This window comes from Periplaneta americana, chromosome 7 (assembly GCF_040183065.1).
Source record: "Periplaneta americana isolate PAMFEO1 chromosome 7, P.americana_PAMFEO1_priV1, whole genome shotgun sequence".
Taxonomy (NCBI): domain Eukaryota; kingdom Metazoa; phylum Arthropoda; class Insecta; order Blattodea; family Blattidae; genus Periplaneta; species Periplaneta americana.
The window spans coordinates 172801099-172945277 of record NC_091123.1 but is presented as its reverse complement, the minus strand read 5'-3'; the positions used below and the strand labels follow the sequence as shown (position 1 = coordinate 172945277).

At 36.6% G+C, this 144179-nt stretch overlaps 3 protein-coding genes across 8 annotated transcripts; 2 read left to right on the top strand and 1 right to left on the bottom strand.

The window, feature by feature from the left end:
* Positions 1 to 23493: 23493 nt before the first annotated feature.
* LOC138703734 (centrosomal protein of 78 kDa) lies at positions 23494 to 61373 on the top strand. Of its 4 annotated transcripts, none has more exons than XM_069831864.1 (12): positions 23494 to 23737; positions 30659 to 30846; positions 34061 to 34237; positions 39095 to 39269; positions 40244 to 40416; positions 42117 to 42292; positions 43394 to 43459; positions 43541 to 43660; positions 47295 to 47498; positions 50167 to 50401; positions 55115 to 55243; positions 59148 to 61373. In XM_069831864.1, the coding sequence occupies exons 1-12, from the start codon at positions 23494 to 23496 to the stop codon at positions 59523 to 59525; spliced, it is 2265 nt and encodes a 754-aa protein (XP_069687965.1). In that variant the 3' UTR covers positions 59526 to 61373. The 4 variants fall into 4 exon arrangements, 3 of the variants coding, with proteins under 3 accessions (XP_069687965.1, XP_069687964.1, XP_069687966.1); XM_069831863.1 differs by having other exon boundaries at positions 40238 to 40416; XR_011333251.1 differs by lacking the exon at positions 59148 to 61373 and having other exon boundaries at positions 40238 to 40416; positions 50167 to 50526; positions 55115 to 55244.
* Positions 61374 to 61578: 205 nt separating this feature from the next.
* Alg13 (Alg13 UDP-N-acetylglucosaminyltransferase subunit) lies at positions 61579 to 67061 on the bottom strand. The gene is made up of 2 exons (XM_069831866.1): positions 66932 to 67061; positions 61579 to 62053 (listed from the first exon to the last, which is right to left on the bottom strand). Exons 1-2 carry the CDS (start codon positions 67016 to 67018, stop codon positions 61631 to 61633), a joined length of 510 nt encoding a protein of 169 aa, XP_069687967.1. The 5' UTR covers positions 67019 to 67061; the 3' UTR covers positions 61579 to 61630.
* Positions 66943 to 139993, top strand: LOC138703733 (bromodomain-containing protein 4B-like). 3 transcript variants are annotated; one of them, XM_069831860.1, is made up of 14 exons: positions 66945 to 67081; positions 82472 to 83353; positions 97688 to 97877; positions 100443 to 100727; positions 103856 to 104323; positions 104410 to 104564; positions 123010 to 123448; positions 124263 to 124473; positions 125703 to 126000; positions 129600 to 129703; positions 129949 to 130042; positions 131945 to 132151; positions 136599 to 136684; positions 136800 to 139993. In XM_069831860.1, the coding sequence occupies exons 3-14, from the start codon at positions 97697 to 97699 to the stop codon at positions 136924 to 136926; spliced, it is 2655 nt and encodes an 884-aa protein (XP_069687961.1). In that variant the 5' UTR covers positions 66945 to 67081; positions 82472 to 83353; positions 97688 to 97696; the 3' UTR covers positions 136927 to 139993. The 3 variants fall into 3 exon arrangements, with proteins under 3 accessions (XP_069687960.1, XP_069687961.1, XP_069687963.1); XM_069831859.1 differs by lacking the exon at positions 82472 to 83353 and having other exon boundaries at positions 66943 to 67081; XM_069831862.1 differs by lacking the exons at positions 66945 to 67081; positions 82472 to 83353 and adding an exon at positions 67381 to 67535.
* The last annotated feature ends 4186 nt before the right edge of the window (positions 139994 to 144179 follow it).

The window sequence follows — 144179 nt, the reverse complement described above, 5'->3', positions numbered from 1 at the left end:
TTCCTTTATTAATTGTAACATATTTTTCATTTGTTTTAGGAAGACAACATTAATTCTGTCATTAACAAAGGGATTGCAATACCGCATATTTTATTGTAAGATACAAAGTTACACAACATGAATTATGGTACAAATTGCACAATGAAATTATTAAATCGTATCCACATAAGGTAAAGGTATCCCCGTAACATGCCATGAAGGCACTTGGGGGGCATGGAGGTAGAGCCCCATGCTTTCCATGACCTCGGCACTAGAATGAGGTGGTGTGGTCGGCACCACGCTCTGACCGCCTTTTACCCCCGGGAAAGACCCGGTACTCAATTTTATAGAAGGCTGAGTGAACCTTGGGGCCGTTCTGAAAGTTTGGCAACGAGAAAAAATCCTGTCACCACCTGGGATCGAACCCCGGACCTTCCAGTCCGTAGCCAGCTGCTCTACCAACTGAGCTACCCGGCCGCCCAATCGTATCCACATATCAGACCTAAATAAGAAAATTTCATATTTCAAGCGTATGATATATTCTTATAGGTACGTACGTTTGTATAATTTGTATTCGATACATTCCGTTTGGTGAAATCGCACAGAAAGAAATTCACCTTGTTTAAATTGTTAGCCTACTTACTTATAAATGGAGAAACCGGCCCTCACATAAGCCACCATCGGTCCCTATCCTGAGGTAAATTAATCCAGTCCGTAGCATCATATCCCACCTCTCTCAAATCCATTTTAATATTACCCTCCCATCTATGTCTCGGCTTATCCAAAGTGTAGAGCGCTGAAATACACAATACAGTATGACGAAATTATATTGTTACGTTTTCATGGTTACCAATTACCTTTACGGTTATGGACATCTACTTCAATCGATGCATTTAATATCGTGCTAATTGTGACTTGATTAGTGGTTAACAAAGCGCGTGAAATGTGAGCAAGATCTATCTACATCTGTAACAAATATCTAAAAGTAACGCTGTGACATAGGTATAGCCTACATATCCGTAATCAAGTCTTCAGATAATTCAAACAAGACATGGCATGGATCCTTAGTCTGCAGCCTAACGTTTAGTGATCAATGGAACTTTTCATCAGTAAGATCAGTTGCATCCATTTTATTAAATAATATAAGGTTAGACGTTTAATTGGCATTAAATTAACAAAGCCTATATGCTATGTATGTATATTACATCCAGCACAATATGGTTAATAACGTGGCAATAATTATATAACTTGTGAGATACTAAAATTCGGAAGGGGTATTTAGTAAAACTTTACTTTCAGTGTACTTCAAAAATACAGCAAGGGACAATAAAATATAAATTCTTCCTACAATGTGATTTGTAATCAAGCCTTCGCTTACTTCAAGCAAGACATGGCATGAATCCTCAGTCTACAGCCTAATATGCAGTAGGCCTATAGTGATCATCGGAACATTTATATACCGGTATCTAATATTAGAAGTTAATTCACATTAAATTAATAAGGTTTTATTCTATGCACATTATTTCCATGTAGACCTACTTATGTTTTCAGCAAAATATGGTTAATAACGTGGCAATTCTTATCAAACATATGCAATAATTAAATTATTTTCTGTGTAAATATTTCAAAATGCTTTGATTTTCAGAACAGTAGGGAACAATAGGCCTAACGTACAATCTCTTACTACAATGTGATTTGTAAAGAAGAAACACGTTAATTCAAGACAGATATGATATGAATCCTCAATCTACAATATAACGTGTAGCGATCATCAAAACGTTTCATCAGGATCGCTTTTAATTTATATTGTAAGTAGTCCTATATCTACGATTAGAAGTTTCATTCATATTGAATGTGAATGAATGTATATTTGTCTTCAAGCAATATACTTTTTGGTGAGGCGGCACTTCACATTATTAGTATACAGTGCCGACTCACCGTTTTACACGCCTCACATACAAGTCATTTACGAAATTACTTATTTTTAATTTATTACTGCAATTCTTTCACTAGTCTTTTCTTGTCTGTCATCAATTCTTCCACAAGTTTACACCTAACCCATTATTATACCAAAAATACTATAACCCCCTCCTGTATGACACATTTCCCCTCACTCAACATATCTAATTATTTGCACTTTTCACTACTCACTTTTCCACATTGCTACTTTTTAGGTCTTAGTTTTCTTTTCTCACGATTTATTTCCCCTCCACACCATTTCCTCAAGTCATACTGTTTTTTCACCTTGTTTTCCCCTCTTCCTTCAGCACTACTCCCTGAACTATCTCCTACTTGCGTCAGCCTCGATGTTTCATTCATATTACATCATAAGGTTTTATTTCATGTATACTATTTGCGTGTAGGCCCTACGTTTCTTTCCAGCATAATATGATTAATAACGTGGCAATCTTGTAGAACCTATGCGATATATAATTTCGGAAGAAGCATTTAGTACATAATTTTTCGGTATGATTATTTCAAATACTTTGATTTTCAGTACAGTAAGATACAATCTCTTCTTACAATATGATTTGTAATGAAGTCTCCGGTTACTTGAAGAAGGACATGGCATGAATCCTCAGTCTGCAGCCTAATATATAAGTTAGTGATAATCGAAACGTGTTATCAGAAAGACAAGTTCTGTTTTTAATATGTTTTCTATATTTAAGATTGGAATTTGATTTCGGATTAAATTGTGATGTTTTTTTTTTCCTATGAATATTATTCCTATGAATATTAGCAATTCTTCAGAACTTGTGCGATAATTTAATTCGAAACGTGTATGAAGTACAAGTTTATTTTCAGTGTATATATTTTTAAAAACTTTGATTTTCAGTACGGAAAGGAACAATAACGTAGAATCTCTTGTTACAATATGATTTGTAAAGGAACATCGCGTTAATTCAAGAAAGATATGTCATGAATCCTCAATCTATAGCCTAACATATAAGCTTAGTGGTCATCGAAATGTATCATCAAAAAGACCAGTGCTATGTTGGAATTCGAAGTATAATTCGTATTACATTATAAAGTTTTATTCCATGCATTTGATTTGCGGGTACTTTTATTTCCAGCGCAGTATTTTTAATAACGTGGCATTCTTGTAGTACTTATGCGAAATTTAATTTCGGAAGGAGCGTTTAGTACATAATTTTTCACTGTGATTATTTCAAAATACTTTGATTTTGAGTCCAGTAAGATACAATAACGTAGAAACTTCACTGCAATGTGATTTGTAATGAAGTCTGGCGTTAAATATGGACATAGGTTGAATTCTCAATCTGCAACCTAAGGTATAGTGATCATCGAAGTGTTTCTTAAGAAAAGCCAGTTCTATCCTGGGATTATAAGTTTAATTGGTATTACATAATAAGATTTTATTTTATGCATATTATTTGCGTGTACTTTTGTTTGCAGCATTATTAATAACGTCGCAATTCTTATTTAAATTCCGAAGGAATATTTAGTACATTTTTAGTTGTTCTTTGCAAAACGTGTTATGTCCACTGATAATATTTTGTTGGTTTTTTGCGACATGTTGTTCCTTATTATCTTCTCTATCGATAAAGCTACAAATAAAGCGACTAAACGTGTTCTGTTCATGGTAGAAAACGATTGAAGATGTTAGGTGCAGATGCAAGGAATGTTTTGTCCTCCTACTATACAGTTACATAATGTATTAATTCCTCAAATATGTAAAATGTGTTTTGTTCAATCATAAATCCTCTGCTACCACTATTACATCTGCAACCAAAGTAATTACTGTCCAATAAATGATTCCTTTGTGTATAATTCATGCTATTTCTTCTTTGTTGTGGTACCATGTTATTTCAATGATTTGAAGAGAATTTTAAAAAGAATGTTGTAATGTTTTCAGCATTGAAGAACAGCTATGTACTGATTATTGTTAACAGGAAAAGTGCTTTTGTAGATAAGATTGGAGTTTTAATAGTTGCCACTTAATACAGTGATTTCACAGTAATCATGAATGAGGAAAATAGAGTGGCAACCTCAAACAACAAAGTAACATCTGCTGCTCCCGACAGAGCTCGAAAAAAGACGAGAAATGAACAATCCTTGAAAGGAAACAAGGCGAAACGAATGAGGTTAGCTATGTTCAGTCACTGCCTATGTATTCAAATATTAGTACAAATAATTTATTTTATGCTCTGTGATAACTTGTTTAGTTTATTATCGTTTCTATAATGCATTTAATTTTACAATATTACTTTATGTTGTTTCAGATACACTGCAAACGTTTCCCAAGACCCCCAAATTGCCAGCATCCACAAATTCAAAATTCAGATGCTTTGAATTTACATTACAGGATGTGAGATTAACCAACCAGACGTTCTTCCAGGAGCCAGGTATGTACAGAGCGGTCTATGACATTCTCTACAACACTCGGCAGCAAGTGAGCCCGGCACGGTGTCAGCGCTTGTCACTCCCGGTGAACGGGGTCCGCCACATTCGCACGCTACAGTCTTTCTTTCTCTGTCTCTGCTTTCTCTCTCTTTGCCTGCCTTCAAGGACATAGCACATGGCCACATTGCAACAGATAGCTGCTCTTCAGTTGTCTATGAGCTCTGTTGACGTTTGTATTGATGTATCTATGTCTTAGATGAAGATTGAAGATTGTGGCTTATAACTGTGGTTTGTAAACGTTTGTGATGCCATACTAAGCCACAATCTTCATTCTTCATCTAAGACGTACGTACATCAACTCAAACGTCAGCAGAGGTCATAGACAACAGAAGAGCAGCTATCTGTTGCAATGTGTCCTTGAAGGCAGGGAAAGGGAGAGAAAGCAGGGACAGAGAGAGAAAGACTGTAGCGTGCGACTGTGGCGGACCCCGTTCACCGGGAATGACGAGCGCTGACGCTGGGCCCGCTTGCCGCCGAGTTCCGTAGAGAATGTCATAGACCGCTCTGTAGAAATAATTCTGTTCCTAGAAGCACTTCAAATAGGAAGGTCTCGTCTTCAAAATTTATGTAACAAATTTCTCAAGCAAGGTGTTTGGTCAAAAAAACAAGAGGTGGCATTTTTCGAAATAACATATTTGTCCATAAGAGACATCAGTTAAAATATTAATAGAGAAATAACCATCTCTAGAGTCACTACTGCAGATCAAAAAATGTAAACCAGCCATTTAAGCATTTCAGCTATGTGGTATGAGGACAAGAAAGCTCATGACTAGGAGCTTCATGTCAATTATGAATACTTTCGAAGTATATTTGTTAATGAGTACAACATAAGCTTTCCAAGTCCTGCAACTGATTGTTGTTCAACATGTTTACGAATGAAGGAGAAAATTAAAAACTGTGCAAATCCTGCAACAAAAAATGATTTTCGATTACACTTCAAACTATATGAAAAGCGAACTGATGTATTTTTCTTCTATTTAAGTCTAATGAAGAAGAGCATCTTACTTTGAGCTCTGACTGCCAAAGAAATTAGAATTAGTAGAATCTATTCCCATGATATCAGCCTCAACACTAAGTGCAAATTATATAAAACATTAATAAGACCAGTCTTGCTTTATGGATCTGAAACCTGGGCAGTTGGCAGTGTCGACAATTGTAGGCTGAGTATATTTGAGAGAAAAGTTCTGAGGACGATATACGGACCAGTAAATGATGAAGGCAGTTGGAGGAAAAGATGTAACTATGAATTATATCAACTTTTTACAGCGTCAGATGTTTGCAGAGAAATTAAAGCTAGGAGAGTCAGGTGGCTGGGCCATATCTGTAGGAAGGATGAAAATGATCCTTTCAAGAAATTGACTCTCACTATACCTTTTGGTACCAGAAAAGTAGGGAGACCTCAGCTAAGATGGCTGGATGAAGTGGAGGATATAATAGCAGCAGGTGTTAGAGGATGGAAAACAAAGGTGTTAGATCGAAGGACATAGAAAAGGATCGTTGGGGCGGTCAAGGTTGGAACCCGGCTGTAGAACCAAAGAAAAAGAAGAAGAAGAAGAAGAAGAAGAAGAATCTATTCCCCGTAGAATTGATGTTGTAATTAAAATTTGCCCTATAAAATACTGAAATTCCCTCTCTAAAGAGTGAATGTAAAAATAAGGTCAATATTTAAAATAAGTGTTCTTTTTTTCGCAATAAGTTTTTATTATACTCGTATTTATTTACTTTTCCTTCTCAGCATAAAATAGTTTAAAATTTTCTTGATATATTTTTAGCATAGAATGAATACTTCTCTATGTAGATGGGTACTGTTAAATTGTTGTGCGTTTATCAATATGTTTCATCATATGAAGCCAGTTGTGTAGACCAATTTACAGACAGTCATCCACGGTGCGCCATAGAAGATTGGTCTTCACTACACCCACTTTGAGAAGAGGAACAGGAGCTTCCGGAGAATACCTGTGTTAATGGATGCGTGCTTATGCCGGAGATCGAACCTGGCTTCACAGGATTGAGTCCAGTGCTCTAGCCACTGGACCATCGTGATGGTTTTGTATAATATGTATAAATATTGTATATATATATATATATATATATATATATATATATATATATATATATATATATATATAAGTGCTCTGCCCATGGGCAGGTCTTTCATTGCAAACCCAGCATTTTCCAATCTTTCCTCTTTTCTGCCTTCCTCTTAGTTTCCTCATACGATGCATATATCTTAATGTCGTCTATCATCTGGTATCTTCTTCTACCCCCAACTTTTCTCCCGTTCACCATTCCGTTCAGTGCATCCTTCAGTAGGCAGTTTCTTTTCAGCCAGTGACCCAACCAATTCCTAAATATAATAATAAATTATTTGCAAATAAAATATAAATATTTTGTGTCTATTTATGGAATTATCCGATTTACATCTTGAACACATTGCAATATTTGGTTTTCCCCGTTTGAATTCTTACAACTTTATATGCAGCATTCAGAAGCCACCAGACTGAGGATCCTGATTTATGAAGGGAGAGTAAATGTAAGTGAAGGAAAAATGGAGGTAGTGCTCAAATGGTATTAATAGAAATCAAACTACTTTTGTATATTCACTAATACAATTTTTTTTGTTTTATTCTGTTTCTTTTGTTTCAGGCCCCGCTCATATCCTGTGCCTCATCGTGGCGAGCGGGTGAAACAAAGAATGATGCATGATGCCAGTTTTATTAATGGCTGAAAGTATTTTTACAATTTTCCGTGACGTGCCTTATTTAGGACACTCCATATTTTAATTAATTCATGTTTAGGCCTATAACAAATTTCTAAGATGTCACTTACATAAAGTTTCTTAGTAAACTTTACCTACAAACAATAAATACTGTAAAATGGAAAGGTTAATGCGTCCTTCTTTGGCTAAACAGGATAACTACAAGTAATGGTACATACATAAGGCCAGGTCATGGACGCTGTTGATCGGAGACTCATTAAAGTAAGTAAGAGATTAGAAATTGACTTATTTTGTTTTTAAATATAAATGCATCATTGGTTATAATTTGTATAACACATCATTGACTTGAAATTATTTTTTTCAGTAGAAATATTCAACAAAGTTCACATGAAATAGGTTCATAGTGAAATCTTCTTTGTATTTGTTTCCATTTTCTCCTTTCGTCCATTTTCCCTGTGACTCAAGGTTTCTTCATTTCCACACCTTCTCTGTATTCTATTGTTTCTCCTCCTGGTATCTTTATACAGCTTTTTAGACTAGTCCAGTATTCATTGCTATTCTCAGGTGTGGATTTTAATGTAGCAGCTTTCTCTTGAAAATTTCTTCGTCACCTGTTTTCCTCTTATCTTCTTCAGACGAAAATCTACTTCGATTACCAACAGGACATGGTCTGAGTTAATATGGTAAAGCCTTTGCATTTCTTTAAGCAATTTCGGAATATTTCCTGCACCAGTATGTAGTCTAATCTGATGTCTGATTTCGTACCTTGGGCATGTCCAGATGTATCTTCTTCGTTTATGTTGTTGGAATAGAGTACTATCAACATTCACTGCATTTCTCTTACAGATATTCACCAAAGATTCTCCTCTGTCATTTCTTTTTCCCAATCCACATTTTCCAACTGTTCGTCCATCTTGTTCTTCTCCTACTACTGCGTTCCAGTCGCCCATTAGGATTACGCAGCTCCCTTCTTCTCCTTCTCAACTACCTCTTCTATCTTGTCATAGCTTTCTTCCACTTCCTAATCTGCTAATCCACTAAGTGGCATGTAAGTGTGCATAATAAATCCACAAAACCAGGGTCGTTTTATATGGCAGATAAAAGAAAAAGAGATATTACAATTCAACATTAAAACCATTATAAAAATAAAACAACAGATCACATTCGTTGTCTGAGGCAAAGAGCTCGTAAAATATATCCTGACTTTCATTGTTGACAGCGCCATCATATAGGTCCCATTCTGAATGCGACGAGTCGGTTTCTACTTCGCCATCACCAGTCCATAACAAATCGTTCTCTGTGCTATCCATCGCGTTAGAAATTCCATATTTCTTTTAAGGATTTTATCACTGTTCAGACTTTCACTTTTTCCCATGACAGTTGATAGTTTGAGGGTATTTTAAAGGACAGATCTAAGCAAAACCATAATATTGTGCTTCAAATTTATACCTCGTATTATCTGAAGACTATCTTATTTGCGGAGTATGAATAACATTGGCGGACAACTGAATCCTATAGATTCAAAATCCCCTATATCTACTTTCACAAACTGAAGGATGAGTAAGATGAGTAGTGAAAACTTGAGGGAGTTTTCAACCTGACAGTGATTTTTAACAAACCTTTTGCTTTAAATTTAGTGGCTTTCTTAATTCAAACTATATAAATCATTATAATTCATTCTTTGCAAGCAATATGTGGGCGTAACTCAATTACAAACAAAATGGTCTTTACGGGGTTTTGAATCTAGAGGATTCAACTCATAGCTGTCCGGCTTTTTGTTACTGCTACAGAAAAAGTTTTTATAACTGTCAAGAAAAACAGTCATGTTGTCTTCTCCTGTTATTCATCTTCTTGACTAATTCCTCGTCACGTACAAAAGCATGATTTTGAGGTCCATTGATCTTACAAAGCAGAAAAGGCTGAAACTATATGTTGCAAACAATTACAATCAGTATTCAATGCTCTGACAAACTGTTTCATCAAGTCAAACTTGATGTGAATTGAGGGAAAAATGATTCTGTCTCGGCTAACGATTGGTTCATATCATATCATAAAGTCGACCGTGGTAAAACAGGACCAAACACGCTTTCATTTTTTTTTTTTTTTTTTTTTTTTTTTTTTTTTTTTTTTTTTTTACAGTAGAGTATAATTATTATCGAAATGTGAACGTGAGGCCAACAGCCGGCTGGTCTGTCTGAGCCTTTCAAGGGCTGTGGCACCACAGATTATTATTAATGTTAATTAAGCACCCACGTTCAATAATGGGGTAAGTAGTTACGAAATATATTCATACTTACCCCATTATTGCATGTAGGTGCTCAATTGTGTTCTTTCGTGTCCTTTCAGTCAAAATACTAACAACAATACGACCTACCACAGAGTTTTGCATTATTTTGGATGAGAGTGTCGAAATACAATTTTAATATTTTATTGCTGTCACTGGGTTTGAAACGGAATTGTAGCGGTTTTATGTGTATTTAGTTTAACTTTATTACCAGTGAACCATTTATTCGATTAACAGTTTTTGTCTTTGAAATAGACCTACTTTTTATAAGCTACAGCTCATCGTCTTCTCCTATAAGCAGTAAGGACACAAGGAGCAGAAATAAAGGATGCCGGCGTCGAAACACAATTTTAATATTTTATTGCTATTTGTTTTTCAGTGGGTCTGAAAAGGAATTGTAGTGGTTTTATCCGTATTTAGTTTAAGTATATTAATAGTGAGCCATTTATTTGGTTTATCGTTTGTCTTCGAAATAGACCTACTTTTTATATGCTACAGCTCATCGTCTTCTCTATAGGCACCGTGCACGCTCCTCTGGTGGCGACTGTTGTTACTAACTGCGGGACAGCAGCGATAGAGTTGTGCTTGAAGCGTATGAATATACTTAACATCTCAGGTTAAATGATTAGAAATATGGATGATCCTAAAAAGCGGAAAGGTAATGCAAATTACTGTGTTCTTGAGTGTAGTAATGCTTATAAGAACATACCAACCGATATTGTTTTTATTCATTCCCAAAACAGAAAACTGAAGCTCAACGATGCTAATTGTGGATCCATGCAGTACGGACACGGAAGTAAATAAGGCTACACTCCTTGTAATCATAGTATTATTATATACTAGGCCTGATATAAAAAATAGAATGTATATATGATGGAGATGGAAGAGTCGGTAATTGAAAGAATCGAGAAGCGAACCCTTCAATGGTATGGCCACGTAAAAAGGATGAAAGAAGAAAGATGGCCAAAGATTATTCTGCGAGACCAAGAAAAACATGGAAAGCCGGTGTCATGCAAATGATGAAGGACCGACATATGCAGGAGGAGGATTGGCGGGATCGAGAAGGATGGCGGAAGGGAATTCAGGGCAACCGCTGAAGAAAAAAAAAAAAAAAATGTATATAGTATTATGTTTATAAATAACCATTAAGTTAACGACAGGAATTTAGAATTTAAATTTCAAAACATGCATAATTACTGAGTTCTTTACATATATATTATGTATAATATTAGCAACAATAAATAACAATGTAGGCTAATTATTTTAAATGTATTCATATCGATATTTATTTTCTTTCACAATTGAATTGTGTGAATTGTCTACTCAAGTGTCTATTCCATTACATGCCTAACTGAAGTCACATAATAAATGTTATGACAAGCGTTCAGGAACAGATGATGTGTTTAATGAAATGCAAGATTTCCGAAATTATTCTACAATAAAATATGAGACAACTACCAGACTTAATGGGAGTGACATTTGTGGTTTCGAATATATTGTTAAAATTGCTGCCAATTGAAACACAATCATACCCATAGAATCATAATACGAAATATTTCCAATTCTATCATTTAACCCAAAAATAGGTACCATAGATAGTCGAAACGCCCCAAGATGTAGACCATACATATTATTTTTGCCATTTTTATTAGTGAATTTCACATCGAAAGCTTTCGAAAAATTCTGTCCAAGAGTAAGATTAGTAAAGAAAATATGAGTATATTTTCCAATTAAAATGAAAACTGGATTGTCGTATTCTGCTATGAGGGTGATGTTTGGAGTTAATCGTACAATTATAATAATTATAATGTATTTTTACCACCACTTTAATGTTGTCGACATCCACAATGGTTACTGTAATTTTGGGTTTTGGCCTAGCAGAGAAAGTATTCAGGAAACAAAGCCTGCAATATTGAAAAATGTAGAGTGACAATTAATTGTTTAGAAGTGGAACAGCCACACAATGTGGATCAGATGGTGGCCTTCAAATCTAAATGCTACCGAGGCAGATCGAGTGACACATTCATAAAACTGATTGCGGATTATTGACTTTGTTAGAAGGTGGTGATGAAGTCAGGTTTTCCCGGAATAATAACAAACCTCTCCGATAAAGGGATCATTGTTGTTACTCCACCGTATGTGCACGATGGTAAATTAACAGCTGAAGAAGTGGAAACTACTTACAGCGTTGCCAGTGTTCGAATTCATGTTGAAAGGTGCATTCAGCAAATTAAAATATACACTATAACTTTTTACACAAACTATCAATTGAACTGCTTCCGCATGTTGATGTTGTTTATTCAACTGTCCAAAGAGAAGCCTGAACCTCATAAGTGATACCAACAAGGCACCACTTATGAGGCAACTAGACCAGAAGAACATGGGGTAGAGTGGCCAGTTCCTTTTCCCTTCCATTGCATATATCTCCGACTAGCTACAAATTACACTAGTCGGCCTTCATATGCATACAAACAATATTGTTCTTCCTCTGACACATATCGTCAAGTGAGATGTACAGCCTGATAACAGATGTACATATCAGCCAGAACCTCAATCAGAGGTAGTATGTTAATGATATTGTTCATTATGTGTTGTGTTTTAGAGAATTTGCAGTCGCCCATTATTCAAGAAGTTTAATTAAGACTACTTTTAGAATTAAATCACATTAAAATACGTAATTTATAGAGATATTATACACACAAATATTACACACGTCATGACATCAAATATAAGTATATCAATGTTTTATTAATATGACTGTTCACCCTCATTCAATGGTCTGAAATCTGATTTAAATGCCAAACATCTACACTGATATTTTAGGAACTTTGTAGTTACATTTTTACACTCCTCTAGCAGTATTGAACTTTCCACTGAGTCTATAAAATAATAAGACTGGAGATTGCTGGGATTGCAGTTAAAGACCTGCCCTTGGACAGAACTCTATGAAAGAATGAACTCAATCTTACTAATATTACAACTTTTTATCGACAGTAAGCCGCATGTAATTTCTATACCACACATGACTAGTGAATGACTGCGAGCCTGTAGTTAATTAGGAATTGAGACACTGCGCGGCGCCACCAGTACGATTTTGAGACCCATGCACGGTGCCTATAAGCAGGACGGACACAAGGAACAGAAATAAAGGATATTCATATTACATAATTTTGTTCATTAAAAAAGCACTCAACACTTAAAGATTTTTTCTTCAGAAAATATATTAATTACATATTAAATGTAAGATAAAAACACTTTTCAATAATTAGAAATGTAATAATAAATATAATATACTGCAATTACTTACGCATGAAGTATATACAACAGAAAAACCTATACTTTTCCTTTAGAAAACAAAGATTTGTTAAATCAGTGGATAAAAAACACAACAAGGGTTAAATGGCATCCCACTAAACACAGCTTCCTATGCTCTCCACATTCAGAAGGCAAATATATGTACATGACAAGGAGTAGGAGGCACTTGTTGACAAGGCAGTACAAACAATTGCTGGTTTTCTTGCACATTTACAGAACAACATGAACTTCAGATCCTCACCTACGAAACGTAAAGCTTATGATATAATAAAGACAGTGTTAATTTCATTTTTCTTTCAAGAAAATGCAGTTCACCAAAACTACAGTAAATAATTTAGGGACTTGAACAATAGATTGTGTGAAACTGCATCATAAATTATAAACAAATGTTTTGATGGAGTACTGAAAGAACTTCTAGAAATTAACAGCTCGGAGAGACACCATTTGTCTCGTTTCATATTTATTATCCACTGTTTCAACAGTTCCTTTTTTTTTTTTCAAAGGGAATCTGCAAGAAAATAAAAATACTGTACACACCACATGGTATGCCGGGCGTCGTTACACATTTATGCATGAAAAGAAATGCGGCTAATTAACAAAACTATGGACTTAACTTCATAAAATTTACATGAAATATGATAAATCAGTTGTCTTTTTCCTTTTGACATTGCAGTTATATGCAGCACATACAACAGGAATGTTTTTGCTTTGTTTTTTCGTAGCTCTGCCTCCGTATACACAACATTGTAAGCAGACGAATTTTTACAACGGTGGGCGCTTAGTTCATATCTGCCGTGTTTCGCGGTGGCATCGCAAAGAGCGCTGTACAGGACAACATGGCCACTCTATATTCTTCTCTTTCTAACTCGTTGATTCGAATAGCATTCCGGTGCATTCAGGACATCTGTCAGAAGGTTGAAGGAGTAGAATAGTACATCATCCAGGGTTGCCATACGTACGACTATTTCGACTAATTGTACGAGATACGACCGCACTCTATGTCGTACGCAATTTTGTACGACTATTTACTGAAAGGAAAAAAATAATTGGGAACTTATAATGTTGGTTTATAATTAACTAGCCGTACCCGTGCGCTCCGCTGCACCTGTTAGAAATAAATATAAAGTAATTACATAATTAAAATAGGACATTTGATCCAGGGAACATTCGTGTTTGATAGAAGGATAAATCATTTAATATGTTACTTATTTTAAATTGTATTTAAAATATTAAAATGCCATCATTTTGGTCCAGAGACCACTCATTTGGTGCAATGACAATTCCTTTAACATGTTTCTTAATTTTTATTACATGGAACCATAGTTTAATAAACATTGACATATCATTTAGTTTTAATGTGTAAACTTTATATTACTTGCTATATGTTTCCATTGAATTATGGTAATAACTTAATTTTAACCCTTGTTTTCTACGTCTTCAGTAAATGGCGCTTGGCCCACTATGGTTGTGAATCCTTCAAATAACTTAAATAGTGAGACAGCATATATAGTGATATGTAATTATATTTCTTTCTTTCGAAAATATAAGAATTCACGATCTCCTATGTACCACTGCCATAGAATGAATAAATCTGTTTTTCTTCCTACTGAAAAATGTTATATTTTGCACGTAGGAGTTACGGAACAACGACGCTATAATCTGAGGCGGCGCGGCAGTGGAACTGTATTGTATTGTTATTTTAAATTCTTGTATATCCCTAAATATCAGTCCTATCAACATTTTGACTGGAATGAAACTTATCGGGAATCATTTTTAAGGAAACTTTTGTTATGTAACATTTTTCACAAAAATCAATAATAAGTGAGATATTTCGGTTTATTTAATTCAGGCTCCCTTATAACCCCCCTTTTAAATAAAGTATTTTGAATGCCATATAGCCTAAAATCTAAGTTACAACGAACTTAATTTATCTTCCAATTTCATCGAAATCCATTAAGCCATTATCGCGTGAAAAGTAACAAACATCCAGACAAACAGACAGACATACAAACAAAAATTTCAAAAAAGCGATTTTCGGTCTCAGAATGATTAATTATACATGCCAACACCAATTATTTTTGGAAAAGCGAAAATTACCAGAAAAATTTCGCTTACAGATTTATTATTATTATAGATATAACATTTATGGTTAATTCGTCATTTATTATGTCTTGGACTAATATGAAAAAAAAAAAAACTTTTAAGGCGGGGATGCTTTGAAAATCGATCTGGTAACTATGCTTACCATGTAAGTCATAATTTGTCATCTTGAGCTCTACTGGGTGTTCAGTTCAAAGTGTGTCATGGCTCGCTGTATGCCGTCATGTGGCTAGCCGATGAGCCTAGAGAAATCAATCTCCCTACACTTCCGCAAAGGCGTATTACCTATGTGCCAGAGAAGTTGCCTAGCAAGTACGGCGTTCATTCTGAAGAGTACGTACCGATACGTACAGTAACACCGGTAGTGGCAAGAATGTGAACTCTTTGGAAACACGTACTGAGGTGAGTTTTTTTCTTACTGTCGGGATATGGGGAGAGGGTTAAGGCGTTTACTTACGTATTTGTTGACATTAACTTGGACGGTAAACATGGACACGGAGCATTTGATTTTTATTGTGGAATGTTGCCGTACGGAACCGAAGATAAATACCCTGTGTACGACTTGCCCGCGTAAAACACAGTTCGAAAGAGGTTATGGTAGCACACAGACCGTACAGGCCGCCATCTGTTGCTATGACGTTCAAATTATACCGTACACGTTCTCAAGTTCAGATTGAACACCTTGATTTATAGGCAACTTCTCTGACATAAAAGCAGAAACTCGCTTCAAATCGCTGACTCAACAACAGTGACGTCATGACACACTTTGAAATGAACACCCAGTATATAGGTTTCACGTATACGGCGCGGTTATATCAAAGTAGGCCTAATACAGGTTTAATTTTATTAACTTTCTTGTTTGTTCGACAAAGGAAGTCTTTTATCAGTGAAATAGTATCGCAGTAACATTAACGCGCGACATTATAGAGGTGCCGGGTTTGAGTCGACTGTAGATGAATTAATTTGATGTAATTTTCATCCGCCGCATTTATTGGCCTATCTGCCATCGCGCCGGCCAAAGATCAAATTTCTGCTGACTTTTAATATGACAAAGTTGTTTCTAGCACGCTTTACGGCGACGACAGTGTTGATAATGAAGAAATGGGTGGTGATTTGTTTCAGTGCTGAATGTCATTGTGGATGTGAACAATAATCAGTAGCATTTTAAATTCGAACTGAAATTTACTGATAGACATATATATATATATATATATATATATATATATATATATATATATATATATATATCGGCGCGGTTATATCAAAGTAATACGAGCTTAATATTAACTTCCTTGTTTGTTCGACAAACAGGTATATATGTTTATTTTGAGATTTTTTATCAAGTGCGTAATGACATGAAGGTGATAATGCTAGCGAAATGACTCCAGCGCTGAAGGTTACCCAGAATTTGCTCTTAATGGGTTGAGGGAAAACCCAGAAACAACATCAACCAGATAACTCGTCTCATCCAAGATTTGAACGCAGGCCGGCTCGTTTCAGAGTCAGACATGCTGAACGTTACTACACAGCGGTGGACTAGAAATACTTTAGGGAATTGAGAAATGTACGACAATTTTATGCTGAAGTACGACAATTGTCATAAGTTAATACGACGGTTTTGATTTCTTTGTCTGGCAACCCTGACATCATCTTTTAATTAAATTTTATTAAATATAGTACATATAAACTTACATACTTACAAATGGCTTTTAAGGAACCCGAAGGTTCATTGCTGCCCTCACATAAGCCCGCTAGCGGTCCCTATCCTGTGCAAGATTAATCCAGTCTCTATCATCATACCCCACCTCCCTCAAATCCATTTTAATATTATCCTCCCATCTACGTCTCGGCCTCCCTAAAGGTCTTTTTCCCTCCGGTCTCCCAACTAACACTCTATATGCATTTCTGGATTCGCCCATACGTGCTACATGCCCTGCCCATCTCAAACGTCTGGATTTAATGTTCCTAATTATGTCAGGTGAAGAATACAATGCGTGCAGTTCTGTGTTGTGTAACTTTCTCCATTCTCCTGTAACTTCATCCCGCTTAGCCCCAAATATTTTCCTAAGCACCTTATTCTCAAACACCCTGAACCTATGTTCCTCTCTCAGAGTGAGAGTCCAAGTTTCACAACCATGCAGAAGAACTGGTAATATAACTGTTTTATAAATATAAGCTAATAATAAATGTTATAAACAATACGTTTCAATTTTACAGGAAAGTTTAATAATTATAGCATAAGAATAAAATAGTCGTCTGTGATAGACACAAACTCACAAATAGTACACTACTGCTTCTCACAGATCGCGTGACGTCCGCGAAATTGTTTGTAGATTTTTTGTAGATTATTTTACGACGTTTTATCAACATCTTTGGTTATTTAGCGTCTGAATGAGATGGTGATAATGCCGGTGAAATGAGTCCGGGGTCCAGCACCGAAAGTTACCCAGCATTTGCTCAAATTGGGTTGAGGGAAAACCCCGGAGAAAACCTCAACCAGGTAACTTGTCCCGACTGGGAATCGAACCCGGGCCACCTGGTTTCGCGGCCAGACACGCTGACCGTTACTTCACAGGTGTGGACTTGTAGATTTTATAAAAGCCAATGGGAACGAGTCATTTCCCTGCAGCTTACAATAAATTACATCACATATCAAGAGAAGCTCACTGCGGATGTGCAAAGTTCACTGCATTTCACTGCTATTCATATTGCGATAAGGAAGTCAGCATACATTGCAGACAGGGGCTTGCAGACCACGCACGAACAATAGACCTGTATTATGCTAGGGACAGAAAATTAACTGTACTGCAGCACATAAAGAGTGGCCGCCACTGTGATTTCTTATAATTCTGTGTAATTATACGTGACTATTTTTCCATTTTAACACTTCTTTAAGCGTGAAAAAATCGTTATGAAACTGTCTGCAGCCACATATTCTGTTCTCAAGAATTTATTTCAAATTCTAAGTTGTTCTTCACCATCCATGAAACTATCGCAAAACACATCCTCTTCTTCATTACAATCTGCAGTAGTATTGTGAGAAATTTCATTTTTGTGTAAGAAAAGACATTCATTTTCCTCCCAATTCTTACCAAAATGTTTCTTTAGTAAATTAGCTTCATCTTTTTTTTTTTTTCCTTTATACTGCTACACCTGTACCTAGATCCTTGCAGTAAGCATTTCTAAGTTTCTGCAAAGCTTCACAATGGTTTCTCCCACATACAAATATGAGTGATAGGCCTACTCGTAGTTTGTTTCATTTTGTATGATAAGCTTTCCTGAACCAAGACAACATTACTCATTATCTCATAAAGACAGAAATACTAAAATCATGCAACTGTAAGCTTATTCACTCAGTGTAGAACTGAGTGAACACTGTATGACTTGAGGCTTTCCCGGCGTTTGATGTAGAATAACTCTTCTCGGGTTCTCAGCCAGGTGAGTTGGAGATTAGCTTCCACTAACCAGAATGCGCCTAGCAGTCGGGACTAGGAACTAGCTCCTGATTGGCCCGCAGCGGGAAGCCCTACTATTGCATATATACCAGCTAGACATGGTCCCACATCACTTCATTCCCTGAAGAAGATGGCAGAGCTAGCTGTCGAAAGCTTGGAAGCTAATCTCCAACTCACCTGGCTGAGAACCCGAGAAGAGTTATTCTGAGTGAACACTGTTGAACAGGCAAGGTACTATGAGGAATGTACTGGTAGCATGATTTTGCCAGCTACCGACAGATTGCAGGGAAAGCTAACTCATGAACGAATAATCGCCCTGTAGTTGAGTTGAATATAAACACAATAAAATTAATTGATTAAATGGCGATCTTACTCGTGTTAATTATTAATTAACACAAGTAAGATCGCCATTTAAGCAATTATTTATTACTCAAGTGTCAAAAGTAGTGTACGAAAGATTCAACATGGACAATAAAATTATTCCAATCCATTAAGTACACTTCGGAAATTGATCTGTAAATTCAGACATTGACTCTTTATTGAAGATTATGTATTGTAACTTGCTGGCACAGTAGGCCTACATATTGTTCAATAAAAATACAGTACGCACACGTATATTCCTACATTGTTTTATTTCATAATGCACAATTGAGTTAACTCAAATTCAGAATTATGGAAAACAGTTTTTCATCATTACAGTTCCAAGTCCTTGTCCACTTTGCTTTTAACAAGATGCACGCTAGGAAGAACATGTTGTCCACAGGCACATTTCTGTCCTGACACGAAGTCAAAACCACCAACACGACCTTGACATTTAGGACAGTGCAAACGGCCCTTCATCCATCCTTCCTGCAAATGAAATAGCATTCACTTATTGCTCCTTAACTATATACTTTTTTAATTCGGTTACCGTAAAGTGGGGTGACTTTGAGCAGTAATTTAGCTCCTTTCTAAATTAAATGCTGTACCCAATTGCGAAAAAACTGTGTAAGTTGTCAATAAATTAGTTCAGTTTTTTCGAAATAGGGTACAGCATTTAATTTAGAAGGGCGGTAAATTACTGTTCAAAGTCACCTCGGCATTCAAAGTCACCCCACTTTATGGTACCTAATTTTACACCATACAAGTTACATTAAGTGCTAAAAATTACAAAAAAAAAAAGTTTTATTTCAGTTCTACATTTAACCAAGTAATTAGATACACTTTTTGCTTGTATATCATGTGTAGATCTATATATTTTTATTATTTCTGCTATTTTCTTGAATTTTACAATTAACACAATATTACTTCACTGTATCTGAGTCACATACAAAACTCTTACTCCAATCATCCAGTTCATCATTATCCATAGTGCTACAGCCCGGATCGGGCCTCGGCTTCCTTAAGGATTCTTCTCCATCGGTCTCGATCTTTAGCCACCGTCCACCAGTTCTTCACTCCAAGCCTCTTAATGTCGTCCATAACACAGTCCATCCATCGTAGCTTTGGCCTTCCAACTCTTCTTCCTCCAGCAATCCCATATTCCATAACCTTCCTAGGTATTTCACATTCATCCATTCTCTTAACATGCCCTGCCCATCTCAGACGAGCAATCTTAATGGAGTAGTATTGGGTTATTTTACGACGCTGTATCAACATCTCAGGTTATTTAGCGTCTGAATGATATGAAGGTGATAATGCCAGTGAAATGAGTCCGGGGTCCAGCACCGAAAGTTACCCAGCATTTGCTCGTATTGGGTTGAGGGAAAACCCCGGAAAAATCCTCAACCAGGTAACTTGCCCCGACCGGGATTCGAACCCGGGCCACCTTGTTTCGCGGCCAGACGCGCTGACCGTTACTCCACAGGTGTGGACATCTTAATGGATGTTATTATATCGGGAGACTCATAAAGCTGGTATAATTCGTTATTATATCTTATTCTCCAAGTTTCACCATCCCTTACAGGTCCAAAAATCCTTCGCAATATCTTCCTTTCGAATGCGGCCAATCTAAATTTATCCCTTTCACTAAGAGGCCATGTCTCTGATGCATAGGTCAACACTGGTTTTAATTAGGTCTTATATAGTCTACATTTTGTGCCACGAGATAGCAATCTTGATTTAACTTGTTTTTGCAGCCCATAATAACACCTATTGGCGCTTTGTACTTTTCTGCTTATTTCCTCTGAGATATCATTGTTACTATTAACTAGTGATCCAAGATATGCAAAGCTCTAGACTGTCTCAAATTTGGCATCATCAATCTCAATGTACTTAGAAGTTTTATTATTATTTTTGTTATTGACTACCATGTATTTTGTTTTGTTTCCATTAATTTTTAATCCCATATTTCCAGCTGCATCTCTTAGCCAATCATCCAGTTAATAGACATAATACTGACGTTCTATGTCAACATGCTAAGATAAAGCTATAGTCTAGTACATACAGTCACGAAGCTTGAGTTGTGAGGGTGCTGTGCCGGTACTATTTCGCATTGTCTGTAATGAGGCGATATTAGCGATCCTAGTGGTTAGCAACTATCTATGGATGCATATTTACTACGTATTGAGCTTCATGATTGTATATACTAGACTGTGGATAAAACCATGTCACATCCAGGTTTGTTAAAATACCTCGTCCACTGCAGCTGCAATCCATGGAGGAAGATGATCATCCTGCATATAAAAGACTGAAGAACTTTGCAGGGTTGTACACTCATCAGTATTCTTTTGAACATCAATGTATTCTCCATGTGCAGTGAATAGGGGCACTTCATGTGATACTAACAGGACATGACGACATTTCCGACATTTTAGAGCCATATGCCTTACTCCTCATCTGAAACAGTTGCATAAACAACACGATATAGCTCATATGAATGTTAATTAAAGTTATTTTCATATAATATCGTGTGTTCTATTGTAACTTTAAATGTAGGCTAAGGTTACTATCGCCTCTGATTGAGGTTCTGGCTGTTATGATTCTACATCTATTATCAGGCAGTACATGCCACTAGACTATATGTGGAAGAGGAAGAACAATTGTTTGTGCGCATCTGGAGTCTAATTAGTGCAATATGTAGCTAATCAGCGATGTATGCAATGGAGGGGGGAAAGGATCTGGCCACACTACCCCATTGTCTCCTGGCCTAGTTGCCTCATAGGTGGTGCCTTGTTGGTATCACTTGTGAGGTTCAGACCTGTCTTGGGACAATTGACTATACAACAACAAGAAAGTTACTATAGCTCACATTATGACAGGTACCAATATATTTAAGACCAGCAATCGAATTGGTGATTTGGAAAAGAAAACAAGTTCACTTTCATTAAAGTTAAATTGAAATTTTACGTTGTTTTTCCTATTCTTCAAGCTATAGATTGATAAAACAGAAAAACTTGTCCCTAGTAAAGTTTAATTTCTGTACCTGGAGACAGTTTTATTATTATGAGATAGGAAACGAGTCTAGGACATGTTTCCTTTATAAACCCACACTAGTGAGGAAGAGATATCCTCGCTATACAAGGAATCAGAATCCTTGAACTAAGTGTTCTTACTCTGTTATTACTCAGTCTAAGAGCTCGGATCTCTTGTCTAGTGAGGATAGTGACATCCGATTCTCAAACTCTGCTCAACTTACTGAGCATGTGCAGTATTTTATAACTGGAACTGGGAAAATTCAGGTGGCCCAAATTTTGTTTCTGGTTCTATACATAGTGCTTGTTGACTTACAAATTAACTTAAAGACATGGAATAAAAATGAGGAAAACATAATTTTAATTTATTTCACCCGACGGAAAGAAAGAAGTGCGTCACAAAGAGTTATTAACCAAATTACATCGACAATGATCGAAAGTTAGGTACTTCTAAAAGAGCTGTTAACAAGACTGCAAAGCAGAAAGACGAAGGAACCGTCTATGCAACTATATTAAAACAATGACGACAACAATTTCAAATTAATTTACATAAATAGGGGACAAAATCAGTCTCGGGTATAAATCTTCTTTCCGGGACTTCCCTAAAATCGGGGAACGAATGGTCACCTTAATATTATGTGTATCAGTCAAGAAAAGACGAGTAGTTACACGGTAGTGTCCTAAATATCGTATTACATGAATGTTATTTCGGTAAAAATTGGTTATACTTACAAAATATATATTTCTTGCACTTTTGTGCGAGTTAATATGAGTTAACCTCAAAATCAGTATGGTTACGCCCATAATTTATACACAATTGATTTGTTTGCCACCAATTACCCCTTACCTAATGAATTTTATTTCTTGGTTTTATAGTTCAGTGGCTACTGAACTTCCACTATTTTAAAACACACAGTTAACAACAATCATCGCATTGTTAGCAGTTGCTCGGATATTGATTGTCAATTTTGAGTATGATTCCGCTATTAGAACTTCTCTTGTTATTGAACTTGTATCCCGCCAGAACTTGGCTGGTTTTGAACTAAAATATGTAAATCGTACCTTCTCATGCGTTTTAGTGAGGTAATATTTATCTCATTGTTTGTCTTATAATGTCAATGTGAACTGATGTTTGGAAGGAGTAGTATTTATCTGGCTAAAACAAGTGGCTGTTACATTTTACTACTCTTCAATTCAGGTAGGTTGATAATATATGTGAAATCACAATTGAAGACCTCCCCGGAATAAGGATGTAACCAAGAAAACTGTAAGTAATTCATGTTTTAGGAGAAAGAAAAATAATTTCAGGGGTATAGTTCATTAGGCCCAAGAGGGCTTAGCCCTCTTGATTAGGCCTATATTTACTATCGCAACCATTTAACTAAACAAGGTTATACAGTAATTCAGATATTGAATTCAGTACCGGTAATTTATTGTTATGAATAAATGTTATAAGTTACGACGAAACTTTCGTTAAGATAGTTTTATAGAGATACAGTGGGTCGCATATACAGCGTGCAAGGCATAACAAAAACATAAACTAACCAAACCTAACCTGTCACATATTCATATAATGCAAGGTGTATAAGCGGAGTACCTCAGCGCTAGTTTAGTCAAAATTTCTTTTTTCTGCCTACATCACATAGGCTATTTCAAGAATCTGATTTTACATCCTTTATCTGGGTATGTCTTTAATTAAAAAAAAAATATTGTAAAGATTATGATTCTTCTGTAAGCTTAACATTGCCATTAAATCCAATGCAGCAATTCATTACTCATCATATAAAATAAGTGGATGATGTTTTTACCTTGCAGATAAATAAGATGAATCCATCTGTGAAGAAAAGAAAAGAAAATGCAACGACATTCAGTCTTTGTTACGAAGACATTTGTAGAATTCAAAATCGTATGCCATTGCCTTTGGTGATGGTTCATTTAAAAAAGAATATTCTTGATTTTAATGGCGATCGAATCACGTACGAGGAATGGGGCCCAATCCTCAATGCTCTGAGCCTGGATAGAAGTTTGCATTTCATTGGCATTCGGAGTATACGCTCTGCAAAAACAGGTACTGTCTGTATCACTTTTGAGGTTATAAGAAGTATCTTAATGGTAATTCTCTGTAATAATTCTGAACTAACTTTTATACATCTTGATTACACAACTTTTAACACAATGTCACTTCGGAATACAGCATATATTATATAGCTTTCGCATGTTAAATATTACAGTACCTGGTTAACTAGTTTCAGCCTATTATTGGCCATCTTCAGAACTGGTTGGTGCTGGTCGTGGCATCATTTGTTTGTGTTTCATGTGGGGGTGTGTTTGTGTAGTGTAATGTGGAGTCAAAGCGTGTGTGTGTTCTGAAATTGAGTTGTGTGTTGAGAATTTCATTTGGATTTGTTTTTGTGTGTCTATATATTTCGTATTGTTTTAGTGTATTTAGTTTCTGGCTTTTTTGGTTGAATATGTAGAATTTCCATGTCTGTGTTTTTGTCTTTGTAGGTGTGGTTAGCATTTGTGATGTGTTGTGCATATGTGGAAGTTTTTTTGTAGTTTTGTTATGGCTGTGATGTGTTCTTTGTAACGTGTTTGAAATGATCTGCCTGTCTGTCCTATGTAGAAGTAGTTGCAGGTGTTGCATTTGAGTTACAAACTTATTAGGCCTACTTATTCAAAACCTTATAGTTCCTGCAATGTGCATTTCCGACCACTGGTTCCTTATGTCAAAATGCTCAGTTTAGAGTCTTCTACCATCTGTATAATTTTGACCCTAAAGGTTCGAGACACCTTGTATATAAAATGACATTTTTGGAATAATTTTTCCAAGTGCTTGTGGAGAGATTACTGCAGAAAATTTTTAATCTTCAAATGAACGGCCAGTTGCTAAATATCATAACGTCACTACTAATCTTTCGCGCACACTGATTGCACTTTTCATTATTGTATTTTTTCTCTGAATATAAGATTTGATCATGTTCAATAATTTTTAGAAACATTATTAATCCATTCTTAAATATATATATATATATATATATATATATATATATATATTTTCAAATCTTCACTGCTAGTATTTTGCAGACATTCCAGAAGCTTCATGTGTGATACATTTTCACGATTTAATAACACTCTTTCATCCATAGTCGATTTTCTTTTGACATTAAGAGTAGCAACATTAGAAACAATGCAGTCTTCATTCTAGTTTTTGTGATGATATGCACCATTTTCACAATGGGATTGAACTCGAACTTTTCTCCTAGATATCTGATTGCTAGACTCTGTGTGTGTGCGTGCGTGTGTGTGTATTTTATTTATTTATTTATTTATTTTTTTTTGCAAGAGTAAGTAGTACTCTCAGAGGTTCCCAGGTATCTGAGAAGCACCATTAGAAATGTGGTTTTTACCCATTCAACCTTCAGAAGTGTATGCATAACACCTTGGCTTGGGCGTTATTGGTCCAAGATCTGTTATTCAAATATTCAGGCACAGCCCAGTACCAGATAAGCCAGTACTGGCCCCCAGCTATCTTTCACCTGCCAACCCATTGTCAATCTCAGTACTAGGGATGGTAACTCAAAATTATCATCATCATCATCATCATCATCATCATCATCCTTCACGAATTAGGCCTCTGTAGACCTGTTTCGGCCCCATCTAGCAGTCTTCTAAAAGGTCTTCCTGGTCGACGATGTCCTCTAGGTTTATATTGCATCATAATTTTTGGGATTCTTGAATTTTCCATTCTTCTTACATGATCTAGCCAATTGAATTTGTATCTGCTGATTTTTTCTTCTACTGACTCTACTTCTAATTGTTCTAAAATTTCTTCATTCCTTTTTCGGTCTAAAAGAGTATATCCTGCTGTCCTCCTGAAAAATTTCATTTCCATTGCTTTGATTCTGTTCATGTCTTTTTTCTTTAATGTCCAAATCTCGCTTCCATATAAAAGGGAGGGTAATGCTAGTGTATTATATATTTTTATTCTTGTAGATTTTTGTACTAATTTAGCTTTTAATGTATTGTTTATTATTCCTAGAATTTGTGTAAATTTGGTAATTTTCTTGTTCACATCTTTTTCATTTTGATAAGATATTTCACAACCCAGATAATTAAAATTTTGCACTTGTTTGAGGCATTGGTTATTGTGTATTATCTTACTTCTGACTGGGTCTTGTCCTAAAAATGCCATTACTTTTGATTTTTGTGCTGAAATTTCCATCCCAAAATCTTTTAATATTTTATTTAATGTATACAATCCTCTTTGTAAATTATCCTCTGAATTGGAAATTATGACTTGATCATCGGCATAGAGTAAGGTATTTAATGTTAGAGCACTGGTTATTTTGATTCCTGATGTGTAGATTTGGTTCCATTTTAAAATAATTTCATTTATATAAATATTAAATAAAGTTGGTGATAGTGGACAACCTTGTCGAACTCCATTATTAACTAAGTTTCTTTCGGATATACAGTTATTTATTTTGACACTTATTTTGCTGTCTGTGTAGATTTCTATTATATTTTGTAATAGCAAATTTGGAATATTTTTATCTTGTAATATGTCGAATAAAAGGTCTCTTCGGACTTTATCAAAAGCTTTCACAAAATCAATAAAAGCTATATGGGTTTCTAAATTAAATTATCTTCTTTTTTTCTAACAATAGTTTGATACTAAATAATGGATCTACACATGATCTTCCTTTTCTAAACCCATTTTGACACTCCAGAAGGAAAGTTTCAGCATGTTTTTTTAATTTTTCATTTAAAATCCTACTAAATATCTTATAACATGTGTTGAGGATACTAATCCCTCTATAGTTTTCAACCTTCTGTTTATCTCCTGTTTTATATATGGGAATAATTACACTATTTTTCCATTCTTCCGGTAAAGTGGCAGTCAGATATATTCTGTTTGCCACTGTTTACAAGCCTGTCCAGAGGCTAAAAGTGGCAGCCCCACTACTGGACTACCTAACGATAAGGCTAGTAACCTATCTTAGGGAAAATTACATTACTTTCAAACTCAAAATTAATTACTTGAAATTCTGAGGAAGAAAATGTCAACTATAAATGATTTGCATAATTATGTTCAAGACAAATTAGTGACGCTCCCTACTGTATATTCGTAAAGAAAAGTAAGTTTCTTTAAAAGTGACTTCAAAATATGTTGCAAAAATATTGTAGGAAGTGTAAATTATGATATATTTGTTTTAAAACAACATGGATTAGTGCTGAATTAAAATTTCCATGTAATGTTACTTAAGCCGGGTAGCTCAGTTGGTAGAGCAGCTGACTACGGACTGGAAGTCCGGGGTTCGATCCCAGGTGGTGACAGGATTTTTTCTCATTGCCAAACTTTCAGAACGGCCCCGAGGTTCACTCAGCCTCCTATAAAATTGAGTACCATGTCTTTCCCGGGGTTAAAGACGGTCAGAGCGTGGTCCCGACCACACCACCTCATTCTAGTGCCGAGGTCATAGAAAGCATGGTGCTCTACCTCCATGCCCCCCCAAGTGTCTTCATGGCATGTGACGGGGATACCTTTTTTTATGTAAATTATGATAGATTTGTTTTAAAACGACATGGATTAGTGCTGAATTAAAATTTCCATGTAATGTTACTTAGGCCGGGTAGCTCAGTTGGTAGAGCAGCTGACTAAGGACTGGAAGTCCGGGGTTCGATCCCAGGTGGTGACAGGATTTTTTCTCGTTGCCAAACTTTCAGAACGGCCCCGAGGTTCACTCAGCCTCCTATAAAATTGAGTACCATGTCTTTCCCGGGGTTAAAAGACGGTCAGAGCGTGGTGCCGACCACACCACCTCATTCTAGTGCCGAGGTCATAGAAAGCATGGTGCTCTACCTCCATGCCCCCCCAAGTGTCTTCATGGCATGTGACGGGGATACCTTTTTTTTATGTAAATTATGATAAATTTGTTTTAAAACGACATGGATTAGTGCTGAATTAAAATTTCCATGTAATGTTACTTAGGCCGGGTAGCTCAGTTGGTAGAGCAGCTGACTACGGACTGGAAGGTCCGGGGTTCGATCCCAGGTGGTGACAGGATTTTTTCTCGTTGCCAAACTTTCAGAACGGCCCCGAGGGTCACTCAGCCTCCTATAAAATTGAGTACCGTGTCTTTCCCGGGGGTAAAAGACGGTCAGAGTGTGGTGCCGACCACACCACCTCATTCTAGTGCCGAGGTCATGGAAAGCATGGTGCTCTACCTCCATGCCCCCCCCAAGTGTCTTCATGGCATGTGACGGGGATACCTTTATTTTATGTAAATTATGATAGATTTGTTTTAAAACGACATGGATTAGTGCTGAATTAAAATTTCCATGTAATGTTACTTAGGCCGGGTAGCTCAGTTGGTAGAGCAGCTGACTACGGACTGGAAGGTCCGGGGTTCGATCCCAGGTGGTGACAGGATTTTTGCTCGTTGCCAAACTTTCAGAACGGCCCCGAGGTTCACTCAGCCTCCTATAAAATTGAGTACCGTGTCTTTCCCGGGGGTAAAAGACGGTCAGAGCGTGGTGCCGACCACACCACCTCATTCTAGTGCCGAGGTCATGGAAAGCATGGGGCTCTACCTCCATGCCCCCCAAATGCCTTCATGGCATGTTACGGGGATACCTTTACCTTTTACCTTTTTATGTAATGTTACTTAATTGTTAATATTAAGGTATGTTGTAGAGTCTATTTCATTTACTGTCGGAGTAAATTAAGTAACACACCTTGGTAACAACCTGCCTTCAATATGCATTTATACAGGGTGTTGCAAAACTCCATACTCCCCCTACTACCATTAATACACAACACAATGTCAATATGGCGGTTGCTGTCATGTGCGATACAACGAACTGTTCTGTTTATTTTCGAGTTTGTTATTTTTTCCGGTTATTATATGCTTATTTAAGTTGTGTTAACTCTCGCTAGTGGTTTTATATTTTATTTTATCCGTCTTAGTATTTATTTTATTATTGTAAATAAATTTGTTTTATCACTATTATTACTATTATTATTATTATTATTATTATTATTATTATTATTATTAATGAATTATTTTGTATTACAATCTTTGTATCATTTCTGTCACGATTATTCTATTATTATTATTATTATTATTATTATTATTATTATTGTTGTTGTTGTTGTTGTTGTTGTTACTATTATTTATATCATCAGCATTATTATTTGAACCCTGTAAAATTTATGTAGACTACTGGACTGTATCCGAGCATGAGCATATGCTCATTTCGGGTATCTATTCATATGCATTCAATTCAAATGTAAATTGTAAATAAAATTGTAAATAAATTGTAAACTTCTAGGGATGGTAGAGGAGCCCAAAACAAAGATTTTTTAAATAATTGATTAAATGGCGATCTTACTCGTGTTAATTGTGTAAGCATGTGTGGCTTACAGCTTTTCGGTGTTTCTTCACACCATCCTCAGAGCCTATTGAGTAGGCTCATCACCTTCAAACGCAGACATTGCTGACAGACATTGAGAGTGTGGTAACCCTTTAAAATGGTTTTGGTGACATTTTGTTTACAGGTATTGTTCAAACGTGCGGTCTCCTGCTTCAATACATGATGTACAATGACGTGATAAAATGTCTCTCATATGTTGAAATACTTCATGTTGATGTTGTAAATGATAGGCAGCTACAAGAATCCGAGCAACGAGGTCCTCCTCTGACACAATTGGCGTTTCATACACTAAACTCTTTAAATGTTCCCACACAAAAAAATCGAGTGGGGTAAGGTCAGGAGAACGAGCAGGCCATGCAATGGGCCCACACCGGCCAATCCAGTGTTCACCGAATGTGCCACATAAAAACTGTGTGGTCTGTTAATTGTGACGTGTTTGTGATGCGCAGAGATGTTTGTTTCTACGCAGCAATGCGTTCGAAGGTGACGACTGATGTAACTCTTGCCTGCGTTCGAAAGTGATGACTGACATAACTATTGGTTTCCGACCTATGGTTATTTAACGAAAAATCTTTGTTTTAGGCTCCTCTACCATCCCTAGAAGTTTGAGTATGGAGTTTTGGAACACTGTGTATATTGAAAAATCTAGCATTCTATCTATATTGAAGTGTTTCATGAGATTGTGAAATTCTCTGTTTTCTTCTCATTTTCTTCTTTAATTTGAGAGTTTCACATAAGTGAAAATTGATTATAGCTAGAAGCAAGGACTTGAAATGTATAGAAAGACTACTACTATAGCTATGATTATTATTACAGTAGAACCCCGATTATCCGTCACCCTATTAACCGATTGCTGGATTATCCAACTATCTTTCTCTTGCTTTTTTTTTTTTTTTTTTTTTTTTGCTACAGACACATACATAGTCTGTCTTCATATGTATGAAGTACTACTATACATTATATTAGTACCAGTACGTATTTTTCTAGAGTATGTTATTACAAACCTTAACACTTACACATTATGATTTGCCGTACTGTAGAATTTCTATATAAAATATATTCCATGAGTATCAAAAGAAAACGTGTTGAACTAAGTACCGAATAAAACGAAAATAATTGAGTGGTTTGGGGAAAGAGAAACTGTGGCTCATCTCGCATCAGAGTACGAGATTGGTGTTACAACTATGTGCGATTTGATAAAAATCAACAATAAAGTGTATAAAGTATGTAAATCTACAACACGAGACCTGTATTATTCCTATGTTTCCGCTGACAGCCATTACAAGGAATGTCCTTGCCCCTTAAAAACCCGTCGTTGATAACCAGACTTGAATGAGTGAACTTCTGATTCACTATCTAGCGTGTTAAACACAAGAACACGGAGGAAATTAAGAAATGCAATTATTATTCACTTAATTTACGAAAATATTTTACGGTATGGATTATCCGATTTTTTCGATTAACCATTCAGTCCACCCCCTTCATTACCACGGATAATAGAGGTTCTACTGTATAGTTATTCGACTTGGGATGTATTCTATCATTACAGCGATGGAAGATGTAGCGACAGAAGCCAGGGTGAAAGCGCTTGAGAGAGTACCCGTATTACAAACCCGATACATTCTGATGTTGCTTATGAAAGCACTAAGATCATGTATGTGTAACACAGAAATGCTTACTTGCATTGAGCTGGAAGGATTGCCTGTGGGTACTGAGTACCTGAAAGAACTCATTAAGGTGAGACAACATTGCAGTGTTTATTGATAATAATTCCATTCAGGTTGTTACATTTCTGTGGAGTCACGTTTATACATTTTTCACGTCTTTATTTTGTAGCTCTGCATGTAGAATTAAGTCCTTTGCACATCTTTCAGATCCAACCATAACTCCTCATTCAGTTGGCAGCTTCTTACTGAAGGGATCAGGTTTGATTGATAACAAATCCTGTGAGATGTGATAAATAAAGCATCTGCAGTACAGGTTTTCTTAAATTCCTGCAATTTGAACCCCCATTTTTATTTCATTATGGCCTCATATCGTACACTACATATCAGAAATACCGGTACTCTTAAAACTACCTATTGGTACCAAAAAAAAAATGTTTTTTTTTTTAACGACGCTCGCAACGGCCGAGGTTATATCAGCGTTGTTGGTGTGCCGGAATTTTGTCCTGCAGAAGTTCTTTTACATGCCAGTAAATCTACTGATATGAACCTGTCGCATTTAAGCATACTTAAATGCCATCGACCTGGGCCACAATCGAACCCGCAACCTCGGGCACAGAAGACCAGCACTCTCCCGACTGCACCATCCAGGCCGACATCTGTTGGTACCTACTTACATTACTTTTGTATTGTATTGTATTGTATTTATTTACATTCCATGGTATTCGTACATCGCTTCACAGCTAGAATGTGGGACCCATTTGCATTAAGTACACATACGAAAGACCTCAACAGACTCATACATGAGAACCACTGACTACAAGATAAAGTTTGTTCTCGTCAACTTTGATGAGAGGTGGGGTGGAATGCGTGACAGAAAAATAATAAGTAGATTACTGCAACACATTAACAATCTAATAATATATCAAAACATACTTTGGTACATCCAAATCTTTGCAGCATGTGTGAGAATTAACCAATTAGCCACAAAAGGACATCTTCATTGTTTCAGTCTCTTAAGCATTTCTCTCTGCAGCAAGTACAACAAACAACTCGTATATACTACTTACTTACTTACTTACTTACTTACTGGTTTTTAAGGAACCTGGAGGTTCATTGCCGCCCTCATGTAAGCCCGCCATTGGTACCTATCCTGAGCAAGATTAATCCAGTCTCTACCATCATATCCCACCTCCCTCAAATCCATTTTAATATTATCTTCCCACCTACGTCTCGGCCTCCCCAAAGGTCTTTTTCCCTCTGGCCTCCCAACTAACATTCTGTATGCATTTCTAGATTCGCCCATACGTGCTACATGCCCTGCCCATCTCAAACGTCTGGATTTTATGTTCCTAATTATGTCAGGTGAAGAATACAATGCGTGCAGCTCTGCGTTGTGTAACTTTCTCCGTTCTCCTGTAACTTCATCCCTCTTAGCCCCAAATATTTTCCTAAGAACCTTATTCTCAAACACCGGCTTACTGTTAGGTTTCGTAACAAGTTGTTTTTTACGGTAATGGTTTGTTAGCCCTTCGCCCAACCCCCAAGCTTGAGAACCACCTCTTATCAGCTGTCCACGACTGCTTATTCAATATATTCGCAGCTACCCTCCATATCTGGAGGCCGTCTCCTCTATCTGCAACCTGAGGACGTGCCATGCATATACATATAAAAAAATAGTAAGTGTGATGATTGTCTGACAGAACTACGTCTCTTTAACAGACAACTCAAAATATTTATAGATGAAATATGAATTCTGGCTATTAGTATAATATAAATTATTCTGTTAGAGACATGAATCAAGAAGTAGAAGAAGATTAAAATTTTAATATCTTCATTGATTTTTTTTAAACCTCCTATGTGACAGTACAGAAAATAATTTTTCAGGAGGAAGAAAAAATTGTGTGTGTGTGTGTGTCTAATGCCTACTCACTTCACTTTGTGTGATTCGGGTTCCACATACTGCGGATAGTTGGCAGGACTGTGACCCATTTTTAAATTGCACATCACTTTGGCGGGCCACGTTATTTATACATGATGTGTATCTGTGAAGAGTTATGTCGTGTACTAGGGTGAGTGTATATTAAGTGTTCGTGTAAGTGTAGTGTTGGTGAAGGTGAGGAAGGGAGAAGGGGAAACCCAGTGCTGGCACATGGCCTACTCGTGTCGAATAGTACCAATGGGGCTGCCATGCTTATCATTCCCATCTGATGGACGAAACACTATCAACAGTGACATATGCCTTCCCTTCATATCCACTGTGGATTTAACCCAGTCATATTGGTGTACAATTTAGTGATTAGAAGTTGTGCACCGTCATCTCTCCTAGTCCCAAGGTAAGAAATTTTACAAGAAAATTTCTGAACCCGCCGGGAATCAAACCTGGGCCAGCTAGTCTGGAGGCAGGCACGCTACCACATAGCTAACTCGGTGGACGAAGAAAAAAATTACCTAAATATCAATAGGCCTACACTAATCCTCGATGATATATCATTTATGTTCATCATATTCACCAACGTTTTCTACCGAATTATTTCATATTTCATTGATTTTTAATTAATTTTTTTCTTTCTCCTGAAAAATTATGTTGAGTACTGTCACATAGAAGGTTTCATAAAATCAACGACGATATGTTGTTCAGAAGTAGTACAAAGTGAATATTATTTTCGAAATTGGCTTTTATGTCTTTCTTCTTAATTGTCTACAAAATGGCGTCCAATTGAGAATCTTGGATTTAATCCATTATACATCTGCCATCCAAGTGATCAGTCGTGTTGTCGACCTGGTTGGCGAGTTGGTATAGCGCTGGCCTTCTACGCCCAAGGTTGCGGGTTCGATCCTGGGCCAGGTCGATGGCATTTAAGTGTGCTTAAATGCGACAGGCTCATGTCAGTAGATTTACTGGCATGTAAAAGAACTCCTGCGGGACAAAATTCCGGCACATCCGGTGATGCTGATATAACCTCTGCAGTTGCAAGCGTCGTTAAATAAAACATAACATCAGTCGTGTTCTTATTTTTTCTGGAGTTTGCTGATTGCTTAACATTGGCAGTATCAAGAATAAGGAATAGACCTAAGGTGTTCAGCGAGACAGCTTTTTCCAATATTTTGTTTAAACAACACCATTGTCTTTTTCCATGAAAAATGGTGAATCATGTTTCTGCTTTCGAATGTATATATTTTATCTTAGCTGTTGTATTGTGTAACTTCTTTACTTATTGGAATATCTTAATGCTACTTCTATTATTCATTATGTATTATGTAATTATGGTTTCATTTGAATACAGGGCGTCACAAACTGCAAGTCACTGCAGAATATCTCGTTCCATCGCAGTTCAATTGGGGATGAAGGTTGTGAATTGCTGTGTCGTGCAATCAAGGATCTTTCTAACATCATCTCAGTGGACTTATCTAACTGTGGTCTCACGGATAAGGGTGCCTTCGCAGTGGCGCAAGTTCTGAAGGTTAGAAATAGTATAATTTCAGAAGCTAATATAGTGCCTTTCACTGTCATCGCCTGTTGCACAATGGCCGGCAATAGCAACCGTTGGCAACCGAGCTCTCGGCACTGTGGCCAACTTGAATCCCCTCCTCTTCGTAGGAGCACAGGAGTCATTCAGTCAGTCTCACAGTGGTTTTGTTTCAGCGTGATCGTGCTTTGAAGTGCTTTGTATGATATGTTTTTTCTGTATTAGTGCTACAATGGCCTTTTGTGGTAAATACCCAATACCAAGCAAAATTTGTTTAAATAACACAATTTTGGAAAGAGTTAATGAGTTTAATTATTTAGAATATAAACTTTCTTTTGTTGAAAATTTGGATTTATCAGAGAAAATTGTAAAATTCAACAAATCAATGGGCATCATTAATAGAGTTTTAAAACCTTCATTAGTACAAAAATCAACTCGTACTCGTCTTTATCAAATAATAGCTCGACGAGTCTTATATTATGGGAGTGAAGCGTGGACAATAAGGACAAAAGATGAAAGCAGACTAACAGCTTGCGAGATGATATCCTTCAAGAACTTAATGTGTCATCAGTACTGGTCTATATCTCCAGATATCAGTTGAACTGGAAGGAACACGTCTCAAGAATGATTTCATCCAGGATCACTAAGGCAATAATGAAGTATCGTCCAAATGGGAAACAGTCACTTGGTCAACCTATGAAAAGATGGCAAGAAAATTGCTTTTTCAGGCCGTAACAGTTCTTTTGGGACTAGTACTTGACAGGATGATGATGATGATGATGATGATGATGATGATGATGATGAAGTGTTATTGTGCTTGGTATTAGCCCAAATGTGATTTTTGTATTAGTGCTGTGCTGTAGCTTACATAATGCCTCAACATACTTACACATTACAACAAAGAATTTTTCATTGATTAAAGTTCACGTTAACACTTTGTATATTAAAAACATAAAATTACTTAGTCACACGTTAAAAAGTGTTAAAATTTAAAAAAAGTATATACCTTCGACAGACGGCCCGTTTCGACATCACTTGCCTAGTTCGATATTGGTGAACTAAATGACTTATATCGTCGTAATTCATTGATTAAAGTTCACGTTAACACTTTGTTTGTTAATAGTACATTATGCAACGAGCCTATAATGGTAGTAATTAAGACGCAAGTATGATTGTTTATGAAACGAGCGCAAGCAAGTTTCATAATTTTCATACGAGCATCTTAATTACCATTATAGGCAAGTTTCATACGACTTTTTATGCTCGACCATATTTCTAAATTGAAATTATTTAAAATTAGATCTTCTTATGGTTATGTGCGAACTGACCTGAATTGTGAGATGTGCGCAGACGCGAAAGTATTGATTTTTTCCGAGGCCGAATGTTATTGACCTTGGCAGAGAATAAGATGAAGATTACTCTGATATAACCTGGAAATTGATTTAGAATTGAAAAACGAGATGACAAATTGAATTTATTTGAATATTATTTACAATTAACGCTAATTATTATAGTAACAGAACATAACCTTCTGCGACAGTATTGGATTTCCAGCCTCCATGACTTTTCGCTAATTGTCTTTCGATTGCATATCCGAGAATAATCGATATACTGGTACAAAGCTGACTTGTCATTGGCTGAACACCTGAACTTTAATGAGTAGGTGTACTTTAATGACATGCATTAAAGGACTGCTACCAGGTGTATAATTACTACATTTCGGCATGGTCGAGCATAAAAACATAAAATTACTTAGTCACACGTTAAAAAGTGTTACAATTTTAAAAAATTATATACCTTTGACAGATGGCCCGTTTTGACCAGTAGTTCAAGAGACACTGATGAAGACATAACATCACGTCGAAAATGGGCCGTCTGTCGAATTTTTAAAAAATTTTAACACTTTTTAACGTGTGACTAAGTAATTTTATGTTTTTAAAGAATTTTTATGTATGATTCGTAAGTGTTAACAAATTCTTGCTGGGAAGTTGTAAGGCGATTTTTAACTGAATATCCAGCCCCACATAGAGATACTGTTGCGAAAACTTGTCACTAAATTTAGAGAAACGGGGTCTATTCTTGATAAGAAGCGAAGGGCAAATAAATGTGTGCTTACTGAGGAGAAACTAGACGAGTGGGAGAAAGATTAGAACATACTCTACAGAATTCCCTCCGACAGCTTGCACAGGAAACTGAAATTTCGTTGACCTCAGCATGGCAAGCTACCAAACTCTTAAAATTGAAACCATACAAGCTCACTGTTGTTCATGAATTGTTGCCACGTGATCTTGAAAAAAAGGTTAAATTGACTATTTCGGAAGATGAATTGAGCCGTTCAGAGCAAAAGTGGTGTAAGTCAAAATTAGGTAATGAGGTTCAAAGTAAAAATTCTGTAAAATACAGCACAAAATAACAATTAATATGTCTTTCTTGCTATTCGCTGACTACTAATAGGTTAAATAAATTGAATATTAATTGCTACTTTGCGCTGTATTTTACAGAATTTTTACTTTAAACCTCATTACCCATTTTTGACTTACACCACTTCTGTTCTGAACAGCTCAATTAATACGTGTAAACGGACATTTCCTAAAAAGATGTCAGAAATGTGTGGATGAAGAACAACATTTCCAACATCTCATGTTATAAGGTACGTGATTATTTTTCTTTGTAATTTTACTCAATTGTACACGGTCATTTTCATTGTATATTGTATATTTGTACTGAATTGGCTGTGGGGAGGTAACATCGGTTGCTATTGCTGGCCGCTGTGCAGGAGGGGTTTTGCTTTCGATTTGTCGGGAACTGGGCTATCATCTTCTTCATTTTAAACTTCTTGGTATTACTGTGGACAGCACACGTACTTGGGCAGACCATGTTGATTCTGTTTGTAAAAAATTGTCAAGAGTAATATTTCTTCTGCGAAATTTGAAAATGTATGTTCCGAAGAATTACATTAGAGTTGTCTATTTTTCTTATTTTAATAGTATACTTTCTTATGGACTACTTTTATGGGATAATAGTTCTCATAACTAATAAGGTACTTATGTTACAAAAAAAAGCTATTAGAATTATAACTAACTCATCAATGAAGGCACACTGCAGACCGTTATTTGTAAATTAAAAAATTATGACTTTAACATCACTGTATATTTATCAAGTCCTAAATTTCGTCAAAGAAAATTCACATATGTTGACACATAGGAATGATGTTCATATATGGAGAGTCCACTGCAAGAATGATGGATGTCACTTTCTTGTCGAAAATGAACCAAGATTGTCAATGCATAGCTTAAGACATATAGAATGTACATACAGAGTTATATGGCATTAACACTGATAGTCATTGTCCAATAATGATCGGAAAATCACAGTTAAGCTCTGAGCGCTAGGCATTTCAAACTTTCAATTGCTTCTCCTGCAAAATGTATTCCAAATGACATCCGTCATTCTTGCAGTGGACTCTTCATATACAACACCAGAAACCTTGACCTTTTTGACATACCTAAGTGTAGGCTAACTAAAACAATGAATAATTATTTTATTATATCTTTGAAAATAGCAAATAAATTTCCGAGATATCTTTTTAATCTGGAAAGGAAGTCTTTTAACAGACTTGTCTCTGGTTGGTTAATCAACAAACCATTTTATGAAATTAATGAGTTTTTTTAATGTCAACGTTGTGGAGAGTTTTTGAATTAATTTTATTGTTTTGTTGTTTACTTTTTATTACTGACTTTGTCAATTGCACTATGTTGTGTGTTCTGACTGTATAACACTGAATATACCGAATATACACTGAATATACTGAATATCACATTTCCTAAAAAGATGCCAGAAATGTGTGGATGAAGGAGGACAACATTATGTTTTGTGCGAGATCGTGCGTATTTGCTTGGTTTCCGCACAAAACCAATCCGCGGTAAGTCTAAAATTCCACATTCAGTATTCCCAACCGAACACACATAACAATTTCCCTCTTCTTACCGCTTAAGTGACATATTGATTTTACTGCTTTAGGCTTTGAACATATTATTTTAGAGACGTTCAATATAGTAATAATTATAAATTGGAAACTTACCACTGCAATTTCACCTAAATTGTACTGTTAATTATTTTTTTAAATAGTTGCAAAAATTAAGTAAACTCTACAACTCCACTAAAGTTACTGCATTCGTGATGCATGTAACATTAAGAAAGCCGTTTGTTTTAAGTTCGGGGGGAAAAAAAAGACAGACGTATATCATGGCCTGCTGGAGTATAGTAAACACAGAAAACATTTTAAAGCAACAATGTTGAAGATAGATATTTTTGCAAATTTGCCGTCATTGAACAGAAACCAAGATGGAGATTTCATTGCAACTAATTAGAAATTCCTCTTTCAGGTATGTAATAAACGATCTAAGCACAAAATAATGTACGATACACGAACGGTATGTTTTCTTTCAATTCTCGGAAATTAAAAAAGCTCAACTACGTTTCGCTTTTTCAAACTTTTCCTCGAACATGAAAACTTCAACATACTGCTCTTGTAACGCATATTACTATTAAGGTACATGATTATTTTTCTTTGTAATTTTACTCAATTGTACATTGTCATTTTCATTGTACATTGTATATTTGTACTGAATTGGCTGTGGGGGGGGGGGGTAACATCAGTTGCTATTGGTGGCCGCCGTGCAGTGGAGGTTTTGCTTTTGATTTGCTAGGAACTGGGTTATCATTGATTGCTATCGCTGGCTGGCGTGCAATGGGCTACTTGACAGCGAAAGGCACTGTACTTCTTCCCACATTTATCGTTTCCTTATAATTAAACTCGGATATGTATGATATGTATGCTTTTTTGTGTAGTACCAGAAGATCCAGCGATGCAGTGAAAGCTGGAAACAAGTACTTCGTTATCGAGAACCGGATTATGATTCTCTGCCTGGTTTGCGCAGAGTGACTCTCAATCACAATGTCAAGATTGGAGACCAGGGTGTTCTGCACATTATAGATGTTATGAGAGACGACTTCTTTCTAAAGGGTGACTATTTTAACTAAAGAATAGTTTAAGTCACGTTCATTCTGACATTTTTCATATGATGCATATCTTTCACAGTTGAAAAGAATTGCAGATTTTAAAAAACTGTTGCTGAAATTTTTCGAAAATTGGTCATAATGAAAAGTTGACGGAGATATGAGAGTATTACAGGATTAAAATGAAAATATTTACTTCAAAATTTCGGAATATGTATGATAAGAACTTTCTTGTGTTAAATTACAACATCGCATACAGAACAAATAACACTCTACAAAAACATCTCAACACATAAACAAACAAATACAACAACACAGGCGTATACAAACTCAAATGTAACACCTGCAACAACTTCTACATAGGACAGACAGGCAGATCATTTCAAACACGTTACAAAGAACACATCACAGCCATAACAAAATTACAAAACACCTCCACATATGCAGAACACATCACAAATGCCAACCACACCTACAGAGACATCAACACAGACATGGAAATACTGCACATCCAACCAAAAAGCCAGAAACTCAACACACTAGAACAATATGAAATATACAGACACACGAAAACACACCCCAACGATATTCTCAACACACAACTCAATTTCAAAACACATACACTCTTTGACTCTACACTACGGACACACCCTCACAGGAAACAAGAGGCACCAAGACCAACAACGACCAGTTCTGAAGATGACCCAAAATAGGTCGAAACATGTTAACAAGGTACGTTAAAATTTAACACAAGAAAGTTCTTATCATACATGTTCCGAAGTGATACAGTGTTAAAAGTTGTGTAATCAAGATGTATATTCAAAATTTCATTGTGACCAAACTTACAGTTGGGAGAGAGAATCATTTCAGATCAGGAATTAATTTATTGATTAATAAAGTAACTTGGTCTTCAAAATAGTGATGGAAATTGCATTAATCATGTTTACTCAAGCTTCTGTGTGCTTTTAATGTCAGCATTAGATCTACAGAATTGTGGAGTTGGTCGAACTGGAGGCGAGGCAGCACTGGATATGCTGAAAACCAATGTGAATTTGGCTGTTTTGGACCTACGTGCTAACCAGGCCTTGAACCCAGATCTGCTAAAAGCAATAATGATACAGCTGCATGTTAATAACAACGGAATTCCTCCAGAGGTATTTCTATTAAATATTTATAATATTTGAGGAACACTGAGAGAAGTATGTTTTTTTAATGCCACTTTTTTAACAATATACAATTATACTCTTTATTATTGCGTTATAAATTGGATTTAAAGTTGATATTTTTATTCTCCCTTTTTTATAGTTATGATTATCAATTCATATATTATCATTTCCATCTGCTATAATATTAATTCCTAAATGCTCAAATTTCTCGCAATGTTCTATGTATTCTCCCTCTTCCAAGATCAAATTTTGCCAGTCGTCCGAATTGCCATACAGTTTGAGACAAGAGGAAATAATACAAAGTATAGTAAAACCTCGATAAGACGCGCCCACTTATTACGCTGTCCCGTGTAATACACTTTTTTTGTCTGGTCCCTGCACATTTCATATATAACACCTTTATAAAATACCCCGTTTGTTGCACTCAAGTCCCGCATAATACGCTGATTTTGTGGAATATTTTCGATGTAATTTTCAGCAATGTACTGTAACAGGAATGAAACTTCTTTATCATTGAACTCACTGGTGCCATTAACCTGAAAAGTATTGGTATTCGACCCTTTACCTGCGCATTTAAACCTTCCTACTTCATACCTTCGTATACCCCACCCTCTTGTTACACTCTCTTATTCGACTCCTTATCTGCGTGGTTAAAGCCTACATACAGTTACAATACCTCACCCTCTTGCTAACCCTCTCTCTCAAACAGCATTCCTCACTCGGCCGTAATAAAATTCTGGAAATTTTTGCTGGGCAGTTTGTTGTCCTTTAGTGTATTGAAGTGTCTGTGAATGTGATTACAATGAGTTACAAAGCGCTTTCTATGTTGAAAAAATTGGAAATCTTACGAAAGTACGATGAGAACAATACTCTTACTCAGAAACAACTCTCTGATTCATTAGGAATCCCATCATCGACATTAAGGACAATAATAAAAAATCGCGAATCAATCACTACAGCTGCGATGGGACGATGTAATCGGAGGAAACTGAAGTGTGGTAAACATGAGGACTTGGAGTACACGCACACGGCAAACAACTATAAATTACTATTTTTTTTTTCGAAAGAATTAAGGCCCGGTACATATTGTAAATGTCTTTGACATACAGTACAGTAATTACATAATGGAGTAATCCTGTATTACCTTTCATGACTCATGTACAGATGCCTCAAACTAGCAAGCTGTCTCTTTCGCGCAGGCGCATGGAGCACTTCTCCCCTACCACTGTCCGCCTACTGCTGTGCACTGTGAACTAGAACGGTACATCTCAGTTCTAATAACAGTTGAGAAGGCTGCATAGGGAGGGTACATCTTGAATACATTGTCAAGAGGTCAACTTTTCAAATAATATGACTATACCTGGGTATCGGAGCCTAGGTGGGCCCCCTCCGTTAGCTCTACTACTTCCCCTCTCCAGGCAGCTTCCTAGTTTGAGGCATCTGTATTTCAATAAAGAAAAATGCTAATAGATACCGTATATAAGTCAAAATTAGTATACCCGCCTAATATGCGGTCCCGGTTAATACGCGGTTTACACTCGGTCCCTTGAACCGCGTCTTATCGGGGTTTTACTGTAGTTATTTTTAATGTTTATAGTGTAATATTTTCCTCAGAGTGGAAGGAAAATGTTACTCAATAAATTGTTTTCTTGTCAGCGAAATTTATATTAGTTTATTGCTGGTTCCAGTACCATTGGATTATGGTTGATCGGTCCCAATTGTCAAAACAGCCCCTGAAACCAGCCCTGAAAACTCATCATAACTCACGGTCAGCAATAAACAGAGTGGCGTCAGCATTGAGCAAAGTGGCATCTACTAAGGAAGATGTTAGAAGAGTCACATCAGCTACTTCTTCCACAAACAGGTTTGTCTGTTTTTTACCTAGTACTCTGCGGCCTTTATCAGCTTGTTGAATGTTGTTTGGTAAGTGATTTTATATATCTATAAAGTATTTATGAATGTACAGAGTATTCAGTCAACTTTTCAGAAATTACTTTGTATCCTAGCTGGTAGTATTTTACTGAGGATACTGCGATAGGATCCTCAGGAACATATGGAATATTTGTATGTGCAGTTTCATTACTTAGGATTGGTAGTGGTGGTGGCAGTTCAGCTATGTTTGAGTGAACCATTGATAAAACATCTTGAAGGTTTAGAATGGAAAGGGAGGAATTTACATGCTGATTTTTGTAAATAGAAAAATAATACAGCCCTTCAACTTAAGACGCAACCCTGCTCATGGCAGGCAGGCGGGCAATAGACCGTTCTCTATAGTGGGAAAGCCCAGCGGTGTTGTGCGACCCAGCATGCAATTAATGTTAGTTTGTCTTCTGTAAGGTGTGAACGTGTTTGGTCAGTTTTAGTTTTCATTTAATGTGTTTGGTGAACTGTGCTCTGTTTAAGTTTAAATTTATCATGGTGTTTACCACCATGTGACTTTTATTTTTGGGGTATGTTAAAACATGAAGTGTATGTGAACAATATTCACACATTAGAGGAACTTCAAGAAAATATTCGAGCCATGATCTCCAGCATTTCAAGACAGGAATTGGATCGTGTATTTCAGCATCAGGAAATTAATGAAATGACTGCATGGCTAATGAGAAAGACAGGCTACGGTCCAAATCGGAGTCACATGCTTATCTTGGTCTAGTCATGGCCATCTTGACAATCACCTAATATAAATACATGTTTAAAGTTCTAAAAAAACAAAGGAATTGCTATATTAAACTCATGTTAAACGTGCATTTATATATAAACTTGTTCAATGTTGGCCATGTTATACTAAGAATTGATGTTGCTCCATAACCTGTCTTTCTTGTTAGCCATGCTCTACTGCATCATTTCTCTGCAAAGGTGGAAGAGAGTGTTAACTACCTACTAATCTGTGTGCCTCCATGACCTGTAATAGGCTTAACTTCACTTCACATTATATAGTATCTAAAAGGATTATTTCATATTACAGGAGTAAGCCGTTTACTAAGACGAAAGGCGTCCCATGGCATGTTTCAGATCGTCTGGACCGACGCAGGTAATATTGAACTGAGTTCCAATGATGTGAATAAATAAGGAGGTAAGCGCATATGATATTTATCTGACTCTCTTGTTGCAGAGAGCGCAGTGAAGCAAGCCCTGGCACACCTAGGACATTGCAGTATCAGGAGCCTTGTCCTCCATACCATTCAAAAGCTCCACCCGCAACATCACGCTGTGTGGAACTGGAATTGGCAAAGTAGGTTCATTGAAATTTAATATCTTCCATAAAGTACCCTAAAGTACTGCAATATAAAATAATATTCAAGTATTAATATGCTTTAGTTTAGTATAATGCTAGTCTCCTAACATTTAATATATGAATGATATTGAACAGCCATCTCATATGCCAAAATATTATATTTTACAGGAGAGCAAAAATCATTTTAATATCTTGACAACGAACAAATATCTAACATAAGAGGGTATTTAAATCTCTTCTTATAAAGTTTGCATCCATGTCTTGAGATAAGATATGTTTGCAGAAGATTCGGCAAGACTTTTTTTACGATGAAAGAGTAATGGAATGGCGAAAAATTCTCTCCGGCACCGGGATTTGAACCTGGGTTTTCAGCTCTACGTGCTGATGCTTTATCCACTAAGCCACACCGGATACCCATCTCGGTGTCGGACAGAATCGTCTCAGTTTAAATTCCAACTCTTGGGTTCCCTCTAGTGGCCGCCCTCTGCACTACGTCATAGATGTCTATGAACGTAGGACTGAAGTCCACACACATGTGCTGAGGTGCACTCGTTATGAGTGACTAGTTGGCCGGGATCCGACGGAATAAGCGCAGAGGGCGGCCACTAGAGGGAACCCAAGAGTTGGAACATAAACTGAGACGATTCTGTCCGACACCGAGATGGGTATCCGGTGTGGCTTAGTGGATAAAGTATCAGCACATAGAGCTGAAAACCCGGGTTCAAATCCCGGTGCCGGAGAGAATTTTTCTCCGTTCCATTACTCTTTCATCATATGATGACGCAGAATATCTGCATGGAAATATCATATATACTTCGGTACATTGAAATAATATATAAGACTTTTTTTGATGAAGTGAAAACTCATATTGTTCATTTTTTTTACAAAAAAGGTTGCTGTTCAACATCACTGATATTGTATTTGCTGACTTACAAAATGCTCTTTTCCTCTTAATAATTTATTTACAAAAAAAAAAAAAAGAGGGTATGATATACCAAAAGCTGAAATTTCAGGTGACATTTTGATCAGCTGAAATGTTTTGATAACGAACAAATATCTAACATAAGAAGGTATTTAAATCTCTTCTTATAAAGTTTGTATCCATGTCTTGAGATAAGATATGTTTGCAGAAGATTCGGGAAGACTTTTTTTGATCAAGTGAAAACTCATTTTGTTCATTTTTTTATATAAAAAAGGTTGCTGTTCAACATTACTGATATTAAAGGTCACGTTGAGGTTAAAGTTCAGATAAGTTGAACAATATATGATAAGAAAAGTTATATTACAATTTCAGCCAACAACTTATCAGATTGGTACAAAAACAAGTTTTGTTACAATGATCACATTATAATTCTTGGTAGTGTCCACGAATATTTTCGATTTTACAAGAAATCATCATCAGGTGGAAGCAATAAATTAGACGAGTTGAATACAAGTGAAACATAAAGTATAAAATGCATACATAATGAATAAAAACAGTATAGGAAACACTATCATATATCAAAACATTAAAAAACTTATGAAATTTAATGATACTATGCATTCAAGAGTCCACACCTGTGGAGTAACGGTTAGCGTGTCTGGCCGCGAAATCAGGTGGCCCGGGTTCGATTCTCGGTCAGGACAAGTTACCTGGTTGAGGTTTTTTCCGTGGTTTTTCCTCAACCCAATATGCTGGACCCCGGACTCATTTCACCGGCATTATCACCTTCATCTCATTCAGATGCTAAATAACCTAAGCTGTTGATAAAGCGTCGTAAAATAAGCTACTAAAATAAAATTTAAAAAAAGAAAATCCATTCAAGAAGTGATGCATATGCTTGTATATCCTTTAGATTGTTAATAATTACAAGAATGTAAACGTAAGATATGTGTATACTAAGAGTGAAAATTTAATGATGCCATATTTTTATGGTAGTTAAAAACTGAAGTTCTATGGAATATTTTGTCACTCGAGTCGATGAGGTGATTAAGACATGATATTGAAGATGGAGCAGAGTTAGATTCTGAAGTTAACTGATCGACACGTTACATGGCTTGTATGTGTCTTATATGCTGGAAAATATGTTAACTCAACACAATTGGGTTTCAAGATGTCTTCATCATAGGATGTGTGAACAGTAGAAACCAAACATTATTTTGAATCTCTTATTGTCTTGTTTATTGTTATATTTGCTCATAATGTTTGAATAAATTCTGCGATTTTGTGTGACTGAGAAAAGTTTTAACTTCTTTCTTTAGTGATTTAATTTATACTAGGGCTCGATAAAAAGTAATGGCAACAGTTCAATATTTCTGACATGACTTTATTCACAGGGATACAACATTTATGTACCTACTATATAGTCGCCCCCCTTATTTATTACCTTTTGCCAAATGTTTGGAAGGCATCGTACACCATCAGCACGTCCATCTTTGTTGATGTTCTGTATTGACCGCCCTATAGCACAGATAAGTTCATCTCTGGTATTGTACCGGGTCCCTCGCAGTGGTTCTTTCACTTTGGTGAAAAGATCGTAATCGCATGGACTCATATCGGGTGAGTACGGTGGATGTTCCAGAATCTCCCATTGCCAGCAGCGCAAGAGGTCCTTGACAGCAGCAGCGGTGTGACTCCTTGCATTATCATGAAGAATGTTCGGGTTCTGTACCACCGAGTGTCGTCGTTTTCTCCTGAGGGCTGGACGAAGGTGGTGCTGCAGGAACCTGCAGTAGTAGTCCGCGTTTACCATCTGCCTTGGAGGTACAGCATGGTGCAGTATTACCCCATCAATGTCATACGCCACAATGAACATCACCTTCACAGCACTTTGTGTAGGGCGCACTTTCTTCGGACGAGAAGAACCTGGATGCTTCTATTCGTTTAATCGACGTTTCGAGTTTGTTTGGTTCGTATGAGCAAGCCCAGGTTTTGTCCATAGTGACGATTCGTCCAAGAAAGTTGTCATCGTTCCTTTGGTACCGGTCCAACAAGGCCTGTGCGACTGCATAGCGGTGCCATTGTTAAACCTTGGAAATTTCATGGGGTATCCAACGCCCTGTAATTTTGCGGTAACCCAGAATGTCTTGCAGAATGTGGAGCACAGTTTTGTGACATACTCCGACTTCCGCTGCTAACTCACGCGCATTCCATCGGCGATCAGCATCCAACAGGGAAGCAAGGAGTTGAACTGTGTTGTCCTCCACGCGGGGTCGTCCTGTACGGAGGTTGTCCTGAATGGCATCCTGCCTTCCCGGAACGCTTTAACCCATCGTGCCACTGTGCGATATGGCAACACTGTATCGGCACATGCTTCACGCAGTCCCTGAAAACATTCTTGTGCACCTCGTGTCACTTCAATTTTGATCTAGTGTTGTAAACATGGTCTTAGGGCGCTCACACTATCCCTATGAAAATCAACGTTCTACACACTGCAGTAGATTGACAGAGTACTGTCGCCGCTGGCTGCACTAACTCATCTAACAGTCCTTGTTCATGTCCATACAGCTGGCGGCTCTCGAACGCACCATCGTCACGTGACAGCAGTGTTGCCATAACTTTTTATCCAACCTATGTAGACACATTTTCACACACTCAGATAAATATGTATTAACATTTCTGGATATAGTAATCTAAATATCTGTATTACAGGAAGCAATTGGTGTGGTTATCAGAGGAATTGAATTCTGAGGTGCAGAAACGAACAAAATTGGAAGAAGAGAAGATGACATTACAGAAGCAGCTGGATGCAGTGGAAGGTCAGGATTATGTACTTGTGGAAAAGAAAGTCATTACTGCAATACAGAAGTTTGTTGATGACTATGAAAACATCATACAACGGCTGAAGGATACAGGGTACAGAACTCGTTTCTGTTTGTATGTATGTATGTGTGTGTGTTCTAATTGTAACTTTATTTAATTTGGATATATGAAATTATTGGGGATCATCAGTGCGGTTTTAGGCATGATAGATCGACTATTGATCAGATTTTTTGTATTCGACAGATATTGGAGAAAAATGGGAGTATAAGGGTACAGTACATCATTTATTCATAGATTTCAAAAAGGCATATGACTCAGTTAAGAGATCCACTCCACTAATCAGTCACAGAAGTCATCATCAGCATAATCTTCTTTTTCTACATGGAACATACTGTAGGACCACCAAATCTTTGCCATCAAACTCTGTTCTTAGCCATGACGTTTGCTTCATTTCATGTTATTCCCACTTGATTAAGTTCTCTTTCTATTGTTCTTTTCCAGGTTATTTTTGGTCTTTCTATTCTTTGTTCTCCTTGCAGGGTCCATTCTAGTGCTCTCTAGTTATATTTTCTGGTTCCCTTCTTAACATATGGCCTATCCAGTTTCATTTCCTTTTCTTAATTTCTTGGTCTATATTGGAAGGCATGTAGCACATATGGCACTATATGCAGATATACATATACTGTAGAGCGTTAGTTGGGAGACCAGAGGAAAAAATACCTTTGGGGAGGCCGAGACGTAGTTGAGAGGATAATATTAAAATGGATTTGTGGGAGGTGGGATATGATGATAGAGACTGGATTAATCTTGCTCAGGATGGCGGGCTTATGTGAGGGAGCAATGAACTTCCGGGTTTTCTAAAAGCCATTTGTAAGTAAGTAAATATATTGGAAGCAGATTTGTTATTTTCCAGAGTTTTTCATTGCTGATAGTTTTGGGACATCATATTTTTTTAGTATATGTTGGAAGTAGCATTTGACTTAATAAAGGATGCCAAACCATAACATAACAAGTGCCATCAAAGTAGATGGATATAAAGATAAGATAAAGATAAAGATAGCCTATTGTGTCCCATGAAGGGCAAAGGCCTCCTTAAATAAGAGAAAGCTCTATTTGTCTAACGTGATGAGCTAGTTCACGTTACACGTGATATTTAAGTCTAAGAACTTGAATTCCTTTAACAATGATTCTCTCACTGCCTTTCACAACTTCCTGTCTATGCACTAATGTCCCTCGAGTAGTTTCCACTTTCTTCTGTCTCTTGCCTCTCTGGACCATTGTTGACCTGCCTGTTCTTTGAAGAAGTCTGCCCATCTGCGCCGATGTCTGCCCTGAAGTCTCCTTCCTATACAGGGGTCCCACATGGTAGCTCGGTATGTCCATCTGTCGCCTGGTAGCCTGGCCACGTGTCCACCCCATTTCCATTTGGATGTAATGGCTGCATGTGTGATGTCCTGTGTATCTGCCAGTTAGTACAGTGTCGCATTTGGGAGTTTCTCCTTCAGTGATATGCCCATAATTTTGCGCATCATTTTTCTTTGGCACGTTTGTAGTTTGATCCTGTGTTTCCCATAAAGTAGTACAGGATAAACACAGGTCTCCAGTGCCTGTATTTTAGTTTTTCTGCTTAAGGTTTTGTCAAGCAGAATGAATTTAAGGGCCCAAAATGCCTTTCAGGACAGGGAGATCCTTCTATTTATTTCCTCTTCTGTTCTGTCCTTGAAAGAGATTAGTTGTCCCAGATAAGTGTATTTATCCACGTATTGACGTGTTTGGGATAGTATGCATCAAAACAAGAAAATAATGTCTAATAAACATGGGTCCTACAACACATAGGCCTACTTTTTGAGATCTGAACACTTGTTCGTAGGAGGTGCTCAATGTGACGTCCATTCATGGCAATGCATTCCTCTGCCCTTCGGCATAAGAAATCTCGCAGTCTTTGAAATTGACCTGATTTTTCTTGATAACCAAAAGTCTAGCTCTATTTGTCTAATGTGATGAGCTAGTTCACGTTACACGTGATATTTAAGTCTAAGAACTTGAATTCCTTTAACAATGATTCTCTCACTGCCTTTCACAACTTCCTGTCTATGCACTAATGTCTCTTGAGTAGTTTCCACTTTCTTCAGTCTCTTGCCTCTCTGGACCACTGTTGACCTGCCTGTTCTTTGAAGAAGTCTGCCCATCTGCGCCGATGTCTGCCCTGAAGTCTCCTTCCTATACGGGGGTCCCACATGGTAGCTCGGTATGTCCATCTGTCGCCTGGTAGCCTGGCCACGTGTCCACCCCATTTCCATTTGGATGTAATGGCTGCATGTGTGATGTCCTGTGTATCTGCCAGTTGGTACAATGTCGCATTTGGGAGTTTCTCCTTCAGTGATATGCCCATAATTTTGCGCATCATTTTCCTTTGACACGTTTGTAGTTTGGTCCTGTGTTTCTCTGTTAGCGACCATGTTTGGGAAAAGAAAAAACTGAACTCACACACATTCAGTGTTATGGCAGGCACACTTTTTTTCTTGCTACTGGGCTGCTACTAGTTGTCACATGCACTTGGAGAGTGGCACATACAACACATTTTCACTGTTAACTCAATTTTAACAAAGATTGGCACGTACAACGTTATGGTTTGGCACGCTTCAAATGCTTGTGATGTGTTAGTTATTTCTTGTGTTACTCTCCATGTTTTCCCACCATATAATAAAACTGCTACAACATTAAATTTATTTATAAAGTGTGCAATTCTGTTTTGTTGCAGTCTTGGTGGACTGTTAGATACAGATGTTCTGAACTCCATGGAGGAATTGGATACAGATCGCAGAGCTCGTCTTGCATCGTTTCTCATGAAGAAATCTTACAGCGAGCATGCAGCACACAAGTCAAGCCAGACTGACTTGCATAAAGTCTCGAAATCTGCTTCCACATTCAGGAATAGGAATACTATGCCGCACATTGAGATAAACATGGGAGACACTGCACAGACAGCACACAGGGTAACTGATACAATATTCATGTCATCATAGTGAGATTAATGAAGGGCTCAGTGCAAGATAATGGTAAGCCATACACTTGTTGAAATCGAGATTTCACTGTAACTGAATGTAGAAAAAAATACAAGGTAAGCTTCTTACTTTACTTACTTACTTACTGGCTTTTAAGGAACCTGGAGGTTCATTGCCGCCCTCACATAAGCCGGCCATTGGTCCTTATCCTGAGCAAGATCAATCCAGTCTCTATCATCATATCCCACCTCCCTCAAATCCATTTTAATATTATCTTCCCATCTACGTCTCGGTCTCCCCAAAGGTCTTTTTCCCTCCGGCCCCCCAACTAACACTCTATATACATTTCTGCATTCACCCATACGTGCTACATGCCCTGCCCATCTCAAACGTCTGGTGAGGAATACAATGCGTGCAGTTCTTTGTTGTGTAACTTTCTCCATTCTCCTGTAACTTCATCCCTCTTAGCCCCAAATATTTTTCTAAGCACCTTATTCTCAAACACCCTTAACCTATGTTCCTCTCTCAAAGTGAGAGTCCAAGTTTCACAACCATAAAGAACAACCGGTAATATAACTGTTTTATAAATTCTAACTTTCAGATTTTTTGACAGCAGACTGGATGATAAAAACTTCTCAACCGAATAATAACAGGCATTTCCCATATTTATTCTGTGTTTAATTTCCTCCCGAGTGTCATTTATATTTGTTACTGTTGCTCAGGTCCTCAGGTTGCGGATCGAGGAGACGGCCTCCAGATATGGAGGGTAGCTGTGAATATATTGTATAAGCAGTCGCGGAAGCCAATGAGGGGTGGTCCTCCAGCTTGGGGGTTGAGCGAAGGGCTAACAACCCATCACCGTAAAAAACAGCTTGTTACGAAACCATCAAATAAGCTTCTTACTTTACCTGTCTTAAGTATAATAGTGATATGAAGTAGTACAACATGAAGCTTTTAAAGCTATAGATGGATATGTAAGTAACAAAATATCAATTTGATGTATGGAACCATTTGAAGTCTTTACACTATTCTTCTATAATATTTTCTGTATGTAGTTTGCCATTATTTTGCACTGGGTGCACCGTTATCTGAATGGTTAGAGCACGGCTTTCCATGCTGGTAACTCAGGTTCAAATCTTGGCAGATTCAGCTAGAATTTCAACTGGGTCAAAGAATATCATCCCATTTTGTGTATGACAGCCCAAAGCCTTTGGAAGATCCAAAGACGACAAAGGGATAATACCAAATGTAATCTAAGGATCAAACCTTTTGCAAAGATCCGTGAAAACACAAACTTGTATTTTCAAGAGTGTAAACTCTATTTGTTGTTTTGCGCTTTCTCTGTTTCGGCTTCAATTCGCCTCTTCAGCTGGAGAAGTGTGATGACAAAAATTCTGTCGATCACTACTCAAGGGCAGAGTGGAGAAGGAAAGACCTCTAACAAGGAATTCCAAATTGTAGAATTAGAATTTGTGGTGGACACTGTGTTTGGTGGTACGTTTCGCAGAATATTCCCGTTTCCCCTACCAGTATTCCACCATTGCTTCATTAATCATCATCATACTGTGTTACTTAGTTCGCCTCCTACGGTGCACCAGGGACAATGCTTTTATGGCAGCTGAAAGAACTACGAGCTTCAGTACTTCACCCACTAGATGGGGACACTGGAGTTAATAACACAAGTCAATCAATCAATCTTCTTAATGTATCCAGCTGTTTGCTGACAACATAAAGTCCACTATAGTCCACTGTAGTCTATTCAGTTTTTGTTTTTCATGAGAAATGAGGGATATTTTGATCGGTGTTCATTATAGATGCCTGTTGCTAGTAACCAGAGTTGGGGTGTTGTCAATATATACTGCAGGGCCGTGTCTTCTGCAACTGGTACTGATGATTTTAATTTACTTCTTTTGTGGTTTATGGATGGACAGTTTAGAAGAATGTGTTCCAGATCTTCATCATGATTATTACACCACAGACAAGTAGGATTATCAGAAAGGTGAAATCGGTGTAGGTACAATTGAGTGACAATGTGATCTGTTCTGGCTCTTGTTAAAAATGTTTGAACATGTCTGGGAAAGTTTTTGTGCATTTCCAGGTCATTTGGTTTCTTTTGTACAGACTGTAAAATATTTTCTTTGTCAGAAGAGAGCCAATTGTTGATCCATAGGTTTGTAAAATGAGACTTTACTGAAGCAAAAGCACTGGATAGAGAGATCACTTGTATGCTATGTTCTGCAATCACCCATTTCCATGGAGGAATTTCGTTCACAACTGGAGTTTTAGCAATGAGTGTGCTTGTGATATAGATTGGTATTTCTTCTTTGTTTATTTTATAGAAATTACACAGGATATTATCTGACAGTTTGAAGAACATCTGAGATCTGGATGAGGCTTGCAATTTTAAATGTTTTTATGCTCGACCATGCCGAAATGTAGTAATTATACACCTGGTAGTAGCCCTTTAATGCACCTCATTAAAGTACACCTATTCATTATAGTTCAGTTGTTCAGCCAATGAGAAATCACCATTGTAGCGCAAGATCGATTATTCTCGGATATGCAATCGAAAGACAACTAGCGAAACGTTACGGAGGGTGGAAATCCAATACTGTCGCAGAAGATTATGTTCTGTTACTATAATAATTAGCGTTAATTGTAAATAATATTCAAATAAATTCAATTTGTCATCTCGTTTTCCAATTCTAAATCAATTTCCAGGTTATATCAAAATTAATGTTCATGTTATTCTCTAGATTATACCAAGGTCAATGACATTCGTTCCTCAGAAAAAATCAATACTTTCGCGTCTGCGCACATCTCACAATTTAGAAGGTCAGTTCCATTCCTCACTTACATAACCATAGCATGAATACTTATGAATAATTTCAAGTTAGAAATATGGTCGAGCATAAAAAGTCGTATGAAACTTGCCTATAATGGTAATTAAGTGCTCGTATGGAAATTATTAAACTCGCTTGCGCTCGTTTCATAAACTTGCTTGCGCTCGTTTCATAAACAAACATACTCGTGTCTTAATTACTACCATTATAGGCTCGTTGCATAATGTACTATTTTAGATCCTTTGTAATACATAGTGTCTGATTGGTTGAATTTTACATTCAATTTCTAGGACAACAGTTGATGTGGTTTTTGGTACTCCTAGGCATAATCTTAAGGCTGAGTTTTGAAGAACAGACATTTTTTTGTAGACGAGTTGCTGATGCTCCTCCCCATATTTTACATCCATAGGTCAATTTTGATCGTATATAAGCATTATAAAACAGACGCATTGTCGTGATATCTGATCCCCATTTATTATTAGCTATGATCTTAAAGAGATTTAATTGTAGCAGACACTGCAAAGCAACATTGGTTAATTGTGTTAAAATACGCACTGAGCCCTTCATTAATTGAAAAATTAAAATTCAGTATTTATTAAAAGTCAGCATACAACAGCTTCAAGAAATTTGTATATGTTACTGTAAATGTACGGACACCGGTAAATCTTAGAATTTACTGGTATAACCTAACATTTACCGTTATAGTGCGGTAAAACCCCAAAATATCTTATTAGATGCATACATTTTGAACTTTTACCAAGAAATGTTGGTAAATCTCAGGATTTATCGATGTGAGCTGGTAAAAGATAGATCGAAGAATCCAGAACGAAGAATCCCGCCTTCGTTGTGCAGATTCAGACATGTTTGCAGGGGTGAAGCGGTTCGGAGAGGCTGCCAAGGAAGGTCTTGAAATGCAAGCGGAGAAAATGAAAGCAGCCACTTGTAACAAAATTCCAAAATTTTTAGTCGGATAGAGTATGAGAATCAAAGTATCGGATGCAGAAATTGATGCAAAATCAATAATAGCAATGATCATAAATATTTAAGATGAGTTTTATCAACTTGGTACCAAAGCCGGAACCAATTTATATTGTGTAAAGAAAATTTTATCAGCATTGAAGAATTAGGAAAAGAAGAAATTAGTGTACGGGAAGTGGTTGGCCAATTATCTTTCGTTGGAGGACAAGGGTTCAAAAAATGTAAATGTTTAAAAAGTGTTCAACAAAAAAGTGCTTCGTAATGTTTTACTTTATTTGTGGACCTAGACTGTTTGAGCAGATGTAAAGGCTTTGTTAATTTTTATATGAAATACTATAACAGACAGTGGTTAAAATTATAATATTTTTCACTATTTTTAATGTAGAATATTGTTTATTATACTCACATTAGAATGTATGAATATTTAAATAACTTAAATTAAAAGTAAATACAAATTATTTCAGTCATTGCTGAGGTGATTTCAAATTCTCTCCGATTTTGGAACCACAAAATTGTGAATACACATAATATTTTATCACGAGCCGCCACTGAGTACATCATATGGAGCTTAATTTATTTACGCTCTCTGTTTAGGTCTTTTCATAAAGTAGCTCTTGAGGTATGTTCGTACATCATTACTTCTGCTGTGCAGCTTTTCTACTGCAGCTGCAAAAGTTGATGTTCTCAGTGTAGTAGGCCAAATGTATCTTTATAAACTCTGCCAATTACAGTCACTGATTACAATATGGTCTGTTGCTTGAGTGAAGTAAATGTACTGCATACTGATTCATTGCAACACACTGCTTGCTGTTTTCCACCTGGGTTCAGAGTTGACTGTCACTGTTTATAAATAATCTCAGTTGTGTCATCCTTTTATTTGTAGATGCCACCAACAGAGGGTAATAATGTAGTGATCTCATCAGAAGGGACTTTGGACTCTTTTACCTACCAGGAATGTTTGTCAGACAGCATTGGTGCAAGTGGAGAAGAGAGTGATAATTTACAATTGAGGGTAAGAGTAACTACAATAAGAGACTTCTTGAATGGCGTGTTTTATATGTAAGGTCATAACCAGCCTCAATTTGTCATTTAATATCGTCTTAAGTAAAATCAACGTAGTTAGTCACATTTCAACATTTTGAAACTTGGACTGTAAAAAAAAAAAATAGATGAAACAAGACATATGCAAGATGAATTTTACAGGCTGAAAATGTCTAAATACAGGGTGTTTTAGAAGGAATAGTAAATATTTTAGGAGGGACTGTTCTGAGTAAAATAGTTCATATAAATATGTGTTCAATTTTTGTTGGGTACAGAGATACAGCTGTTAAAACATTCATATAACATGTGTCCAATTTTTATTGGATACAGAGATACAGCTGTTAGAATGTAACCCAAAAAGGTGTTAAGCAAAGGCAAATTATTACGTTCAAAGTTGATTTTCATAAATTCCACCACCGACTTCAATGCACTTTCGACTTCTCTTGACAACACCACGTTCTGAGGTCGTCTTGGCATTCTTTTATAAGGGCAGCATTATTCATAATCAGAAACAGTTAAATCGGCTCTTATGTTTACTTTTTCTTTCTAGACTTCGCCTTGCAACCATCCCCACAGGCAAAAATCTAAAGTGGTAAGGTCTGGGGACCTTGGTGGCCAAGAAACGTGACCATGTCTGCCGATCCATCTTCGGAGGAATGTTAGGTTTAGATAAATTATGTATCGCTTGACGACTAGAATGTGCAGGGAGAGAGAGAGAGAGAGAGAGAGAGAGAGAGAGAGAGAGAGAGAGAGATTTTTTCGGTAGTAGTGACATCATCAGTGACATCATACTTTTCCATCGTATCTTTAAATTTACCATATTTACTACTACTACTACTACTACTACGATGGCATCACAGCCCAAAGTCGAGCCTTAGCCTCCTCAATTTTCTTCCTCCAACTGTCCCTGTCCTGTGCTAATCTCCTCCAGGCAGTTGTTCCGAGATAGTCCTGAGAATCGATCGTTACCGCATCTATCCATCTATTTTTGGGTCTTCCAATTGGTCTTTTACCATGTATTTTCCCTTCTAAGATCTTCTTTGGTATTCTGTTCCCTTCCATCTGATAGACATGTCCGGCCCATTCAAGCCTCCTTAATTTGATGAAAGTAACAATATCAAAACTTCTATATAATTTATATTGCTCGTTATTATAACGTATTCTCCACTGCATATTTTCTTGCACCGGTCCAAAAATTCTTCTGAGTATTTTGCGTTCAAATATACCTAGTTTAGCTTCTGTCTCCTTAGATAATGTCCAAGTTTCGCTTGCATAACAGAGGATACTTCTAATAATTGTTTTGTATATTTTAAGTTTTGTTTCCTTGTGCACACAGTTAGATTTCAATATTGCGCTTAATGCAAAATAGGCCTTATTGGCTGCAGTGATTCGAGTCTGTACTTCAATTAATTCATTATTGCTACTTGTCATTACTTACTTACTGGCTTTTAAGGAACCCGGAGGTTCATTGCTGCCCTCACATAAGCCCGCCATCAGTCCCTATCCTGAGCAAAATTAATCCAGTCCCTACCATCATATCCCACCTCCTTCAAATCCATTTTAATATTATCTTCCCATCTACGTGTCGGCCTACCCAAAGGTCTTTTCCCCTCTGGCCTCCCAACTAACACTCTATATGCATTTCTGGATTCGCTACATGCTACATGCCCTCCCCATCTCAAACGTCTGGATTTAATGTTCCTAATTATGTCAGGTGAAGGATACAATGCGTGCAGCTCTGTGTTGTGTAACTTTCTCCATTCTCCTGTAACTTCATCCCTCTTAGCCCCAAATATTTTCCTAAGAACCTTATTCTCAAAAACCCTCAATCTCTGTTCCTTTCTCAAAGTGAGAGTCCAAGTTTCACACCCATACAGAACAACCGGTAATATAACTGTTTTATAAATTCTAACTTTCAGATTTTTTGACAGCAGACTGGATGACAAAAACTTCTCAACCGAATAATAACTGGCATTTCCCATATTTATTCTGTGTTTAATTTCCTCCCGAATGTCATTTACATTTGTTACTGTTGCTCCAAGATATTTGAATTTTTCCACCTCTTCGAAGGATAAATCTCCAACTTTTATAGTTCCATTTAGTACAATATTCTGATCACGAGACATAATCATATACTTAGTCTTTTCGGGATTTACTTCCAACCCTATCTCTTTACTTGCTTCAAGTAGAATTTCCGCGTTTTCCCTAATCGTTTGTGGATTTTCTCCTAACATATTCACGTCATCCGCATAGACAAGAAGCTGATGTAACCCGTTCAATTCCAAACCCTCTGTGTTATCCTGAACTTTCCTAATGTACTTGTCATTACTGTTCCAAGATATTTAAACTTCTCAGTTTCTTCAAACATGTTTATCGTCAGATTAGGAGGGTTGTATATATTCTATTTATTTCTTATTTGTGTCATCCATTTGGTTTTACTTGCATTAATCTGCAACCCGATTTTGGTGGCTCCTTGTTCCAGGTCTTTATACACTTCTTCTATTGCTGTCAACGACCGTCCCATAACATCAAAGTCATCTGCATATCCTACTATTTGAACGCTTTCCATATTTTCTAACAGAGGTATAATCTCTCACAGAAGAAACATGCAGCTCATCCAAGATTTCATGTTGTTAATAGAGTGATTTATATAGAACTGACACATTTCTTTCATTAATTGTTTCAAAACGAATTGTGCTAGCGACAACTTATTATACCTAAAATGTAGAGGAATTTTGGGAGATTATTTACGTCTATAGCAAATGTTGAAAATGTCCTCCATCCTGCATAAGGCACAACTCAACACGTCGTTCCATGTTACTGGCCACTCGTTGGAGGACTCTGTTGTCAATAGCTTGAATCTCCTGTGTGATGTTGTGCTTCAGATCGTCCAGTGTCTGAGGACGTGTGGCGTAAACCCTGTCTTTTTAAGTAACCCCATAGAAAGAAGTCCGGCGTTGTCAAATCCGGAGATCTCGGTGGCCACAGGTTCCTGGAAATTATTCGGTCGTCAAAGAAACTTGCAATTAGTTCCATGGATTCATTTGATGTATGGCATGTAGCGCCATCTTGCTGAAAATATCCTTGACTCAGCTCTACATCGTCCAGTTGCTCAACAAACTCCATGAAAATCAGTCGGTACTCTGCAGTGTTCACAGTCTGGTTAAAAAAATTGGCCCCACTATTCTCTGTGCGGATATTGCGCACCAAACTCCGATTTTAACCGGATGCATAGGTGCTTCATGGATGACATGTGGATTTTCGATGGCCCAATGGCGTGAGTTCTGTGAGTTCACATAAAGAGTCGTTGATTTAATGTGTACTGCATTTTCACGTTGACACAAAATGTCGAAAACAGCTGCCAACAATAGGAATAAAACATAAACATCTGCGCATCTAGTGCTGCCAACAATAGGAATAAAACATAAACATCTGCGCATCTAGTGACAAGGAGTCGAAACTCCAGAACATTCTGCTTGATTTGGTGCTAAAATTGGGTCAGTGCTGCCAACAATAGGAATAACACAAACATCTGCACATCTAGTGACAAGGAATCGAAACTCCAGAACATTCTGCTTAATTTGGTGCTAAAATTGGGTCATTGAATGAATTTCCAACCGAATAATTAAAGAAAGAAATGTGTCAGTTCTATATAAATCACTCTGTATTTAATTGCTGAAGATAGGCTTCCGAAGTAGTAGTTAACTACTAATGGCACATTACTGAGTTTTGACATAATTTCTGTAAAATGTAATTTTAGAGCTCAGATTTTAAGTGGGAAGTTTCCTACTGTCCATACATTGACATACATTGCTTCATAAGTAAAGTATTTTTTTTAGTATAAATTTATATCTTTGTAACTGCTATATTTACAGGACAAACTTCCATCAAAGAGATACCCTTCCACAAAAGTAACAATAGAGGGCAGTAAAACTCGCACAGGCTGTGTAAAGAATATGCGTTCGACAGAAAAGAAACGAAACAAAAATAAGAAGAAATGCCAGCAGGATGATATAATCAATCTTCTATACCAGACTGTAGTGCGCAAGAACAAACAGATGGAAGTACAACGTAATAAAAATGACAAGTACATCATTCCTCTACAGCCACCAACAGATACGGTACTGCATCATCGTAATCACCATCATCAGGATAACTCCACAGCCTCTACCTCCTCCATTCCTGAGGACATCCAGCTAGAAGAAGAAAACAACTCAGGCCTACTTTCTTGGTCTACCATTCCCAATCCTTAGCACACAAAGGATGAAGCATTTTAACCCCCAAAATAAACAGTTTCATACATTTGTTTATTTTCGTAAATTATGTTTTACACGTGCGTGTTTTTATAATATTTTTACAGTAGTTGCTGTTCATCTGCACTACCTAACTTTTAATTATGTATAATAAAGACTTTGTATCGAAATACTATATGCAGAGAGATTGATAAGTGTGTTAGACATGGCAAATATGTAAATCTTACTAAGACCATTGTGAAGAGATCAAACAAGCATCTCATATTGTATATATTGTAGGTTTTATATATTATTTTTCTCCACTAACAAATATTCTGTGAAAAGGTACATAAAAATGCATCTATATTAAATCAAAGTATTGAAGAATCTATGTTTATCGACAAAAGAATTAGTCTGATATGAAGAAGAGCAAATCTATTTATTTACTTCGATTGCCATCATCATCTTCATCATCATCATCATCATCATCATCATCATCATCATCATCATCACCACCACCACCACCATTGAACCCGCACCCGAGCACAACTCTAGATAGTGCCTTAGCTGACTTACATAATTAACACGAGTAATGGCGAAGTGCATCAACATCGGTTAAAAACGCAGTAATCATAGATTACGAAACGACGGTTAAACAGTAACCGTGGTTAAAATGTAATTTCTGTGCACCATTCATAATCACCGATTACTTAAACATAGTTAGCTGACACTTCATTTAACCAGAGTAAAGTCTATGATGGTACACTGTTTCTACAAAATGACTAAAGGAAAGCATTCATACCACAGCAAAGATAATAGTCAACATCTAAAAACGACTGCACTCACTCCGTTCTACATCGAAGTGAACATGTCCTACATTTTCGCGTTGCATTTGTTTGCCTTTGGGCGCTGTTATATTTGCGAGTTGCATTTCTTTGTTTTTCATTGCTGTTAGGTTAAAATCGTACAAAATAGAAAATTGAATGCAAAAATGATTATATCCCAATGTGAGGTTAAGTATCGATAGACTTACTTAATAGATTTAAATATATTATATAATAAAGAAGGAATATCCATAAAGGAAAAGGATGCAGAAGATTAGTAGAAATGTGTGTAAAACCCAAGATCCCATTTACACCAGGTTACTGTTCATTATCCTAAGATCCATCCATAACCTATCTTTGTTCAGCCAGTGACAGAGAAAGAGATATTCAAGTATTCCCTCTTAAAATACAGAAAATAACAGTTACAAAGAATCTTAACATAAGGAGCTGATCAACGGAAGAAATATGACTGTTTTTGAGTTATTGCAAGTGAGCCATTTGTAGATTTTGATAAACAAAATCCCTCCTGAAATTTTCTGTCACCTAATTCCTCGTAAAGATTCTCTCTTTCCACTAAAGAAACTTCACACTCACGCTCTATCCAAGTAATTTAAGTACTGTACAATAATAATCGTCTTCGAAGTAAACATCTGTGGCTCTGGCCGCCATTTTGCTTTACTTGCTCTACTAATCACTGGTTATCTCCTTTAACCGCTCGAAAATGGCCGGTTATAGATTACTGTGGTTAACCTCCTAGTTAAGTCGTAACCGAGGTCGATCCACTGTAAAAATGCTTAACCAGAGGTTAGATGACAATTTTAACTGGTGGTTACACTAACCGACGTTGATGCACGTGGGCATAAGTCCGCTAGTTAATCAGTTACTTATATTCAAGTGTTAAAAGTAGTATACACAAGATTCAAAATGGATTAATAGTGTTCTGGGAAAACAAATTCATTTTATCTTAGACCTAATATATCGATGGTGTTTAGGTAAAAGGGCTTAACCCTCGTTTTCTTAAATGTGACTGTTTTCCTATAATTAGTGTAATTAGTTAAAATTTAATTTAAAACCGTGAAGATATGTTTTTTGACAATTATGATTGTTCCTTGATATACGGTAACTAATAACAATGTGTCAAAATTTAATTTTTGTTGTTCCTGAAAAATTTTTCTTTTGTGAGGTAAGCCCTTTTACCTAACACTATCGATATTATCAGTGTATTTTCGCTGCTAATAATCAAATCAAAGTTTATTTTATATCATATATATTTGTGTTAAAATTACTATACATAAATACTGTTCACATCTGGTGGTCAAAGCCAAACATTTTTTCAAGATAGTCTGTGAATTTATAAGGGTCTGCTTGAGGGAATGGTTTAAGTGTAGACACATTCATATCTCGCAACGTTTGTTCCAAATTAGCACAGTTGGTATATAATAAATATCCATCTGAATGCAGTTGTTGAGCCAGTTCTATTTGATGGTTATCCATGAGGTCTTCATTGATGACAACTAGTAGAGGCTTTCCAGCCCCCAGTGCCTCCAAACAGCTACCTGCTCCTGCATGGCTGATTATCAAGTCTGCCTTCTGAATATCATCTGCAATGGAGTCTTTGAATCGGAAGTAGTCGACATCCACGCCATGAATGAGTCCAGTACAAGGCACTTCTGTCCCATGTCCAATCTGCATTGTCAACTTGTTGTAGCCTTTCTCACTAAGAGTCTGGAAGTAGCAAAATAAGATTCTGCCAATGCAAATCATGACATGTACAGTGAATCAGTTCTATTTTCTTATCATTAAGTGACAATTTTACGAGGGGGATCCAGGAAATAATGACCGTTGGCGCATACCCGCCGCGCAGCTGACTCCCCTTCCTTGTTTGAAGTCAACTGGCTTCCTTAACATGTTTTCTCATAATGTTGTGAGTACTGGTTGCAACAAGTCGCCATTGTGCATTTTGTGTTACTTCAAAATGAACGACATGATTGATAATCCCCCCTGTCCACACCTGTGGAGTAACGGTCAGCGTGTCTGGCTGCGAAACCAGGTAGCCCGGGTTCGAATCCCGGTCGGGGCAAGTTACCTGGTTGAGGTTTTTTTCCGGGGGTTTCCCTCAACCCAATACGAGCAAATGCTGGGTAACTTTCGGTGCTGGACCCCGGACTCATTTCACCAGCATTATCACCTTCATCTCATTCAGACGCTAAATAACCTAGATGTTGATACAGCGTCGTAAAATAACCCAATAAAATAAAAAAAAATTGATAATCCCGCCGACTGTGAGGTGAGGAGTGTGATTCGATTTTTGAATGCCCGACATTTGAAACCTGCAGAAATTTACCGGCAATTGACAGAAGTGTATGGTGATACTGTAATGATTGAAAGAAATGTGAGAAAATGGTGCGAAATGTTCAACAATGGGCGAACAAATGTCCACGATGAAACTCGACCCGGACGCCCATCACTCATCACAGAAGACCTGAAGACTAAAGTGAACGACAGAATCTTGCAAGACAGGCGCACATCACTCGACGAATTGCATATTGCCTTTCCTGACATTTCTCGTTCTTTGCTTGGTGAAATTGTGTCGCAGCATCTTGGCTACCACAAAATCTGTGCACGATGGGTTCCACGGCAACTGAGTGACCAACACAAAACTCAGAGAATGGCCTCAGCATTGACATTCTTGATGCGATATCACACAGATGCAGACGCCTTTCTTGATCAAATTGTGACTGGTGATGAGACCTGGGTGTCTCACAACGCCCCAGAGACCAAGTGCCAATCACGTCAGTGGCATCATCCCTTATCACCCAAGAAACCGAGAAAATTCAAACAGACTCTCTCAACACAAAAAGTCATGGCTACTATCTTTTGGGATCGCAAAGGTGTTCTTTTGCTGGATTTCATGCCAAAAGGCACTACGATCAATGCAAATCGTTATTGTGAGACTTTACGAAAACTACGGCAAGCCATCCAAAACAAGAGGCGAGGAATGCTTTCGAGAGGAGTTGTGCTTCTTCACGACAACGCCCGCCCGCACACTGCTGCTTCAACTCGAGAATTGCTGGATCAATTCGGTTGGGAAATCTTTGATCATCTGCCCTATAGTCCAGACCTTGCTCCTAGCGATTTTCACCTTTTCACTAAGCTGAAAGACTTTCTGGGTGGTACGCGTTTTGGAAGTGATGAAGAATTGAAGAAGACAGTGAACACCTGGCTTAATGAACTGGCGGCAGAGGAGTATAACACGGGAATTCTAAAGCTAGTGAACAGATACGACAAATGTTTAAATGTAGGTGGTGATTATGTAGAGAAGTAAAGGAAGCTTCAGTTATGTAACAGACTTCGTTTTTGCAAATAAATATTTTTTTTTTTTAATTATTACAACAAAACGGTCGCTATTTCCTGCATCCCTCTCGTACTGTCCTAAGCTACATTACCGGCTTCTGTCATGTTTTTATTTTTTTAGTGGGTTATTTTATGCTCTATAAACATCACAGATGATATTTAGCATCTGAATGAAATGAAGGTGATAATGCCGGTGAAATGAGTCTGGGGTCCAGCACTGTTAGTTACCCGGCATTTGCTCATATTGAGTTGAGGGAAAATCTCAGAAAAAGAAAATGTTATGTTTTATTTAACAATGCTCGCAACTCCAGAGGTTATAGCTATCAGCATCGCCAGATGTGCTGGAATTTTGTCCCGCAGGAGTTCTTTTACATGCCAGTAAATATACTGACATGAGCCTGTCGCATTTAAGCACACTTAAGTGCCATCGACCTGGCCCGGGATCGAACCCGCAACCTTGGGCATAGAAGACCAGCGCTATACCAACTCGCCAACCAGGTCGACTAAAATCTCAGAAAAAACCTCAACCAGGTAACTAGCCTTGACCAGGATTCCAACCCGGGCCACCTGGTTTTGCGGTCAGATGCACTAACCGTTACTCCACAGGTGTCAACTTCTGTCATCAGGACAATCACAAAAGAAAGTTTTGGATAATCATTCACCATTACTAATAATTACAATAAATTATACTAAATACAGAAATAAAATACAAAGCTTTATTTTTTTTTAACTTTCTGCACAAAGTTTATATAATTTGGTGTCTTGTGGGTTAAAATGTATTGCCCCATTCTATGCTTTTTGCTTTGTATACATAGAGTGTAAATTTTCTAACAGTATGCATGTAGAATAACATAGAACATTAGTAGGTTCTTGGGAAAATTATATGCAAATCTTCTGTCCACTTATTGTTTGGAGTTAGTATGTAGGCTACATGAAAAATTAAAAAAACTGGCTGTAGTCAGTAAACCGAGAAACATCTATTCCAATCACATGATCACCACAAAAGAAATAGCTCATACAGACTTCCAAGGTCAGCAAGAACCCTTTCCATAGGGATGAGATGAGTTACCAGTTACCTTGTATTTGCATGTATCAAATTATTATCTTCGCTAGTATGGACAGTGTAAGGCACATAAGAGATACTTGTACAACATTAGTGTCGCTTAATGGTAAAGAAATAAAATGGATGCACTGTATATCTGAGATACATATTATATTAGTTATGTATGTAATTATAGTATTTTAATTATCACTGAACAAGAAACAAATACTCAAAGTTAGAAAGGAACAATTACTTCACGTTTAATGTGAAACGTTTATGCTCGAAGGCCAAATGGATAAAACATGGAAGTTGAAACATCTGACGTCATCTGCTTAACAATGGCAGTGAGTTATGTCACACTACTCTGATGTCACTTGACAACGGATCAGACTTTTGAATTGATATGTTGTTTGATAGGGGGATAGACTTACTTTCTTGCATGAATTATAGTTATTTCTCTTATCAAAGCTCCATATTAATGGCTCTCCAACAAACTAATTCAGACGAAACACAGTAATTTCATTGTAAATACTTTTTTTATTGATAAGGTAATACCGAGTCCTATGGGGCTACTTTGGAAGAGATTTGTTAATAAATAAATGAATAAAATATGGTATATATTCAATAAAGAAATAAAAGAAAAATAACAATAATACCCATAAATTGCATTACATTTACTTCACTCAAAATCCTCATAAATAAAAGCCAATTCCTTAAAATTCTATGTATCACAATAACACCCAAACACAAACATTTCACGCAAACACAGGGATCCTGCAACTCCCCTATCGCTTTAAGCTGCTACATCTAGGTACCAAAAATATAATTAAATTTATTAGGTCGTCTCATAAGTAATATCGGTTTTTTAAATTTCATGTTTTGTAAAATTGTATTTTTTTTTCTTTAGTTGGGCAATGCAACTTATAGAATGCTATCGCGAAATTACTCTTCAAAACTATTGACAGCATTATAATAATATTTATTAAACATGTGTACAACTTCCAGCCATTTTTTATTTGTTCAGAAGGTCTGACTAGGGACCTCGCAGAGTGAGGGTAATTGTGGTGTATTGGTGGAATGATGATAATGGCGAGGGGAAACGGGAGAATCCCGAGAAAAAACCCTCGCGCCCACTTTTTCTACCATAAATTCCTTCATGACCCAGATACGGATCGAACTCGGGTCGCCATGGTGGAAGGCAGAAAGGTTACCCACAACCCCGGCACGTGCAATTCATTTTTAACAGGGTGTGCATATACATAGTTGATAGTCTAACATTCGCGCTAAATTTAAAACGAAATATTTTGTTCTGAAGTTTCCTCTACATTTCAATGTATTTACATCCAATTCTCTTCCCTTATATATTTGTGTTTATGTCACTGAATATCAAGAAGAACGTAAAAACACAACTGTAGGGGATATTTTAACGCGCTGTATAGTGCATTTTCATCTCAATTTCCCGATTGGAAATAAAAACATTTGGAGTGGGGATGCGCAACATACAACTTTTTTACCCGATAAGTATGAATAATGGAAAAGTTAAGAAAGATATCCCAAGTGAAATGTTTTTCCTTTATTTCTAACGAAAGTTTTAACTCTTGCACAAAGAAGATTATTTTCAATTTTATAGCCCTTATTACACAAAGTAGTTATTCGGAAGATGAGTCATTCTCTGGAACAGTAGGCACAAACAAGAAAAAATAAAACAAAAAAGCATTTATAGAAGTATGCGTGTGCTAAGTTACGGTTTAATTAATTACTCTTTAAAATACATTTTTAATTAAATGAATGTAATTTACACTGATAAAATATGTCCGTATTTCCGCTTGAGTCATACAATTTGCAGGAATCCAGTGAAGTTCGGAGAAGTGTGATATCTTTCTATAAGTTTGCACTTTGTTTCACAAAGCACTGGTTTGTTTTTGTTTTTGTGTACCGTTTTCATTAGGACTTCTGGTTTGTGTAAGAAGTGTAACTTACGTTTCCTACAAACAATACGTGACTTATAAAATTATGAACTATCATTAATGATGACGTTGGTATATAATTATGATGTATTGTAATGTGAGTCGTGTGATTCCATGTGAAACTAGAATGGGAAATATGTCATTCGAAGTTTATATCTTTTGAGATTGAATGCACTAATTAGTTCATTGTTTTATGTCGGTGACTGGAATGAAGAATTGCAAAGGATGCTATTCACTTACATGCAGAATATTTTGGCAGGAGAGAGTTGAAATAAATAGGTCAAATTTTGTTGTTCCTACTGTTGCGAATACATGTCCCGACGCCATTTTGGGATGTATCGCAAAGGCTTGTGGTTTCCGAGGAATGGCGTAGAATTGTCGTAGGCCTAGGTGAGTGAGCATTTTTCAAGTTATTGTTAGAAATTCGATTTAAGATAATTTAAAACACTAATAGTCTAGATAATAGATGCCATTTGTTATTCAATACATGTTAGTAATATGGCGATCAGAACATACACCGTGCAAGGAACCGTATCATTTGACACTGACATCTTGTTTTTTCTAAGAAGTCTTAAGCCTATCATTGAGGAATATTTCTTCTGAAACGTTACAAACTGTCGTATCTTATATTAATCTACAGGCTAGGCCTGAACTTCATTATGTACACGCCTTGATATGACGTGTCCTGTAGTTATTTTTGGAGCAGTAGCGAGAAGCCAATGTGATGTGGGTGCATACTATTGATTGTGTAGTATAACTCATCTTTAAGGTAGCACATCCTCTGGCCTTGATAGTACTTCGTCTTTTAAGACATTTCATCGAGTTTTGAAAATTTAGTTTGACAGTGAGTATATTTCAGGTTTTATTGCCTTGATATGTTATTACAGTAATTACCAAAAGCTCCACCCATCTCTTGTAAGAATTATACCACAGCAAGGTAAATATGTTTCCTTTGAAGTTTGTTTCCGAAAAGTGTTGTTTTCTGTAATGTATTTTGAATTGCAAACATGGTAATGAAATAGCTCATTTTAAATTTGCGGTCATACGACGTAGTTTTTACTTTGAGTTTAGTTACATAGGTACCAGTAGACTTTAAATTATTAAAATCATTTCATGAAAACCTTGAAAACATTAAATTCTCGATCGTTGCCATAACTTTTACTTACTTCACTCTAAAGTAAAGTAAGAATCTCCTCCAAACCAGTAAACAGATTGTAACACGCAGGATATATATTTTTTTGTTTGTTGTTTGTATAAATATGCATATTTAGCTTCTGCTTCCATAAATAAATACCACTGTTCCCCTTTTTACCAGTGAAAGTGAGAATCTTTTAATAATTACGAAGATTAGCGGGGGTCGTAAAGGTTATAATAAGTGAGGTTAGAATTGGTAACTAGTAATTTTAGTACTACTGTTACTATGCTAGTAAGAATATTATTAATACAAAATGTGTCAGGTCTGGGAAATATAATGGACATTAAAGACAGAAAAATGAAGACTAGAGGAAAGTATTGTCCAACATGAGAGGTGGGGAGAAAACCCATATCTAGGTCTAGTTAACCTATAAATGTGATGTTCATATTTGAGTGTGTTGTGTTGTTATACGTCATTGTGCTTGTGGAATATTTTTCAGTGATTTTCACTTACTGGTAATTCAGAATAGATAAACATGTATTATTCATTCAAAAACACTCATGATTTTGTTCTTGTTTGGCATTTAGTAGCTGTTGCCTTTGAGTTATTTAATGAAATGACCTGTTCACAGATACACTTATACCAGCAGACTTGCAGTGAGTAGGCCTACCATTCTCTCAGGTAGAAAGTAAAAATAAATTCAGTTACCTAACCTTCGTCATATTAACCAACGTTTCCTACCGAATTTAGTATGTAGAGGATTAGGGTCTATATGACTATAGGATATTAGCATTACTTTTGTCGAGTTGTTTCTTATGTTGGCGACATTGGCTGTATACAATTGTGTGCAAAAACGGCATAACTGTGTCAGTAGGAAGTGATCTGAAGAATACCCCAGTTTTGTTCTTTTATGTGGAAAACTACTAAAACTTCCTACGGTATTTTTGAAAACTAACAATAGTAGACAAATTTTCAAGAAATGTGATTGAAGCCACTGAAACAAGATACACATTCACAAATAGGTATGTAAGTAAGTTAATTAGGTAGGCCTATATTATCTTAGTGAAAGTTTTTATAACTCTATAATGCTCTTCTATGTAATATTTTTACTGTCTTGCCCCTCCCATCTGTTCTATATTTCTGCCACTCCTCCGTTGACCCTCATTCTTTGAGATTAGGCAAGGTTACAAAAAAAGGATAGCTACTTTTTTTTCTAAGAAATAAGTACCTACAAAGTTTTTAAACTTAATATTGAAAGCAACACTACATTTTTGCAGTGGTGTCGTTCTGTAGTTTCTCTGCCTGCTTTTCTTGAGAAATTGAAAAGTAAATCTTGTAATATCAATAATGTATGGAGTCATTGAATAAGAGCACCTAGAAGTGCTAAACAGATACAAACTTATAAGAATCTTTGGGCGCGCTTCCGAACAGGGGCAGCGGCATTTCCCCTAAGGTTAGAGCCCAGTTTAGGTGTGTGTGTATTAATCGAAAAAAATGTCATATAAACATGCGTCCTATTCTCAATATTTTCCAGCCCCTAATTTTCGATTAATCACACACACCTAAACTGGGCTCTAACCTTCGAGGAAATACCGCTGCCCCTGTTTGGAAGCGCGCCCGAATCTTTTTCAAATGAATGATGATGTGAAGCCATGAACATAGTTCGTTATTAGTGCGCATCTTTTTCTAATAACTTCGATTACGTACTCATTAATGCCCCACACTACACATAGCTAGCTACACACGAATGTTGCAATGTCCTTACATTTCTGTTAGAATTTTAGTATGAAGGAGAGGTGTAAGTACCGTAGACTACATGAAAACCTTCTTGTGTGTGCAATAGCCAATAATAAGGCAATAGAATTTTATTCAGTGATTAAATATTTTATAGCCTACATTCGTGTGAACAAGTTGCAGCATAGCCTATGTGTATTTTACTTTGTTTGGATGTCATTGATAAGTGGTCTAGCATTGTTAAGACTGTCACACATGATACTATGATCCTTGATTGTAAAGGGCAGGGTTCAGTAACAGACTTACAGATTTGCTTAAGCTATCAAATTCCATGAGCAAAAATAAAAGATTAGGCCATCTGCAGTTTCCTCCCATGATCCTTGCTATGCAGGATGTCCAAAAAATAACTGATAAAAGTAAGGAATTATAGGTATCTCTGAAACTATTGCATTTATTGCCTCGAAGTTTATACAGTTAGATAAAGAAATGCAATAAGTTTTAGTATACCTCTATGTGTGCGGACTATGTCAGGTGATGCTTAATCTGCCACACTCATGAAAACTCCTCTGGTGCCACCAGTCTTTTCTTTGATTTGGCCACATAAATCTGCAATATCAGCCACGTAGTGCAATACACTTTATCCCTCACAAAGCCCCCACATAAAGAAATCTAGTGGGATAATTTCCGGCGATTGTGGTTACCATGGTTTAGGTTCACCTCTCCTGACTCAGTGGTCAGAAAACACTTCATCGAGAAAGGAGCACATCATATTGGCGTAGTGTGGAGGGGTTCCGTCCTGTTGAAAATTGGTTCCTGGTGGTAGTTGTGGAATGGCATAATTTTGCAGCATGTGTGTATGTATGTATTTATTTATTAACACTACAATTGGGTATACACCTGGTGGTAGTGATATATAATATATAATAATTACAATTACATAAAATAAAATAAACGTAAATGAAATACAATAAAATAAACGTAAATCTATGAATAGTAGATGCAATAAACCTAGGACTATAAATAAAAACTATTCTATAATAACGCCTACGATAAGCAAAAGTAAATCTAACTTATAAGTACTTCTATTTCACCCAACTATTACCAATTTAAATAATTACATATCACCTTAATTTATTTACATATCAACTAAATTACATATCATCTTAATTAATTACATATTAACTTAATTAATTATATATCAACTCAATTAATTACATGACACAACTTAAATAATTACACTGCACCTCCAATTAAATTTTCAGTCTAATCTTCTCAACCTTTCCTTAAATGTATTGATTTTAAGAGGACCACCCTGAAAGATTGTCGCAGGTAAGCTGTTCCAGTCTACTATTGTGCGGTTAACAAAGGAAAATTTTGCCACGTCCGTTCTTTGTTTTCTACACTTAAACTTCCTAATATGATCAGTCCTTCCTAAGTATGATGGTGTTACTAATCTAGCATTGATATCGGTCCATGCTTTGTGTCCCATTTTTGCCTTGAACAATGTGGTGAGTCTGGTTTTTCGTCGCCTTGACTTGCGAGTTCTCACCCTAAGTCTTTTACTATCTTCTCACCATGTCCCTTCCCCATTTTGACATATTTTGCTGCCTTGCGTTGGACCTTTCCTATCGAATCTATTTGGTTTTGTCTGTACGGATCCCAACCTGGGCGAACAAGGGTTTTGTATGCTAATTCTTTTGACTTTTGGTTAGATTTCTTCAGAATACACATAGAGAAATGTATCCAGGTATGTTACTGGCATCAGTGAACGTGTGAAAGAAGAAGAAGATTCCAATAACACCAGTTTTCATCAGGCAACATCACACATTTACATTAGTATCACACTGGAACTCAGTCATGGTATGTGGGTTTTCGTTCCCACAAATCCTGCAGTGATGTCTGTTCACTTTCCCACAGATATGAAATGTGGCCTCGTTAGAAAAGGCTATCATTGACAGAAACCTGTCATCATTGTCGGCATGTTGCAGCATCACCGCTGCAAACTGTCTCCGATTGGGGTGATCATCTGCAATTGCAATTTGCAGCAGCATAGACGTAAACGTTCTGTGTACAATGTCATGGACTGTAGATTTCGGTATATTCAGCTGTCTGTTGCCACACAAACTGATTTCCTTGAACTTCTTGTAAAAGCAGCCTGCACCCATTGATGTTATTATCAGTGGTTTCATTGCTTTTCTCCATTGTAATTCAACACTGCATGTCTTCCGAAATTAATGGTCCAAGTGCAGGATACTGTTGCAGGTGGGAGGATTTTGGCCTTGTTCAGTCTGAAAACGACATATTACATACGTTTGACCAAGATCATACATCATTTCAGCCAGCCATAAAGAAAAAAATTAAAACTGCACTGTGCTTTCTCCTGCTGGGTGAACAGTCTTTAGTGAAGATTCGCTTGCACTCACAACTTCCATTCACAGCTCTCAGAACAAGACTGACAACAACAGATGCTGCACAGGAGGAGCATTTTTCGTTTTTTTCTCGAGCAAGGGTATGCACATGCACGTAACATGCTGCCAGTACATCCAACAAAACTTATTGCATTTCTCTTTCTAACAATGTAAACATTGAGGCAATAAATGCAGTTGTTTCAGATATATAATTTCTTCTTTTTCATCAGTTCTTTTCTGGACACGTAACGATTTCGAACACCCTTCTTTCGTTTTCTGCCTGAAGAAATACTTACTTCTGTAACAGATACCATTTTCCATCGCTTGAATATGTTGTTGTTTTCTAATGCCAGGCATTTGACCTCTTGCACTCCAATATTTTTCAAAGATATTGTCATGGTCAGCCACTGAAGCACAGATTTTGAGGTGTTCCGAATCCATTTCTTGGTTTGAGTTGCACAATGGGCAGTTAGGGGACTGATATATTCCAATTCTATGCAGGTGTTTGGCCAAACAGTCATGGCGTGTTGCCAATCTAAATGCAGCTACAGACGATTTGCGTGGTAAATCGGGAATTAACTGTGGATTATGATGCAGAGAGTTCCATTTTTTCCCTTGGGATTGTGTTATTAAATTTTGTTTGTTGAAGTCTAAGTATATAGATTTAATAAATCTTTTCACAAAGTAATAGGCTACGTAGATTTAGTAACAGGTCTGTAAGTAGCAGTGCTGCCCTTCTTTGCTAAAGCATCTGCATTCTCGTTTCCCAGGATTCCACAATGGGATGGTATCCATTGGAATACAATTCTTTTATTGAGTGTTATTAATTGAGAGAGCATTTTAGTTATTTCTGCTGTTTGAGATGAAGGTGTGTGTCTCATCGCTTGAAATAATTTCTGTTTAAATATTTTTTTTTTTTTATTATTTAGCATAACATTTATTTTAAGTTCTAGGTCACAAGGACCCTTGCCTTTTTACAATGGGAATAACAGAAAAAATAACAGGGTACCGTTAATTTTACAAACCAGGTCATGTATGCTGCTCGCCTAATTTTTTGAAGTAAGGCCATTTCATGTCAAATCAACATATAATTATTTTTTAACCTTCACGTCTCAGGTTTTTTATTTTATTTGGCATGTGTGTTGAGTCTATGGAGCACAATAAAAGTATAGTTTTTTAGGTGATTTTTTTTTTCTGAAATTAATTTTTGAAAATCGGGAAATATTTTTCAGCAAGCAAGGTTCACAAAACGTTCAGTATTTATGAAAATATTAATACTAGATAGTTCATCTAGGGTTCTTTTAAAGCTGATTTAATTGACTTCAAATTTATATACAAGGGTTTCATTTCAAAACTTCATAGTCTAAATAACTAATAAAATTATTTAAATTTAATTCAACTGTCAATTTAGATATTGAGGGGGAAGTATGAAACCAGGCTTCATTGCATTTTAGATTTCACTCCCTACCCTCAAGCCAATAGTCCAATATGACCCCAATATAATTTAGTTGATGCATCATTGGATGGAATAGTCTGATTTTGATTTTAGGACTTGAAAACAGGGATGGGTTGCTCCTCATATTATTGTGAAGAGCATTTGTGAGATGCTTAATGTAATCCGCAGTGGTGTGTAAGTCGGATAAAAGGGGAAGTAATGCAGAATAAGAAAGAAATAATTTACAATTCATACTGTACAGAAATTAAATCAAATTCTGTGCATTTATATAATAAAACTGTGATTTTCTCCATTGATTCAGATATTTTTTTAATGAAAAAATTAAAATTATAGGGTTTAAGGTGATGTAATTAGTCTGTTGCAAACCATATTATGTTCAAACAGTAAAATTTTATAGCTGGCCACCGGCGTAGCTCTGTCGGCTAAGACGTTTGCCTGCCGATCCGGAGTTGCGTTCGGGCGCGGGTTCGATTCCCGCTGGGGCTGATTACCTGGTTGGGTTTTTTTCGAGCTTTTCCCCAAGCGTAAGACAAATGTCATGGCGAATCCTCAGCTTCATCTCGCCAAATATCTCGCTATCACCAATCCCATCGACGCTAAATAACCTCGTAGTTGATACAGCGTCGTTAAATAACCAAGTAAAATAAATTTTATAGCGAAATCATGCGCGCCTTCCTATTCATGGGGCTGACATGATGTAGGGCCACCACTGAGACATCATAGGACAATCACTATACGATAAACAAACACCTAGGCCCGATTGTATAAACCATTTAATCTTAGATCAGAGGTTAAATTGATCCTTGTTTCAGCTGAACTTGGAATTTTGTGTTGTATAAAGTCTAATCTGAGATTAATTTGTCTCAAACTAAAGTCAACTTTGACTGAAGAAATTTCTCCGATTAAGTTAGATGATCCAAGTTCAGTTATTTCTTTTCTGTTTGAAATATACGAGTGACAGATTGTGCAAATAAAATATCCATTATTATTAATATTAATAGATATGATAGGTACATTTATATATATTTCTTTCAATTTCTTGCCTTAATACACAAACAATCTTATATTTTATAAGGCTCTATCGTGTTCAGCAGTATCAAATAACATAACCTATAATTATATTATGTTTATAACAACCATTAATTATTAACGGATATGATAGGTACATTCATAAATGTTCAATTAACTGTATTACTAAACGAAAATTGTCGTTTTATAAAGCTTTATTATGTTTAGCAGTATCAAACACCATAACATGATAACAACTCGGAGAACAGTAACCTTCTTCTTATTGTCCGCCATTATTTACATTGCACAAAAAACCAGTGTCTCCAACAGAGTTTACGGAAAGTCGTCAAAAAGTAGTTGTAAAGTCGCTAGATTTCTCATTATCGACAAAGAAAGATTAAATTTTGTCAGTATGGGGTGCTAAAAAGGTCGCTAAATTCCTATTTAAGCAATATAAAAGTTAAAAGAAATTGTTGTTGAAAAAGAGTTAAAGTCGCTAGATTGGCAACACTGAACAAACCTGTCCGCGCATCACGTTTTTCACCTGTTTATGCGATGTTGCCAAATCCTTTTCACGTGAACTTAGATTTCATTTGAACCAAGGTAATTTGATCGCAGGAAAGTTTTATACAATAGAAGAAGTGTCTGAACTCGGTTCACTTTTCGATCTTCGATCAAAGTTGATCTTTAGTCAGGGAGATTTATACAATTGGGCCCTAGTCATGTAAACAGAAAATAAATTCCTTCCATTACCCACGCTAGGAATCGAACCTCGGACCATTTAGTTTGGAAGAGCACGTACTATCCACATAGACACATTATCTTGTAATAGTTTTAAAACTACGAACAGGAATATTATTGATGATACGCATATAACTTGCGAGTGTGTCATCTTCATGACACTTTTTTTTTTTACGGATTTCAGGGAATGGAAAATGTAAATATAGACATTACAGAAGGTTTTCTCGGGGTACTCCTGTTTCCTTCTATCATTCCACCATCATACTCCATCTCTCTCTCATTTTCATCTATCACCTGCAGTAATAAAAATAGGCTGGGGTGAAGCTTTGGGAGTAGTTACATGCTGTGATATAGGAAGGGCTTGGGACTCCTGGTCTCTGGAACTTATCAGGTTACTCATCGAAACTAGACCTGGTTCTATCAGGGACTGTAGAAGGATGCTTTACCTGTCAGCGTCGAATTTACGAATGCCACCAGGACACCTGTCAGACTTGCACAATAATCGCATATGAGCAGTTCAGAGCAGAAGTGGTGTAAGTCAAAAATGGGTGATGAGGGTTAAAGTAAACATTCTGTAAAATACAGCGAAAAGTAACATTTAATATTAATCTTGCAGTGTAGGCTTTCACGGACGGAGTCTATAGATGTAGATTCATTTTCCGGGCTGAGAGGCCGTGGTCTATTAGTTGGTTTTATACCAGACGTTTCGTCTGCAACTGCGGCAGACATCTTCAGTGGAGTGGTATCCGAGGTCGCAAGACTCTTCTCGGCGTACCTGAGGCAACAGGCCTCGGCCCGCGAGCCGCACTATAAATATGCCCGCACAACCAGACACAGGATCAGACCTCCACCGATCCCACGCATATCCCCATAGACACAAACCAATACCGCCACCTATACCCAAACCATCACAGTCCGTCTTCAAACCAACACTTCCCAAACCCGAATTGTCTTATGCGGATGCGGCTAAGACTGTGACAACCAAGACAACCACTACAGACGATCCACAGACAGACAAAACAACCACGGAACAGCTGGTCGAGGGGGTTCTACGTTCTGCTATGCAGAAAATAGAATCCTACATTGACCGGCAACTAAACAGACTACAGGACGAAATAGTGACATTCACTATTTCCTTACTCACTACAGACACAAACCCCACGAAACGACACTTGCCACAGCCAACCAGGCAGCCAGACGGCTTCTACGGAAACGAGTAGCCCACCACTTTGTTGGTAACAGGTTACGAGTCTCCCTAGCGCCACTACAAAAACGTGACTAGGACAGAACTGACCAGAGCACTGGACTCTCCACCTCTCATTAACATCTGCGAGGCATGGTGCTAACTTCACTTCATTCATTTCACTCACAATTCAACTGTTAGCGTGTACATGTCTCATTTTACCATTTACAGGGGAAAATACACTACTGTTAGATGAGAGGGCAAACGGCTTTTAGCTGGGAACCTCGAGCTAAAGTTAGTGAATTGCAAGTCGGGAACCAATGGAGGCATGGGATGCTTACCCTGCCTGCCATTTTAAACATCATTCATTCTTTCTTCGTCCCCTTTCATTCATCAGGCATCACACAGGATCAGTTGCCTCAGGTACGCCGAGAAGAGTCTTGCGACCTCGGATACCACTCCACTGAAGATGTCTGCCGCAGTTGCAGACGAAACGTCTGGTATAAAACCAACTAATAGACCACGGCCTCTCAGCCCGGAAAATGAATCTACATCTATTTAATATTAAGTTTATTTAAACTATTAGTAGTTTGTGGATAGCACGAAGGACATATTAACTGCTACTTTTCGCTGTATTTTACAGAATTTTTACTTTAAACCTCATTACCCAATTTTGACTTACACCACTTCTGCTCTGAACGGCTCATGCATAGGGCGCACAGTGGACCAAAGCGTGCCTAAGTGTAAAGCCGAGCCGAGAGTTCCAGTGAGTGCCTTTTCTGCCATCTGTCAAGGACGGACTGACAACTAATCGCTGTTTCTCCTTCTCTCATTTCCTCTTTCTTGGCACGCACACAAAAAGAGCTGATGCCTGAAGAATAACGTAAACAATATTCTGGAGTGAAGAAATTTGCTAAATATTAGGAGATTCACCAGCTATGCAGATAAGTTGAGACGAACTCCAGTGCCGGATTTAGGCGTAGGCAACTGACGGCAATTTCCAGAGTGCGGCATTTTTTTCTCTCTTTTCTCTTTCTTTTTTATTTTCATTTTACAGTGAAATTTGATTTTAAAACACTTGTTCGAAAATATTTTCTGAAGTTCGTTCTTGAACACCTTATGGAAGTCTGATATTGTTTTGTTACCGCATTCTCGCTGGCGCGGCGAGAGTAAAAGTAAAGTTTGCAGCTGCATAATTATATTATAATGCCGGTATCACGTTATTATATTTATGCCCGATTGTATAAACCATTTAATCTTAGATCAGAGGTTAAACTGATCCTTGTTTCAGCTGAACTTGGAATTTTGTGTTGTATAAAGTCTAATCTGAGATTAATTTGTCTCAAACTAAAGTCAACTTTGACTGAAGAAATTTCTCCGATTAAGTTAGATGATCCAAGTTCAGTTATTTCTTTTCTGTTTGAAATATACGAGTGACAGATTGTGCAAATAAAATATCCATTATTATTAATATTAATAGATATGTTAGGTACATTATATGTGATCCCAGGTGGTGACAGGATTTTTTCTCGTTGCCAAACTTTCAGAACGGCCCCGAGGTTCACTCAGCCTCCTATAAAATTGAGTACCGGGTCCTTGCCGGGGGTAAAAGGCGGTCAGAGCGTGGTGCCGACCACACCACCTCATTCTAGTGCCGAGGTCATGGAAAGCATGGGGCTCTACCTCCATGCCCCCCAAGTGCCTTCATGGCATGTTACGGGGATACCTTTACCTTTTTTTACATTATATGTATTTCTTTCAATTTCTTGCCTTAATACACAAACATTCTTATATTTTATAAGGCTCTATCGTGTTCAGCAGTATCAAATAACATAACCTATAATTATGTTATGTTTATAACAACCATTAATTATTAATGGATATGATAGGTACATTCATAAATGTTCAATTAACTGTATTACTAAACGAAAATTGTCGCTTTATAAAGCTTTATTATGTTTAGCAGTATAAAACACAATAACATGATAACAACTTGGAGAACAGTCAACCTTCTTATTGTCCGCCATTATTTACATTGCAAAAAAAAAAAAAAAAACCAGTGTCTCCAACAGAGTGTAATACGGAAAGTCGCGAAAAAGTAGTTGTAAAGTCGCTAGATTTCTCATTATCAACAAAGAAAGAGATAAATTTTGTCACTATGGGGTGCTAAAAAGGTCACTAAATCCCTATGTAAGCAATATAAAAGTTAAAAGAAATTGTTGTTGAAAAAGCGTTAAAAACGCTAGATTGGCAACACTGAACAAACCTGTATAACATGGTCCGCACATCACGTATTTCACCTGTTCATGCGACGTTGCCAAATCCTTTTCACGTGAACTTAGATTGCATTTGAACCAAGGTAATTTGATCGCAGAAAAGTTTTATACAATAGAAGAAGTGTCTGAACTCGGTTTACTTTTCGATCGTCGATCAAAGTTGATCTTTAGTCAGGGAGTTTTATACAATTGGGCCTTAAACTGCTTAAATTTAACTGCTTGTATAGGGTGCGGCAGTGGGATATGACGGTTTTTATAGCCCTGTTGTGGGACACTCAGAACGAATTAAAAGAAAACACATATACAGTAAGTAATCTAGTACAATGCAATTTATTAATGTCTGATTACTTTTTAAAAACTACATTTCGTAAGTAGCCTCCACAGCAACGAATACATTCCTGCAATCTGCTATGAAGGTTCTGCATAACTCGCTCCAATAAGAAAGGTTCGATGGCACTAATTTCGTTGCTTATGTTTTGTTTTAGCTGGATGATAGTGCGAGACTTGTTGCAATACACCCTACTTTTGAGATAACCCCATAGGAAATAATCAGCTGCAGTCAGGTCAGGAGATCTTGGCGGCCAGACAATGTCTCCAAATCGTGAAATTATTCGTCCTGGAAACATATTTCGCAGACAGTTCATTGAACCATGAGCAGTGTGCGCTGATTACTTCCATTTGTAATGTTCGATACTATGATCATATCTCACCTTCTTTCGAGAAGTTATCATGGCTTAGGTTACATGAGAGGAGAAATCTGCACTCACTTTCTCTCCTGTATCGAATTATGCACACTTCATCCCCCTATTATTTATTCGCTCGTTTTCATTCTCTCTCGCTATCATAATATTAATACTCGATCACAACGCGATAACACGCTAGAAATTCCACTTCACACATCATCTCTGTGTTCCTCATCTTTCACTGTTGCTACCTCTCGTCACTGAAACTCTCTGCCGCCTGAAGTCAAGGTCTGCCGAACATTGAAATCTTTCAAATCCAAGTTAGAAAATTATCTTATGACGAGTTGCCAAGCTAACTTACTATTATGACAAGTGTTGTATTGCATGTTTCCACGTATTCACATTTTTTTATGTTCTAGTGATATTTAACTTAGTTTATATTTTTGTTTTCATATTTTCCGATAATGGTATATCTCTAATGTGATAAGTTGAGCTATATATAATCATAATTTTCCTTACTGTGTGTACTTAAAAATATTGTATTCATTGTATGCTTTGTACTGCACTATTTTATTACTACTATTAGTATTATTGTTACTATTAGGCGTGTTATTATTATTGTTATTATTATTACTATTATTATTATTATTATTATTATTATTATTATCATCAATAATTGTCTTATTTTTTTATACTTTGTATGCCTCATTTATTTTTGACCTGCTGTTCACATTTTATTATGCTTTTTTTTCTTTCTTTCTCTATGTTATATATTATGTCTGATTTCTTCTTACTTGTTGTTTACATTTTATTATTATTATTATTATTATTATTATTATTATTATTATTATTATTATCTTATTCAGTTTTGTGTGTAAAATCGTAGTGTACTTTGTAAATTTGTACTGTTTTTGTAATGCAGTTTTTACTCCTGGTTGAGTGTTAGAGAAGGCCGTATGGCCTTAACTCTGCCAGGTTAAATAAATCATTATTATTATTATTATTATTATTATTATTATTATTATTATTATTATTATTATTATTATTATGGGGTTATCTCGAAAGTAGGGTGTATCGCAACAAGTCTCGCACCATCATGCAGCTAAACAAAACATAAGGAACGAAATTAGTCCCATCGAACCTTTTTAATGCAGAACTTTCATAGCAGATTGCAGGAATGTATTCGTTGCCGTGGAAGCTACTTACGAAATGTAGTTTTTAAAAAGTAATCAGACATTAATAAATTGCATTGTACTAGATTATTTCCAGTACATGTGTTTTCTTTTAATTCGTTCTGAGTGTCCCACAACAGGGCTATAAAAACCGTCATATTCCACTGTCGCACCCTGTGTAAACAAAAATGCATTGTTGAAAATAAAATTGGATGTGTGTTTATTATTTATCCCTATGAATAGTATCCACAGCTTTGTCACATTTCCAATAAAATATATCGTCAAAAATACTATTTCATCACTTTTCAGCACGTGCACTATGTAATTCGATATGAAAGGTTTATTCCGCAAAGAGTTGGAGTTTATTTTTCAATTAAGTTTGTACTTCCTATCGAAGTAAGAAATACTCGCAATAACTATACCACCAACAAAATTAATGCTTAAAAATAAACCATAGCCTGCCTTTCACAAATCAATTTTGTTTCAACAGTGAATAAGTTTGAATTTAGCACAAGTTCTTTATCAAAGTTAAAATCTCGTTGAGCTTAAGAACAAGCTGTAAATACAAATTGAAAATTCAACTCTAAGTTCAACTTCGATTCCGGAGAAATCAGACGACCAATTTATTTTTCCATGAGTGTACGTTATTTTGAATGTCTTCAAATACAAACAAATCATTAATTTGAATGGCTTTAAATGGTCTGAAATTAAATGTGAAAACAATAATACTCACCGCTGAGTGGAACTTTGATGTATGAAGTGTAAATTTAAATAGTTAATTGATTTTTATTTGTATGTTATATTGTTGGGGTTTAGTTGACTTTTTGCTGGAAAAGGCCCAGACTAAATTGACGTCAGCAATCAATATTTTGTGTCGTATTCCTTTGGGCCCAACGATAAACTGCACTAAATAATTTTGAGGCGTTTTAGAGGCAAATACAAATTAATGTAAATAATTATTATTTACGGGAAACATGGACATTTTATTTGAGGCAAGTAAAGCTATAGGTTTGGAGGTAAATCCCGAAAAGACAAAGTATATGATTATATCTCGTGACCAGATAATTGTACGAAATGGAAATATAAAAATTGGAGATTTATCCTTCGAAGAGGTGGAGAAATTCAAATATCTTGTAGCAACAGTAACAAATATAAATTACTCTCGGGAGGAAATTAAACGCAGAATAAATATGGGATATGTCTGTTATTATTCGGTTGAGAAGCTTTTTGTCATCTAGTCTGCTGTCAAAAAATCCGAAAGTTAGAATTTATAAAACAGTTATATTACCGGTTGTTCTGTATGGTTGTGAAACTTGGACTCTCACTTTGAGAGAGAAACCGAGATTAATGATGTTTGAGAATAAGGTTCTTAGGAAAATATTTGGGGCTAAGAGGGATGAAGTTACAGGAGAATGGAGAAAGTTACGCAACACAGAACTGCACGCATTGTATTCTTCACCTGACATAATTAGGAACATTAAATCCAGACGTTTTAAATGGGCAGGATATGTAGCACGTAGCGAATTCAGAAATGCTTATAGAGTGTTAGTTGGGAGGCCGGAGGAAAAATGACCTTTGGGGAGGCCGAGACGTAGATGGGAAGATAATATTAAAATGGATTTGAGGGAGGTGGGATATGATAAAAGACTGGATTAATCTTGCACAGGATAGGGACCAATGGCGGGCTTATGTGAGGGCGGCAATGAATCTTCGGGTTCCTTAAAAGCCGTTTGTAGGTAGGCCTAAGTAAGTAAAATTATTATTTTACCCACGTAACTGCTTGTTTGGTTATTTTGAGTGATGCTGTGGTCTACTGAAGTTATTGGAAGTGTTCTCTAGCCAAATCTTAAATAATTGTCGTTATTGTAATTCACTTTGTCTTTGTTTTTTCGATGTTGTTTCCATGTTGTCTTTAATACATCTTATGACGTGGGTTTTATTGGGTTTTATGATCCTTGTAATATCATGTTTTCTTCTTCTTGAGGCGCTACATCATCATCTAGATGTTTTGGCCTTTTCTTTGGACCAACACTAGACTCGCTATGACTGTGTGGTCAGCACCATGCAGTGCCACTGCGGAGACGTCACGAGACAAGCACAAGACGAGGGATAACACCCATTCCCATGGAATGGAGAAAAATCTCCGCCCACACCGGGAATTGAACCATGGACCGCTTAGTTGGAAAGCGCACGCGCTATTCACGAGCCATAGCGGCGGACATATCATGTTCTCTGCTTTCATTAATGTGTTATCTTGTATATTTGATTTGGTCATTAATTTTGTATTTATATCGAATTAAGTTAATTGAAATTTAATGTGTTGCATTTTCATTGTTTAGAGCCATCGATCTCTGCATTAAATCATGAAACAGGAGGAATCCTTTGTACTAATATGTAAACGATTTTTTTTTCAACAGATGGTTCCTATAATTATCTGCAGTACTTTCATAAACTTCATGTTCAATAATTCTTATCAATTACAAATGAAAGGGTGTTCTTGCATTCTCCCTAACATATTTTGAAATAATGCGTGTGTGTTGCAACATAGCTCATGCGGCTTTACGAGTATGAAGTGTGCATAAAACAGCAGGTAAAATAAGGACAAGATTCCTGGGAAATCACTGAATGAAAGAATTGTCCGGAAGTGAGCCCACAGATATTAAAATGCAACGAAATGAGTATCTTGAAGACGTACAGCAATAGAAAGATATTCCATCATTATGAAAGACGGCGGACTAAACGTTGTCGAGGCAGACTTTTTCTAGACACGTCAGGCTCGTGAAATAAAAGTTCAGTGGAAGAGACGAAACTCGGCATAGAAAGGCATACCGGTACCTACCCGTGGACAGGAGCGAAGATTATAAACGTATGTATGACAGTTTGTCTATGATTTCTTTTACTTTTCTCTTAAGCATTGGTTTTTCTGAACGGACACATGCGAAACGCGGGGTCCGCCTCTCACAAATCCGGACTACACGAGAGATAGTGGGTGATTTCTAAGGAGCGGATTCCTATGCAATTAAATATTATTTTTGCGTGTGATAAAACACAATTAACAAAGTTAAAAATTCCGAAAATGAAGTTTCAAGTTTAAAACCCGAATTTTATTTCACATAAAAACACATATTTTCACAAAAAAATGATGTAAATACATATTTTCAGGAAATATATTATAAACACATAAATCTTGGAGTTTTTTTTACTTGAATAATTTTTTTACAAGAACTTTTAAACATTTTAAAACTTAAATCAATTATGTCACTCAGAAGTACGTTATCTTTTTAAGGATTCTCGGTTGTTTCGAGTTTCTAAGCGCTGTGTGGTGTATCCGTGATCCATTTTTGTAATAGTATCGCCTCAAGTTCTGAGAACTGCTAGGCAGCATATCAGTGTTATTATTAGAGAATAAATTAACATGGACAAGGAGGAGAGATCTTGCAACACATAATTAGGAATGTTTATTGTTGTTGAAGATGATTTCGTTCCACGCTTTGTTTGTGAAACATTATTTAATTTAAACAAATCTCTCGCCTCTTGCTCATGTTCATCAAGTAAGGCAATACGTCATGTTGTGATTCCCTGTTATCGGGCTTCGTCAATCGATATCCTTCAAGATATACTGAAAGATGGTTGTTTAAAAAAACCATTTGGCTTTCCTATTAGCAAATCTAAGCTTTTTGTGTGACACCATAAAAAAAACTCGAAACATCCGAAAACCTGTTGTCTGAAACAGGGAGGTGCGTGCCGTGAAAATTAAACTAGACTCGCTACCAGGTTCAGAAGTACAAGTACTAAGGGACAAATTCCAGAATGTATTTGGGAAAAACAGTGGATATAAAAAAATGTGTGAAGTTGCTCAAGTATTGGAGGGTGTGCCTGTAGGCGAAATTGACGGTGTTTGTGTTTGTGACATTCCTCTCTTTAAATATGCACCTCTGACATCCTGTGATGTGAAAAGATCGTTTTCACAGTATAAGTCGTTGTTCGGAGATAATCGGCATGCATTTGTGATGGAGAATTTGGAGACAACCTTTGTTGTTCACTGCAATTCTCGGCCAACTACTAGCATTCAAGTGTGGTTGGTGAGTACCTAGTAACATTTTTTTTTTCCAAGCTGAATAAGGTATTTTTGTCATATTTAAAACATATATATATTTTTTATTTTTAGCAAATATTTTCGTACTTTTTAGCACATAAAAAATAAATATATTTAAATTTTTTAGCACATAAAAATCCGCTCCCTAGTGATTTCTATAGCTGCGAGGTCTGCGTAGCTTTGCAGAGATGCCTCGCAGCGTCGCCTCGGGCCAATTCGTCCAACCGGATTTGTGCGAGGCGCGCACTGCGAGGCTTCAGCAAATGGCTTTGGATGTAGAGGGAAGAAACAATTTTTGGTTGTAAAGAAGAGGTTTGTATTGGTTTTTTTAATTAATTTAATAAAATAACTTATCTAGAAAAATAGAACAATTAAAATTTAGATACGTGGAGTAGGGAAATACGGTCTACTGGACGCAAATAACCGTGCATCTAGCAGTAAAACAGTACAGAGAAGCGTAAATTTACATACGTAGAGTAAAAGAAATCGGCACTCGTACCTAGTTTTTTTACCTAGCTTTTTCTCAGGCTGTCCATCTAGCGCAGAGGTCTCCAAAAAGCGTATCGTCATTCGTGCTCTTGATGCTGCCCGCCGAACACGGTGTGCTGTAAGGCTAGAGAAGGGAAAGAGACTCGTACCTCAACGGATGGGAGCGATCAATGGGGGATCGCGGCATCGGTCTGCTTATGTTTACAACTAATATCAAAAGAATAAGAAATATCATACGTTGGTATATTATTTTGACATACTATGAAGCTGGAGTCCCGTCTGTTGCTATTGACACAAGCCATTGCAAATTCAAACTCTTCTGTTCTATGGTGCCTTTCAGTGCCTGGAAAAGATCTTCTCCAGTTGTATTTTGTAATTAGATCTAGAAGACATTCAGACACAGTAAAATGTTCATTAACTCCTCGGATGAAAATGGCTAGGTGAGCTTTGTCATTTCTATCTGTGTTTCGTCCAATGCAAGTGAGTAAGCTACAAACTGGCTAATTGTGGTTTCGACTTCAGATTCAATTGCAAGATTGTAACATCTTGAAATTCCTTCTTTGAACTGTAATTGGAAACAATATAATTTTCTTAAACTTTGACTTTGTTCTGGACACAGTATTTTAGTAACGTCCTGTATGCACAGTTTTACAAGTGGTGCTTCTGTAAAGGGCTTCATTGATTTTCCAATATTCCAAGCTAGAACATAGCTAGCAAGAAGCTTTTTTTTGTTTAAGACTGAGCACACGTGTGTGATTTGTGTTTGTATTTTCTTGTTTTATATTTATCAAAATATTTGTAGGCCTACGCATTTCACCTAAAATTAAACGAAAAACTATATGTTTGTCATGCGGAACTGAGTGTAAAAGTATTGTAATATACTGTACTGATGATTATGTATAACCAACAGTTATACAGATAGCCCCAAAATTGTATGATATTCTTTGTGAAGAGTCGAATAGTGTCGTCGCATGTTGAATTTTAACACACCCAAGAATGTTCGAACAAATTAAGCATTTCACATTCTCCCCACTAACACAAAAAAATTTCTCTTCCTATTCATCCTTGAATGTACTACGTCCGTGATTAGAAGACATTGTGAAACGGTGGAACACTCCGACCAACACAATGATAATGGCAGTCCACCACTGCTCTTCGTTTGCGAGTACAGTACAGGTGGGACGGGTGAGGCGGAACGCGCTCATTACGTACTGGCTTCGGTTCCGCTCAGGGGCTTACTCGCGAGTACGCTTTTGTAGACGTCTGATCTAGCGGCTCAAAAATGAACTTTGTGGGAGAGATTTGTAGTGTTTTTATATCGATGAATGATCATCTAAGTTCGTATGCGGGTTCAAGAAACGAATGTGTATTATAATTAATAATATGGTAAAAAATAAAACAATTAGATACATGGAGTGTTGATAGATTACTGAAATACCAATCGTCTACACACTCGCACGCACAAACCCCCTCGTTCTCATTACCTATGATTGAGGTTCTAGCTGATCTACAGTATTATCACAGTCTAGTATATACAGTCATGAAGGTCAATACGTAGTAAATATGCATCCACTATAGTAATGTTGTCCCGCAGGAGTTCTTTTACATGCCAGTAAATCTACTGACATGATCCTGTCGCATTTAAACACTTAAATGCCATCGACCTGGGCCGGGATCGAACCCGCAACCTCGAGCATATAAGGCCAGCGCTATACCAACTACGCTACCGAGGCCGACTCGTAAAAATATATCTTTGTAATGCTATGTAACATATATTTACTTCTATAGAGTTGTCCAGATTTGTTTATGTGCACCTTGTTATTCGCGTAGTCGATCGAAGAAACAAATCAATGTCCTCGTACTAGCTCACGTCCCCGGGCTATGTAGGCCTACCATACTGCAGTCAACGTTTGTAATCGGGCCCCAATATTACAAGCCTAGTACCTAATCAACATCTTCTGTAGGGGCTATTCCATATGAAATCGATCAGTAAAAACCCTCGCATTTTTTTATACTCTAATTTTTTTCCCTACTTATACAAGGTGCTGAGGAGAGTGCATTTTTCAAATATATACTATCGAAAGTCAAACGGTTTTCGTATTATTGAGCGACAAATTTAGCGTATTTTATAAAAACAAGCCTCTTTCAGCGCTCAGAACTTTGGAACCATTTACTGCAGAACACTGAACGAGAGCTTATTTTGAAGCTGACATTTGGTAGGTTATGTTAAGAAGTAATCCTAATTTTTATTGTACAGAGAGAGACAGATAATCTGATTTTATTTGCTTTTAGGCTTTTTGGCCATTTGTAAAAATGTAAAAAAAAATATATATATATTGAGGAAAAATCTTGCATTATTAAGAGGGATTCGGCATTGTTTGCTTAGTGGCTCGGCAATAAGTTTCGAGGGTATTAAATAGATTTTCACACGCCTAGACTTGAACGGCGCAGTACCGCACGTACTGGCCGAGAGCTGAAGATAAACGAGCATTGGGCGTCATTTTACTCCTGTGTTTATGAAAACCTGTGATAAAGCTAGCCCAGCTATGCGCTACTAGACGAAACATCACGTGTTTGTCTCCTGGTCTTGCTTGTCTCGGCTAGCTCCCGTCTCACAGTTAGCTGGTTAGTTCACGCGCGTACTATTTATTTTCTTTATTTGATATTTTCAATACTTTCTTATGAACGATGCACCAGGAAAAAATGTGTTTATTTGTACTTTCAATGCGGAATCTAACTATATATTTTAAAAATATTTTTTCGTGGCGTCTTAATGAAGAAAAATGTAAATTTCTCCATTTCCATAAAAAGTAAGAAAAATTGTTTACATAGGTTGGATAAAAAGTAATGGCAACACTGCTGTCACGTGACGATGGTGCGTTCGAGAGTTGCCAGCTGTATGGACATGAACAAGGACTGTTAGATGAGTTAGTGCAGCCAGCGGCGACAGTACTCTGTCAATCTACTCTGCAGTGTGTAGAACGTTGACTTTCATAGGGATAGTGCGAGCGCCCTAAGGCCACGTTTACGAAACTAGAGCAACGTTCCTGGATCAAAATTGAAGTGACACGAGGTCGTAGTGCACATGAATGTTTTCAGGGACTGCATGAAGCATATGCCGATGTAGCGTTGCCATATCGCACAGTGGCACGATGGGTTAAAGCGTTCCGGGAAGGCAGGGATGTGAAAGTGATGTTCATTGTGGCGTATGACATTGATGGGGTAAAACTGCACCACGCTGTACCTCCAAGGCAGACGGAAAACGCGGACTACTGGAACATCCACCGTACTCACCTGATATGATCCATGCGATTACGATCTTTTCACCAAAGTGAAAGAACCACTGCGAGGGACCCGGTACAATACCAGAGATGAACTTATCCGTGCTTTAGGACGGTCAATACGGAACATCAACAAAGATGGACGCGCTGATGGTGTACGACGCCTTCCAAACATTTGGCAAAAGATAATAAATAAGGGGGGCGACTATATAGGAGGTACGTAAATGTTGTACCACTGTGAATAAAGCCATGTCAGAAATATCGAACTGTTGCGATTACTTTTTATCCAACCTTAGTACATGTCAATATAAACTTTAACTTCTCAGCATCAGAATAAACCATGGTTTTGATCATTGGGTGAAAGGGTTTCGGAGCCACAACAGTTTAAAGTTGCTAATTTTATGAAAATACGATAAATTTAAATATTATTAATTTAAACACTATGAAGTTCTGATGCCTCAAACTTTGCACAAAGCATTATATCACAGCTGTCTACGGACAGAAAAAGTTTCATTGTATTTAAAAATTCCAAGGTCAATTTTCTCTATATTTCGATCGATTTGAGATGGAATAGCCCGTAGTCTGTCCGCAAAGGTACTTAAAGAAATAAATTAATTATTAATTTCATAATGTAAATGCCATTAAAACCTGTCTTTCTTTTAGTGTCGTATAGCTCCTAAATTATGCCTGAGAGAAAGTGGGTTGTTTCACGGAAAATGATTCTAATTGCGAGGTCCATCACTCCGCGGAGATCCTGACTCTCCCTATATTTTGCAAGGATTCACTGTCGGATTATTTATTTATATTTACGTCATAGTTAGGAAAACTCAAAATATCCCAACCAGATAATAGGCCCAAGAAGAACTTCAATCCACGCCCGAATGCAGTCTCTTATGATTCCCACTCGTTATTCCTAGACAACGTCATCGATATTGAATGAAACACATGCCATCTGTCCGTCTAGTTCAGGGCCGGGCATGAGAGCGGCTCCATTTAGTCGCCCAGAGCTTCTTTCGCTTCGCAAGGCAAGGCGGAGCAGAACGCTCACGCAGTGGCGGACTCGCATTGCAGCTACCTTCCCTCCATTAATATAACAAGAGTTACGGTTGTTCTATTCATCCAGTCTGTCAGTACATAATAGTTTATAAGGATATTACATCAATCCATTGTACAGTACAGACTTTATAATATTGTTATTAATTTAATGAAATACACTTCGCTCTATGCACACACACAAATCATTAGGCTTATTTACATAACCCATATGCACAGTGCTTTAACAATTACATAATGGTAGGCTATTAATAATATAAAGGATTACAGTCAGATATAATGATAGGGTGTTAATAATATAAACATATGTAATAAAGGATTACAACAGTATAATATAATATAATATGATATATCATAAACTGTAATATACTATACTATGATATAACTTGTATAATTTAAAATTATATATTACTAAACGTATAATATTATAGGGATACGTAACAAGCTGTTTTTTACGGTGATGGGTTGTTAGCCCTTCGCCCAACCCCCAAGCTGGAGGACCACCCCTTATCGGCTGTCCACGACTGCTTATTCAATATATTCGCAGCTACCCTCCATATCTGGAGGCCGTCTAAGCGGGATGAAGTTACAGGAGAATGGAGAAAGTTACACAACACAGAACTGCACGCATTGTATTCTTCACCTGACATAATTAGGAACATTAAATCCAGACGTTTGAGATGGGCAGGGCATGTAGCACGTATGGGCGAATCCAGAAATGCATATAGAGTGTTAGTTGGGAGACCGGAGGGAAAAAGACCTTTAGGGAGGCCGAGACGTAGATGGGAGGATAATATTAAAATGGATCTGAGGGAGGTGGGGTATGATGATAGAGACTGGATTAATCTTGCACAGGATAGGGACCGCTGGCGGGCTTATGTGAGGGCGGCAATGAACCTTCGGGTTCCTTAAAAGCCATTTGTAAGTAAGTAAGTAAACGTATAATAACTTACAATGCAATATAAATATCAAATAGATACTCTTCTTAATCAGTTGGACTGTTCTATGACAAATTAAACACTTTGCTAATCCACTGCTCTCTACCAAAAAGAACTCTTCCTCCATGATACATTAAAAGCAGTGGGAGTAGCAGTCCGCTTTAGTGTAAAAGCGGAAGCTCTGGCTTCAAAGTTCGCCATCATACTACAGAGTCACCACTGCACCGACACTGAATGACGTACAGTATGCATACGTCGCAGCGCTCGGAAGAACATCTCTTTAAAGCACACAGCGCTCATTTCTCAGAATCACGTAATGTGCCCAGCCCTGGTCTAGTTACAGAATTTTTTGTCTGAGCTGTTTGTATGATTTTGTTGATAGTCGTTAACTACGAGTCAATTTATCCAGGATGATGGACGTGGAATACGAATACAATAATTTTAGTAAATACTTAGTAGGCCTTCATTTGAAATCAGTGGCGACTAGTGATATTTTTTGTATGTAGGATATGAGATCGACAACTGATGACCAAGGTAGGAACTAATATAATAATAATAATAATAATAATAATAATAATAATAATAATAATAATAATAATAATAATAATATAGAGCATGCAAAATCAATACAAGTAGGCTTATATTAGTCTTTGACTCACCGTTCTGGAACTGGCAATTTATTAGTAGTGAAGTTCGATTGTCCTCTCCATTTTAGTTGCGAAGATGGCTCCTAAGCCATTGTACTGCCCGATATTTACCGATGCTCCGTTTATATTGAGAGAACGAATTAAGAACGCCAGTTATAAATTTTTTTTTTTTTTTTTTTTTTTTTTTTTATTCGGCACCATCGACTGATTTGACAAAATATTTCCGGACACTCGGGATATTGTTTGTTTTCATCACCACGCGACGTAAAACCATATTGCAAGTATTCATCACTATATTTATCTTACGAAACGCACTACGTTTTTGTGAATCCCGAAGGGAATTTTTGCTCACATTATTTGAATTAGCACTGCTATCATCTAACGCAGAACTTGATTCAGATTGTCTTTTGAAAATAAAAACTTGTCCATGATAAAATCTAAATAAAACACTTTTGATAAAATAGTCACACTATCACTCGTTCACACGTATATACTGAAACTGACCAATATGTTCTGACGATTCTAAACTCTGTTTATTACTAAGTGGGAAGAGTAAACGAATTACTAAGCGTTGTTGCAGATGTTCACTTTCATTCGAATTATCGCCAGGCAGAAAAATTAAACTGAGCATTGTTGCAGGTGTTCACGTTTCATTGTAAAATCTGTCTCAAAATAAAATATACCATATCAAAGAAGCCTCTGATTGAGGTTCTGATATGTACACTTAACGGCAAAAAGAATGGGCGACTCTTGGTCGATAGAAATGCTAAGTTCTGTCGCGCGGTTCACTCGTGTAAACGTAACCCACTGCAAGGCGTTGCTGTGGAGTCTCTTCATTGAAAGTCGTCCGTCTCTAATGTAGTAAACCTTACGAGCAGTGTGTGGCCCAGTGGTAAGAAGTCTGACATCCGTACCACAGGTTGTGAGTTCGCTTCCCGGTACGGTAGAATTATTACTTTTTTATTTTAACTTCTACTTAATTCATTAGTTTAAATGTGAAATGGCATTTGTTAACAAACTTCGTTATGCCTGCCTTGTAAATTTATTATTGCTCATCACCTGTGGGCTATTAATAGGTGAGACCTGGCCTGTATAAGCAAAAATACTTGTTTCACATCCTAAAAAACCGGACGCATATCAAACACAAATGATTAAATTAACAAAAACAAACTATTTTTGAATATGTTAACAAAACAAGGCCTGTGGTGGGGACTAGTATCTCGTCCACAAACCACCTGCGTCAACAACTGCCCTCATTCTGCACGGCATGGAGTCCACAAGATTATGGAGCAGGTCTAAATTCTTGGCCATCCTCCCACGCATCTAGAACTCTGTCCCACAATTCCTCAGGTGTCCGAATGGGTGGTTGTTCTGCCCAATTAGAGCGTAGGATCCTTTTGACTGCAGCCCACAAATTTTGAATCGGATTCATATCTGGTGAATTTTGAGGCCAGTCGACCGGGTCGACATCACGCCTCCTCGTAAACAATCTTTGAATCCGGTTGGCGGTGTGTATCGGATGATTATCCTGTTGTATTAACAGATAGCGCTGTTGCTTGAAAGATAGAGGGAGGTTTAGTATTTATTAGAGTTTGGGCATATTCTAAGAGATATCGCCACATAATTGTAGTTTTGCGAGGCACATGTGATGACAAATTTGTAATTAAAAAAAGATTGGGGGAGATTCGAACCTTGAGCTACTACTATCAACTTGTTCAATAGACCAATGCCATAACGACTTACGCTACTGTGAACGTTAATATCAGTTCGGCATAATACATTGTTTTCCTGTTCATATTCGCTCCGGTTTTTGTATTTATCAATTTTATTATTATTTCACTCTTCAAGGGCCCTGATGTATCTAGAATCAACCCGCCATTAGATTTTATTACATATTTTAGACTCTTAAACAAAATACAGCAAATTTAAGAGGTTTAATTGTTACCGGGTGAACTATGGCTTTGACGAGACGAGCATGCGCAATGTATGTCTCTGGAACTTAGAAATTGTCGGCCGGCCCATTCTTTTTGCCGCTAAGTGTACATCTATTATCAGGCAGCACATCTCACTTGATGATATGTGTCAGAGGAAGAACATTGTATGCATCTGAAGTCTGACTAGTGGAATATGTAGCTAATCGGCGATGTATGCATTGGAGGGGGAAAGGAACTGGCCACCCTACCCCATTATCTCCTGGCCTAGTTGCCTCATTAGTGATACCTTATTGGTGTTACTTATGAGGTTCAAACCTGTCTTCGGACAGTTGACTAAACAACAACATATCAAAGACTTCGTTGTAAATAAAAAATGCGTTACAAAGAGACTTTCTGGATTGCATAAAATTTATTTTTCAATTTAAAAATTGCGCGACACACCGGTTGGAAACACCTGTAATAGTCAGTGGCGTAGCGTCAATGTAAGCTGAAAAGCTCAGCTTCCCCAGTTAATAATAATAATTTCATAATAAACCTGCAGTTTATGAACAAAATTATTTATTAATTTTAATAGAGTTTATATTTATGCGTTAAATATTGTGATGCGGCAGCTCAGGATGATTTGTGATGCAGCAGTAAACAAGCCTGCACACACCAGCTTCCAAGCAGACTGGTTTCTTTCACTCATTCTTCTGTGTAACCCATCCCGCAGATTCTCCATCCCTTTCTAACTAAACTACCCTTGTCGCAAGGCACGGAAGAAGCTAGCTTTTACATTGAAAGTTTCCGAGTTATCCCTTTCGTGAGGGTTTGTTCAGTTGAAGGTTAGTGTGCATTGCGGCTGATATAATAAATAATGAGTGAAATAACAGTTCCTGACACCAATTTACTTGAATTTTTAGGACAATTGTATTATCAAGACTGACTTACGAACAAAAGTGCGATTTAAAAAACAAATGACCATGTCTATTTGTTAGAGATATGTGTAAACCATGAAATCATATTTTACTATGTACCATTTGAGGTCATGCCTTATTGGTGTTACTTACGAGGTTCCAACCAATCTTCGGACTGCTGACTTGAAATTGACTACTATTTATTTTAAGACTATATTTTTGTAATACGTTTTCTCATATGTACATGAAAGACAACTTGAGTTAGCTTCCCCTGCTCAAAATTTCATGCTACGCCACTGAATACAGTGTCTTCTCAATGGATCAGTGGCTAATAAAAATGACAGTTCTACAAATTCAGAAACCAGTCGATCACCTTGTCACGTATCACACACCAGTGCTGCTAATTTAAAAACGGGTGAATCAATCAAATAACGAAAATATTGATGGATCATATTTGGCTTTTGGATTTACGTATACAGGCAATAAAATTGCTTCCGACGCCCTTTGTGTGCCATGAAACAAAGTGTTCAATAACAGTTCTTTATTGCCCAACTGGACAGTGTTCTTTATTTAATTAGCTGGTATGGAAAAACAAATGTATGAGAAAAGCAAAAGTAAGAATTTATAGTGGGAAGACCTATAATGACATTGCATTAGAAACAAGAACCAAAACAACTCAAACTAGGCAGACGATGAACACAAATTAAATGAAAATATTAAGAAAGATAAGTGGCAAAACATTATATGACAGAATCAGAAATGAACAGATAAGAGAGATGTGCGTTGTCGGCCCGGGTGGCGCACTCGGTAGAGTGCTGGCCTTCTGTGCCCGAGGTTGCGGGTTCGATCCCGGTTTAGTTGATTGCATTTAAGTGTGCTTATATGCGACAGGCTTATGTCGGTAGGTCCCGCGCCGTGGCGTCGCGGTCTAAGGCATGCCGCCTAGGACTAGCGTTACGGAATGCGCGCTGGTTCGATTCCTCATGGGGGAAGAAATTTTCTCATGAAATTTCGGCCAGTGTATGGGACCGGTGTCCACCCAGCATCGTGATGTACTTGGGGAATTATGATAGATAGCGAAATCCGGTTGCGAATACCAGCTATAACGGCTGGGGGGATCATCGTGCTAACCACACGATACTTCCATTCTGGTTGGATGATCGTCCACCTCTGCTTCGGCATGTGGGCTTGAGGCCAGCAGCCGACTGGTCGGTCTAGGCCCTTCATGGGCTGTAGCGCCACGGATTATTATTATGTCAGTAGATTTACTGTCATGTAAAAGAACTTCTGCGAGACAAAATCCCGGCACACTGGCGACGCTGGTATAACCTCGGCAGTTGCGAGCGTCGTTACATAAAGCATGGAGAGAGAGAGGGAGAGAGGTGGAGTATAACCGGTAGCAGAATGGGTAGGGAGAAGGAAAATAGAATGGAATGAGCATGTGGATAAAATGACAACGGAGAAAATCGTTAGGATTGCAAGAGATAAGGATCCAATTGGAAGGAGAAGTCCAGGAAGACCAAAAAGAAGAAGGAAAGATTTGATTCATGAATAAAACAGGCGATAACGCCTACATAAAAGAGAAGAAGAATAAGCATTGAACAGCACGTTTGTAATCGCCACACACAGCTATGTTTATCTAACCAAAATAAATTATATTTGCTTATTTCAATAGTCCATACAAAACTCTTGCCAATAGTTCAGAATCCTGTATATGATTTTCTGAAAATTCCTTTCCATCTGCTTGATTTTTCCTACTGAGCTAGGTCTTCTTTCTGATCACTCTGCCATGTAAGTTGTGTTTTCTCAGTAACCTCTGGACAGTTTTATCATTAACATTCGTATGTAACTGTTATATTTCTGTGGCAATTTTTTTTCGCACTTAACGTCGAATCCTAGAGAGCTATTTTACAACGGCTGATAATATTAATATACATTCTTCCATTGTTTCTTGTTCACGTTAACACTTGTTTAAAACTTCAAACTATATTAGTTGAACCGTTAAAAGTGTTATAATTTAAACAGGTTATGTACAGTACCTTAGACAGACGGGTCTCGAGCATTAGTTCGTAGGTCACTGAAGATGACGCCGCACTGGTGTCGAACCGGGGACCCGTCTGTCTAAGGTACATAACCTGTTTAAATTATAACGCTTTTAACGGTTCCATTGATATAGTTTTACGTTCTTCCATTATTGTGTGAGTAGTCGTTGCAATGTTTGAGACAGAACCATTGGCTTCAACTACATCTGCGTAAGAACTGTTAGGATACACAGTTTACGTAGGTGAAAGGTGTCTAGAAGTGCGAACATAAACATTACAGTACCGGTATCATTTTGACTGTGAGATTCCTGTACTTTAAGTAGTAACCAGCATGGTTACTTATATATCATATTGTTTAACAGTTACTCATTTGTTCATGTTAAATATACACAAATGTTGGTAAAGGATTTATAAAGAACACACAGTTTCATAAACATTTTTCTACTTAAGATACGTACAGAGCATTTTCTTACGTAATGTAGTCGATCGGATGGATAGCGTGCGACTCTCATGAAGGCCATGCAACATGCAGCAAACCATCTCCCACATGCTCGGTAGTTCAGTTGTCTCTCTGTAGGAATGGTTATGTTGTCGTTAGATTGCGTGTTATTCTTCTGATTGTGTTAGTGAAGTGTTTAAATTTAGGAGTGGTATTTTGTTGCTGTTGCTATGTGGAATGGCAACATTTGGAAATTTCTTTAACATTATGATATTACCTTTACGAAATCACTCTTTTTCGGATAACTCTACCATACAAATTCTTTACTCTAGGCCTAATATAAATTTATGTGGTGCCATGTGAGGAAGCTAATCTAAACACTATACGAACACAATTATAAAAATAACACGCAATCTAAGTCAACACAACCACTCCTAAATCTAAACACTTCACTAACACAATCAGAAGAATAACACGCAATCTAACGTCAAGAATAGCACGCAATCTAACGTCAACACAACCACTCCTAAATCTAAACACTTCACTAATACAATCAGAAGAATAATACGCAATCTAACGTCAACACAACCACTCCTGAATCTAAACACTTCACTAACACAATCAGAAGAATAACACTCAATCTAACGTCAAGAATAGCACGCAATTTAATGTCAACACAACCACTCCTAAATCTAAACACTTCACTAACACAGTCAGAAGAATAACACGCAATCTAACGTCAACACAACCACTCCTGAATCTAAACACTTCACTAACACAATCAGAAGAATAATACGTAATCCAACGTCAAGAATAGCACGCAATTTAACGTCAACACAACCACTCCTAAATCTAAACACTTCACTAACACAATCAGAAGAATAACACGCAATCTAATGTCAACACAACCACTCTACAGAGAGACTGAACTGGTCTTGCCGAGCGTACAGGAGACGGTTTGCCTCCTTTTGCATGACCTTCATGCCAGTCGCATGTCGCCTGGTCAACCTACATTTTGTAAACGAAAACTTTGCAGAAAAAATTTGAATTAAAATGTCGAATGTATGATATTTGCAGAGAGTCATTGTATATTCCATTAATGTATATTTAGAGTTTGGGCGTTTAAGTATAGATTTAGATAAAGTTGTTACAGTATATCCCTAAATTCCAAATTACATTTGCATTTTAATTTCCCCTAAAAGAAGATCGTAAATAGGATTTTATAATCGTTTTTTAATTACATCTGGTTACAGTTTGGGAACTGTAATGTGTAACTTGGATGATAGGCTAAGGAGGACTATACTAATGGACTCTGTGTTAGAACATTGTGTTAGTGACTTTAACAATTTTAGACTTAGATTAGATATGGATCTGTTTTCTTTCAGAACTGAAGGATGGGGGAGCGTGTGACTGCACCACCACCAACCTCTAAGCACCGCCCCTGGGAGTCTGCTCAGGCCAAGTCATACTCTGGCCAGGGAGTAGTTGGAAGCCCAACCTCTTTAGCTGAGATTTTTGATACAGCATTCTCTTCCACAGTGGATCATCCACCTCACAGCAATGAATACAGACCCGGTGAGAAAATGTTTCATAAAATTGAAAGAAAATGGCTACTTAGTTTGAAGGTTTATTTCTTGGGATATTATGATGCATTGCAATCTTAAGTGATTACCTTGTAACGATCGGTAATGTACAAATGAGACGATAGTCAGAGAAATAAGAAAGATAAGAACTTGAAGAAAAAGACAAGTTTGAAGAACGAAGAGGAGTAGAGGAATAAGAAGAAAAAGAATGGAATGAGATGTACACAAACAAGAATTGAAGTGTGAAGTTTGGTGAAGTGAAGCAGATATATTAGGATCACAAATTGTTGCTGAAATTTAAGTGCAACTGTACATTACTGATGATGAGAATTAAAAAAATAAATACTATTACATATACAGGGTGAGTTTTAAGTCCACCAACAAACTTCAGGGGGTGATTCCTGACTGAAAATGGAGCACTAAAGTTCATATCAGCACCACATGTTCTTCCATATCTGGTGTACACACAGTCTGCGGCCGTCCTGCACGTTCATCTGTCTCAAAGGACCCATACTCACACAAAAGTCGAAAAATGGCTCCAAATGTTGTGTGATGTGGGTGGTGCTGGTGCTCGGTACATCCGTGCTGCCTCTCGACCGTTTCCACCTGCTTGATCATTCACGAACACCATCTCGGCTTGTTTCTGGAATGAATACTGGACCATTGTGCTTCTACACACACAACCCACACTGCAAGTTATGAGAGAATGTCGTCAGTGCCATCTACTGTGGAAATTATGCATTTCCGGACACAAGGTGATATGAACTTTTGTGCTCCATTTTCAGTCAGAAATCACCCTCTGAAGTTTGTCAGTGGGCTTAAAACTCACTCTGTATAAGGTAGAAAATAGTTACACATTTTCTTGAATTCTTTGCTATGAAAAGTACACGCATATTGTATTGGAACGGTGTGGTGTCTGTTGGGTAAGCCTCATATATGTATTAAGCTATGTACTTTAAATTTCGTTGAAACACTCGTCTTTATTTTAACATTAAACATATATCAATATTATACTTTATTCTTGATTACTCTTTCTTTAGTCCCGCGCCGTGGCGTCACGGTCTAAGGTATCCTGCCTAGACTCGTGTTACGGAATGCGCGCTGGTTGGAGTCCTCATGGGGGAAGAAATTTTCTCATGAAATTTCGGCCAGTGTATGGGATCGGTGCCCACCCCAGCATCGTGATGCACTTGGGGAGCTACAATAGGTAGCGAAATCCAGTTGCGAATGCCAGCTAATCACACGATACCTCCATTCTGGTTGGATGATCGTCCACCTCTGCTTCGACATGTGGGCGTGAGGCCAGCAGCCGGCTGCTCGGTCTAGGCCCTTCACGGGCTGTAGCACCACGGATTATTATTATTATTATTATTATTATTATTATTATTATTACTATTATAATACTCTTTCTTTAACACTTATTTACCACTAATGATCTGAGTTATTTAAGTTAACAACTGTCAACTTCACTATGTTAATATTGATGGTATTTTACCTTAATTGATTTGTTTCGACGTGGTGTGCATCATCTTCTGAATTCCGATGAAGCACACCACGTCGAAACTAGTCAGTTAAGGTAAAATACCTTCATAGTTTAGTATTAATATAGTTAAATTTAAAAGTTGTTTATTTAAATAAGTTAACATATTAATTGATGAGGTAGCGGGAAAATGGGCCTATATGTCTATAGGTCCCTTTTCGAGAGAATGTTTAATTCGATTCTCCGTTTTAAAATCTACTTGCTTATATAGTTTCGTTTCAATATCTTATAAATAGAGAACAGGGTAACTAATTGAATGAACCCATGCACCCTTGCGTTGTTGTGGAACTCAACAAACATCATTGAAGATGATCCTCAAAGTGAGTGTGAGTCCATCCAGGATGTGCACTAAAGTGTAAACTGCACTCCGAAGATAAACTTTGAAGTGAGTGTGAATCCATTCTAAATTAATGCTAAATAACCTGCAATCTGTATTCTGTACCCAGCAGATATTCTTGATTTTTATGTTTCGGTACAATTTATGATGTAACTATAAGATATATGTAAGAAATATAATTTTACTAAAATGATTATGAACTTGTAAACCTCTGTAATGTGCGCTGTTTAATGCCGATGTTTAATTTCTACTAAAATGTAATCATATTGAAAGTATTTTGATAAAATAAACTTGTTCTCTGGAAAAAAGGCGTATAAAATGCTCTAATAAAATATATAACACTATTGAAGTCGAAATCCATTATCTAACAAAAACTTGTAGACAAATATTACTGTAACAGTATGCAAATTGTTATTTTGATAAAAGTGCATTCAAATCGCAATTACATAAAAATAAATCTTTCAATCTTTGTTTCTCGAAACATGACTTTTGCTTATGGGTCCTTTTTTCTGGCTACCACCTCAGTAGTGATTCTACTTTATGTAGGTAATATTCTGTAGTACTAAATTAAGATCAGCTTTGTAGACAAATTTAATGACACATACGTCTTCACCTTCTTTTTTTTTTTTTTTAAGGAAGTAATGTGTTCTTGTTATAAGCATAATGTTTTTATTGTGCAGGTGAAATGGAGTTTGAGCCTCTGTTTGCTGAAAGTGATGCAGATGACGTAGATGTAGTGTCACTAGAGCAATTTCCACGCACACCAGCAGAACGAGCTGTTGGTGAACCGTTGTATGCCCAATACCGTCGCCGTACAGATACTTGTTACAGGCGTGGTGGTTGGCCGCCACCACCCTCTTCACATCCAGAGCCTGTACCACCGCCTTCTTATTACCGCTTATTTCAGTCTGAGGATGCCCATACATTCAGTGATGCCCGCATGGAATGTGACACAGCTGTATCCAGTAAGTAAAACAACTTTATATAAGAGTCAGTTTCAGTTCATATATTTTACAGTTACAACTGGAATACATTGAAATAAAAGGATTAACTAGAATTTACTTACCCATGACATGTGAGTTAAAGGTAAGCTTCACTTTTTAAGAACTCATTACTCTTATCTTCCACAGAAAAAAAAGTATTTTGACAGAAGATGAGATTCTCCATCTCTCAATTAAAGAATAGGGATATCCTGAACTAGCACCAACAGATTGCGTGCGTGTACTTTGAGGGATGCGCTTTGCGTGTGCATTTGGTTTCCAGTATATAAACATTGAGGATTTACGTAGTGTATTAGTACATTAAATACTCTTTAAAAAAACTCAAAATGCCAAATTTTTGTTGCGTTCCTATATGTAAAAACCAGGGAAACCCTTTTGTCTTCATTCAAGTCCCGAAATATTCTGAATACATGCTTTAAACCTTAGAAAAGAAAATTTAACTAATTAAATTGCGCCTTGAAAGTGTTAGCTATTAAACAAAAATAACTACTTCAAGTAAGGAATTGCTGGCTACAATTTCATTTTGGAAAAAGGAAAAGAAAAATTAATCAAAATATATCCAACCTCGATAGCAAGCTATGTTAGCTTAGATTATATTCAGTACTTCTAGCAGTTTCCGAAGTTTACGCCTGCAGTAAACTCTCGATTAACAGGGATGTTTATTATCCAGGACGATCCATAGTGAAATCCATTTCGTGAATAAGTTTCTAATGTGTTGTAGACTAATTTATTAAAACCATTTTTTTACTTCAAATTTTGAAAATCATCCTACATAGTATTCAAAACTGCATGTCCTTAATCTACAAAACATAGGAATAATCCTGATACTACTGCGATCATGTTGTATTATCTTATCAAACATTGCATTTGATCTTTCTGGAACTAGAGAAAAAAATTCGAGGAATTCAATCTCGATAGTCCCTTCCCTATAAAAAAAATACATTGGTGGCTGCATATCCTGTTTTTAGGGTACGGTACTTACAATACTAATGATTAAAGAGGTAATATTCACCTTCCACAAAGTTCCTATTTTTTATTTATGTTTTCTTTATTCGTGCACCTCATTCTCAAAGTTCTCGTTTAGGTTCATGAATATTCAATTTACTCGTATCTATATTCTGCATACTGCAGATTTCCTCATCCATCTCGTATGGGGAACCGCTCAGCATTATACAAGTTTACGCTATTATTTATTGTAAATTAAATTAAATTATGATATAAGAAAATACTTAATTATATTAAATTATACTAGATTATACAAAATAATTATAAATATAATTTTGACACGCACAGAAAACCAACAAGCGGGAGAACGTAATCAACTGTAGCATATGACATAACATAGCCCTACAACATGTTGCGCCACATGGAATGCTCCTGCCATCTAACGGTAAAACTTTGCATAAGATATCCCTATTTTCGGATTACCTATTCCCCCCCCCCCTCCCCCCAAAAAAAAGTGCGTTATTTTTAATTGGTGTACAGTAGTGATATGACTTATACATTCTCTTATACTTTCTCAGTTGTGCCTACCACAATTGCGTAACTTTCTTTAGGTCTCTGTCAAGGTAAATAAATAGAACTAAGTCCATTAAAATTTGTAAAAGAGATTATCCGTTTTTTTTTTTTTTTCAAATAACTCTTTACTGGGTCACGTCCATAATGATATGATTAAAATTACGATGTCACGAATTAACCAATCCACTTATTTGGTATGATATGTAATCATATAATTAATTTTATTTAACACTACAGTAGTCGCTGTAAGTTTCTGTCACCAAGTAGTCACTGTGAACTGACACTCCGCAAGCAAGTAAAAGGGCTTAAATTTTTTTACAATCATGAAGAAGTTATGGACAAGCATTTTCTTAGAAATTATATACAGAGTGAACCAGCCAGGGCTAGACTCCTAACTGCACTCATATGAAATGACGTTACCATATGCAGACGATTCGTTCCGCGCTTTGCTGTTGGTATTGCGTAATGACGAACTTACTGAATTCACAATTCATATTCGAGATGACGTCCTTGTGATATCTTGCACACCATACTCCTATTTTTATGTCGTGTAGTGGTTGTCCGTGAAAACGGTGTGGATTTTCATTGTCCCAATAACGATTGTTTTGAGTGTTAACATAAACACTGAGATGGAACCATGCTTTGTCACTATAAAAATTTAAGGTGGGGTCAAGTAATGCATCATACACTGACTGTTGGAACCACAAGCAAAACCTAAGTCTGCCCTGATAATCGGTTTCCGTTAACCTGTGAACTACACGAATTTTGTAAGGTTTTAATTTTAATTGTTTCATACCTCTTATCACTGAGTCCCGGTGCCAGAGAGAATTTTTCTCCATTCTACCAATTCTTCACTAGATATTAATAGTTCTCAGTGGAGCGATAGTCTGCGTGCGACCACTGGAAGATTAATAATTTCGAGGGAAAAATTGTTCCGGAGCCGGGTATCGAACCCGGGACCTTTGGTTTAACGTACCAACGCTCTACCACTGAGCTACCCGGGAACTCTAACCGACACCGATCCAATTTTTCCCTCTATATCCACAGACCTCGAAGTGGGCTGACAACCGTCAAGCAACCAACTTCGAGTGCACACTAACTCTGTGTGACTTAATTTGTGGTTTTCTGTTAACGAACAGTGAACAGTGACGTTAACAGAAAACCACAAATTAAGTCACACAGAGTTAGTGTGCACTCAAAGTTGGTTGCTTGACGGTTGTCAGCCCACTTTGAGGTCTGTGGATATAGAGGGAAAAATTGGATCGGTGTCGGTTAGAGTTCCCGGGTAGCTCAGTGGTAGAGCGTTGGTACGTTAAACCAAAGGTCCCGGGTTCGATACCCGGCTCCGGAACAATTTTTCCCTCGAAATTATTCAAATCAACTTTACAGGGAGTTATACCTGAAATCTTGATTTGCACTGGAAGATTAAGTTTGCAGGTCAGCATGAATGTGGAATAGGACATACAAAATATCTCAATTTTGAAACTATTTTTATGTGAACGAAGTGTTGTTGTATGTCACTATCTAAAATATCGCATTCGTTGTGTACTTACAAGGTTTTGTTGCCTTTTTAGTGGCTGGAGGAGATCCGTATGATGCTGCACGACGGAAACGTGTGCTTCGAGAAGGTGATAGAGCTACTGCTACAAAACTGAAAGCCAAGAAAGGTGATCACTCCCGGCATGGAGCTGCAGGAGAGAGCAGTTCAGGTGGTGCATCATGCAGCTTCCATCACCCTAGCAACGAGACTGCCCGTACAGGGGAGAGACCCTCTGGTGGACGCCAGCACCTGCCTCCAGCCTGTTACCCACCAGCCGGTGCCAGGAAGAAGATTGTACCGCCACCTCCACCACCTCTTCCAGCTGAGAAACGTCGTTTCCAATTGTTTGCTGCTTCAGATGACACAGATTCTGATCTTGATATCGTGAATCAGAGTCACGGAGCCAAGCTTCGCAGTGTGAAGCTGGAGCAGCAGCAGCAGCAGGAAGAACCTGTTCCCTCAGGTCAGCAGCCAGCACCAAGCCTCAATAATTCATTTCCAGGTGAGGAGAGGTTCTAGTTCTAAGAGAGCTGGATTTCATAATTTTGTGAGTGTTTAAATGAAATTCTCTGAAATACCTGTTCTTAGGTCCATCAGGTATGCAGACACGGAATGTAGAGGATGGGCCTTCTGCTCCTGACCTTCAGCTAGATTGGTTGTCGTCTAGTAGTGATAGTGATGACACTGATGATGATAGTGGCATTGAAGTCGTCAGTGTGCAGTACAAACCATCAGCACAGAGGGTGAGTTATTTGTGGGTCAAATTAAAACTAGCAAATTTGTATTTAAATTCGATTACCTTTAAGGCATCTTATCTATCTTATATGTCACATTTAACCATGCATTTTCTCCTTCGTCTTCTTTTTCCCTTAAAGTACAGAGCTATTATTATCATAGGTCCCAGAAAAGAGCAGACGGGCACAATCTGCGTGGTTTCTGCCGCGCGCTGTTTCTCCCGCGCAATCGACCTCCAGTAGCCATATGGCATTCAGTGTGCTTAGAAGTCATGTAATGAGACCCTCAATTCTTCAAGTATAAAACGTTAGTGTATAATCACAGTTTAGTATATACAGTTGCGAAGCTTGGGATGATTTTTTGCATTTCTCGCGATAGTTGCTAGCCGCTTGGAGCGCTGTGAGTACTAGGAACAATAGACTGTCACTGCCATCGTGATCTAATACAAGCCATAAGGCAGACCATGTAACCCGCTTAACCTGATCATGAAGGGTGGCTTTTGAATCATATAAATTAGTTGGAATGCATAAAGAATAACATATATTTCTCTAAAACGTAGTGTAATTGCAATAATAAAATTTAAAACAATGATTATGAGACACTTCAGACATAATTTACTTCGAGTTAAGGTGAAATATTATTTTTGGTTTGAAAATTACGTTGTTCGTATGTGTAATACCTCCCTTTATTTGAATTAAATATTGCTAAATTCTTGTACATTCATTTATGCACGATTCAATGGTTTTCAGTTGCACGCACGGATATTTAGATATGTTGAAATTTTAGGTTATGTTTACTTTACCATTACTTCAATATTGGCATTTATACATTATAATTAAGCATAATGTCATGTATGATATGCCGCACATTCAATTTGTCTGTGTTTTAATACTACAATTGAGTACATACTGAATTATTGTATTTATCTACTTCCTAAGAGACGAAGTAACACAATCGTACGTACCGGTACACTAATTTCATAGGAGTGGTATGGTAAATTTTCTACCTACAATTAAGAAAGGTAGATGTGCTAAATTAAAATCATAACATAAATTCTTTTTTATTAAACCTCAAAATAGCTTCCATTCTAAACCTAAAATGTTGATGCCAATAGATTATGTTAACATGTAAAATTCTCTTCACAATAAAAATAACACAGTTTTGTAATTAGTTCTGCAACAAATTATGCAATAAGAAGTAAACGGAACTTATGGACACATTACACTAAATAAAACTTACTAATGATACACAATAAAGTTATAATATAATATTTCACTGAGCTGCATACACTGAAATAGAAAACCCGAACATACATTACGGTCTGCTCGGGAAAGGATCTGTGCTGAGGCGAAAGTAGCGATCCTGGTGGTCAGCAACTATCTATGTTTACATATTTATTAAGTATAGAGCTTCGCAACTGTATATACTAAACTGTGGTATAATGTTTAGTGATTATTGTATATTTAGGTAATGCCTAGCAACAAATTCTCACTGTGTGAACGTGTGTATATGTACTATACATACATAAAAGGCAGAAGGTCGTGTGCGAAAACAAGACGATAATTTCGAATAAAGTTTCCAAACAGACCTGTGCCTTCTGCCAAAAGAATTAGACGACTCACTAAACGATTTAAAGAAGCAGCTCAGTGAAGGATCGAAAATCAAGCAGAAAATGTAGTGTTCTTATGCGGAACAGTTGTCTAATCTATTGTTTTGTTTTATAAAAAAGTAAATGGAATAAATAGTGAAAAACAAATGCAAATATTCTCTAAAATAAATAGGCATTTTCAATAAGAAATTAAGTTTTTAAAGAAACTTTTGTAAAATTGGTGACTTTGTTAATAACACGTTTGTATAAAGGAGCCTAATCAATCAGACTGATGATCTTAAACATCTTTTGTAGGAGATTTTTCTTACTGGAAGACAAATTGACTCCAATTGCTCCTGATACTTCATAGTTCTCTTGTACTGAGACTCGTCAGATTCATTGCTCACAAACTCACAAGCCTTAAACAGCTTGCTTACACTATATTAGGGCATCTTACTACCAGTTAACCCTTTGATGCACGCATTTGGGAAGGAAATAAAAAATTGTGTTTGCAATGAAATTAAACTTTTATTTGTCTAAGAGAAGTGCCTCAAATTTTAAAAATTTTTTAAATTTCCATTTTTTACACAGAAAATGGGTGGTTTTATGGTAAAACCACTATGCAATACTGCAGAACACAATGTCTTCAGACTTATTGCGAATGATACAAAAGGAAACAGTTTCTGGTTTCATTAATGCAAAGTGGCACTTCACATGTGTTGGGTGGTAATTAAAAAGGAAAAGAATGGACCTTCTATCCTTCCACTTGAGACAGCATATGACGTACGGCTATCACTCTCACCACGTTTCATGTCGCGGTCTCTTCTTTCGTCGTGTGGTAATCCAATACGCCCATGTCTAACTGTACCACATGCATGGTACATATTTTGCTGCCTTACAGAGATCATCAGATTCAAACTTGTGAAAAAGTTGTCAAAAACTCTTTGTGATTGTCACCAACCATCTCTTCCTTGTAGCCGTGATGAATAAGCTGACACAAAAATGGAACATTATATTGGATATGGTAAGCATAACTGCCCTGTTTGCGTAGTGGTTACGTTTTGAAACCACCACATTATTTCTATATTGACGCCACAAATGTCGAATAAATTACAATCTTGTTACTGAAATATATTCTAAAAGATAGAAAGACAAATAATACTAAATAGAAACTGACATAACTGTGATATTTTAGCATACAACTGAAATAAAAACACTTAGTGAGTCTTCCACACCCCAACTATACGGTACACAACAACACCAGCCGTCTTAGTGGAGCAACACAAATATAGGGAAAATAAAATTCTTCTACAGTTACTAGGGATCAGTGAACGCTGCGCAGTAGTTTTGAAATAAAAATCACACTGTAAGTAGGCAGGAAACTCAAATTTAAGAGGTGGTTATGTACTGTAACCACTGCGCTTCAAAGGGTTAAACCAGCTTCGTACCACTTCTTAATTTCGCGTTAAGTGACTGGCAACATTAACTTTCTTATTATACAAAATATCGTAAACGGATTAAAACGAGACACAAAATAAGTGGTACAGAGTTACTGCAGTTGTCTATATACACACACTCTGTCGTTCAATTTGCTCTGTATTAGCAACATTTCTGAATGGGAGAAGAGGCTGTTGTTTTCACAGACTGGATTAGAGTCCGGATTTTTATGTAATATTGATCCTAAAAATATGTCGGCCTACCGCTAACTAATAACCTCAAAATATGTACTAAATTGTAATATTAAAATTGCACAGGAAGTTAAAAATTGTTATTTATTTCAGAAAATAGTTTTGTTTTAAAAAAAGATGAATTAGAAGATCAATCATTCAAATTACACATTTATTATGGCATGATAATAGTTTTGGTGCGATTATAAAGCCATGAAGCACATTGTGCCACAAGATCTTTCTCCGTATTTTCAGGAGTTAAGTTCTGTCAACAATCAGACATCATGTTCTTATATACTGAAAACGATCTGCTGAGGATCTGGCTCAGTAGGTGGTGGAGTCTTTACATAGTGAGAGCTGTTAATTTTTTTTTAGAACATTGTTGTGCAAGACAGTAGAATTAGCACGAAAATACCACTGTATATACCTGAGTGGCTCCTATCCTGAATGTTGAAAGTTTATCTCATTACGTACCGACAAGTTTGAGTTTAAAATTCTATAAATATTTTTATAATTTTGTTTTAGTTTGTGCCGAAATATTGATAATTTTCTTTACAAAGCGTTTAATTAAACACATAGGCGGAGTTATGAGGGGGGGGGCAAACTTGTCTGAACTCTTTTTTTTTTTTCTATCGACGTTAGAAATTATTGAATTCAAAAGATCTTTTTTGCTTTTGTTAAGGATTAAGTTTCTGTGCTTAAAATGATGAATTAATGTCTTCAGATCATGTGTCTGGACTATAATAGTCATATTTATTTTTAATTTATGAATGTATAAGAATTTCTATACCTCATTTGAAGAATGGAAGCACTGTAATGTTTCTTTTGTAACAGCCTGTACTTATATGTTAAAACTCTGCAGATGTTCAGGCCGCCACTTGGAGAAATATGTATAACATACCGCACAACAATGCAGAAAAAAGAAAAGTGATCCCGGTATAATGTGTACACTTAAAGACGAGATTAAATAAAATAATTAGAGTTTATATTTCATATGATATCTTCAGGAAGGTAAACTTCATATAAAAAAGTTTCTGTTAGCACTGTTTTTTTTATTGGGTTATTTTACGACGCTGTATCAACATCTAGGTTAGCACTGTTACGTAGTTTTAATAATGTATGCATATGTTTCTGTACGAGAGAGAAAAAGAGGCAGATTTTTTTTTTGTCATGCTCTATTATAATTTGTAGCAGACCTACAGTTCAAGTCTTACACAACTCGGTCCGAAACATCGCGGATATGGATGTAACATTGTAAGAAACATGCTCTCGAAAATATAGTAATCACATTTCGATATATTGTATCACGGTCAAGCTATGAGATAAATGATGTCCCCTGTAACCCCGTTATATGTGGATTGTACGGTTTTGCTTTGCTCCCCATCCAGTGAAACTGCTCTGTCTCCACCTATGATTAAACAGTATTTGAGATGGATATTAACCACCATCATAATCATCCTTCACGAATTAGGCCTCTGTAGACCTGTTTCGGCCCCATCTAGCAGTCTTCTTAAAGGTATTCCTGGTCGACGATGTCCTCTAGGTTTATATTGCATCATAATTTTTGGGATTCTTGAATTTTCCATTCTTCTTACATGATCTAGCCAATTGAATTTGAATCTGCTGATTTTTTCTGTTACTGACTCTACTTCTAATTGTTCTAAAATTTCTTCATTCCTTTTTCGGTCTAAAAGAGTATATCCTGCTGTCCTCCTGAAAAATTTCATTTCCGTTGCTTTGATTCTGTTCATGTCTTTTTTCTTTAATGACCAAATCTCGCTTCCGTATAAAAGGGTGGGTAATGCTAGTGTATTATATATTTTTATTCTTGTAGATTTTTGTACTAATTTAGCTTTTAATGTATTGTTTATTATTCCTAGAATTTGTGTAAATTTGGTAATTTTCTTGTTCACATCTTTTTCATTTTGATAAGATATTTCACAACCCAGATAATTGAAATTTTGCACTTATTCGAGGCATTGGTTATTGTGTATTATCTTACTTCTGACTGGGTCTTGTCCTAAAAATGTCATTACTTTAGATTTTTGTGCTGAAATTTCCATCCCAAAATCTTTTAATATTTTATTTAATGTAGCCTATACAATCCTCTTTGTAAATTATCCTCTGAATTGGAAATTATGACTTGATCATCGGCATAGAGTAAGGTATTTAATGTTAGAGCACTGGTTATTTTGATTCCTGATGTGTAGATTTGGTTCCATTTTAAAATAATTAATGGATATTAATTTCATGTAAAAATATGTAGTATTGTACGAAATGCGTAAAAATAAGTAGTATTAAAATTAATACAATAATCTTAGTAGCCTACCACCCATCAAGCATTGGGATTGGTATCTTTTATTGACTGAGAGTTGGGGAGGTGGAGTATATTTCCAGTAGAATTCCAAGAACTGCCGACAGCGGGGATAATTCTCGAAAACCTTTATAACTCCAATGTCACTCATACGGTTCATGGACTGTGGCTCCCCCCTCCCCCTCTACCCACTCGCTGCACAGGCTTCTTTTCCGCGGGCGATCCTGCCTTGTTGCTGTCCTGTCGTGCTTCGTTCTCCCCTCTTCCCCCCTCATGCGGTAACGTAGCTGTTAGGTTGAAACGTCCATTTTCGGCTTTTCCCCTTCAGAATTCTGTAATGTTAATTCAATGGAATGGCGAAAATCGAAGTGATACAAGTGGCCAACAGGCTTCAGTTCACATAGACACTTTCTCTCTCTCCCTTTCAAGGACGCGTTTTCGCTTACCTTTTAATTGTCTTCCCACTTCTCCATTCATTCAACTGAAATGGGTCCGGAAAACAAATTGGCCGGTCAAACTTCGCAGGTATACGGCCAGGATGGTCAGCGAACCCTTGTTCACGCTGTCCTTTAATTGAGATTGTTATGTGCACTCGGGAGATAAGAAAAAAAACTTGTTCGTGCTAGCAGTAATCGTAGGTTTGCTCTTAAATTCTGTTATTAATTATTTCTATAATAATAATAATAATAATAATAATAATAATAATAATAATAATAATAATAATAATAATAATAGTACTTACTGGCTTTTAAGGAACCCGGAGGTTCATTGCCGCCCTCACATAAGCCCGCCATTGGTCCCTATCCTGAGCAAGATTAATCCAGTCTCTATCATCATATCCCACCTCCCTCAAATCCATTTTAATATTATCTTCCCATCTACGTCTCGGCCTCTCCAAAGGTCTTTTTCCCCTCTGGCCTCCTAACTATCACTCTATATGCATTTCTGGATTCGCCCATACGTGCTACATGCCCTGCCCATCTCAAACCTCTGGATTTAATGTTCCTAATTATGTCAGGTGAAGGATGCAATGCGTGCAGCTCTGCGTTGTGTAACTTTCTCCATTCTCCTGTAACTTCATCCCTCTTAGCCCCAAATATTTTCCTAAGAACCTTATTCTCAAAAACCCTCAATCTCTGTTCCTCTCTCAAAGTGAGAGTCCAAGTTTCACAGCCATACAGAAAAACCGGTAATATAACTGTTTTATAAATTCTAACTTTCAGATTTTTTGACAGCAGACTGGATGACAAGCGCTTCTCAACCGAATAATAACAGGCATTTCCCATATTTATTCTGTGTTTAATTTCCTCCCGACTATCATTTATATTTGTTACTGTTGCTCCAAGATATTTGAATTTACCACCTCTTCGAAGGAAAAATCTCCAATTTTTATAGTTCCATTTCGTACAATATTCTGATCACGCGACATAATCATATACTTAGTCTTTTCGGGATTTTCTTCCAACCCTATCTCTTTACTTGCTTCAAGTAGAATTTCCGCGTTTTCCCTAATCGTTTGTGGATTTTCTCCTAACATATTCACGTCATCCGCATAGACAAGAACCTGATGTAACCCATTCAATTCCAAAGTCTCTGTGTTATCCTGAACTTTCCTAATGGCATATTCTAGAGCGAAGTTAAAAAGTAATAATAATAATAATAATAATAATAATAATAATAATAATAATATTATTATTATTTAAATGCTTTCTAAAAACCTCGAGGTTCATTGCCGCCCTCACATCCTGAGCAAGATTAATCCAGTCCCTAGCATCATATCCCATCCCCCTAAAATTAATTTTAATATTATCCTCCCATCTACGTCTCGGCCTCCTGGAGGTCTTTTTCCCTCAGGTGTTCCAACTAACACACTATGCGTTTCTGGATTCGCCCATACGTGCTACATGACCTGCTCATCTCAAACGTCTGGATTTAATGTTCCTAATCATGTCAGGTGAAGAATACAATGTGTGCGGTTCTGCATTGTGTAACTTCCTCCATTCTCTTGTGACTTCATCCCTCTTAGCCCCAAATATTTTCCAAAGCACTTTATTTAACCTCTGTTCCTCTCTCAAAGTGAGAGTCCACATTTCACAGCTATACATAATAACCGGTAATATAACTGTTTATAAATTTCTAACTTTCAAATCATATCACTGTCTTCCGCATTTACTTTGTCAGTTTAATGTGAGCGAAGTGACAATTCTGTAACATTTTTGTACAGAATTTTCAAGTATACTTGGTTTCTGTTGGTTTATGCCTGAAGGGCGTTCCAGCTGCAAGAAAATTTCGAGGGCATGGACAAAGTAAAGCTGCATCTATACTTCAGTTTTCTTGCGCCTACGCATAGTCTGGGAAGAATATTGAAAGAATCAAGTTTAGGTGCGTGAAGATTGTGTGTCTATATGGTGCGCCGTTTTGAACGTCATCTTCACTACGTAGATATATTAATTAATATTCGTCCACACCTGTGGAGTAACGGTCAGCACATCTGGCCGCGAAACCAGGCGACCCGGGTTCGAATCCCGGTCGGGGCAAGTTACTTGGTTGAGGTTTTTTTTCGGCGTTTTCCCTCAATACGAGCAAATGCTGGGTAACTTTCGGTGCTGGACTCCGGACTCATTTCACCGGCATTATCACCTTCATTTCATTCAGACGCTGAATAACCTGAGATGTTGATACAGCGTCGTAAAATAACCCCATAAAATAAAAAAAATTAATCAATATTAAATATCAATCTTGCATTAATTACTTGAGTCCGTAAAGTTGAATCGTGTATATCAGGCGTTCTTAACCTGTTGCTCGCGGGCACTTTGGTGCTCTCGTCATGCGAGTAAAAAAGTACTTGCGAGCACGAACGCTCCTGAGGTCCATTTCAATTGAAACTTTGCGGTACGAAGTAGAAGGAAAATAGCGTTCCTATCCAGCTAATAATATTTTAAAGACGTAGTAGAATAATATGGTTGCTCGTGCGAAACTTCAACTGATAGATATCCAGTCCTCTTCAACGCTGAAATATTTGTTTAAAAAGGAAAAAATGCAAAACTTTTGAGGAGCATATGATATAAACACGCTCCAAATACTGCGGAATGTTTCTCTCAAATGTCTGGCTATATTCGGGACAACCTACCTACGCAAAAAAGAAACTTTCTAGCTTATGAAATACTTCTATCACGATCACGATTAACTAATTCACACCTGCAGGACTATTTACGTGTAGCTACAACCGACTTCTCCTTGGACATCACTAAAATTCTGAGCAGCATTCAAGTTCAAGATTATCATTACCCTCGTGAGTGTTTTGAAAGTGTATTTGTTTATTTATTTATTTTATGTATTCATATAAGACTAATGAAAACACATTCCATTTCATGGTGCTTACTCATTTAGTATTGCGTGCGCAATCTTCAACGTTTGAGAACCTTTAGTGTTCTCTTTAAATAACAGCAAATACTACATATTATCTTAGAATTTTGAACATTATTTGCTTCATCAGGTTCGTAACGCTGCCCTCGAGTCGTAAAGAATTACGTAAATCGAATTAGTTCAAAGATCTGGAAGATACAGGAAAGTATCCAAGCCCCATAACTGAAGTCACTGACATTGTAAAGAGCACGGAAAAGGAACATTTAGCATTAATGGTTAAATAGGCGGAAAATTCGCTTGTCCGAAATTGAAAACAAAGGGATAAAGAAAGGATTGCAGGTAGCAAGTCCTTCGAGAGAGAGTATATTAAGAAGGAAGTGGGTGGGGTGGAGAGGGGGTAGGGAGTAGTCAATTAGGTTCATATTGGTTGAAATCACTTTCCAACATTAGTATACTTTTCAAAGCGCCGTTGAGAAGAATAAAGAGTGAGGAAGTTAAATAAACGAAGTGCACAAGCGTTCAAGATAATTCCACATTGAGCGTTTTTAAAAGGTAAGACAAAATTTGGCGGATTGTAGTGAAATTGAAATACAGTAATATAACACGTGATTTTATCGACATTTTAATTCAGGCGAACTTACGAAGTGCTCATACCTGCGTAAATATAGCTTTCCCTGAAATTGAAAACAAAGAGAGAAAGAAAGGGTCGCAGGTAGCAATTCGTACAAGACAGGAATATTAAGAAGGAAGTGGGAGGGGTGAAGGGGTGGGGAATTAGCTTCGCATTGATAGCATTAGGCCAGTCTTCACAGCGCCGTTGAGGAGAATACACGTTTAAGTGAGGAAGTTGAAATAACGAAGTGCGGAAGTGTTCAAGATAATTTTACACTTAACCTTTTAAGAATGGTAAGAAAACATTTGGCAGTCTGCAGTGAAATTGAAATACATTAATATCAAAAGTTAGTTAAGTTCTATAATAATTTTATTATCATTTTAATTCAGGTGAACTTACTAAAATAACATTCCATGGTATTCATACATGCTTACAGCTAGAATATGGAACAAGTAAAAAAACTTAATACTATTATAAAATCTTAATTTATAGTCACAGTCTAGATGAAATATATATAGACGAGATTTACAATATAGTCTACTAGTACAACACAAAGTTTTAGTATCAATTTTATGAAGTGTTATTGAATGTCATGAATTCACCTACAGAATAGAAGGCGTGAGAAATTAGGTACTTCTTTAATTTGGCCCTAAATAATTGTATGTTTTGAGTTTCATTTTTTATATCGATAGGTAGGCTATTAAAAATTTTTACTGCCGTATAACGCACTCCTTTTTGATAGCATGATAGACTTACCGATGGAGTATGAAAGTCATTTTTTTGACGTGTATTTATGCTATGAACTGTTGAATTAGTTACACAGTTTTCACGATTACATACGAGGAAGATTATTAATGAAAAGATATACTGACAAGCCATGGGCATTATTTGTAGTTTTTTGAAAATAGCCCTACACGATTCCCTAGATTTGGCACCTACTATTATTCTAATTACTCTTTTTTTTGTAATAGAAATATATTGTTGCTATCTGTGGAATTTCCCCAGAATATTATTCCAAAACTCATTACCGAGTGGAAGTATGCAAAGTATACTTTTTTTAAGGTATTGATATTTACTATCTTTTGCATAGATCTAATAGCAAAACAAGCTGAATTTAGTTTGGGGGTAATTTCTTTAATATGATTTTTCCAATTTAACACATTATCGATTTTTAAGCCAAGAAATTTGGTTGTTGTGTTTCTAATAGGGATCTATTATTAATTATTGCGCTAGAAGTTTGCGACGTTGAATTTGCACAGGATTTAAATTGAATTATGTTAGTTTTGTTACAATTTAATACCAATTTATTGACTGAGAATCAGTCACATATTTTGAGGAGAATTTCCTCTGTTGAAGATTGGAATGTGTTGGAGTTATTGGCTGTAATTACTATACTTGTGTCATCTGCAAATAATATGGGATGACCTAGATCTTTTATTAGAGGGGCAAGATCATTTATAAATACTAGAAAAAGTAGGGGACCTAATGTTTGGTAGATCCTAATTTAACAACTCCATTGTTTTATTGTACATACTGCTAGCTTGTTTTATAGTACAGAATGAAATATCCTAAAGATTTGTTTACCTACTAGCCCGCCTGCAACGAAAAGGTTAAGGAAACGAGTTACACGCATGAGTCTTGTCTTGTTTCTGAGTATGAGTCATTGAAATATTAGGCCTATATACAGGTTAAATAATTTACCTTTATGGTACATTCTCAAGCTTCTGTTATGAGTACTTTGAGGTTATTCCGTCACAATTAGTAACCAACATACAGGATGCGAATTAAGATTTCTGATAAGGGGGAGGGATAGAATTCTAGATAGAGAATACCATAAATTGTTATTATTATTATTATTATTATTATTATTATTATTATTATTATTATTATTATTACGGCTCAACGCTTGGTCGCACTGAGTTGCTTGTCTTGGTTAATAATAATAATAATAATAATAATAATAATAATAATAATAATAATATAAGATGTGTAATTCCTAAGTAAGTTATTGTTTATCTTGCTGGTGATGATAAATTTCCTTTGCTTATTTTATACTTTATCAAGTACTTGTATACTCGTATTAAAACAATTATATTTTGTGAGGATGATAGAAGTTATCCCTGGCAGGAATATAATGAAATATCAACTGAACCGTCTATGCTTATCTTGTTTTATAAATATAATTTTATTAATTAACAATGTAATCTAGATTACGTCGAACGCCATAGCAGCAATGATCACTGGTTTTAAATAATTGATTTTAATTGCCTGTTTTCTCTAATTAATAGCATATAAGTGGATTATTGTATTTTCATAACTACTACATTTGATCATGGGTATAACATTTTATGTTCATACATATTATTCAAGACCACAACACACGCATCCATTGGCTAGGTTTACATATAGTATCACGATACATCTGATGATGGTACACTCCAGTACCGAAAACGTTAATGTAACTAATTAATAAAATTATATTTATAAAACAAGATAAGCATAGACGGTTCAGTTGATATTTCATTATATTATAATTAGCTTATCGGAATATTCAAAATAAGATGATCTGGCAGGAATGTTAATATGAATTTATGAGAGGGAGATAACTTCCCAACAGGGGGGAAATTCCTCCCATTCCCCACTTTAATTCACACCCTGCCAACATAAATCGTAATAGGTGTTTACGTCACAGGTATGGTTTAAAATGCATTAAACAGGAGTTTATTAAAAAAACACAGTAATTACAATTAAAATTATTATTGACACTGTTTTAGAATATAATGGTAATTATTCTTACACGAAACAAGTTATCATTAGACATCGGATTTTTAGGCACTAAAAATTGCAGTTTTAGGCGCCTAAAATAAGCTCAAAATTTGTAAAATTAGGCTCTATTTTAATGAAAATAGGCATTTTAGGCACATCAAGGTATCATACTTATTTCTTTCACTGAAATTTTTAGTTATACACTAAAATACGCACAAAAAAGTATGTTTAAACATTAAAAAAGAATACTATATTATATTTATAAACAGAGCTGCACAAATTTAATATATTGAAACTAATGAAATAATGTTTATTGATATCAAGATTACTCATTTTAAGTTATTGAAATTCAGTTCCATGCTCAGACTTTATTATAATTATCTGCACAGTACACCACCAGAATATTTTCTAAATTCTCCACAGTTAACCTTTGCCTTTTGTCACTGAGAATCATTTTGAAAGCAGAAAAACTTCTTTCAACCGAAACTGATGTGAGAGGCGCAAATTTTAAATTAGGTACAATAGAAACATCAATACTTACTGGAACATTTACACTTTCCCCCGATATCACTCTTGATACTTTTTCCAACAATGAAAATCCTACATTCTTATTTAATACGTTGTCCCACTTATTTTTAACTTTTTTCCCAGTTTCGCCCAAAGCAGAATGTATGTTCACTTGAGCTTCCTTTACTATTGCTATTTGTCTACAAAGAGATTGTTTTTCACGTTCTAATTGTTCAATGCTTGCATGTATGAAAGAAAAGTTTGATGTTATGTAGGCAATATCGTTTTTCACTCGTGAGTTATTCAGACAATCTTTCACTGCTTTCACACACGCTGCACTATCAGTTTCAGGTAATTTATCAATAACTGTGACCACTTCTTTAAAATACTTAGAATAATACACCACTGACTGAATCCAGGTTCCCCATCGTGTAACAACCGGCTGAGGTGGGAGTGGGATGTCTGGAAAGTTCTCTCTGAATATTGAAATCCTGGATGGGGCTTTACAAAAACATTTTTTTGTGTTAGAAATAAACGAATTGACAAGAGGAAATTTATTCCGGATTGTTTCAGAAACCCTGTGAAGGCCATGTGCTAGACAGGTTACATGCGTTAGGTTAGGATAAAATGTTTTAAGAAGTGGAGCTGCAGCAACCTTGTATGAGGCAGCATCAGTGCAAAACAACAGAACTTTAGAATCGTCTATATTACCTGAGTATAAAGACTGTAGGCCTTTATTTACAAAATAAGCAATGGCTTGGCTATTCACTTTCGAAAGTTCCTTAACACATACGAGGTGTGGAATCGAAGTTCCATCAGGACTAAGTTTTCCTACTACCATATTTGCTATATACCTATTCATAGGATCTGAGGTTTCATCCACAGAGACCCATATGTAAGAATCACCTATATCCTCCCGAATGGAAGCTAAAGTTTCATTGTATATTCTGTCTAAGTAATTTTTTCTTAGGGTCGACTCAGATGGGATATTTTGTTTGCAGTATTTTTGTAAAAACTGTCTTAAAACCGGATTTTCAATTGCATTCCAGGGAATGTTAGCAACAACAAACGCTCTGGTTAAATCAGCATAGAAATTGCTGCTGAGATTGGATGAAGTAAGCTGTGTTAGTAAAGTTTGTTGCAGTTGATTTTTCTGCTGAGCTTTAGCCTTATGAGCCGCTCCTTGCACATGCTGCTTTAGGTGGCACTTCTTTTCTTGCGAAATCTAAAAATGTAAAGTAAACTGAATTAAAATAAAATCCTAATTGTTGTATTGCCGTATTTCTATCACAAAGTTAGTGGGTTCGAACAATCAAAATTTTAATGACCTGCAAATACTTTAACTATCGGAATTTAAAAGGTTAAAGTGTAGTGGTCTTAAAAAGAATTATACCTCAGGATAGCTCAGTCAATGTATAAATATTATAGGCGTACTCATTAAAATTAATAGAATTTATATATTTCAACTATTGTTACATACCTGTTTGCTACAAATCTTGCAGAATATTATTTTTCCATCATAAGTGAATTCTGAATATTCTGTTAGCCATTGCCGGATCAATGTAGATTTTGCACTTATATTTTTCGGCATTATCGCGTTAAACTTCACAGGAAAACGTCCTACCGCTCAAAACTTCTCAACACAAATAAGGTGAGGGAAAGAGCAACTGTTAACGAGCATTCAAATGAACCGTTGTTATTGAGATTCAATTGGACAAAAATACAAAGTTCCACTTATTGTTGCATTTCCTGGTAGTGTTAACACTAGGAGGGCCATTCTTTTAAATATTTTGTAACGGTTTACCCTACTAATTCGCAGTTTTACGACTTTTCATAAATATTTCAAAAACACTCTTTCTCCAAAAATTGTGATTTTATGACACTCTGAAGGGCAGTACAGCTAATCGGTTTCAGACCGAAAACAGTCATTTTTATAGTATAGTATATCTCTGAATCGGTAGCAGCACATGTTGTGATTGTTGCCTGCTTCAAAACTAAGGTTGGTTCTTTGTTGGCATTTATGCCTCCAAACATGTTAAATTCGGTGAAATCTATTGCGAGTGTCGTGAGATTCAAAACATTTTGTTTCCTTTATCAGTGGTTTCATGGCCGGTGTGAAGCAAACTTTCCACTTTTTAAATGCCTTAAATTTCGCAGTGAATGCATGTATAAATTATAAAAAGTAAGAGTAAAATGCGAAACTTTACAGTGAGTTAGGCATTTTTAGGCGAATATTAACAAATTAGGCTCTAATAACCGTTTTAGGGCATTTTAGGGCACTATAAAACTCTTTGAATACCCTTCAATTTCCATGAAACTCAAATATTAATAATCATTTTTACTTTTCTCCTAAAGAAACAAAATAGGCATTTGCCCTAGAATCCGATGTCTGGTTATTATCTAATACCTAGGTATTAAACACTATGTGCACAAGATACAAAATATGGCGGGGACTAAAAAGTTAAATATAAATATAGTCCCGGCTGTAAAAGAATTACATACACTTGTTAAGGATGTCATAGTAGGTACCTATAAGTAATAATTAGGCCTACATGGAAAACATTTAGTTAGCGTAGACATAAACCCCAACTATCATGTATTAAACGCAATGTGCACCAGACCAAATATAACAGAACCAAAAATATATTAAATATAGGCCCTACTGTAAAATAATTACAGAAATTCGTTAAGGATATCGTAGTACATGAGAAAAATTGATACTAAGCCTACGTCCAAAACCAACCCCACCTATTAGGTATTAAACAATGCGCACAAAATACAAAGTGAAAGTTAAATATAACTATAGGACCTACTATGAAAGGTTACAGATACTGGTTAAGAACATTATAGGGTAATTTGAGGTAGGCCTAGGCCTGTTTGTTTAATTTTCTCTGTCCGAAACAAACGTCAATATAGGCTATAAGTTTACCAGGCGTCCTGTATTTAAAAAAAAAAAAAGTCCCCTTTACCTAGGTGTCCGGCGTCCCCGTAATGTTTGTCTGAACGCGAAAAAGTCCCATATTTCAATCAAACTTTATTCTGTAATGTAAAAATAAAAAAAATTCTCTAATTGATGTTTACTTCATAAATTAATGTTAAAAGTATTGTTTTGATTTGTATAAATGTTTCAAATATTTGATTTTGAAATAAGCAAACATGAATGAACTATGAATAGATGTATGAAAGGCAGGCTATGATTAAACAAAAGGATAAATACAAACTACTATCAAGTGACGTAAATAAATTGACATTAATAAACACTGTTTAAAGGTAATAGTGTTCTTTCATTTGTTAACTTTCATGTTTCAATCTTACTTAATACATTTTTCAGTAACTTCTAACATCAGTTTCGTTAAAAAAAAAAAGTCTATAGTAAAAGTGTCTCGTATTTTCATGAGGAATTTATGGCAGGCTTAATCATTAAAAACATTATGCTTTAATCCATTGCAGCGAGGCTATTAATATGCATCCAGTGTATCTGCCTATGAAATATTACCGTTTTTTTTTTCGTTGTTGGTAACTCTATAGCTTTTATGGTTGTGCTAACAGATGGAGTTACTTGTCAACAATGTGACGCTGAAACGTGTGTTCAGGTTACTGCCCAGTTACAGGTTACTGCCCAGTTACAGTCCTGATGTATTTTATATTTTTGATGATTGGTTAATTAATATTAACCCAGCACACTCACATTCATACAAATTTCCAGACTCGATAGACACCCAGGGAATTGTTCTTCTTCAAGAAAAATTCACCGAGAGCCGAGCCCGGGAATCGAACCCGGGACCTTCTGATCTGGAAGCCAGCATGCTGACTAACAGACCACGGAAGCAGTCAAATATTACCGTGATTTATATTTTTTGTGTTTAAAATCAAACCCAGATCTTATATTCCACTAGATGTACAGTGATCTTCCCATACGGGACATTCATACCATACAGCTTTTTTGCTCGACATCAGCAGATTTATTCTGGTGCCACTACCCAGCAAGTCTTGTCCCTTCTATCTATTTGTGTTCGAAGGTTGAGAAGGAAAAAAATGATCAAATTATATATATATCTCGAAATTTCGATAAGTCGAAGTATTTTCAGAGTTCCACAGCAGTTTGACATTCGGGTGTTCTTAGAGGCAGCTTTGTGGGAGAGATGGACTAATCTGCAGTGTTGTTTTCTAATGCCAGGCATTCGGCAATAAAGTCATTTGACCTCTTGCATTCCAATATTTTTCAAAGATATTATCATGGTCAGCCACTGAAGCACAGATTTTGAGGTGTTCCGAATCCATTTCTTGGTTTGAGTTGCACAATGGGCAGTTAGGGGACTGATATATTCCAATTCTATGCAAGTGTTTGGCCAAACAGTCATGGCCTGTTGTCAATCTAAATGCAGCTACAGACGATTTGCGTGGTAAATCGGGAATTAACTGTGGATTATGATGCAGAGAGTTCCATTGTTCTGTTAAGTGACCTAAGTTCTAAACTGTCAGCCAAGTTACAGCGACCTCAGAATATGTGCGTCAGATACGTGTGCAACATCCGACGATATGATTACATATCACCGTCCTTCGGAAGTCTTTCATGGCTCCTACTTAAAGAACGCAGAACTTTACACTCTTTGTCTTTACTCTTTCGAATTCTGCACACCTCAACACCAAATTACCTTTCGTCTCGTTTCTCTTATCTATACTCTAACCATGACGTAAATACCAGATCACTTATCTGTGGCACGCTAAGTATACCTCTTCGTAGAACATCTTGTTATTCATCATCTTTTACAGCATCCACCTCGCATCAATGGAATTCCTTGCCACAAAGTATTAGGGGCTGCAAGACAATAAACACCTTTAAAAATAGCTTAAAAGATAACCTTATTAGCATTTCACTCCAATCATACTGATTTAAACTATCACTGACTACATTTCTTTAGACATCATCCTGATAGTGCTGTATTTTCAAAATTGTCTCATAATAATCTCTATTATCTAATATTATTTGAAATATATTAACATTCTATGTATTTTAGCTTAATTCTGCTACACAGTTTATTTCAGTGTTTAATTAATAGTTCATAGTATTTTGTTGTTTAATTCGTATATAACTCTTGTATACATGTAACTCTCATCTAAATCAAATTGTTGAATTCTTTGTAAGTTCATGCATATGTATTAATACTTTTTGCTTTTTGAGTGGAAGAGAAGGCCTTACAGCCTTAACTCTGCCAGCTAAAATAAATCATTATTATTATTATTATTATTATTATTATTATTATTATTATTATTATTTTGTTTATCCAATGCCATCAGGTTGTCTTTTCGACATTTCTGGTCTTCTCTCCTGGCCGTGGCTTAGTTGTAACCCACTTCTGAGGTTGGGGCGCCTGGAAGGCGGAGTTACATTACCCCGATGATGTGATAGGATGATTATGATAATGTGGTGCCAGGAGAGGTCTTAAATCTAAACTTAACCTAAATTCCAGACCATGGACGAACACAGGAATAATCCCCAGGGTACCTAATATTAATTGTCTCTAAAGACAATTGTTTCAGTATTTCAGTGTTTACTTCTGATTTCGGTATTTCTTCTGTTAAATTTAGATTATATTCTATATTTTAAGTATTGTCGTATTGTTTGTTGCAGGATCCGGTGACTGTTGTGGACTTGACCCAGGAGTCGGACGAAGAAATGTTTCCAGTGGATGGAAGTGGTGACTCAGCGTCTCGTCCGTCATGTGCATCTTCATCTGCGCCGGCTGCGGCTGCAGACTCCCCTGTTTCTCCAGCCCACAATTCCACCAGCAGTAGATTTGTTCCTTGCAACACGCCTCCACGTGTGGTACCACCTCCTTTAATTCGTTTCCGACTTCCCTCTTGTCGTTATCAGTGTGGTAGCAATGGTGATGCGGCAGAAGTTCCCCCCATGCCGAGCAATGCACCACAACCTACAGAGCACCATTGTGGTGGGCTGTATGGCAGTTGCCTTCATACTCATGGACGATCTATTCCCTGGGCTCACGGGCACAGTGGGCCTGCCACACACTCTTACCCATCCACCACAGCTCCACATGGTTATTGTCTAGGTGAGTGGTTTGCATTAATTGTATTGTCTTAGTTGGAATAATTTTGTCAAGAAAATAGTTCGATTAATTAAAATGTGTCTCAGTGAAACGTACAGCAGAGTTCATATAGGTCAGTTTCTGTCAGATGCGTTTCCAATTCACTGTGGGCTAAAGCAAGGAGATGCACTATCACCTTTACTTTTTAACTTTGCTCTAGAGTATGCCATTAGGAAAGTCCAGGATAACGCAGAGGGTTTGGAATTGAACGGGTTACATCAGCTGCTTGTCTATGTGGATGACGTGAATATGTTAGGAGAAAATCCACAAACGATTAGGGAAAACACGGGAATTTTACTGGAAGAAAGTAAAGAGATAGGTTTGGAAGTAAATCCCGAAAAGACAAAGTATATGATTATGTCTCGTGACGAGAATATTGTACGAAATGGAAATATAAAAATTGGAAATTTATCTTTTGAAGAGGTGGAGAAGTTCAAATATCTGGGAGCAACAGTAACAAATATAAATGATACTTGGGAGGAAATTAAACACAGAATAAATATGGGAAATGCCTGTTATTATTCGGTTAAGAAACTTTTATCATCCAGTCTGCTATCGAAAATTCGCCTATTTCGCTCTGCGGTTAGGTCTGGACTTTCATAGTAAGGAGCTGCTCTCTGACAGCCTTGAATGCTAACAACTGCTCTGCTCTGTATTTAGTGTACTTATACAGTGTGTTTCCTGTTTCAATTGTGTTTAGATAGCATTAAGTGTAATATTTGTAACTTAAAATTCGGACGTATAATTATATTCTTACTGTACTGGAAATGTTTTACAGATCCATCACTACAAAGGCTTTCTCCTTTCCAATATGGGCAGCCTTCACAAATGCATACGAATGGAGGTTTCCCTTATTTTCCCTCTTTGCCTGGAACTGGGCCTGCGCCTCCACGCATCTATCCCCTCCATGAGCGGCTGTGGCACTCTCAGCAACGTATGCAGGAAATCCAGAGACGACGCCTTGACACGCACACTATGCATCTCCAGAGGTATGTGAATATTCATTAATTATTTCTCTTGGTTCATTGTTAAAACTTAGACTGTTGATTATTTGAAGTCTGTAGGATAATTTTAATATCTCGATGCTACGGTTCCAACTAATCGAATTTTACATGAAAATGTTTCTCTAATGAAAGGAATAAAAATCAAAATCATACATACAGTACTTATTGAGTAAAACAGTATTAACATATAGGGGAACATTTTTTTTAATGAGAAAAGTATTCATTTGTTAGTAATATGGCATTAGAAGTTTTGTTGTGCTCTATCTAAGGAATAAACTGTTAAAATCTGCACAGTTACATTACTGCGATCCTGTATCCTCGTATGGGAATAGTTAACTGCCTGACTAACGAAAATGAGAAAGTCTTAATTAACCAGATCGGGAATTCTTATAAGTAGGGGCGGATGTTGATGACCTAAAAATCTACTTAAAATGATCATTAAAATGCCCTTAAACTAATGGAAAAATTATATAAAATTAAAAGAAAATGACATTTAAATATTATTAAATAGTATTCGCACCACAACTTCTTAAAAATTAGTTACCTTGTTTCATTGATTGCCCTGCAAATCTCAGAGATAGGAGGCAACTTCCTGGAATTTGATTAAGATACAGGGAAAAGGCCTCCAAAACAAAATGAAGGTTTTAAGGGAAAATTATAGATTTTAATGAGGGTTTACAATGTATTTCAATCAGGGGTGGTCCATGTCAGTGCCTTCATTCTCCGTCTCCTCCTCCTGCTCTTCACTTCACCAGATCTTCCAGATGAGGGAGTGTGAATGACAAAACAAATTGTGGGAGCAGCGTGCATTCTTGCAATCTTTGTATTAAAAATACTGTCTACTAAAGTAGATATCCCTTCTGAACCATGTTGGGGACACAACGTCCTGTCCAGGACACGGTGAAAGTTTCCCCCCTTCCAAACATAAATTCTGGACACCCTCGTACCGACAAAAGAACAGTAGCGGTCTCATTACAGACAATGCGAAATAGTACCTGCACAGTCTGTTGTTCCTAGTACCCTCATGAACTCAAGCTTCATGACTGTGATGATATCAAACTACCCATCATTACAAATCTGATGTTATTTCTTAATTGTTTTATGATGCTAGGAAACTTGCTTCGTTCATTCCCTAAAAATTGACTCTTGCCGTAAAGTATAACATTATATAACTTGTTTTATAATATACTGTTGTAACATTGTGACCTTTTTAGCCGCCCACGGGAAAACTTGTTCCTGGATATGTATCAACAGCCGCAACAACAGCCACAACCACAACAGCAGCCACACCACCACCCACCGCGCATGTCTTCGCAACAGCAACAACAGCAGCAGCAGCAACAGCAACAACAAGGGCATCATTCCTATGGAATCCATCATCACCATCCTCATCACCACCATCATCAACCACCTTTGCCTACTCCTCAGCAGCCCACTGTTTACAGCCGCCCAGAGGTGGTACCTACGCCTGGTCCCTCTGCTATGATACCACCGCCTGCTCCTCCTTCTATGGTGAGTCAGATTTGTCACTTACTGAATGATTTCATATTATAATAAATATTGTTATAATTGAAAAATAATTGTATTCTCTCTTCCAAAGTATGTTATTGCTGTAGATATTGACGATAGGATCAATTTTAAGTTGTTTGAGGATCCCTACATTCCGACGGTGGTCTGCAGTTTTTGGATGAATCACATTTCGACTGTTGTTAACCTTCTCTCGTTAGTTCATCACACTTCCTAATTGTCCATGCCTCGCTGTCATAAACTAGAGTTGGTCGTGCAAGGGTTTTATATATCTTGAGCCTTGTACGTCTTTGTAATTTGGATGATTTGAATACATTGTTAATAGTTCTGGTAATTTTTATAAATTTATAAATTTTGCTAGTCATATCATCATTTATGTATGATAAATTATAACCTATATAATTAAATGAATTCACACGTTCTAATAATGTATTATTTATAATAATTTTGCATGGAATTGTATCTTTTCCTAAAACTGCCATCACTTTAGTTTTTTCAGTTGATGTTTCCATGTTAAATTTTGAAGCAGTTCTTTGTAAGTTGTAAACTGCTCTTTATAAATCATCTTATGAATAGAATAACTGGCATATTATACACTTTCACTTATATACCTAGTCATTGTGGTATACCTGGAAACGAGAAAATGATATCTCTCTCCAATGCTTTTGCTTCAGTAAAGTCTCATTTTACAAACCTATGGATCAACAATTGGCTCTCTTCTGACAAAGGAAAAATTTTACAGTCTATACAAAAGAAACCAAATGACCTGGAAATGTACAAAAACTTGCCCAGACATGTTCAATCATTTTTAACAAGGGCCAGAACAGGTCACATTGTCACTCAATTGTACCTACACCGATTTCACATTTCTGATAATCCTACTTGTCTGTGGTGTAATAATCATGATGAAGATCTGGAACACATTCTTCTATACTGTCCATCCATAAACCACAAAAGAAGTAAATTAAAATCATCAGTACCAGTTGCAGAAGACACAGCCCTGCAGTATATATTGACTACACCCCGACTCTGGCTACTAGCAACAGGCATCTATAATGAACACTGATCAAAATACCCCTCATTTCTCGTGAAAAACAACAGAAATTCAATATCCCGAATTTAAAAGAAAACCTACAAATTAAACCAAACCCTTTAACTCTATTAAATATAGAATATAATCTAAATTTAACAGAAGAAATACTAAAATCAGAAGTAAACACTGAAATACTAAAACAATTGTCTTTAGAGACAATTAATATTAGATATCCTCCACAAAACTGGCTTCATTTATACACTGACGGATCCTTGATCTCCAGAGAACAAGGTGCTGGTGCAGGTGTTACGTGCTGTCTCTTCTCACTTTATAGATCTCTTGGATATGGAACAACAAGTTTTGATGGTGAAATCATTGCAATAAATGAATGTCTCAGGAATCTTCTATGCCACATCAATAAATTTAAAAATGCAGTTATATTGTCAGACTCCAAAGCAGCTATTCTATCAATCGTCTCTAAACACACACTTTCATCTCAAACAGCAGAAATAACTAAAATGCTCTCACAATTAATATCACTCAATAAAAGAATTGTATACCAATGGATACCATCCCATTGTGGAATCCTGGGAAACGAGAATGCGGATGCTTTAGCAAAGAAGGGCAGCACTGCTACTTACAGACCTGTTACTAAATCTACGTATTACTCTGTGAAAAGATTTATTAAATCTACATACTTAGACTTCAACAAACAAAATTTGATAACACAATCCCAAGGGAAAAAATGGAACTCTCTGCATCAAAATCCACAGTTAATTCCCGATTTACCACGCAAATCGTCTGTAGCTGCATTTAGATTGGCAACAGGCCATGATTGTTTGGCCAAACACCTGCATAAAATTGAAATATATCAGTCCCCTAACTGCCCATTGTGCAACTCAAACCGAGAAATGGATTCGGAACACCTCAAAATCTGTTCTTCAGTGGCTGGCCATGATAATATCTTTGAAAAATATTGGAGTGCAAGAGGTCAAATGACTTTATTGTCAAACGCCTGGCATTAGAAAACAACAACAACAACATTTTATACTACGTGAGAATGCTATTTACTTTTTACATTTACTAACCTTTATTGGTTGTAGAAATAAAAGAATAGCATGAAACCTAAAATTAGATATTTATGGAAGATATGTTTTGAATGAATTGAGAAACGGTTAAGGCATGTAATTACTAATCTTTATTGCAAATAATAATGTGTAGGCTATGGCATAATTTTAATTGCATCACATGATATATATAGTCTTGTTACCTGGATTATACCTGTACCAAATAATTTTTCATTGAACGTTAGAAATACTTTTTGATAAGTTTTCATAAAGCATCTCTACAACAAAATGTTCATTCTATACACTATGAATTCTGAAAATTTCACTTTTGGTTTTTCTATTAAAGATCTAGGTTTAATCCTTACATACAATTTAAATTTTCAAAAACACGATAATGAAATCATAGGTGAAAGAAATTATAAGAATTATGAAAAGGGAACTTTCGCGAGTCAATTTTAATTTTAAAATAACATGGAACTTATTGTTATAGTACATGTTGGGTGCTAATGTAGGTTGGCATTTTTCAGTCTTGGATATTGATTCAAATTTGTTGTTGTGTTTTCTAATGCCAGGTGTTTGACAATAAAGTCATTTGACCTTTTGCACTCCAATATTTTTCAAAGATATTATTATGGTCAGCCACTGAAGCACAGATTTTGTGGTGTTCCGAATCCATTTTTTGGTTTGAGTTGCACAATGGGCAGTTAGGGGACTGATATATTCCAATTCTATGCAGGTGTTTGGCCAAACAATCATGGCCTGTTGCCAGTCTAAATGCAGCTACAGACGATTTTCGTGGTAAATCGGGAATTAACTGTGAATTATGATGCAGAGAGTTCCATTTTTTTCCCTTGAGATTGTATTATCAAATTTTGTTTGTTGAAGTCTAAGTATTTAGATTTAATAAATCTTTTCACAGAGTAATACGTAGATTTAGTAACAGGTCTGTAAGTAGCAGTGCTGCCCTTCTTTGCTAAAGCATCCGCATTGTCGTTTCCCAGGATTCCACAATGGGATGGTATTAATTGGAATACAATTCTTTTATTAAGTGATATTAATTGAGAGAGCATTTTAGCTATTTTTGCTCTTTGAGATGAAGGTGTGTGTTTAGAGACTATTGATAGAATAGCTGCTTTGGAGTTTGACAATATAACTGCATTCTTAAATTTATATTGATTCAAATTTTATTCATTGTTTACATTCATAGGACATTATGATCAGTGAAACTTCTTATAGGCAATTTTTGTACATGGATTTCGTCAACTTTTTGTTTCTTTTTATGATTTATTTTTTCTCTTTTTAACCTTTATTTTTCCTCTTCTGTTTGTCTCTGTTTCACTGCCATGTACAAACATACAAACCAAACTTTTGTTGGACTCGTAACACTGATGCGGAAATATGTATAATAGCTTCTTGTAACTTTATAATGCTACATGTCAGTTTACCCTTGGATGCTTTTGCAATTAAAACATATGTTTGTGCAGGTACCTCCTCCTGATGTTGACCTGCTTGTGCCGCCGCCTGGCTCCATGGTTCCTGATATTCAGACTGAAATAGTTGTTCAGAGCTCACCACCTGGCATGGCCATGTAAGTACTTATGCCTCATTTTTTCAGTTATATAATGATCTAGGAATGAGTGCAATTGCCTGCTCATAACCTAGTAAGCAGCAAACCTTAGTTTAATCAGCTAGTGTAGGTTTGGGAACACACCTAACTTGAAGTTGGTGCAGTAGATCTTGCAAAGTCGGAGTCTTGATGTGCCCCTCCTGAAAATCAGTTCAGTTCAGTTTTATGTGCGTTGTTCTGATGTGTTGATATTTTATCTTTTTAAGGGAGAGCTCACATCAACACGTGCATCACCATCTATATCACTACCACCCACCTGGCCGCATGCACCACCTACATATAAGCATTGCACCTACTATGGTAAGTACTTTCAGTTTTAAAATTCATAATATCTAATTGTTTATTGTACAAATATATATATGAAGTGTCGAATTCCAAAACTGTCTAAATCCATTTTAGAAAAAATTGAGATAATGGCGGTTTTGTCATCTACCTAAATGTATCTAGCAATTTTGTAATGATTGTTGTGCCTAAATTCCCTCTTTCCTTCCATAAATAAGCTTCAAATATGACGAACACTGCAAACAATTAGGAAAAAAGTTATCAGTTTTTGACATTTCCTGAAAATTGTTAAGAATGGATGTAGACAGTTTTGGAATTGGAGGCTTCATATACAATATATATATATATATATATATATATATATATATCATGTGTATTTCAAACTATAGTACAATAGTACATCGGGAATTAACATTGTCGTAAGAAAAACATGTATAAAAAAAATTGAAAGTGGTATTTCTTGTAAGTGGCCATGTGTAATAAATTAGCAGGCCTGATTATTGCCAACTAAAATTCTGTTTAATGGCATTAATCTTGAAACAGTAGATTATTGTACTACACAAGAAAAGATTTTATTTATTGAACTGTATGGAAACCATTCTTTAAAGAAAAAGGGTTATGTAACCTAATAACAAAAAAATCTTTGAAATGAAAAACACAACTGAAATTATAATAGTAACATCATGATATATTTTGAACCGCCTAACCTAAAACTGAAAATATTTTGTCAAAGGATCATGTATGTAATATTATATATTGTAGTTTGAAATACACATGATATGTGTAGGTTTTTGCAGTCCAGTGTACAACATTGATTCAATAATGGGTTGGTTATAGCTTTAAAGGTATCTAATTGTAAAAAGATGTGCTGAATCGCAGGTGCTCATAATATTCCAAATATGAATTGAAATGCTTTTGAAGCAGACTTCCCTGCTGTCACCTGAATGTTTGAATTGGTATCATCATGAACAGTAATGAAAACAGCACTTTACATGCAAATCTTTGGTCCTAGTAACTGTTTTTGATTCAGGAGAATTCATGTTTAGCTCATATGAAATACTGGGTGTTCAGTTCAAAATGTGTCTTGGCTCGCTGCATGCCGTCATGTGGCTAGCTGATGAGCCTAGAGAATTCAATCTTCCTACACTTCCGCAGCTCAGGTGTATAATCTAAGAGGCAGAGAAGTTGGCTAGCAAGTACGGCGTTCATTCTGAAGAGTACGTGCCGATACGTACGGTAACGCCGGTAGTGGCAGGAATGTGAACTGTTTGGAAATACGTACTGTCGAGATATGGGGAGAGGGTTAAGACGATTACTTACGTATTTGTTGACATTAACTTCGACGGTCAACATGGACACGGAGCATTTGATTTGTGTTGTGGAATGTTACCGTACGCAACCGATGATAACAAATACCCTGCGTACGACTTGCCGGCGCAAAACACAGTTCGAAAGAGGTTATGGTAGCACACAGACCGTACAGACCACCATCTGTTGCTACGACGTTCAAGTTATACCGTACACGTTCTCAAGTTCAGATTGAAGAACGCCTTAAATAATAGGCAACTTCTCTAACATATAAACTGAAACTCGCTTCAAATCGGTGACCCAACAACAGTGACGTCATGACACACTTTGAAATGAACATCCAGTAGACAACTATTTTTATTACTGTGAATAAGAAACTGTTTATGAATGATGTAATTAGTACTTCGACATTTAGGTAAAGAAGTTACATATATTTTAAGAGCAGCTGCTGGCCACTTTTGAAATTCTGTATTGTATATATAAATATCTTTTGCTACCTATGAAAAAAAGAGAGAAGATTCTGCAAGGTTAAACACCTCTCTGAATATTTTACTTCACATTGTTGACATTGCCATAAGATAAAACATCTCATTAGAAATATCTGTTTTCCAGGCGGCTGGTAGTCCTCGGCCACAGGAACTCGTGTTTCCTCCTGTATTACCACCTGAGTTGATGCCATTCCCATTCCTGGCTCGCCACATGACAGCACGGCTTGAAGACTACATGCGTGTTGTGGAACAACGTCGTCTGGCACAGATGAACCGTGGTGCTACTCAGGACACCATTGAGCGCTACACTTTCCCTCATAAGTACAAACAGGTGCGAGATTTTACCAAATTTAATTTTATTAATATTAGCAGGTGAAGTTATTGCCGAAAATAGTTATGTCATTAGGCAATATATCCTAATTTCTCATAAAGAAAAATTATTGTGCAGCTATAAAAAATCAGTTTTAAGAATTTTACGGAAATACGTGTTTCAGCATCCCTCATACCGAAAAAAAAAAAAGTCCCCCCCCCCCCCATTATCTACAAGTCGATTCAACTGAAAATTATGGTCCTTCAAATACATTCCTTTCTATCAAAAGTTTCAGGGTTTTTATTTGACGAAATAATAGAATACTCAACAATCATGATTTTATAAGTTCATATATGAGGCGTTTAGTTGCAAAATCAGATACATCACTAAAACATAATTTTTCTGTTTTGCAAGGAACCAAGGATTTGCAACCAATACTATTCTTTCAGCATACAAATCCATGTGATGTATCTGGCTTTGGAGCATAACAATGCTATAGCAGTTGTAGAATCATATGAAGATATGAAATGTAACATTGACTCATTTTAGAAAAAAAAAAAATGATGTATCTGATTTTGCAACTACACGCCTCATATAGTCATTGACGAACCATGGCCTGTGGGCTGCTTATTTTCTTCTTGCCCCCAAGAGTTTGACAAAATATGTAAAAATGTGGCCTGCATAAGAGTTTGTGTTATTGTTTTCATCTTGCAGTTCTGGATATAAAATTCGCTTTCATACTTTAAAAAACTGCATAAACTTTCAAAATGTGCATCAAGAAATGTTCAGATGTCCAATGTATTTTTTTGTGGAGTGTAAAGGTAACTCCATTAAAATTTTATTTAGTTATTGTTCAGCGTGTTTATAATTAATATGTACTGCTTCAGCATTTGATTTCTGAAATATTTATGATAAATATGGTATGGTAGTTGAACATACGTACAGGATATAAAATTAAAGTAATTATTATTAATAACATCTTAGTACAAAGTAGAATTGGCAAAGAACATAGTGGTGAAGGCGACTAAATGTATGCTATTCGTTTCTGTTCTATTTTGTTTAATCATTATTAATTTTAGAAGAAAGTTAATTCTTACAGTCTTCTTAATTTTAGATAAAAATCACTTTGCCTTACCTGCATAAAAAAGTGTTGTAGTTGTGAAAAAATACATCAGACCTCATTACGAGACTGAACATACAAGTTCGATTATTTGACTGGAGATCTTCGAAATACTAAAATAAACAATTTAAAGACGTCACTTGTCAATCAGAAGAATATTTTCGAGAGGCAGTTCATTGTTAATGCATCATAATATGTGCATGCTAGTTTTGTTGAGGCTTATTACTGCTTACGCTCCTCAAATTTGAATTCATTCATCAAAATAATATTCTTCCACTCCTCTGTTATCCAGTTATTATATTTCAAGGTCCATTTAGTACATAGATATATTTTTTATGTATTTTCATGTCTTAACATTCATTTGTAAGAATTTTATCAAAATACATACTAGTGGCTCGAAACCTTTTTATGGACAGTGGTCATGGAAATGTATTCATTATAGGAAGATTTGAAGTCGAGCTGAATTTCGTGTGATGTCACGTCACTTTTTGTGTGCTTCTTAAAATAAATTGTCTTCACTTATTGCCACTCTGGAGCTCTTACTTCATCTTGTGTTCTTTTTAATTCATTAACTAGAATATTTAATTTAACAAGATGTGTGTAGACTTCGGAATTTGCATTTATTTCATCAGCTGCTTGTCTGTGTGGATGACGTGAATATGTTAGGGGAAAATCCACAAACGATTAGGGAAAACATGGGAATTTTACTGGAAGCAAGTAAAGAGATAGGTTTGGAAGTAAATCCCGAAAAGACAAAGTATATGATTATGTCTCGTAACGAGAATATTGTACGAAATGGAAATATAAAAATTGGAAATTTATCTTTTGAAGAGGTGGAGAAGTTCAAATATCTTGGAGCAACAGTAACAAATATAAATGATACTCGGGAGGAAATTAAACACAGAATAAATATGGGAAATGCCAGTTATTATTCGGTTGAGAAGCTTTCATCATCCAGTCTGCTGTCAAAAATCTGAAAGTTAGAATTTATGAAACAGTTATATTACCGGTTGTTCTTTATGGTTGTGAAACTTAGCCTCTCACTTTGAGAGAGGAACATAGGTTAAGGGTGTTTGAGAATAAGATGCTTAGGAAGATATTTGGGGCTAAGAGGTATGAAGTTACAAGAGAATGGAGAAAGTTGCACAACACAGAACTGCATGCATTGTATTCTTCACCTGACATTTAGGAACATTAAATCCAGACGTTTGAGATGGGCAGGACATGTAGCACATATGGGCGAATCCAGAAATGCATATGGAGTGTTAGTTGGGAGGCTGGTGGGAAAAAGACCTTTAGGGAGGCCGAGACATAGATGGGAAGATAATATTAAAATGGATTTGAGGGAGGTGGGATATGATGATAGAGAATGGATTAATCTATCCCAGGATAGGGACCAATGGCGGGCTTATGTGAGGGCGGCAATGAACCTGCGGGTTCCTTAAAAGCCAGTAAGTAAGGATATTCCATACTCTGTGTCCTTCGTAACTCCTATGCCATAGTGTCATAGTTTAAGGCATCATGCCTGGATTCACCCTATAGAATGAGAGCTGGCTTAAGTGCTCGTGGAGGAAGAATTTTTTTCGTGAAATTTCGGCCAGTGTATGGGTCTGGTGCCCACCTAGCATCTTGATAAATTTGGGAAGCTACAAAAGGTGAAATCTGGTTCTGTGAACCAACTATAACAACTGGGGGATGATTATGCTTGTGATACTCCCGTGTTGGTTCAATGATTGTTGGTCTCTGTTGAGGCATAATAGACACGAGGCCAGTAGTTGGCTGGTGTTGGTGGTTATTGTTATTGTTATTTTTGTTATGTTCTTCATAAAGATTATTCCTGTTTGAGCATTTATTGCTGCTCAGAGGTGGCCCATGGCTTATACTTGTTGTTTAGTCTACTATCTGAAGACAGGTTTGAACCTCACAAGTGACACCAAGAAGGCAACTAAGCCAGGAGATAATTGGGTAGGGATGGCTCATACTGTAGAATGTAAATGAATATTATTTAAATTTATTTTCTAATGTAATGTTTATTGCTGTAATAATGAAGCTTTTATATTGTTATGGTATGTTGAACATAAATGTTAAATAATTACAATATAGGATCATCTGCTTTCTGTTATTCAACGAAATAATAATTAATTGTCAGGTGCATGTAACAATAGCACAACAAAAATCATACTTGAGTAATTTGCAATACTTAATTGGCATGATGTCGAATATAGGTGTTATTGTCGGACCATTGGATCTGTGCCCCTTCAGCGCTGTCGTCGTTCTTGGAAAAGTTAATGCCTGTACTCACTCCATTCCACCTGCTTTCCTCCACCACGTTAAACAGCAGGCCACGAACCTTGCCGAATAGGGATGTTGCGAAACTTCCGTCAAATGGTGTCATAAATAACTGGTCCTCCATGCTACAATATTATTTCTTTCAATCAAAATATATCTTGTATTTCTACATTTTTTAAACCTAAATCCCATGTCTTGAATACCTTTCCGTAGTTTTTCTCTCCAACCTTGGAAATTATTACTTTTCAGTAATTTATTCAATGTTGAAACTTCTTTCTGAACGGCATAACATTGTTGTATCTTTCTTCTTAAAATACATCAGTTCATATCATCTAGAATAATTAATAGTTCCTTTGGTCTATTCTTCTCTGGTGATTCTAGCTTTTCATCTCTTGCACAGACTCCCCCTCTCCTGATTTGCTTTATTAGGATTTCTGACCTGTCTATATAAATTACATAAAATGTTGTATTATTAGTATTAGTTAAGTAAATAATTTTAATACATAATCAATTAAAATAAAATAAGCCTCACCTGTGATATCAGTTGCTCTTTTCGTTGCCTGATTTATAGGAAACAGATATTGACCTGTTTGTTTCTCTTCATTGCAAAATGCTATTACGTACTTAATAATATTTCTTTCGCCACTCCGTGCTACAATATTCATGTTGAGTTGACAACACTGGACTGTAAGTGCAAATATTGTAAACTGTCCCGCAAGAAGGCCAAAATTGTGAGTAATGGGGGACAGAAAGGGAGAGAGATAGAAAAGAGAAAGATAGAAAAGAGAGAGATAGGAATGCAGGGAGAGAAATGAATTACCGAGGCTGAGAAGGAATTACAGTTCAGTTCGCATATCTTACGGGGGCACAGATCCGATGGTCCGACTATACATGTTTGAATGAGGATTTTAGAGAGAAACTTTTTGTGCCAATACTTGAAGGTCAAGATTTATACATTCACGTGACACATGTCTGCCACAGAGTTCAGATACCCTAAGATACCAGTTAAGTTTAATTAGTTGTCTTGACTGAAAGTGTACATCTGATAATGTGTTTCAGGTAAAGAGAAGTACTGACGATACAGAGGACAACACAGAGAAATGTACAATTTGCCTCTCTGAGTTTGAAGACAACGAGGATGTCAGGTAAAAGTGCTGAGCAAGAAATGCACATTTCATTTGTTTAAACATGTTTCTCGAATTATTATGAACATAATTTGGATGTTTACCACAATGTAAACTTATGATTTTTTTGTTGCAGACGTTTGCCATGTATGCATCTCTTCCACATTGAATGTGTGGACCAGTGGCTAGCAACCAACAAGCGCTGTCCAATTTGCCGTGTGGACATAGAGACTCATCTGAACAAGGATTTGCCGTCCACCTGACAGTTGCTGGAGTGTCTAGGCTGCAACCACAAGGACTGACTGACTGATTGACTGATGTACGTCTTCCTTCCCTAGCTGCTGTTTTCCTTGGTTAACTGTATACTCTGTCAGGGTGACTGATCAGGATAATAGTGCTGGCAGAATGTCGTTAAAGTAAATGTGCGTGGGGTGTCACCTCATGTAAGCATTGTGCAGTAAAAGCTCCATTGATATGAAATTTATTTTGAAAAGCTGAAGCTGTATATCATATTCATAACTGATTTACTTCTAATTCTCTATACCTGTCTTGGTCTCCTGGGCTATTAATTATTGTGATTCATGTAGCCTAAATAACTGCTGCACCACAGATCTATTTCTTCCATCTAACATGACATCTTCTTCCTTAAAACCCGCCCTTTAATAGTAATATGCGTTACAAGAGCAGTATGTTGAAGTTTTCATGTTCGAGGAAAAGTTTGGAAAAGCGAAATGTAGTTGAGCTTTTTTAATTTCCGAGAAATGAAAGAAGACATACCGCTCGTGTATCATACATTATTTTGTGCGAAGATCGTTTATTACATACCTGAAAGAGGAATTTCTAATTAGTTGTTTTCTGTTCAATGACTGCAAATTTGCAAAACAAAAATATCTATCTTCAACATTGTTGCTTTAAAATGTTTTCTGTGTTTACTATACTCCAGCAGGCCGCGATATACGTCTGTCTTTTTTTCCCCCCAGTCTATGGAATCTTGTTGAATTTTTCACAGCTTCCTTAATGTTACTTGCATCACGAATGCAGTAACTTTATTGGAGTTCTAGAGTTTACTTAATTTTTGCAAATATTTAAAAACAATAATTAACAATGCAATTTAGGTGAAATTACAGTGGTAAGTTTCCAATTTATAATTATTACTATATTGAACGTCTCTAAAAATAACATGTTAAAAGCCTAAAGCAGTAAAATCAATATGTCACTTAAGCGGTAAGAAGAGGGAAATTGTTATGTGTGTTAGGTTGGGAATACTGAATGTGGAATTTTAGACTTTCCGCGGATTGGTTTTGTGCGGAAACCAAGCACGATCTCGCACAAAATAATTTTATTCCGTAATAATTTTTAATGTTTAAGAAGACTGAAACCACAAACTGGTATTAATAGACAATTGAACAAGACAAAAATATAAATAAATACTTCATCTTCTTTTACTAAAGACTGATTATTTAAATATGACGTATTTCGCATTTTGTATGATTAGTAATTGGCAGGATTTTTAGATCTGAATCCAATAAAAAAATGAGAACATCAAAAATAAAAGAACGACAACTGTCCAATTTACATGACGCAGACACATTAATAGAAAGTTCATAATTACTATGACCTCTGTTTATGTTTCAATTATTGCTGGGTCGTTTGAATATTAGCAACAAGGCCTAGAAATGTTAATTGAAGAAGTAGATTTTGGTGTAAAGCAACCATTTGGGAAACAGAAGACCAAGATGGAATTAGATCTCCAGAAGATTGCTTGTGATAATATGGAATGAATCAAATTGATTCAGGATAAGGTCCAGGCATGGAGCTTTCCCTGGCCCATTTGTTCAGTTTGGTGTATCTGTCACGTGATTTATTGGTTAGCTATGTGATTAGCTATCGGTTGAGCAATTTTTTTTATACTTGTTGCGAAGCCCTCCCGGCAAACTGCCTGTATCCAGCTCTTGCGGTTGGTAGAATAAACTGGATTTTACTGCACATGCAGATGAATGCGAACTTACACAGGGTGTAACAGTGTGAAATGATCAGTCGGGTTACAAGATCTCACTCGGAGTGTAAATGAAATTAACGAACAGAAATTTGTGTAGCTCCCTTAGAGAGATCTCACCATACCCTGACTAGTCAGAATGTGAGGTTTGCCAACTGCGACATTCCACTTTTCCTTTGTGATAGCAAGAGAACTGTCAGGAACTCCCTGATGTTACGGGGGCCCGGGTTCGAGTCGGTTGATACAGTGTTGCCAGGAGTGCGTTACTGTTAATTATTTTGGATGTTTTTACTGCATCTTGTAGTGGCATTGTGTATCGTTTTGCTATGTTACTACATCAGTGCAACGTTAGTGAGAACGGTTCCTGATGACCCGTGTGGATAGAAAGAACATTGTTACGGGTTGCATGGAGTTTTAATATTTAAGTTATTTATCTGCGTTCAGGATGTGGTGTGTGTATATTTTGGTTTGATTTTGTTCCTTGTGAACTGACTGTACATACATGTATTATGGTTCCGTTTGTTGTAACCTCTTGGAGATGGCACTGGTGTTGCGGGTGGCCTGCATTGTGTATTGTTATGTCATATTTACTACTTGATTTTGAAAGAGCGTGTTATTGAAATTCTGATCTCGTATTTGTACGGAGACGAATGGTTGTCTTATTTAATTGCCTTACCCCTCGAGAAAAAAAATAATAAAAATAAAAAAAGAGCCTTACACCCATTGTGTAGAAAATGGGTTATATACAGGTGTACTGTTTCATATATTATGTTTTTATGAAACTTAAAGAGAAAATAATGTCTTCTATTCCACTTTCTTTCCGTCTTCTGTGTAGATGAATTTTATTTGTATAATTCTGCTGTCAGATACTTCGTAATTCTTCTGTGAAGGACTATGCTGATTTTGTGCCAGGTTGTCATTATTACTTCATTTTCTTTCATGTTTTCTTTACCCTAAATTTTGGTGTTAATTAAAGTGATTTTTGTCCGATAAAATTAAAACTAAAGGGGTAAGAAAAGGACACTGAAGTTGTTTGAACCTGTTATAAGGTAGGGAAAGGTATTCAGAATCTGAAATCATAATGAATTTTAATATATCGAGAAGAATTGTGGAAATGAATTCTTGGGCTACCCGGACACTGCTCTACTAGTCTACAGCGAGTAGTTGGAACTCCTCAGGGCTCTATTCCCAGCTTTAAACTGATGCTGGCTGGCTCGGACCGACAACACCCTCAGCAAACTGCTTGTTTCTTGTAATGATTTTAATACATTTTAGCTATCTCAGTATGTAGTGACTGTTGGTTTTGCAAGTAATAAAAATGTTTGAAAACACTGCCTTATGGTTTGGTAAACTTTTACTTTACAAAATACATATTTAATATCCATCCCAAAATTTGTTTCGAATCAAAAAGTTTATGTAGGTACTTGTATGAGCGTTAACTTCATAAAAAGAAAAATATGTGCCGCTCCTATATGTGATCAGTAGGGAAGTGATTTTTAGGTGCTAAAAAGTGAGAAACTTTATTTTTTATGTGCTAAAATTTTTAAAATATTTGCTAAAAACGTAATATTTTATAACAACTATTTAACTCGTACGGAAATTTCAGGCACACATTATTTTTCATATCTAACTAAGCAAATCCAGTATTTTGTTCCCACTTATCCATTTCTTTTATCATACGCCATTCATCCACAACTAAATAATTTGGTCAGGAAGTATCTATATACACTGAGATCTTCAGTTCCCTCAGAAATACTGTTATCCAAAACTGGAAAGTTAATCAGTAAAAGGCGAAAAAGTCTGCATCCCAACAAAGTGGATATGCTTATTTTAGTGAGAAACGTATCTTGTAGGCACATCCTTAAAAAATATAATAGGTAATGTTGGGACTTCAAGGGCAGATTATGATATTGTGTGTTATTGGAATGTAATTCAGATTCAGTTTTTTTTTTCATTTCGTTTTATTATATTCCATAGATCTTACATTAGCAAAGAAGGGCAGCACTGCTACTTACAGACCTGTTACTAAATCTACGTATTACTCTGTGAAAAGATTTATTAAATCTACATACTTAGACTTCAACAAACAAAATTTTATAACACAATCCCAAGGGAAAAAATGGAACTCTCTGCATCAAAATCCACAGTTAATTCCCGATTTACCACGAAAATCATCTGTAACTGCATTTAGATTGGCAACAGGCCATGACTGTTTGGCCAAACACCTGCATAGAATTGGAACATATCAATCCCCTAACTGCCCGTTGTGCAACTCAAACCAAGAAATGGATTCGGAACATCTCAAAATCTGTGCTTCAGCGGCTGGTCATGATAATATCTTTGAAAAATATTGGAGTGCAAGAGGTCAAATGACTTTATTGTCAAACGCCTGGCATTAGAAAACAACAACATTAGCAAAGAAGCTTTAAGATGTGGAACAAGACAAAATTGTACAAAATTACAATTACAATTTTTACAATATTTTGGCGAGATGTAGTGAGATGAGATGAGGCCCGAGGATTCGCCAAAAGATTACCTGACATTTGCCTTACGGTTGGGGTAAACCTCGGAAAAAACCCAACCAGGTGATCAGATCAAAGGGGGTGAAATGAAGTGAGGTCGAGGACTGTCCATAGACCAGTATATATGATTAAATTAATAGTTCAGATATTACCACAGTCTAGTATATACAGTCACGAAGCTTGAGTTGTGAGGGTGCTAGGAACAATAGACTATGCCAGTACTATTTCACATTATCTGTAATGAGGCGATATTAGCAATCCTAGTGGTTAGCAACTATCTATGTATGCATATTTACTACGTATTGACCTTCGTGACTGTATATACTAGACTGTGATATTACAGTATTTACCCGCATAATGGATGCACCCCAATTTTTCGCATTAAAATAATGAAAAAAAAAAAAATTTTCGCACAATAGATGCATAGAGGAATGTGAATCTGCGACAAATGATAGCAGTGATGCTGAACCTGACATGAATGAGGTAAGGCTAGTGTTAATAATAACAACAGTAAAGTGTCTTGTCTTATTTGTCTTATTGTCACTGTATTCATTGTTACAAGTTACCTTATCATCTGTTTATACAACTGCTGATAACTATCGATTGTCTTAAGTGCGACACAATTGATATATAAATTATTAGTCATTGCCCATATATCGTTTGTATTCTATCGATTATTTCAGCATTTGAGCTGGCGCACTTTTGATAAGTGTTTCCTTTTTTTTTTCACTAAAATTTTTTCCTTGCATAAAGGATGCACCCTAGTTTTTTGTTATAAAAATCGAAAAAAAATAATAAATAAAAATGCGTCTATTACACGGGTAAATACGGTAATTTAGAAATATATTCAGTTTAAAACCAATTAACAAAAAAATGTGTAATGAATATTGATAGTAGGAATGGTTTGGTGGCAATTCCCCTGGTGCCGGAGCGAATTTTTCTCCTCAAATATTAAAATTACTTTTGTTTCATTGTATGTGTGATCATGCGCACTGCCTCCTTTCTGAGATATATAAAGTATCTGTGCGACGAAACTTTTCTCTAAGACTACTATGAATCATAGCCTACAGAGAATGTTTCTATGTTTGTATGAAGTAATATCGGAAGCTAAATTAACCGATTTGTATAATTAATTATTATTTCATCATTGGAAAGTGTAGTTTCTCTAGATGGACTGCTATAATGTTATCACAGTAACTTTTGAGTAAATCGAGGACAGGTAAGATTAAAATAGCTTTTTATGCACAGAAAACTTGATAGGCTATTCAGTACATTCGTTTCCTGTATTTCGTAAAATAATTTTTATGACCAAATGAGTGGTCTCTGGATCAAAATTATCGCATTTTAATTTTTTTAATTCAATTTAAATTAAGTATGTACGTACACTAGTCAAAAAACTTCCGTGTATTAGAAGATTTTGTATTCGTGGACCAAATCTAAGATAAAGGTCTGTATTCTTTAATAATGTAAAGCACAAGGAAACAGACACTGAAATATCTTTGAGATAATACACGATTCGATGAGGGAGAAATAGAAAACAAAAACTAACTGATTCCATAAACCAAAATAAAGTGAATTTTCAATGCGTTCAGTAATGTTTGTGACCAGCACGAATCCTGAGACATGAGACAGGTTTGGAGGCTGTTGCACGTGCTCAACACCAGGTTATTGAGTAAATCTTGCAGAAGGTTGTCCCATTCCTATATAGCAGTGTGTATGAGATCCTGTAGGGTTTGTGGTGGTTGAGGATGTTTAGCAATTGCTATTTTCAGCAATCTCCATGTATGTTCCATGTAATTCATATTGGTAGATACTGGCCAGGTCATCCTTTGAATACCACGTCTTTCCAAGCACCTATTCACAAAGTAGGCACAGTGAGCACAAGCATAATCATCCATTAAAGTGATACCTGCCCTAATGGACATTCTAACTATACGGACGTTGTGCTCATATTCCCTGATGTGGAGTAGTGATGTGTGGCGATCCAACATGATTCCTCCTAAGAGTGCTGAACCGCTTCCTTGCTTGTAGCATTCAGCGACGAAAACTTCATTCAAATGCTGACCATTTGCCCTCTGGACATGAATGCTGTTGTCATCTGGATGAAATGCAATACTTCATCTGTAAATAATGTTTTAGGCCATTGTTTCCGGGTCTAATTTTCAAACATTCTTGCCAATCGTACACCCTGAGCTGTGTGTTGATGATCGAGACAGGGTTCCCTCAATTGTCTTCAAGAACTTGGTCCTATATCATGCAGGCGATTCCGAACAGTTTGCGTAGACACACTGGCTCCCGTAGCCCCTCAGAGCTTCCTTCCTTAGGTGGTTGCAGTGACAATTTGGTTTCTCCAAGTGGTTGTGCAGTGGTTGTTTTGCGTGGTCGACCCATCCTAGCTGTCTAAAGCATGTGTCTGCTGGAATTTCCGCCACACATGCAAAACATCACTTTGATTGCAGTGAACCATGTGAGCTACCTCAATTTGTGTCATATGACCTTGTTGCATTGAAGTTACTATTCGGATTCGATAAGCGCAGTGCGTACGCAAGGTGGGGATTATTGGGTTTGAACCCCTCCACCTTTCAACTTAAATGAGTATTTTTTTAATCCATAGGCTAATCGGTTTTTCCTTGTCTAATTTTTCATTGTCAGAATAACAAAATCTAAATTGACATAAGACATAGATAGTCCAACTACTCCTCCTGCAATAATAATCGTCATGCCAGTTTCATTCATCCTAGATGAGTTCCATGCTCCATTATTGTGTTTTATTAAATTTATTTCAATATATTTGATTGTTTCCATGGATTTTCCTGTTATGTAAACTGTCTTACCTATCATATACAAATAACTTGTGACACAAACATTTTTTATTATACAAAATTAAACAAACGTCGTCTGTATTCCTCAACAGCAGTAATGCATTGCCATCACAAAATCCATAAACAAAAAACATGTCTGCATATTCACTATGTAAACACACGAATTAAATATCAAG

Coding starts and splice junctions, on each gene's coding strand:
- LOC138703734 (XM_069831863.1), top strand. CDS start 23,494: ATGAATCCATCTGTGAAGAAAAGAAAAGAAAATGCAACGACATTCAGT. Junction 39,270..40,237: donor AGACGACTTCTTTCTAAAGG/GTGACTATTTTA, acceptor TTTTAATGTCAG/CATTAGATCTACAGAATTGT. Junction 42,293..43,393: donor GCTACTTCTTCCACAAACAG/GTTTGTCTGTTT, acceptor TTCATATTACAG/GAGTAAGCCGTTTACTAAGA.
- Alg13 (XM_069831866.1), bottom strand. CDS start 67,018: ATGGCGTCGGGACATGTATTCGCAACAGTAGGAACAACAAAATTTGAC. Junction 62,054..66,931: donor CCTGCCAAAATATTCTGCAT/GTAAGTGAATAG, acceptor TGCTACTTCCAG/ACTCTTAGTGAGAAAGGCTA.
- LOC138703733 (XM_069831859.1), top strand. CDS start 97,697: ATGGGGGAGCGTGTGACTGCACCACCACCAACCTCTAAGCACCGCCCC. Junction 97,878..100,442: donor CAGCAATGAATACAGACCCG/GTGAGAAAATGT, acceptor TTTATTGTGCAG/GTGAAATGGAGTTTGAGCCT. Junction 132,152..136,598: donor TCCCTCATAAGTACAAACAG/GTGCGAGATTTT, acceptor AATGTGTTTCAG/GTAAAGAGAAGTACTGACGA.